This window comes from Elephas maximus, chromosome 17 (assembly GCF_024166365.1).
Source record: "Elephas maximus indicus isolate mEleMax1 chromosome 17, mEleMax1 primary haplotype, whole genome shotgun sequence".
In the NCBI taxonomy this organism is placed as follows: Eukaryota; Metazoa; Chordata; class Mammalia; order Proboscidea; family Elephantidae; genus Elephas; species Elephas maximus.
Genome location: NC_064835.1, coordinates 20941199 through 21085377, shown reverse-complemented (window position 1 = coordinate 21085377; position 144179 = coordinate 20941199). Strand labels below are relative to the sequence as shown.

Genomic DNA, 144179 nt, shown 5'->3' with positions numbered 1-144179 from the left:
ATATTGTTAAATTATTTTGGAGAATTATAAAGTAGTTTGGGTTGATTTGTGGAAAAGTCAAGTATGAAAAGGAAAATTTGTTTTTGCTATTAAATGCTGTCAAGTCAGTTCTGACTCATAGATACCCTACCTACAACAGTAAGGAAGCACTGCCTGGTCCTGCATCATCCTCAAAATCTTTGTTATGTTTGAGCCCATTGTTCCAGCCACTGTGTCAGTCCATCTAGTTGAGGGTCTTCCTCTTCCACTGACCCTCTACTACTTTACAAAGCATGATGTACTTCTGCAGGGAATGGTCCCTGCTGATATCATGTCCAAAGTAGGTGAGACTAAGTCTAGGCATCCTGGCTTCGAAGGAGCATTCTTCAAAGACAGATTCATTTTGTTTGTTCTTCGGGAAGTCCCTGCTATATTCCGTATTCTTTGCCAACACCAAAATTCAAAGGCATCAATTCTTCTTCAGTCTTCTGTGTTCATTGTCCAGCTTTTCCATATATATAAGGCAATTGAAAATACCATGGCTTGGTTCAGTTTCACTATCCTTAGCCCTCCAAGTGACACCTTTGCTTTTTTAAACACTTTAAAGAGGTCTTTTGTAGTAGATTAGCCCAATGCAATACGTCGACTGATTTCTTGATTGCTGCTTCCCTGGGCATTGATTGTGAACCAAGCAAAAAAAAAAAAAAAAAAAAATCCTTGACAATTTCAATTTTTTCTCTCTTTATCATAATGTTGCTTATTGGTCCAGAAGTGAGGATTTTTCTTTCTTTATGTTGAGGTTCAATCGCTACTGAAGGCTGTGGTCTCTGATCTTTGTCAGTAAGTGTTTCAAGTCCTCCTCACTTTTAGAGAGCAAGGTTGTGCCATTGGATATCACAGGTTGTTAATGAATCTTCCTCCAATCCTGATGTCTCATTATTCTTCATATAGTCCAGCTTCTGGGGTTATTTGCCCAGCATGCAGATGGAATAAGTATGGCAAAGAATACAACACTGATGCATGCCTTCCCTGATTTTAAACCATGCGGTATCCCCTTATCCTGTTTGAACGATTGCATCTTGGTCTATGTACAGGTTTCTCATTAGCACAATTAAGTGTTCTGGAATTCCCATTATTTGCAATGTTATCCATAATTTGTTATGATCCACACAGTTGAATGCCTTTTCATAATCAATAAAACACAGATAAACACCTTTCTGGTATTCTCTGCTTTCAGCCAAGATCCGTCTAACATTAGCAATGATATCCGTGGTTCCACATGCTCTTCTGAATTCAACTTGAATTTCTGGTAGTTCCCTGTCAAGTACTGCTGCAGCCAGTTTTCAATGATCATCAGCAAAACTGATAATTTCTGCATTTGGTTGGATCAGCTTTCTTTGGAACAGGCACAAATATGGATCTCTTTCTGCCTGCTGGCCAAGTAGCTCTCTTCCAAATTACTTAGCATAGACAAATGAGCACTTCCAGAGCTCCATATGCTTTTTGAAATGTCTCTAGTGGTATTTCATCAATGCCTGGAGACTTGTTTTTTGCGAGTGTTTTCAGTGCAGCTTGAATTTCTTCCTTCAGTGCCACAGGTTCTTGATATATGCCACCTCGTGAAATGGTTGAGTGTTGACCAGTTCTTTTTGGTATAGTGACTCTGTGTATTCCTTCCATCTTCTCTTGATGTGTCCTGCATCATTCAGTATTTTGCCCATAGAGACTCTCAGTGTTGCAACTCAAGGCTTAAATTTTTTCTTCAGGTCTTTCATTTGAGAAATGCTACCCATGTTCTTTCCTTTTGGTTTTCAAACTCCACGTCTTCACACATGTCATTATATTTCACTTTGTCTTCTTGAGCCGCCCTTTGAAATCTTCTGTTCAGCTCTTTTACTTCATCATTTCTTCCTTTTGCTTTAGCTACTCAATGTTCAAAAGCAAGTTTCAGAGTCTTTTCTGACATCCATTTTGGCCTTTTCTTTCTTTCTTGTCCTTTTAATGACCTCTTGCTTTCTACAGGTATCATGTCCTTGGAGTCAGTCCTCAGCTTGTCTGATCGTCAGTCATTAGTGTTCGGTGTATCAAATCTATTCTTGAGATGGTCTCCAGATTCAGGTGGGATGTACTCAAGGTTGTGCTTTGGCTCCTCCTGGACTTGCTCTAATTTTCTTCAGCTTCACCTTGAACTTGAATATCAGCAATTGAGAGTCTGTTCTGCAGTTGACCCCTCACCTCGTTCTGACTGATGATATTGAGCTTTTCCTTCTCCTCTTTCCAAAATGTAGCAGATTTGATTCCTCTGTATTCTGTCCAGCCAGGTCTGAATGTAGAGTTACCCTTTATGTTGCTCAAAAAAGGTATTTTCATTGAAGTTGCTGGTCTTACAAAATTCTATCATGTGATTTCCAGCATCATTTCTGTCACCAAGGCCATATTTTCCAACTACTGATCCTCCCTGTTCCCAAGTTTCACATTCCAATCACCAGTCATTATTTGTGAATCCTGATTGCCTGTTTGATAAATTTCATATTGCAAAGCTTGGTAAAAATCTTCATTTCTTCATCTCTGGCCTTAGTGATTGGTGCATAAATTTGAAGAATAGTCTTATTAACTGGTCTTCCTTGTAGGCCTTTGAATACTATCATGTCACTGACAGCATTGTACTTCAGGATAGATCTCAAAACGTTCTTTTTCACAATGAAGTGAATGCTATTTTTCTTTGTCATACGTGGCATAGCAGACCATATGATTGTGTGACTCAAAATGGCTAATACCAGTTCATTTCAGCTCACTAGTGCCTAGGATATTAGTATTTATTTATTCCATTTCATTTTTAAATTTCTAGTTTACAAAAGAAAGACCATAAACACAACATTGAACCTAATCATGAAAGTCTGTGTGATTATGAGAACTTTTTGCTTTCTTCCTTATGATTTCTCTATTTTCAAATTTCATGCATTAGTTTTCCAATCATAAATAAAGAATAAAATTTGAAATTTGACAAAAGATCAATTTTAGATACAATGTGATTATTTTCTATTTTTAGAAAAATATAAAGAAGGGGGAAAAAAAAACTACCATTTTTCCATCACTACAAAAAAACTCTTTTAAATATCCTTTTAGTATAATTTTAATTTTTCCATAATAAAGGAATTCAATTAATTATGAATCATATATTTCCCTTAATACACTATTATATATATGTATATATTTTCTATATCCTGATACATTATTTCAATTCCTTAGTTACTGATATTTTTGCATATTTAATGTCCTTTTATTTTCTATTGAATAAATAGATATGAGTGCAACATCATACACCCTGTAAGTCTGACTTGCCCACCAAATGACATGGCAAGCCAAGCAGTATTTAATTCTGTTTATGGAAAACTTCCTTGATCATTTTTACTTGCTACAACACTGCTCCCATTCCATTCCTGTCATTGGTGGTTTCAGACTTTTGAATGTGGCAATCGACTCTGTACAGATTACAGCCTTGGAAACCCTATGGGGCACTTCTATTTTGTCTTATAGTGTCACTAGGTGTCAAAATCGACTCTATAACAATTGATTTTTTGGTTTTTTGGACTTTTTTTTTTACATGTCTTAAAAAGGTTGAAGTGAAACTAACTGCTGGAAACCATGCAGAGATAAATTTTGTTTCAGCACAAGTGAGAACATTCTGGCAGTGAGACACACCCAGAAATGAAATCAGATGCCTTAGTGTGCAGCCATGTACTCACAATTAGAACTGTTCAAGCATAGCCTGAATTATCACTTAGCGCTTATATAGTTCAAGGACAAAAGCACTAGATAAACATTAGATATATCATCTTCAATACCTCTTTCAATTCCAGTATTTCATGATTGTATAAATTTAATCTGACTATTGTTAGACGAACAATGGTTAAGAGCTCAGCTGCTAACCAAAAAGTCAGCAGTTTGAATCCAATCCAATCCCAATCCTTGGAAACCATATGGAGCAGTTCTACTCTGTGCTATACCGTTGCTATGACTTGGAATTGAGTTGACAGCAACGGGCTATTGTTAGACAGTCTTGCATTCAAATCTCAACATGTGCTTGCTCTGTAACCTTGGGCAGAGTATTACCACTCTCCAAACCTCTAGAAAAAAAAAAAAAAGCAAATGTTAATATCTATGTCCTGGATGTGATGTGAAAGCTAAATAAAGTGACACCTGGAAGATACTTAATACAGTTATTGGCTATTGGCAAGAACTTCATAAATGTCAGCGTTGTTTTAATTGCAATCTATTGAGTTTCTCTCTAAAATAGCTTTCATTTGCCCAACATTTTCATTTCCATAATCATGGCTGTAATTTATTTTCTTAGCATCACTTTCCTGCTGGTCCTTTGTACATTAATACACATAATAATACAGAGATTTACAATTAATTTACTGATTATTAAACTCTTAAAAGTCATCAATATTCTCCATGGTCTATAAATAAAGTTCAGACCAATTTTCATGCCATTCAAAGATTACTTTTATTATAAACTTTTTGTTTTATTTACCAACAATATTGCATATTTTGGCTCTTCCACAAAAGGGTGTTTGGTAGGCTCTTGGTTTTGACTCATCATGGTTCCTCAACTTTCTTCTTCCACCTCTTCTTCCTATAAAAACTAATATAATATTTAAGGCACAGCAGAAGAACCAAGTTAATAAGACCATTTTCTATATCGCCATGAATTTGTTTACATTTACAGTTAGCACTTAATCATTTAATTCTGTATTACTTACCATTATTTATTTACTGGTTTTTCTTCTTCTCTAGACTGTAAACTAAAAAAGTGCCTAGCACAATGACTTGCATATAATGAGTCTCAATAAAAATGTGCTAAATGAAATCTCTGAAAGAAGGTTAGAAGTAAGTTAACACAGACTAAGTATCAGTAAACAGAGTTATATCTGTGCCTGGACTGAAATGTGCAAACAGTGTTTGCCATAATTTTATAATGGAGAGGACAGGGAGATGATAAGGAAACCTGTGTGTGAATATTAGAGTGAGGATGCCATGGATTGAACTATAAAAAAAAATATCCTCCCAAAATACGTGTTATAAATCCTAACATCTATGTCTGTGGTTATAATCCTAGTTGGGGATGGATTGTCTCTGTTATGTTAATGAGGCAGGATTAGGGCAAGCTTATGTTGAATCAATCTCTTCTGAGATGTAAAAGAGATTAAGCAAGCCAGAGGAGCAGAGATGGGGGGAGAGAGATGCCAAGTCAGAAGAAGAAGATCGCCCTGGAGCAGAAGATAAGAAAAGACAAGAACCTTCCTCCAGAGACAAAAGAGAAGGAAAACATTCCCCTAAGGCTGCCAGCCTGAATTTGGACTTTTAGCCTCTTAAACTGTGAGGAAATAAATTTCTGTTTGTTAAAGCCATCCATTTGTGGTATTTCTGTTATGCCAGCACTAGTTAACTAAGACAGAGGACAAGTAGAGATACATAATCAGTTATGTTCATCATTAAGTACATTGGGATGAAGGCTAGAGCAGAGGAATCTAATATTCTAAAAGTCAAAGACTGGGATTCAACATAAACCTCCTTCTTCCTAAAGAGTTCTGCTCTGTACATTTTTCCCTCCTTTGTTCTGGAGAGGAAAATAATTCTGATGATCCTGTTGGATAGTTCTGAATACTAACCTTGCAGTACTCATTGATGATGTGTGACACATAACTTAAAAGTCTCCTTTGGCAATTATTATCAGTCACTAGTCTTGATTTCACGATACTGATGCCCAAGGCCCTTTGCATTGGTTGGTTGATATAACAGAGAGAATTTAATTTCTGGGTATAGATGCTATGTGTCTGATTAGAAATAAATAATCATAATAACCTCCCACTAGATTCATATCTCACAGGTATCAAATCTTGGGAAACTAAACAAGTAGAATTTCCCCTTTTATCCATTGGCTCTCAAGTATTTAATATTCTCACATAAGTGTAATTTATTGTTCTTGTTTCATTCTGGATTATTAAGATGTGACAGACATTGTTAGAGCTCCAGTGAGCTTCATGGTAATCTATTTGTATTTTTAAACATTCAAAATTTCAGGAAATGTCGAAGACATGGATGAAATATATTTTCTAGATGGATTTCCCACCGAGAAAAGAAAACGACCTAAGATATAAGATTTAAAAGGTACTCCCCTGCAATGATCTCTGCTAACACTATTTAAACATTAAGATGTACACATCAAACAATAATACTTGGAATATTTTAATTTGGAGGCTGAATGAAAGCATCTTGCAGATATTGCTTTGAGTTCCTAACATGCCTACCATGGAGAGATAATGCTTTTTTTCTTTTAAAAGTAAAAGAAAATTGTTTTAAAAAACTGGAAACATATGCATTATAAAGATTATTTAAATTATCTATAAAGACTGAATTACATTGCTAAGTATAAAATCTATATTTTTAAATATTCATCAAAAGATTTATTAAGTGTTATCTCATCATATAATAATTACAATAATAGATAAAGTAATTGCAATCATTTGCTTAATTGAGTTTACCTTAAATGTTTTAATTAATGATTGATGTGGCCTTTAATCTGTTTGGAAACCCTGGTGGTGTAGTGGTTAAGTGCTACGGCTGCTAACCAAAAGGTCAGCAGTTCAAATCTGCCAGGTGCTCCCTGGAAAATCTATGGGGTACTTCTACTAATCTGTTAATTTTTATGTCATTTTTTAAAATTAGAGTGGGAAAGGCACACATTTAGTACAATGTAATACATAAAACCTGTAGAAAATTATGCTAATTAATAATTATATAAGGAGTCTTGGTTGCACAATGGGGTAAAGCACCAGACTATTAACTGAAAGGTCAGGGGTTTGAAGCCACCAAACATGAATAACTCATTCATATGATTTCAATGCATAGTCAAAAAAATGTCACTTCTACATGTCTGATTCTATAATATGGACAAAAAGAAAAATATTTTAGAAACAGGGGAAAAAGAATACAGGATTCTCGGGGAAATGGAGGTGGCAGTAAAATACTAAAACTGTGAAGAAAAACGTTGTATAAAAACAAGTAAAAATACACTTAACGTATTCAGCCCTGATTAGTCTATCAATCTCTTCCACCATAGAGTTACCATCTTGTGGGCAGGAATTATGTCCTACCATGTATCATCTGCCCCCATATTTCTTAATACAGTTTTCTGCACTTAGTCACTAGTAGGAATGGACTTTGTAGATTTGAAATGGTTAAAAATTATTTACTTTAGAGATCAATTTTTTCCTGAAAATTTTATTTGTACACTTATTAGAAACAAGGGCCAAAACACAAGCTATTCAGAAGATCAAAGGATATAGACCAAAGAGATCATTCTATGAATTATGATAGCTAAGCCTCACCTAACAAAGTGCCAAATCCCCATGTATGTAAATTATAATCTCCCCACATGAAGGCTTTTGAAGACTAAATAAAATAAAAGATTAGAGGTAATATGGATTACTAGGGGTGACATCTGGGCCTTCCTAGAATTGACATTGCCCGCCATGTGACAGATAGCCTTCCATATGACACTATGAATCCAGTCTTATCCTTGGGAACTGTCTTCCAAATAATCAAGTGTTGGCAATAATGTCACTACTTCTGTATATATGTTGCAGTGTCTGGACTTCTTTCATACTGAGTCTTCACCAAGATTTATAAATCTTTGTTAATGCAAAATAGTCTTTTCTCAATGATTTTATTGAGAGCAACTTTGACATCCTTATTCCTCAGGCTGTAGATCAGGGGGCTGAGCATTGGCACAATAATGGTGTAAAACACAGAAGACACTTTGCTTTGGTCCATGGAGCTGACATTTGATGGCTGCAGGTACGTGAATGCTGCAGAACCATAGAAGATTGTAACAGCCAAAATGTGGGAGCTACATGTCCTGAAGGCTTTGGACCTGCCCTCAGTGGAGCTAATTCGCAGGATGCTGGCAATGATGGAGGCATAGGAGCCAAGGACAATCAAGGTTGGTGCAAGAGTATTAAATGCACTGAAGCAAAAAACTACCACTACATTGATATAAGTGCTGGAGCAGGAGAGCTCCAGTAGTGGGAAAACATCACAAAAGTAAAGGCTGATTATTTTAGCCTTGCAGAAAACCACTCTTAGCATGCAACCTGTATTAACTGTGGCACTAATCAAGCCCATCATGTATACTTCACCTACCAACCGGGAGCAGACCTGACAAGACATGGTGGCATTGTAAAGGAATGGATTACAGATGGCAACATAACGATCATAAGCCATAACACCTAACATATGACATTCTGATACAATAAAAAAAATGAAGAAGTAGAACTGAGTCATGCATTCAGGGTAGGAGATTGTGTTCTTCTCTGTCACAAAGTTCACCAGCATTTTGGGGGTAATGACAGTGGAATAGCAGAGATCAATGAAGGACAAACTGCTGAGGAAATAGTACATGGGAGTGTGCAGGTGAGAACTGAGCACAATCAGTGTGATCATGCCCAGATTCCCCACCAGTGTGATCACATAGACTCGCAGGAAGAAAAGAAAGAGGGGCAGCTGGAATTCTGGTTTGTCTGTTAGCCCCTCAAGGATGAACTCAGTCACTGTGGAGTGATTTCCTGCTGTCATTTTCCTCTGGGAAATCTATGGAGGAAGAGAAGAAGAAATTTGAAGTAGGTGTTTATTCATGCAGTGTGAAACAGATGCAAGTCTTATCAATTAGGTATCTCCAGTTCTCTCTCCCTGTCCCTGCTCTATGTTGGAAGTTAAATACTCTAGGATTATGGGTCATGCAAATAAACACCAGATGGAATTACATCTTTTTATTGTTTGTTTTTATTTCTGAACAGTCTCTGAACATCCGAAGATCTGTTCTGATAACTTAGAATATTGAGTGTTCTGACCAAGGTGGTACAATGGTTTAGCATTGGACTACTAACCGGAAGGTTGGCAGTTCAAACCCACCCAGTAGCTTTGCTGGCGAGAGACCTGAAAATCTGCTAAAGTAAAGATTACACCCTAGAAGACCATATGGAGTAGTTCTACTCTATCACATGGGATCGATATGAGTTGAAAATAGACTCAGTGGCACCTAACAACAGTGACAACAACAAAGTACCTTCCATGCCTTATTTGAAATCCTCTCAACTCTTCTGTAGAACAAATGCTACCAGGAAACAAGTACCTGTTACCGTGAAGTTGATTCTGACTCATGTGGACCTCGTGTGTGTCAGAGCAAAACTATGCTCCACAAGGTTTTCAAAGACTGATTTTTTGGAAGTAGATCAGCAGGACTTACTTCTGAGGCTCATTAACCATTTGCACTATGCAGGGATTCCACAGCAATTACTAGTATACTTATTTTATATATTTGGCTCATAGTGATCATATATTTGCCCATAGTTAGGCATATTATAAACAAGTGATCACTATATGAGAGAAGGCTTATGTGGCTATATATGGGTCCTTCACCATTTCACCTTCTGTTTCTTCTTTTAGCTCGTCATTTCTGCTCTCCAGTCTTACCTCTTTATCATTTTAGAGACACATTTACTGCAATTAATGTGAGGTGAATGTTAAAGTATAAAAATAATGTACTGATCACTGATGCAGGCTGGTTTCCCTTTAAAGAGTACCTTGTCTACTGGCAACAATTTAAAAATATGGAAATAGAGGCTCTGGGAAGTAACTGAATGGCTAGCATTAAGTATATTTCTCAAGCTGAACCCCACATCCAGGAAGGAAGTGTGTTTTCTAATGAGGAGAAGTCAGAAGTTCCGATGACTGAAGGTAAAACTCATTCTTTCCCAAAACACCATGTGCTACATACTCTCGTGTAACCTGGCATGGTCCAAGACCCTTGGAGCTTTTGTTCCAGGGGACCATGGCTACAGGATGGAAATCTTATGTGGTATTTTGCCCATGTTGTCTTTGCATGTCATATGCATGTTGTCTTGTATTTCACACTCACCTTCAGCTCAGATCTTTTATCACTTCCTCAATGGCATTAAAAAGCAGAAACAATGTCTATATCTCTGAGACGTGAGTTTTGAAGGAAGTTGATGAGTCCCTGGATTGGGATACTGCGATGACAGTTCTATGTTCAAAAGAAAAAGATGATAAAGATATCATAAAAAGATTGATGATTTATCAGAAACAAGGAAAAGAGTGTGGAGATAAGAATGAATGTGAGGATTATATTATTATTTATTATAATAAAAAATAGGGTAGTATTATTCAGTGCTTACCATGTGATTAGAACTATCTAGGCACTTCATAAATATTATTTAATATATTTTCCCTAGCAACCCTGTGTATTATGAGCTTATTATTCCCATTCCATAGATGAAAAAAGTGAAACTTGAGAGACTTAAGTGAGTTATTCTAGGAGACAGTGGATTTTCAGTATAGTTGTGGATGATGGTTTCCTAATAGTACAGATAAATTTCACATAACTATGGGAAATAAAAGTAATAGTAAAAGACTTGTACTAACACTTATATCTCCTGGAAATACCAATTGGCTAAAAGCAAAAAAAAAAAAAATCGTGCAAAATACATGCTACATTCAAAGCACATAAGAGCTGGAAAAATTATGATATTAATAATTAACATTCTTGTGTGATTCTAATTAGACAAGCATGTAGACTGAATCCCACAGTGGTGAATCTTACAGTTGTCATCTATCCATGCTCAAATTGCTCAACGAATGGTGGATGGATAAAGGGACATAACAAAGTTCACAACTTGTAATCAATCAAAAAGCCATTATCTTTCTCAAATTGTCAATTTGGCAATAAATGTTTGCTGAAGGTATTTGTGCTTACACTGTGCAAGTGATACATGAAAACAAGCAAATATAAAGCCAAAATTACATCTTCTATGGACTCCTCTGCTTTCATGTTCCAAGATTATTCAAGTAAAACACTAATGACCAAGGTTATTACAATCTCAATCTTTGCTATTGGCAATTTTCACATGTTTACTACTTTGTGGATTATTATGAAAACTAAAGTCCTTGAAAATTTTAAATACATACACTTTGAAAGTATTTTTTTGTTTGTTAATAAGAAATAGTTTTCTCTTGTTGTTGAAGCTTCTTGTCTACAGGAGTAAAGTTTACCCATGATTGTGAGGGAAACTTTCTAGAGTGAAAGGTTTTTAGTTTTAGATAATATCAGAACACTGCAAAATTATGATTTAAAAGTGATTTGTCTAGAGTTTTGAAATAGTACCAGGAAAAAATGTTTACCTTCTCAGGAACACAATTATTTGACTTATTTTGAAAAATAAAGTGTGATTTGCTACCAAAAATGTTGCTAGCTTATTAGATGTGCTTCTGAGAACAATAAAAAATGATGTGTAATTTTCCAATTAAAATGTCTTAGGGATTGGTAAATGTCTTTTATGGAGTTGTATCACTGCAGAGCTTCTCTTTGATACAATGAAGACACTGATATGATGAATATAGCATTATTTATAATTCTTAAGTTATCCTTAGATATGTCATACCTTAAACAGTATAATAAATTTAACATGAAATAATAATGCTTTTAAGACAAAAAATAAACTGTTTTATGGACTACAAAATTCTCAAAGCCACATTTTTTTTTCTCTCTTTTTTAAATTGTGTTTTAGATGAAGGTTTACAGAATAAACTAGCTTTTCATTAAACTATTAATGCAATATTGTTTTATGACTTTGCTTAACAATCCCACAACTTGTCACCACTCTTGCTTCTTGACCTTGGGTTCTCTATTACCAGCTTCCCTGTCCCCTCTTGCTTTCTAGTCTTTGCGCCTGGGCTGTTGTGCCCCTTTAGTTTCATTTTGTTTCATGGGCCCATCTAATCTTTGGCTGAAGCATGAACTTCAGGAGTGACCTCATTACTGAGCTAAAAGCGTGTCTGGGGGCCATATTCTTGGGTTTCTCCAGTCTCTGTCAGGCCAGCAAGTCTGGTCTTTTTTTGTGAGTTAGAATTTTGTTCTACATTGTTCTCCAGCTCTGTCTGGGACCCTCTATTGTAATTCCTGTCAGAGCAGTCAGTGGTGGTAGTCAGGTTCCACCTAGATGTACTGGACTCAGTCTGGTGGAGGCTGCGATAAGATAGAGGTGGTCTATTAATCCTTTGGACTAATCTTTCCCTTGTGTCTTTAATTTTCTTTATGCTCCCTTGCTCCTGAAGGGGTCAGACCAATGGAGTATCTTAGATGGCCACTCACCGGCTTTTAAGACCCCAGATGCTACTCACCAAAAGAAAATGTAGAACATTTTCTTTATAAACTATGTTATGCCAATTGAGCTAGATGTTCCCCGAGGTCATCTCAAAGCCACTTTAGACTTAAAAATTGTTACTGTCATATTGCCAAATGTATGTTTGAAATAGTGGTAATGAAATAGTAGATAAATTTCCAAAGAAAATGAATAAGTTAATTTCATTTCAAAATCATATACAGGAGGTAGTGGGGGTATAACATAACATACAGTCCAAGCAATATTAAAGATTAGTGTTTTGTTTTTTTGTCTTTCTAGATCCCGTAGTAAAACTTGAGTTTCTGAATTGTGTATTAAATACCTAGTGTATAAAAACCATGTAAAATTAAAGTAATGTCTTTTGTAGTTTTTTTCACAAAAAAGTCTTAAATCACTTGAATCATTTTTCACAAGTTAATACATTACATTTTAGATATTTCAGAATTCCATTTTTTTTCAAAAAGATTAAAAAACATTCTGCTAAGGAAAAATAAGCTTAAAATTTAGGAAGAATATGTGTCAAATAAATCTGAGTGGAGCAGAGCTTGAATTTTAAACAAAAAAAGTGTGTACAATATACAACCAAAAACCTAAACCTACTGCCATCTAGTCAATTTTGACTCATACACAGTAAATAAATAAATAAATAGTCACTGTCAAATTTACTCTGACTCATGGCAACCCGATGTGTGTCAGAGTAGAACAGTGCTCCACAGGGTTTTCAATGGCTGACTTTTCAGAAATATATCACCAGGCCTTTCTTCTGAGGCATCTCTCAGTGGATTTAAACCTCATATCTTTTAATTAGCAGCTGAATAGTTTAATCATTTGCATCACCCAGGGACACCAGACACTGAGTAAAAAAAGCAAATCAAACCCTTCGCTGTCAGGTCGATTCTGACACATAATGACCCTATAGGATAGAGCAGAACTGCTCCATATTGTTTCCAAGGAGCATCAGGTAGATTTGAACTGCTAACCTTTTGGTTAGTAGCCGAGGCCTTTAAGCACATATACCCAGTAGTTACACTAAATTACTAATATATTGTGTCATAAATAGATTTCAAAATGATTTTCAGATATTTTCAGTATGGTAATGTAACTCACATGTCTCCAGAGCAGGTAATATCCTGGGAACCATTAAGAAAGATATTCGAATAAGATGACTCAAGTACAATCACACATATTAACAGCAGTTTGCTCCTATGCTCCCTTCCACCTGGGCCATTATTCTTAAAACTGAGGAAAGGGTGCTTGGCTTATATCCTCTCCCGGGTCATTTCACACTACAGCCTGCTTCTCTGCTGTTACCTGGCACCTATCATGGAAAATAGCTCTATTGGTTCTTTCACACCTTGGCTACTATTTCCTGGAAGGGATAGGACTGCTTCTTCTATCCTTTGTTTTTTTAAGGCATCATTAAGACATTACTCATGAATAAAATGAAATTTTACTAAATGTTCCAGTATAAAAAGTTATTATACCATAGGCAGAATGCAACTGCTAATTGAGCATTAGAAAGCCATGGCCCTGAGGAATGTATTACTAACACTGTTGCTCCAGCAGTCTGAATTTAGCTGCCATGTTCTCTTATCTTTCTACATCAACAGTTGTAAACCACTGAACTTGGGAAGAAGTAGTCCAGTAGATATATATAGGTAAAAGTGCTTTAGAAATATATTTGAATTTAGAACCTTTCACAAAACATGCACTTTTCAAATGATTAGTCTTTGTCTTAAGACTTTATATATTTCTGTTACCTCCTTGATCCATAAGGCATTCAAGTTTGTGACTCCTTGCTAGACCTTTTGTCAAGGATTGAATTATGTCCCCCCAAAATATCTATCAACTTGGCTAGGTCATGATTCCCTTGTATGATTTCGTGATTGTCTACCACTTTATCATCTGATGTGATTTCCCTATGTGTTGTAAATCCTATCACTATGATGTCATAAAATGGATTAGCAGTAGTTATATTGATGAGATCTACAAGATTAGATACTGTCTTAAGCCAATCTCTTTGAGATATAAAAGAGAGAAGCTAGCAGAGAGACAGGGGTACCTCATACCACCAAGAAAGCAGTGCTGCGACCAGAGTACATCCTTTGGACCTGAGGTTCCTGTGCTGAGATGTTCCCAGACCAAGGGAAGATTAATGACAAGGACCTTCCTTCGGAGCCGATAGGGACAGAAAGCCTTCCCCTGGAGCTGATGCTCTGAATTTGGACTTGTAGCCTACTAGACAGTGAGAGGATAAATTTCTCTTTGCTAAAGCCATCCACTTGAGGAATTTCTGTTAAAGCAGCACTAGATAAATAAGATACCTTTCTTCTAATTCTTTTGGAAACCAACTCCTTGTTGTGACAAATGGCAACCCCAAAATCCCCTTTCCTTAACATACTGCAAATTAACTTTTGTTTTTGACAAGATTCCTCAAATTTAAATGATTTTAAGTGTCAGCTGGATATAAGAAATTAGTTTATGATACAATATGATGAGTACACGTTTTGCTGAAAAATCTTTTTTTTCATAAAAACAAAAACCCACAGCTAACATCATACATAATGCTTAAAGAATGAATACTTTCTTCCAAATATCAAGAATAAGAGAAGAATGTTCTCTCTAGCCATTTCTATTGAATATTATAGTGGAGATTCAGAGCAGAGCAATCAGTCAGACAATGAAATAAAAGGTAACCATGTTGGAAAGGAAGAGATAAAACTATTAAAAGATTATATAAATTTGTGTATGGAAAATCCATAAAAAATATATTAGAGCTAATTTAAAATTTCAGCAAAGTTGCAGCTTAACAATCAACACAAAAAATTCAATTGCGTTTCTATATATTAGCAATGTTGTTATGTGCAGTTCAATCGGTTCCAACTCATAGCAACCCTATGTATGGCAAAACAAAAACACTGCCTTTTCCTGTGCCATCCTCATAATTGTTGCTATGTTTGAGCCCATTGTTGCAGCCACTGTGTGACTCCATCTCACTGAGGGTCTTCCTTTTTTTTGCTTACGCTAAAAAAAAAAATTTTTTTTTTTTTCTAATTTTCGACTTTACCAAGCATGATATCCTTCTCCAGGCACTGGTCCCACGTGATAACATGTCCAAAGTACCTCAGATGAAGTCTTGCCATTCACCCTTCTCAGGAGCATTCTGGCTGTACCTCTTGCAAGACAGATTTGTTTGTTCTTCTGTCAATCCATGGTATATTAAATATTCTTCAACAAAACCATAATTCAAATGTATCAATTCTTTTCTGGTCTTCCTTATTCATTGTCCAGCTTCCATATGCGTATGAGGCAAATGAAAAGACAATGGCTTGGGTTCACACCAGAAAACCTGCTGCCTTCTAGTTGATCCCAAATCATAGTGACCCTGTAGGACAGAGTAGAACTTCCCCATAGGGTATCCAAGGAGCAGCTGGTGGATTGAAACTGCTAACCTCTATAATTAGCAGCCTAGCTCTTAACCACTGTACCACCAGGGCCTCAAGGTGACAGTTTTACTTTTTAATACCTTGAAGAAGTCTATTGGAGCAGATTTGTGCAATGCAATATTTGGTTTGATTTCTGGTATTGGTCATCTTGAATTGAATTACCATATGGCATACTATGCCAGGAATGACAAATTGAAGAGGACTGGTATTGTGTTTGTCTTCAAAAAGAACATCTCAAGATCTATGCTGAAATAGAATGATGTCAGTTGTATTATCCTTATCCCTACAGGGAAGACCAGTTAATACATTATTATTCAAATTTATAAACCAACTACTAATATCAAAGATAAAAAAAATGAAGATTTTAACTAACTTCTGCAGTCTGAAATGATCAAACGTGCAATCAAGATGCATTAATAATTACTGGTGATTGGAAAGCAAAATTTGGAAACAAAGATGAAGGATTGTTAGTTGGAAAATATGGCCTTGGTATTAGAAACCACATGGGAGATCCCATGATATAATTTTACAAGACTAACAACTTACTCATTGGAAATACCTTTTTACAACAATGTAAATGGTGACTAAACAAATGGACCTCAAAAGATGGAATGCAGAGAAATGAAATCCTCTACACCTGTGGAAAGAGACGATGGAGAAGCTCAGTATCATCAGTCAGAAAAAGGCCAGGGGTCGACTCCAGAACAGACCATCATTTGCTCATATGCAAGTTCAAATTGAAGCTGAAGAAAATTAAAACAAGTTCACAAGAGCCAAAGAATAACTTTGAGTATATCCCACCTGAATTTAGAGACTGCCTCAAGAATAGATTTGATGTACTGAACAATAATGACTGAAGACTAGATGGCACCTAACCACAATAACATCTAAAATATGTTAAGAATTCTTACAAGTGAACAACAAAAAGACAAACACACAATAAAAATATGAGCAAGAGACTTGAACAGGCATTTGTCTAAAGAAAGTGTATAAATGGCCTGTAAACACATTAAAAGATACACAACATCATTAGTCAATAGAAGAATGGAAATCAAAACCACAACAAGACACCTTTTTACACCCACTAGGATGACTATAATTCAAAAGACAGGCAGTAACAAGGTTTGACAAGGATGAGGATAAATTGGAATTGTCATGCATTGCTATGTCCTAAAGGGTCAAGAGGAGTCAGAATCAACTCCATGGCAATGGTTTGGTTTTATTTTATTAATCATGAATTATTAATAAATTACTTATATGAGGCAGGCATATATTCTATTTAAAACTTCCTCCTATATCTTTTAACAGAGAAAAAAATTGAGCAAATATAAAAATAAAATAAACATTACTTCAAACCAAACCAAACACACTGTCTTCGAGTCAATTCCAACTCATAGCGATGCTGCAGGACAGGGTAGAACTGCCCCATAGAGTTTTTAAGGCTGTAAATCTTTACAGAAGCAGACTGCTGCATCTTTCTCCCCTTGGGCAGCTGGTGGGTTCAAACTGCCAACTCCCAGCAGATGTAAGTGAGGTATCCAGTAATGTGTAGTCTGAGATTGGCTTTCCTCTGACTCCAAGATAGTTTGCCATGTGCAGACAGCAACCCTCCCAAGCTCTGGGTCAGTTCTATACTTTCCTATGAGGAATTTAAAAATGTCTAGAGGAAAAGCAGTTTGTATTTGGTTATCAACTGAAAAGCTGGTGATTTAAACCCACTAAGTGGTGCCATGGAAGAAATGCTTGGCAATCTGTGCCCATAAATATTATAGCCAAAAAAGTCTATGTACCTCAGTTCTAGTCTGTAACACAGGGGGTTACCACAAACCACAATCAAATTGAGGGCAACAGGTTTACAGCATAAAACTGTCCATTCATGATCAAGCCCAACTTGCTGCTACTCTTTTAAACCTCCAAATTATGACTTACCAGTTACCCTTTAAAAAATCTCAAATTTTTAATTTTTTTTTTAAAATCAGTTCCTTTCTTTGACCCCTATTAAAGGAGCTGAGCTGCAGTATCCTCCCATGTCCCTGACTCTAATTCTTTGGGCAGTCGACTGTTTTTCCTGTATTCTTTGCCTCACAAGGCTGACCCATTAATAATAACCCCCATCAGAGAAGCCCCAGTATCTATTGTGCACTCTTGGTAACTCTCACGGCAGATGTGGGGCTATGATCTATTTTCATATTTTTACATAAATAACAGGCACCTTCTACATTTTTTTGCCACCCATACCCTCCCCACCTCGAGGTATTTGGTAACTATGTTACGCAAATTGACATAGAGGCACTTATGAAAATACCTTGGGGAAAGAGAGTGGCCAGCAAAAAAACATAAAAGGCACAAGTTATTTGTGTAAAAATACGGTACATGTGACCAGACCACTTGAAAACTGACCCTGGCACATGCTCTCAATTTCTGTTGCTTTCTGTTCTGCTGCCCTGTTTTTCACCACCTGTCTGTTTGAATGCTCTGTGACCGCTATTTGTGGAAAAAAAAAAAATTTTTTTTTTTTTTTGGATTCACAAAATCACCTGCCCTGTGTCAGTGGTCTTAGCCTACGTTGACTTACCCACCTAGAGATCAATGAATCCTGAGCAAAACAGTTGAAATATGAAAAAAAGATAGTTTTCTGTCTTTGAATGCATTATAGGAAAAAATGAGTAACCATTTAACAGGTATCTTTATGAAATTCCAATATGGTTGTAAGAAGGCTGAGACTTCATGAAGATTAAAAAGTTCTAGGACAGATGGGATTCAGATACTCACCTTTTCCTGTGTGGAATGCTTAGCCAGGGTGCTCTGTATGCTCTAGACCAAGTGCTCTCTGAAGGAAATACCTCTTAGTAATGTCGGGGGTGGCAGTTCAAAATAGAGACCCCTTGGTTCTCTTTTACTGAGGGCTTAGAACGCAAATGTCAGTTTCTGAGTTTCTCATGTAAATGTTACGAATCAAAGTTGTGATTCTCTAGTGTAGTTCCCTCATAGTGCTACCCGAGACACTTGCCAAAGTGGCATGTTTTTATCTAGGGTTTCAATATACAAGAGGTCTCATCAAAAACATAGAGAAGGTCCTCCAAGATTTCTGTTCACCAGGGATGAGCTACTGGGAAAAAGAAGCAGTTAATACTTTCTTTTCTCATCTTTCTTATGATACTTTCATTGGCTCCCTAGTGTAAAATATTCTCTCTCGGTGTTGAAATAGTAGACAGTTGGTACATTATTGACTCAAAATTAAGGCCTAGCAGACATTGTTCTAGGAGGTCCTTATGACAACAGCTTCCAACATGAATATAATTTCTGAACTATTTGAAACCATAGTTTGAATTCTTTTTCTATTTATTTAAGGTTCAGAGAAATGTTCCTTGGATTTGTTGGTGTTGCTCTCTGTAGCTTTGAAGACTATCTTTTTGTGCATAAACTTTTGTTTATAATACCCAGGATTTACTGAACACTTACTAAGCACCACACACACAATTCTAAACCTGTTACATTTAGTTACACATTTAATCCTCACACAGCCCAATGTGGAGATAATATTATATTGAATCAAGTAGCAATTTCATATGACTTCACTTCATATATTATGCCCATTTAAAAAACAATGGAACTGAGGCACAGAAAGGTAACTTGCATACACTTACCCAGGTAGTCAGATGAACTTCAGCTTTCTCATAAAATGATTACACTTAGTATGCCACAGTTTTAAAGCATTCATTCATTTAACAAATGGGTAAAACATCATTTTGCATGTTAGAATATCAAAAACCAGTTTCCATCGAGTAGATGACCACTCAGAGTGACCCTATAGGACAGAGTCGAACTGCCCCATATGGTTTCCAAGGAACAGCTGGTGGATTCGGACTGCCAAACTTTTGGTTAGCAGCCGAGCTCTTAACCCCTATGCCACCAGGGCTCAGTGTGTTAGAATATACACTTAGAATACAAAATTGTATTTTTAAACAAATTTGTCTTCAGCTGAGCTTAATACATATTTGGTAAACAGCTACATAGCACTTACCCTGGTGGTGCAGTGGTTAAAGCAAGCAACCGCTAATCAAAAGGTCAGTAGTTCTAAACCACCAGTTTCCAAGGGAGATAGATGTGACAGTCTGCTTCCTTAGAGATTTAGGGCCATGAAAGAACTATGAGTCAGATCTACCTGATAGCAGTGAGTTTGGTTATATTGGTTTTATACATCAAATAATGTTTGAAGCACTCTACAGCTTTAGTCCTCACATGTTTATCTATCCTCTTTCATGAATGAGGAAAATGAAGCACAAAAAGGTTAATCAACTTTTGAGCATGTAGGCACTATCAATCATTATTTTAAGACAACGGGTATAAACCAAAATTGTGCGTAATAAGCTGAGGTACATGGTTACCTATTTAGAAAAAGGAAACCTTGGTGGCGTAGTGTTTAAGAGTTCAGTTGCCAACCAAAATGTCAGTAGTTCTACTCCACCAGGTGCTCCTTGGAAGCCCTGTGGGGCAGTTCTATTCTATCTTATAGGGTTGCTATGAATCAGAATCGACTCAACGGCAACAGGTTTTATTTAGGAAAAAAAAAAATGAATTTATGTTATAGCTCAAAACTCATGAAATCATTCATTCATTTCCCCATTAAAATTACTTATTTTCCTGTTATGCACAAAGGTTTGTGATAGGTACTAAAGTGATAATGGCAAAAAAAACTAAATACAATATTTGTCCAGTACTGTGTGCTCTCCAATATGGCAACCACTAACTACGTGTGGCTATTTAAAATTTAACTAAATTAAATTAGGCTAAATATTTACTCTCACAGTCACACTAGCACAATTTCAGGTGCTCAACAGCCACACATGACCAGTGGCTACTGTATTGGGAAATGCAGAGAGAACATTGCCATCACTGCTGGAAGTTCTATTGGTCAATGCTAGTCTAGTGGAAGAGAGAGAAATGATGAAATAATCAATTTAACATAAAATCATAACAGTGGTACTTGCTGTGGAAGACAGGTTCATTTTGGAATGAGACCCTACCATTTTTGGCTTCAAGCATCCAAGCATAGCTAGAGGACATCATTCAACTGATAGAACTCAGAAATTTTTTTTTTAATTGTGCTTTACATGAAGGTTTTCAGAGCAAATTAGTTTCTCATCAAATGATTAATGCACATATTGTTTTGTGACTTTGGGTGCGATCCCAGAGATCTGTCAATACTCTGCTCTTCATGACCTTGAGTTCCCCATTCCCATTTGTCCAGCTTTCCTGTCTCTTTTTGCCATCTCCTCTTTTTCCCTGGCTGATGGACCCATCGAGTCTTGTGTGAATGGTTGAGCTATCTGTATTATTGTTTGTTTTACAGGCCTGTCTGATCTTTGGCTGATGGAAACCTGGTGGTGCAGTGGCTAAGAGCTCAGTCTGTTAACCAAAATCGGCAGTTCAAATCCATCAGGCGCTCAGTGGAAACCCTATAAGGGCAGTTCTGTCCTGTAGGGTCACTATGATTCTGAATCAACTGGATCACAAGGGGTTTAGTTTTTGGTTTTGGTAATCTTTGGCTGAAGGGTAGACCACAGGAGTGACTTCAGTACTCAGTTAAGATGGTTTCTGAGGGCCATAATCTCAGCATTTCTCCTGTCTCTGTTAGACAAGTAAGTCTCTCTGTGTGTGTGTGTGTGTGTGTGTGTGTGTGTGTGTGTGTGATTTTGAACTTTATTCTACATCTTTCTTCAGCTCTGTCCAAGGTCCCTTTATTGTGATTCCCATCAAAGCAGTCAGTGGTGGTAGCCTAGATGTGCTAGACTCAGTCCGGTGCAGGCTGTGTTAGTTGTGGTTCATTAGTTCTTTGGCCTAATCTTTCCTTCATGTCTTTGGTTTTCTTCATTCTCCCTTGCTCCAGGCAGCGTGGGACCAGTAGAGTATCTTAGATGGTCCCCATGAGCTTTTAAGAACCCGGATGCTACTCACTGAAGTAGGATGCAGAATATTTTCTTTATAAACTATATCAATTGACCTCAGTGTCCAATGAGACTATTGTCCCCAGGCCCAAGCCACAGCTACTCAATCCCTCAAAGTGTTTAAATGTGTCTAGGAAACTTCTATCCTTTTGCTTTGGTCCAGTTGTGCTCACTTGCCATGTATTGTGTATTGTCCTTCACTTTACCGAAATTGACACGTCCAATAAATCTAGTTTATGGTGGGTAATAAATCTAGTTAGTGATTTCCCGTCTCCTTCCCTCTCCACCCTTGTAACCATCAAAGAATGCTTTTTTCTGTGTGTAAACCTTTTTTTGGGATCTTAGAATAGTGGTCTCATATAATATTTGTCCTTTTGTGACAGACTTATTTCACTCAGTGTATTGCCCTCCAGATTCATCTATGTTGTGAGATGTTTCACAGATTCATCATTGTTCTTTATCATTGCATAGTATTCCTTTGTGTGTATGTATCATAATTTTTTATCCATTCATATGTTGATGGGCATTTAGGTTGTTTCTATCTTTCTGATATTATGAATAGTGCTTCAGTGAACATGGGTGTGAATATGTCTATTTGTGCAACAGCTCTTATTTCTCTGGGATGTGTTCCTAGGAATGGCATAGCTGGATTGTTTGGTATTTCTGCTTTTAGCTTTTTATGGAAGTGCCATATCGTTTTCCAAAGTGGCTGTACCATTTTACGTTTGCACCAGCAGTGCATAAGACTTCCAATCTCCCCACAACATTTCCAACTTTTTTTATTTTATGTTTTTTAGATTAGTGTCAATATTGTTGGGGTGAGTTGGTATTCCAATATAGTTTTGGTTTGTATTTTTATAATTGTTAACAATTGCAAGCAATTCCTCGTGTATCTGTTATCCTCCAGAATGTCTTCCTTGGTGAAGTGTCTGCTCAGATCATTTGCCCAATTTTTAGTCAGATTGTCTTTTTGTTGTTGAGGTGTTGCAGTATCATGTAGATTTTAGAGATTAGACCCTTGTCTGATATGTCATAGCCAAAAAATTATTCCCAGTGTAGGTTTTCATTTTACTCTTTTGGTGACTACTTTTGATGAGCGTAAGTGTTTGATTTTTAGGAGCTCCCAGTTATCTAGTTACTCTTCTGGTGTTTGTACATTTTTAGTTATGGTTCGTGTACTGTTTATACCTTGTATTGGAGCCCCTAGCTTTGTCCCCATTTTGTCTTCCATGATCTTTATTGTTTTAGTTTTTATATTTAGATCTTTGATCCATTTTGAGTTAGTTTTTGTGTACAGTGTAAAGTATGGGTCCTGTTTCATTTTTTTGTAGATGTATACCCAGTTATGCCTGAACCATTTGTTAAAGAGACTGTCTTTTCCCCATGTAACAGACATCAGCCCTATGTCAAATACCAGCTGCTCACAGATGGATGGATTTATGTCTGGGTTCTCAATTCTGTTCCACTGGTCTATGTGTCTGTTACTGTAACAGTATCAAGCTGTTTTGATTACCATCATTGCATGACAGGTTGTAAAATCAGGTAGTGTGAGCTCTCCCACTTTGTTCTTCTTCTTCAGTAATGGTTTACTTATCTGAGACCTCTTCCCTCTCCATATAAAGTTTGTGATTTGTTTCTCCATCTTCTTAAAAAGTACTGTTGGAATTTGGAATCTGGATTGCATTGTATCTGTAGATAGCTTTGAGCAGAACTGTCATTTTCACAATGTCGGGTCTTCCTATCCATGAACATGATATGGTTTTCCACTTATGTAGGTCTCTTTTGATTTCTTTCAGTAGTGTTTTGTACTTTTCTTTGTATAGGATTTTTATGTCCCTGGTTAGAATTATCCCTAAGTACTTTATTTTCTTGGGGGCTTTTGTAACTGTATTGATTTGGAGATTTCCTTTTCGAAGTTCTCTTTGTTAATGTAGAGGAATCTTACTGATTTTTCTCCGTTAATCTTGTATCCTGCTTCTTTGCTCAAATCTTCTATTTGTTGCAGTAGCTTTCTTGTAGATCCTTTGGGTTTTCTCTGTATAAGATCCTATCATCATCAAATGGGAATATTTTTACCTTTTCCTTGCCAATTTGGTTGCCCTTTATTTCTGTTGCTTGCTTTATTGCTCTAGCTAGGACCTCCAGCACAATATTGAATAAGAGTAGTGATAAAGGCCATCCTTGTCTGGTTCCCATTCTCGAGGGGACTGTCTTCAGTCTCTCTCCGTTTACAGAGATATTGGCTTTGGCTTTATACAAATGTCCTTTATTTTGTTGAGGTATTTAACTTGCATTCCTATTTTGCTGAGAGTTTTTATCAGGGGCCAGTGTAATTCTTTGTCACAGGCGTTTTCTGTATCAATTAATAAGATCATGTGGCTCTTTTGTTTTATTTATGTGGGTGATTATGTTGATTGATTTTCTGATGTTGAACAATCCCTGCATACCTGGTATGAATTCCATTTGGTCATGATGAATGATTTTTTTTTTTTTGATATGCTGTTGAATTCTATTTTCTAGAATTTTGTTGAGAGTTTTTGTGTTTATGTACATGAGGTATATTGATCTGTGATTTTCTTTTTTTTTTTTTGAAGTGTCTTTGCCTGGCTTTGGTATCAGGGTTATACTGGCTTCAGAAAATGAGTTCGGGAGTCTTCCTTCCTTTTCTGTCCTCTGACATACTAGTCTTGGTGTTTGCTCTTCTCTGAAAGTTTAGTAGAATTCTCCTGTGAAGCTGTCTGGGCCAAGATTATTTTTGTCGTTTTGGTAGACTTTTTTTTTTCCTTAATCCCTTCCTTTCTTATAGGTTTGTTTAGTTTTTCTGCCTCAGTTTGTGTTAGTTTAGGTTGATAGTGTGATTCTAGAAATTTGTCCGTTTCCTCTAAAACAGAGTCTATCCTGGAGAATGTTCCATGTGAGTTGAAAAAAATATAGAATTTGCTGCTGTTGAGTAGACAGTTCTGTATATGTCTATGGGTCAATTTGGTTGATTGCAACATTTAGATCTTCCATATTTTTATTGAATTTATTACTAGATGTTCTGTCTTTCACTGAAAAGTGTATGTTGGAAGTCTCCTACTGCTGTTATGGAACTGTTTATTTCTTTTGTAAGTGCTGTTGGAGTTTATGTATTTTGGAGCACTGTCATTGGGTTCATATATATTTATTATTGTTACGTACTGACCCTTTAATAATTATATAGTGTCCTCCTTTACCTTTATGGCAGATTTTACTTTAAAGTCCATTTTATCAGAGAATTAATATTGCTACTGATGCTCTATTTTGGTTGTTGTTTGCTTCATACATATTTTTTCCATCCTTTGAGTGTAAGTTTGTGTCTTGTGTCTAAACTGTGTCTCTTGTAGTCAGCATATAGACAGTGTTTTGTTTTGTTTTTAACATATACATACATTCTGCCACTCTCTGTCTCCTTACTGGTGCATCTAAGGTATTTATATTTAGTGTAATCATTGATAAGTATGTGTTTACTGCTGTCATTTTGATGGTTTTTTCTTCGGTGTTGACAGTTTTTTTGTCCTGCTTAATTTTCTGTGCTGAATTCATTTTGTTTATGTATTTTCTTTTCATCTCTTTCATTATTCTTAATTTTGTGTTTGCTGAGTCTTTATGTTTTTCTTATTTTTTATTTTGATGGTTAGGTTTGTTAGCTTCCTCTGTGGTTACCTTGAAGTTTATCCTTTTTTAAGTTTAAATCAGTCTTTTATTTCTTAATATCACCCTAACTTCCTCTCCACATAGAAGTTCTGTGACTACACTGTTTATTGCCCCTCTTTTTTTTTGACATTGTCATTGATTACATATTGATGTCTCTGGTTGCCCCTTTACAGTCTTTTAGCTTTGATTTGATTTTGTGAATTCCCTATCTTGGCTGATAACTAGGTGATCTGTCCTGTGTCCTAGTCTTGAATTGTTTCTTGATGTTGTTATTTCTCTAACCAGGGGACTCCACCCTCTTTGCCCTGCCTTAAATGTTTTAATAACTGACAGATTTGGGGCTTTAATCTGTTTATTTTTAAGTCTTTTTTTGCAATTTGGAGTGAAAAGGTCACCAACTTAGTAACAGAATGATCCATAAACCCTGTGAAGAATTTTGCTTATCAATAATTATATAAGGAAACTTGGTGGAAAATTGGGTAAAATGCTAGGCTGCTAAGTGGAAGGTCAGCAGTTCAAACCCACCAGCCACTACAAGGGAGAAAAGGCCTATCAATCAGCTTCCATAAAGTTTACAGCCTAGGAAATTCCATGCAGCTAGAGTTCTACTCTGTCCTATAGGGTCACTATGAGTCAGAATCAACTATATGGCACACACAACAGCAATTATATAACTATAGACCCAGAAATCTGAAATAATGTAAAACATAGTTTTCTGTTCTCAAGAATTTGATAATCTTCACAGAGATATCTACAAGCATTCATTAATAGTAAACAATACCAGAAAGTATGTTATTACCATACAATGTGTGATGAACTAGAAAAGTGCCTAATGATACCCTGGAGTGGTCAAAAATGCATGGAGAAATAGACACTCGACTTTTTCATTGAAAGGTGTGTAAAATTTGGAAAGGCAGGATGAAATCAAGAGGCCATTTCAGGATAGAGAAATAGCATGAATGAAGGCAAAGCCTTAGAAATGAGCTTTGTTGAGATTTCTATGAGCTTACCCCATCCAGCATATTTTATACCTTTCTAGCATATCATAATAGCTATTAAAATATTAATACATTTTATTTATGCATTATGCATTTTATTTTAATTACATTATTATTCTTCTTAGACAGAATACCTAATCCAAATGTTAAACTCTTGAGAGATCACCATAGAGTTTTCTGTGACTAAACACAAATTTTGTAAGGTGTGGCTGCAATAGCTAAATTAATTTATATTCATCCCTTTTTCCTCAATAATGAATGTCCTGGATCTTAGTTTGGCTCATGGCCATATAGAATAATCATGGCATTTCTCAGGCTCAGTTGCATCTGATTCTTAACCATGTGCTACCAGGGTTCCAATCCTAACTAATACTGAAGATAAAAGTCAACTCTGTCCCTGTAACACACCGGTGGTCCATGAAAATGCTAATTATTAATGAGGAATTGTTTTCTGTTACACATTAAAATATACTTGTATCAGAAGGAATGAGAGACAAACTCAGTATGAGAACATTATCCAAGTCTATCATAGGGCTTAGTGTTGGAATTTATTTAATATATCATGTTCTTTCTTATTATTAAAACTTTTGATTATGTGTACCCTTCTGTAATGGTACTTGGAGCTATGGTTCTGCAGTGGTTAAGAACCTGGCTGCTAACCAAAAGGTTGGCAGTTCAAATCTACTAGCTGCTTCTTGGAAACCCTATGGGGCATTTCTACTCTGTCCTATAGGATTTCTATGAATCAAAATTGACTAGGTGGCAACAGGTTTGATTTTGGTTTAGTAATGGTACTTGGCAAGCCCATGCATTTTTTACTTTTGTGATTTGTAAATTTTTTTTTCTCTATCTCGCCCTGTGTTGTGGTAGAGCTTTATTTCCATTTTGGCATCTAATATCTATCCTAATATTTTAATAACATGCTCTCTACCAGTCCTCAGAATAACTAGAGATGGCTCAGACACTTTTATCTTATTAACACCTTTAAGAACTTTTAATATATAAATAAATCAGCTTAAATATGAACAATTCTTATACACAGTCACTTCAACCTATCACTCAACAGGGCAAAAAAAAGTGTTTCCCAATGGGTGTTGTTTGTTCAGTGCCTACATTAATACAATAAAAATTACATATAACATAGCCCTCGTGAAACATATCCAAGGAGTATACATATATGAATATACTTCATGTAAAAAAAAATTCACATACATATACATATATGTTACACATAAATATATACAAATATATGGAATCACATACATATAGAGATATACATATTTCCTTTTGCAGGATTAAGACATGAGGTACGTAGATAAAGACTGATTACTAAGTACAAGAAGGCCAAGAAAGAAGTTTCTTTTTAGTTTCCAAAGAGGGAAATACCCTCACCTCTATCATTACAACTTGTGATTTTATGTGGTGACGTAAGGGGTGATATCACATCAGTGTATTAATGTTTCCTATTTGATGGCAAGTTATAAAGCAAGCACAGTTTTAGGCATGCCAGTCCAGTCAGATGATTTTAAATTTACACTTTAACCAGACGTAAATGTTCACACTTGGTCTAAAAAGACCTAGTAGCCCTGTGCTCTGCCTCTAGGCACAGCATTATAGAGATGAGCAGTCAAGAGGATCATGTCATTTGGAGATGTCCATGCTTATTTCTCCTTAATACTATTGTTTTGGAAGCTTTGAATCTTTGAAGCATTAGAAAAAAAATACCAGTAGCTCTTATCCGGAAGCGGCTCTAAAAATAAAGTGAAATATCTGGTCTTTAAGAGTCTGAAGAAACTTTCTAGGGAGATATGGGGAAATATATCCAGATGCTCTACCACCAGCAAAAGAAGATGTGGGAGCTCAGCAACTGGCCAGAGGAGCTGGTGGTAACTGAGGCAATAAAAGCTGCTGAGAGTTATTAATAGGAATGACACCACGGTAATGGGTTTATTTTTTGTTTGTTTTGGTTTATTGCCTCTCAAGAGGATGAAAAAGAGTTTTCTGGTTGCTATCCTAAAAAAGACCAGTGGGATCTTATTTGTGAAAGGGGAAGAGGAGTCAATTTATTGATTAGATGTCTTTGCAATATATCATCTGGTCACATTTTCTATTTTACAGTCCTACTTTGACAAGTAAGGAGTGAGATTACCAAATTTGTACTTGAAGCCTCAACAATTATTGAGTGTCTACAAAACAATTCTACCAAATTTGTTTTCCTGAATGAACATTTAGTTTTGGGGGAAGAAGGGCACAAGTAATTAGTCAAAAAACAAATTTTTCCAATTTTAACATTTGCATGTGAATAAGTAATTCATCTGAGTTCAATGTATAGTCAAAGAATGTCACTTCTACATCTGTGATTCTCTAATATGGGTGCAAACAAAAATATACAGAAATAGTTGAAAATGAATATAGGATTCACAGGGAAATGGAGGTGATAGCACAATAATAAAACTGCAAAAAAAAGAATGTTGCATAACCCAACAGAAAAATGGGCAAAGGATATGAATAGGCACTTCACCAAAGAAGGCATTCAGGCAACTAACAGATACATGAGGAAATGTTCTCGATCATTAGCCATCAGAGAAATGCGAATCAAAACTACAGTGAGGTACCATCTCACCCCAACAAGGCTAGCATTAATGCAAAATAACACAAAATAATAAATGTTGGAGACGTTGTGGAGAGACTGGAATGCTAATACACTGCTGGTGGGAATGTAAAATGGTATAACCACTTAGGAAATCGATTTGGTGCTTCCTTAAAAGACTAGAAATAGAACTACCATATGATCCAGCAATTGCACTCCTTGGAATATATCCTAGAGAAATAAGAGCCTTTACATGAATATATATGCACACCCCTGTTCATTGCAGCACTGTTTACAATAGGAAAAAGATGGAAGCAACCAAGATGCCCATCAAAGGATGAATGGATAAACAAATTACGGTATATTCACCACAATGGAATGCTACGCAATGGTAAAGAACAATGAATCCTTGAAATATCTCATAATATGGATGAATCTGGAAGGAATTATGCTGAGTGAAATTAGTTGAAAAGGAAAAATATTCTATGAGAACACTATTATAAGAACTCAAGAAAAGTTTTAACACAGAAGAAAACATTCTATGGAGGTTACAAAGGTAGAAGGGATAGTAGGCAAGAATTATTTTAGGTGATGGGAAGGACAAAACACAATACAGGGGAAGTCAGCACAACTGGACTAAGCCAAAAGCTAAGAAGTTTCCTGAATACGACCAAACACTTCAAGGGACAGAGTAACTGGGGTGGGGGTCTAGGGGCCATGGTTTCAGGGGACATCTATGTCAATTGGCATACCAAAGTATATTAAGAAAACGTTCTGCATCCCACCTTGGTTAGTGGGATTTGGGGTCTTAAAACTATCAAGTGGCCATCTAAGACACATCAATTGGTCTCAACCCACCTGGAGCAAAGGAAAATGAAGAACACCAAAGGTGAGGAAAATGTGAGCCCGAGAGACAGAAAGGGCCACATAAACCAGAGACTCCATGAACCTGAGATCAGAAGAACTAGATGGTGCCTGACTACCATTGACTACCCTGACAGGGAACACAACAGATAATCCCCCATGGAGCAGGAGAACAGTAGGGTGCAGATCTCAAGTGCTAGTAAAAATGTCATATTTAATGGTCTTACTGAGATGTAAGGACCCCAGAGGACAGGACCCCCAGGCTCTCTGTTAGCCCAAAACTAAAACCATTCCTGAAGCCAACTTTTCAGACAAAGATTGAACTGTACTATAAGAAATAAAATGATACTGATGAGGAGTGTGCTTCTTGGCTCAAGTAGACACAGGAAACTATGTGGGCAGCTCCTGTCCAGAGGTGAGATGAGAAGGTAGAAAGGGACAGGAGATGGTTGAATGGACATGGGAAATATGAGGTGGAGAAAAAGACTGCACTGTCACATTATAGAGAGAGCCACTAAGGACACATAACAATGTGTGTATAAATTTTTGTATGACAAACTGACTTGAATTGTACACTTTCAATTAAAGCACAGTAAAAAAAAGTTCATAAAGAAATAAGTAAAAATCATATAATGTATTCAGCCATGATTATTCTACCAGTCTCTTCCACCATATTGTTATCCTCTTATGGGGAGTAATTATGTCTTATAATTCACCATCTGCCCCATATCCCTTAATAGAGTTCTCTGTAAATAGTAGCTGGTAGGGGTTGAATTTGGTAGATTTCAAATGATTAAAAATTATTTTGAATTACAATATCTTATAGATGGCTTGGAGACAGCAGTCGATATCAAACCACATAAAGTTGCAGACCATGATTGTTTCTACAACTTCCCAAATTTAAGAATCAAAATCTTCCCCAAATGAAGATACAATCCTGGAATTGCCAGATACAGAATATTAAAAACTAATTTACAGAATGCTTCAAGACATCAGGGATGACCTCAAAAATGAAATAAGGCAATCTACAGAAAAAGCCCAGGCACACAGTGATAAAGCAGTTGAAGAAATCAAAAAGATTATTCAAGAACATAGTGGAAAAATTAATAAATTACAAGAATCCATAGAGAGACAGCATTCAGAAATCCAAAAGATTAACAGTAAAATTACAGAATTAGACAACTCAATAGGAAGTCAGAGGAGCAGAATCGAACAATTGGAATGCACAGTGGGGGAGATGGAGGATAAAGCAATTGACACCAATAGAGTTGAAAAATCAGATAAAAGAATTTTTAAAAATGAAGAAACCCTAAGAATCATGTGGGACTCTATCAAGAAGATTAACTTGCGTGTGATTGGAGTTCCAGAACAAAGAGGGATAACAGAAAATACAGAGAGAATAGTTGAAGATCTGCTGGCAGAAAACTTCCCTGACATCATGAAAGATGAAAGGATACCTATCCAAGATGCTCATCGAACACCATATAAGATTGATCCAAAAAGAAAATCACCAAGACATGTCACCATCAAACTTGCCAAAACCAAAGATAAAGAGAAAATTTTAAAAGTGGCCAGGGATAAAAGAAAGGTCTCCTACAAAGGAGAATCAATAAGAATAAGTTCAGACTACTCAGCAGAAACCATGCAGTCAAGAAGGTAATGGGATGACATATATAGAGCACTGAAGGAGAAAAACTGCCAGCCAAGGATCATATATCCAGCAAAACTCTCTCACAAATATGAAGGTGAAATTAAGACATTTACAGATAAACACAAGCTTAGAGAATTTGCAAAAACCAAACCAAAGTTACAAGAAATACTAAAGGGAATTGGTAAGAAAATCAGTAACATCAGATACCAACACAACACAAGGTCACAGAACAGAACATCCTGATATCAACTCAAATAAAGAAATCACAAAACCAAATTAAGATTAATTTTAAAAAGAAAAAAATACTCAAAACAAGGAATCATTGAAGTAATTATGTAAAAGATCACAATAATCAAAAAGAGGGACTAAATACAGGTGGCATAGAACTGCCATATGGAGAGGGATACAAGGCAATAGAGGACCATACAAGTTAGGTTTTTACTTAGAAAAATAGGGGTAAATATTAAGGTAACCACAAAGAGGTCTAACAATTCCATAATTCAAAATAAAAACCAAGAAAAACATAACAAGTCAGCAAACATAAATTCGACTACTATGAAAATGAGGAACACACAATTTACAAAGAAAAACATCTCAGCACAAAAAAGTAAGTGGAAAAATGAAATTGTCAACAACACACACAAAAAGGAATCAAAATGACAGCACTACACACATACTTATCTATAATTACATGGAACGTAAATGGACTAAATGCACCAGTAAAGAGACAGAGAGTCTTAGGCTGGATAAAGAAAAACAATCCATCTATATGCTGCCTACAAGAGACACACCACAGACTAAGAGACACAAACAACCTAAAACTCAAAGGATGGAAAAAAAATATATCAAGCAAAAAAACAATCAAAAAACAGCAGGAGTAGCAATATTAATTTCTGACAAAATAGACTTCAAAGTTAAATCCATCACAAAGGATAAAGAAGGACACTACATAATGATTAAAGGGACAATACACCAGGAAGATATAACCATATTAAATATTTATGCACCCAATGACAGAAAAAAATTTTTTATTTTTTAATGACAGGGCTGCAAGATACATAAAACAAACCTTAACAGAATTGAAAAGTGAGATGACACCTCCACAATTATAGCAGGAGATTTCAACACACCACTTTCGGAGAAGGATAGGACTTCCACGAAGAAGCTCAATAGAGTCCCAGAAGACCTAGTTGCTACAATGAAACAACTTGACCTCATAGACCTATACAGAACACTCCACCCAACAGCTGCAAAGTGTACTTTTTTTTCTGGTGCACATGGAACATTCTCTAGAATAGATCACATACTAGGTCATAAAACAAACTTTGCAGAATCCAAAACATCAAAATATTATAAAGCATCTTCTCAGACCACAAGGCCATAAAAGTGGAAATCAATAACAGAAAAATCAGGGAAAAGAAATCAAATACTTGGAAACTGAACAATACGCTGTGCAAAAAAGACTGGGTTATAGAAGACATGAAGGAGGCAATAAAGAAATTCATAGAATGCAATGAGAATGAAAACACTTCCTATCAAAACCTCTGAGACACACCAAAAGCAGTGCTCAGAGGTCAATTTATATGGATAAATGCACACATACAAAAAGAAGAAAGAGCCAAAATCAGAGAACTGTCCCTACAACTTGAACAAATAGAAAGTGAGCAACAAAAGAATCCATCAGGCACCAGAAGAAAACAAATAATAAAAATTAGAGCTGAACTAAATGAATTAGAGAACAGAAAAACAATTGAAAGAATTAACAAAGCCAAAAGCTGGTTCTTTGAAAAAATTAACAAAATTGATAAACCATTGGCCAGACTGACTAAAGAAATACAACAAAGGAAACAAATAACCCGAATAAGAAACGAGATGGGCCACATCACAACAGACCCAACTGAAATTAAAAGAATCATATCAGATTATTACGAAAAATTGTATTCTAACAAATTTGCAAACCTAGAAGAAATGGATGAATTCCTGGAAAAAACACTAACTACCTAAACTAACACAATCAGAAGTAGAACAACTAAATAGACCCAGAACAAAAGAAGAGATTGAAACAGTAATCAAAAAACTCCCAACAAAAAAAAGCCCTGGCCCGGTCACCTTCACTGCAGAGTTCTACCGAACTTTCAGAGAAAACACCACTACTACTAAAGGTATTTCAAAGCATAGAAAATGATGGAAAACTACCTAACTCATTCTATGAAGCCACCATATCCCTGATACCAAAACCAGGTAAAGACACCACAAAAAAAGAAAACTACAGACCTATGTCCCTCATGAACGTAGATGCAAAAATCCACAACAAAATTCTAGCCAAGAGAATTCAACAACATATCAAAAAAATAATCTACCACGGCCAAGTGGGATTTATACCAGGTGTGCAAGATTGGTTTAATATAGAAAAACCATGAATGTAATGCACCACAAAAATAAAACAAAAGACAAAAACCACATGATCTTATCAATTGGTGCCGAAAAGGCATTTCACAAAGTCTAACACCCATTCATGATAAAAACTCTCAGCAAAATAGGAAATGAAGGAAAATTCCTCAATATAGTAAAGGGCATCTACACAAAGCCAACAGCCAACATCATTCTAAATGGAGAGAGCCTAAAAGCATTTCCCTTGACAACGGGAACCAGACAAGGATGCCCTTTATCACTGCTCTTATTCAAAATTGTTCTAGAGATCCTAGCCAGAGCAATTAGGCTAGAAAAAGAAATAAGGGGCATCTGGATTGGCAAGGAAGAAGTAAAATTATCTCTATTTGCAGATGACATGATCTTATACACAGAAAACCCTAAGGAATCCTCCAGAAAACTACTGAAACTAATAGAAGAGTTTGGCAGAGTCTCAGGTTATAAGATAAACATACAAAAATCACTTGGATTCCTCTACATCAACAAAAAGAACATCAAAGAGGAAATCACCAAATCCATGCCATTCACAGTAGCCCCCAAGAAGATAAAATACTTAGGAATAAATCTTACCAAAGATGTAAAAGACCTATACAAAGAAAACTACAAAGTACTAGTGCAAGAAACTAAAAGGGACCTACATAAGTGGAAAAACATACCTTGCTCTTGGATAGGAAGACTTAACATAGTAAAAATGTCTATTCTACCAAAAGCCATCTATACATACAATGCACTTCCGATCCAAATTCCAATGACATTTTTTAAAGCGATGGAGAAACAAATCACCAACTTCATATGGAAAGGAAAGAAGCCCCGGATGAGTAAAGCATTACTAAAAAAGAACAACAAACTGGGAGGTCTCACTCTACCTGATTTTAGAACATATTTTACAGCCACCGTAGTCAAAATAGCCTGGTATTGGTACAACAACAGGCACATAGACCAATGGAACAGAATTGAGAACCCAGTTAAAAATCCATCCACATATGAGCAGCTGATATTTGACAAAGGCCCAGTGTCAGTTAGTTGGGGAAAAGATAGTCTTTTTAACAAATGGTGCTGGCATAACTGGATATCCATTTGCAAAAAAATGAAACAGGACCCATACCTCACACCAAGCATGAAAACTAACTCCAAGTGGATCAAAGACCTAACCATAAAGACTAAAACGATAAAGACCATGGAAGAAAAAATAGGGACAACGTTAGGAGCCCTAATACAAGGAATAAACAGAATACAAAACATTACCAAAAATGATGAAGAGAAACCAGATAACTGGGAGCTCCTAAAAATCAAACACCTATGCTCATCTAAAGACTTCACCAAAAGAATAAAAAGACCACCTACAGACTGGGAAAGAATTTTTAGCTATGACATCTCTGACCAGCACCTGATCTCTAAAATCTATATGATTCTGTCAAAACTCAACCACAAAAAGACAAACAACCCAACCAAAAAGTGGGCAAAGGATATGAACATGCACTTCTCTAAAGAAGATATTCAGGCAGCTAACAGATACATGAGAAAATGCTCTCGATCATTAGCCATTAGAGAAATGCAAATTAAAACTACCATGAGATTCCATCTCACTCCAACAAGGCTGGCAGTAATCCAAAAAACACAAAATAATAAATGTTGGAGAGGCTGCGGAGAGATTGGAAGTCTTATACACTGCTGGTGGGAATGTAAAATGGTACAACCACTTTGGAAATCTATCTGGCGTTTTCTTAAAAAGTTAGAAATAGAACTACCATAAAAAAAAAACCCCAGAAATCCCACTCCTCAGAATATACCCTAGAGAAATAAAAGCCTTTACACGAATAGATACATGCACACCCATGTTTATTGCGGCACTGTTTACAATAGCAAAACCTGTAAGCAACCAAGGTGTCCATCAATAGATGAATGGATAAATAAATTATGATACATTCACACAATGGAATACCACACATCTATAAAGAACAGTGACGAATCTATGAGACATTTCATAACATGGAGGAAACTAGAAGGCATTATGCTGAGTGAAATTAGTGAGATGCAAAAGGACAAATACTGTATAAGACCACTATTATAAGATCTTGAGAAATAGTATAAACTGAGAAGAACACATTCTTTTGTGGTTACGAGAGGCGGGAGGGAGGGAGGGTGGGAGACGGTTATTTACTGATTAGCTTGTAGATAAGAACTACTTTAGGTGAAGAGAAGGACAATACTCAATACACAGAAGGTCAGCTCAACTGGACTGGACCAAAAGCAAAGAAGTTTCTGGGATAAACTGAATGCTTCGAAGGTCAGCAGGGCAAGGGCGGAGGTTTGGGGACTATGGCTTAAGGGGACTTCTAAGTCAATTGGCATAATAAACTCTATTATGAAAACATTCTGCATCCCACTTTGAAGTGTGGTGTCTGGGGTCTTACATGCTAACAAGCGGCCATCTAAGATGCATCAATTGGTCTCAACCCACCTGGATCAAAGGAGAATGAAGAACACCAAGGTCACACGATAACTATGAGCCCGAGACAGAAAGGGCCACATGAACTAGAGACTTATATCATTCTGAGACCAGAAGAACTAGATGGTGCCCAGCCACGACCGATGACTGCCCTGACAGGGAGCACAACAGAGAATTCCTGAGGGAACAGGAGAACAGTGGGATGCAGACCCCAAATTCTCATAAAAAGATCAGACTTAATGGTCTGACTGAGACTAGAAGAATGTCAGTGGTCATGGTCCCCAAACCTTCTGTTGGCCCAGGACAGGAACCATTCCTGAAGACTACTCATCAGACATAGAAGGGACTGGACAATGGGTTGGAGAGAGATGCTGATGAAGACTGAGCTACTTGTATCAGGTGACACTTGAGACTGTATTGGCATCTCCTGTCTGAAGGGGAGATGGGAGGGTAGAGATGGTTAGAAACTGGCAAAAATGGTCACGAAAGGAGAGACTGGATGAAGGGAACAGGCTGACTCATTAGAGGGAGAGTAAATGCGAGTATGTAGTAAGGTGTATATAAGCTTATATGTGACAGCCTGACTTGATTTGTAACTTTCACTTAAAGCACAATAAAAATTATTAAAAAAAAAATTATTTTCAGATCACTTTTTTCCAGAAGAGTTTGTTTGCACATTTATTAGTAATAAAGGTCAAATATACAAACTGTTAAGAATATCAAAAGATACAACCCAAACAGATCATTCTATGAATTGAGATAAGTAAATCTTTTTTAAAAAAATATATATATATATTTTTTTTTAAAGAAAGTGCTAAATCCCATGTATATAAATTATAATATCCCCACCTGAAGTCCTTTGTAGATTTTTACAAAAATGATTAGAGTTAATATGGGTTACTATGGCTGACGCCCGGGACTTCCTAGAATTGACACTGTCCTCCATGTGACCGTATGAATCCAGTCTTATCCTTTGGATATTTCTTCCAAATAAAAAAATAACTTTTTTTTTTCCAAATAAGTAATGCAATAATCTCACTGCTTCTGTATATACATTGCTATCTCTACAATTCTTCCCTACTAAATCTTCTCCAAGAATTAGAAGTCTTCGCCATTACAAAATATTCTTTTCTTAATGATTTTATTTAGAGCAACTTTGACATCCTTATTCCTCAGGCTGTAGATCAGCGGATTCAGCATTGGCACAATAATGGTATAAAACACAGAAGAAACTTTGCCTTGGTCCATGGAGCTAACACTTGATGGCTGCAGGTACATGAATGCTGCAGAACCGTAGAAGATTGTAACAGCCGAGATGTGGGAGCTGCACGTGCTAAAGGCTTTGGACCTGCCCTCAGTGGAGCGGATGCGCAGAATGCTGGCAATGATGGAGACATAGGAGGCAAGGATGGTCAAAATTGATGCAAGAATATTAAATGTACTGAAGCACAAAATTACCACTTCATTGATATAAGTGCTGGAGCAGGAGAGCTCCAGCAGTGGAAAAAGATCACAGAAGTAATGGTTGATTATTTTATCCCTGCAGAAAACCACTCTTAGCATGCAAACTGTATGAGCTGTGGCACCAATCAAGCCCATCATATATACCTCAACTACCAGCCAGGAGCAGACCTGATAAGACATGGTGACATTGTAAAGCAATGGGTTACAGATGGCAACATAACGATCATATGCCATCACAGCCAACATATAACCTTCTGATATAATAAAAAATGCAAAGAGGTAGAGCTGAGTCATGCATTCATGGTAGGAGATGCTGTTCTTCTCTGTCACAAAGTTCTCCAGCATTTTGGGGATAATGACAGTGGAATAGCAGAGATCAGTGAAGGACAAACTGCTGAGGAAATAGTACATGGGGGTATGCAGGTGAGAACTGAGCCCAATCAGTGTGATCATGCCCAGGTTCCCCACCACTGTGATCACATAGACTCCTAGGAAGAAGAGAAAGAGAGGCAACTGGAGCTCTGGCTTTTCTGTTAGCCCAGCGAGGATGAATTCAGTCACTGTGGAGTGATTTCCTGCTGCCATTTTCCTCTGGGCAGTTTCTGGAGGAAGAGAAGAAGAAATTTGAGGTAGGTGTTTAAGCAGTATGAAAAAGATGCAAGTCTTATGCAGGTATCTCCAATTCTCCCTTCTGTCCCTGCTTTATGTTGGAAGTTAAGGACCCTGGGGTTCAAGTATTATGGATCATGCAAATAAACATCAAATGGAATTATATCTTCTTTTATTTCTGTGCTCTAAGTGTGGGTCATAGTACTGACCAGCCTCTGAACATTCAAAAAACTATTCTAATAACTTAGAATATTGAGTGTTCTGATCCCTGGTGGTATAAACGTTTAGCACTGGGCTGCTAACCAGAAGGTTGTCAGTGCAAACCCACCCAGTGACTTTGCTTGCGAAAGACCTGAAAGTCTGATTCTGTAAAGATTACAGCCTAGAAGACCATATGGCCTATTCTATTCTGTCACATGGGATTGATACAAGTTGAAAATTTACTCATTGGCACCTAACAGCAGTGACAACAACAAAGCACTTTCCATGCCTTATTTGCAATTCTCTCAACTCTTCTGCAGAACAAATCCTACCAGGAAACAGACAGGTTACCATCAAGCTGATTTTGACTAATTTTGACCCCATGTGTATCAGAGTAGAACTGTGCTCCACAGGATTTTCAATGCAGATTTTTTGCAAGTAGATCAACAGGACTTTCTTCTGAGGCACATTAACCATTTTCTCTATCCAGGGATTCCACAACAATTAGTAGTATACTTATTTTATATATTAGTCTTATAGTGGTTAAATAATGCCCATAGTTGGGCATATTATAAACAAGTGATTGTGTATGAGAGAAGGCCTACTGTCTCTATATGGGTCCATCCCCTTTTCACCTTCTGTTTCTTCTTCTAGCTCCTCATATCTGCTCTCCTGTCTTATCTTTTTGTCATATCAGGGAAACCATTTGCTTAAATTAATATAAGGAAAGTATTAATTTAAAGTACAAAAATAATGTACTGACCACTCATGCAGGCTGATTTCCCTTTAGAGAGAACCTTGTTTACTGGTAACAATTCAAAAGTATGCAAATAGTGGGTCTGGAAAGTAACTGAACAGCTAACATTACATATATCACTCAAATTCAGCTGCACATTCTAGAAGGAAGTGCATTTTCTAATGAGCAGAATCTGGGCATGATCACACTGATTGCACTCACTTGCACACACCCATGTACTATTTCCTCAGCAGTTTGTCCTTCATTGATCTCTGCTATTTCACTGTCATTACCTCCAAAATGCTGGTGAACTTTGTGACAGAGAAGAATAGAATCTCATACCCTGGATGCATGACTCAGCTCTACCTCTTTGCCTTTTTTATTATATCAGAATGTCATATGTTGGCTGTGATGGCATATTTAGTTCTCTATGACTAAATGTAAAACTCAGTCATTCCCAAAACACTATGTGCTGCATACTATTGCATAACTTGACATGGACCATGATCTTGGGGCTTTTGTTCTGGAGGAGCAGGGCTGGAGAATGGAAATCTTGCATGGTTTTTAGACCGTGTTGTCTTAGGCAGGTTTTCTTAGTGTATTTTGCACTCACTTTCAAACAGATCTTTTATCACTCCCTCAACGCCTTAGGAAAACCCTAGTGGCACAGTGGTTAAGTGCTACGTCTGTTAACCAAAAGGTCCGTAGTTCAAATACGCCAGTTGCTTCGTGGAAACTCTATGGGGCAGTTCTACCCTGTTTCATAGGGTCGCTATGAGTTGGAATAGACTGGATGGCAGCGGGTTTGGTTTTGTTTGTTTGATGGCATTAAAGACCAAAGCAGAAAGGATGTGTGTATCTCTGACATGCAAGTTGTGAAAAAAGTTGATGAATTCCTGACATGGGATACCGTGATGGCTGTTCGATGTTCAAAAGAAAGACATCTAAAAGATATCATCAAAGATTGATGGTGTATCAAAAGCAGGGAAAAGTGTTTGAGAAAAGAATATGAGGGTTATATTACTAGTTATTATAGGATGATATTATTCAGTGTTCACCATGTGATTAGAACTGTCCAGGTACCTCATAAATAACATTTGATATATTTTCCCAGCAACCCTATATGGTAGGAGCTTATTATTCTCATTTCATAGATGAAAAAACTGAAACTGGAGAGACTTAAGTGAATTGTTCATGGTGACTCTGTGAATTTTTAATATAAAAGTCAAGGATGGTTTGCTAATAGTACAGATAAATTTGATATACTGATAGGAAATTAAAGTAATAATAAAAGACTTGGACTAATACTGATAACTTCTGGGGGTACCATTCTCCTAAAAGAAAAGCCTGTTGCAAAATACACGCTAGATTCAAAGAACATAAGAGCTGGAAAAATTGGGATAGCAGTAATTAATATTTTTTGTGTTATTCCATTTAGACTAGCATCTGACTAGATCCTACAGAGATGAGTCCTGCACTTCTCATTTATCCCTGCTGAGATTGCTGTATGAATGGTGGATGGATAAAGGGACATAACAAAGTTCACAATTTGAAATAAGTCAAAGTCATTATCTTTCCCAAATTGTCAATTCCATCTAAAATTCTCCTATTATAAGAGCAAGGTGTCATTTTGCTACTAAAATGTTCGTTGAAGGTATTTGTGCTTACACTATGTGATAACCGAAAACAAGTAAAAATAAAGCCAACTTTGCATCTTTTGTGGCATCGTCTGCTTTCATGTTCCAAGATGTTTCAAGTACAATACTAAGACAAAGGTTATTATAAAGTAATCACATGCTTTCTACTTTGTGGATTATTGTTCAAATTAAAGTCATCTAAAATTTTAAATAATTATATTTTGAAAGTTTTTTTTTTTTTTTTGGTATGTTAACAGCAAATCATTTCCTCTTGTTGAAGCTTCCTATCTACAGGAGTACAGTTTACCCATGATTGTGAAGGAATCCTTCTAGAGTGAGAGCCTGCTAGTCTCTGGATAACATAAGAATGTTGCAAAATCATGATTTTAAAAGTGATTTGTCTAGAGTTTAGTCATAGTACCAGGAAAAACTGCTTACCTTCTCAGGTACACAATTCCTTGACTTGTTCTGAAAAATAAAGTGAGATTTGCAATCATTAAAAATGTTGCTAGCTTATTAGATATGCTTCTGAAAAAACTAAAAAATGTCTTAGGGATTGGTAAATGCTACAATTTCAACCTTTTATGGTGTTGTATCACTGCAGAGCTTCTCCTTGAGATACCATGAAGGTGTTGACATGATGAATATAATGCCATTTATACACCTTAAGCTGTCCTTAGATATATCATACCTTAAAAAGTATAATAAATGTAACATCAAATAATAAGATTTTTAGGGCTGAAAACAAACTATTTTATGGATTACAAAATTCTCAAAGCCACTTTACATTGAAAAATTGTTAGCTATCACATTGCCAGATGAATACTGTCAATTGTAGTAATGAAGTATAATAAACATTCAAAAGAAAATAATAATTCATTTCATTTCAAAAACACACACATAAGATAATGCAGGTACCACATAACATATAAACATTTTGAGCACTATTAAAATTTAAGTTTTTTTAATCATTCTAGATCCTGTAGTAAAATTTGAGTTATTTCTTATATATTATATCCTAGTGTTTATTTTTTTAGTGTATAAAAAACCATCGAAAGTTAAAATAATATCTTTTGTAGATTATTTTTTCACAAAGAAAGTCCTAAATTAAGTCACTTGAATCATTTTTCACAAGTAAATAAATTACATTTTAGATATTTCAGTATTTAATTTTGTTTTCAAAAAGATTTAAAAATCTTCTACTAGCTAAGAAAAAGAAAGTTCTGAAATCAAGGAAAAACAAGTTTAAAAATTTAAAACAATACCTCCCTAAGAAATCTGAGTGGTGCAGGGCATGAATTTTAAACAAAAAATGTGTTTACAATATAAAACCAAAAAACCTAACCTATCACCACTGAGTCAACTCTAACTCAAATCTATTAAAAAAAAAAAAAAAGTAGTATCTATCGAGTTCACTCTGACTCATGGCAATCCCATGTGTGTCAGAGTAGAACAGTGCTCCACAGGGAATTCAATGGCTGACTTTTTTGGTAATAGATCTCCAGAAGACGTGGTGCCAAGATGACAGAGTAGTCAGAGGCTTACTGTGGTCCCTCTTACAAGAAAGACCCCCCCAAAAACAAGTGAATCAATTATATATGACAGTCTGGGGGTACTGAACATGAAGCATGAAGTTGAGGCATTGTACTGAGCAGCAGGAGAAGGAAGAGACATTTTACAAGCAGTGAGGAGTTGCCAGACCTGACTCTGCAGGAACCAGCAGCCTGCAGGCCAGATCCATTGGTGACAATGTGGGGATGTGAGCAGTGGCATTCGGGACATGTTTTCCACAGTGGGAGAGACCGAGCGATGGAAAGTCCACTGATGCCTTCAGAGCCTGTGAAAGGCAGTACTCAAAGAGCAAAAGATAAGTATGTGTGTCTAATCTACCCTGTGGATAAAAAACACCCCTTTGGGAAAAAACTCTCCCATTTAACTGGCCTCTACCCACTCTGCATTGGGCCCCAAACTGGCTTCAGTGATAGCTGCTTTCCCTGGGCTGGAAGTAAGAGCTGTGAAGTATCCTGAGCCATTCTCCTGGCCTTGGAGAAGGAACCAATTAACAAAGAGCGAAAAAATAATTTGCTGTCTCTCCTAAGCTGGGAACTCAGGGTAGAAGCAGCTCCTTTGCCTAGACACAGGCATAAGGGGTCCATGGACTCTGAATGACTTTCACCACTACGTAGACCTCTGTGGGGCCATTTCAACAGCATACATCCTCATTAGCACAGTATAACAGGGTATATACCTGAAGTCCAACTTCAACCATTTTAGATATATGGTGGAAAGGCAGGTATATGACATCTGACTCTGCTCTACCTAGTAATCAGAGTCCTCACCTATCCACACCAGGGGCCTGAGGACCGGTGGCTCCACACATTCCACCTAGCCACCCAAGACAGGGTCCAAAGATAAGTGGTGCCTCCTAGTCCTTACAGTCAACAGCATTGAGTATCCACATTCCAGCTGCAAAACCCATCCACCTACACACTCTAGGGAACAGGGACACCTGTTCCTCACAGACACACAAGGGCAGCTGTCAGATCCCTGCTTTGCTCTGCACGTGTCCCCCTACTGCAGCCAGATACCTGTGCCTGCACCAATCACACCTGCTTGTTTAAGAGTATAGGTGAGATTATACATCACACACTTGGTGACTGACTACCTGGACAACTGAGCTGAATCCATACAAGAAAAGTAAACAGATTCCTGAGCTAATATACCTATAACAACTCTAACTACTTAGTAACAGGACATTACAGCTTCAAAGGCACCAATAAACAAACTAGCCCACATGAGCAGCCTGTCTGGGCACATCAAAACAAAATAAAGCAAGAAGCTGGACATAGTAAGCAAACATAAAATAAATAAATACAATAACTTATTGATGGCTTGGAGACAACAGTCAATATCAAATCATATAAAGAGGCAGACCATAATGACTTCAGCAAGTGCCCAAAACAAAGAATTAAGAAATCTTCCAGATGAAGATAATTTCCTAGAATTACCAGAGGTTGAACATAAAAGATTAATATACAGAACTCTTTAAGAGATCAGGAAGGAGATCCGGCAAAACACAGAACAAGCCAAGGGATACACAGACAAGGCATTAGAGGAACTTAAGAAGATTAGAGAAGAGCATAATGACAAATTTAATAGGGTGCAAGAATCCATAGAGAGAAAGCAAACAGAAATCCAGAAGATTAACAATAAAATTCAGAAGTAGACAACTAATAGTCATAGGAGCAGAACTGAGGCAGTGGAAATCAGAATTAGTGAGATTAAGGATAAAGCCCTTGACACGAACTTATGTGAGGAAAAATCAGATAAAGTACTTAAAAAAATGAAGAAACCCTGTCTTAGTCATCCAGTGCTGCTGTAACAGAAATACACAAGTGTATGGCTTTAACAAACAGAAATTTATTTTCTCACAGTCTAGTAGGCTACAAGTCCAAATTCAGGGCGTCAGCTCCAGGGGAAGAATTTCTGTCTCTGTCAGCTCTGGAGGAAGGTCCTTGTGATGCATCAGTCTTCCCTTGGCCTGGGAGTATCTCAGCACAGTTACATCAGGTCCAAAGGACACTCTGCTCCCCACCCTGCTTTCTTGGTAGTATGAGGTCCCCCTGTCTGCTCACTTCCCCTTTCTTTTTATTTCCTGAGAGAGAAAAGTTCGTTCAGGCCACACCACAGGGAAACTCCCTTTATATTGGATCAGGGAGGTGACCTGAGCAACAGTGTTACATTACACCCTAATCCCTTTAACCACAGGCAGAGATTATGATTTATAACACATAGGAAAATGACAAAATGGAGGACAACCACACACTGCCTAAGCAAGTTGACACATATTTTTGGGGGACACAATTCAATCCATTACAAACCCTAAGAATTATGTGTGACTCTATCAAGAGGAATAACCTATGAGTGATTGGAGTACCAGAACACGGTGGGGGGGGGGAGAGAAGATATGGAGAGAATTGTTGAAGATCTGTTGGCAGAAAACTTACCTGACATCATAAAAGATGAGAAAATATCTATCCCAGATGCTCATTGAACCCCACACAGGGTAGATCCCAAAAGAAAGTTACCAAGACATAATCAAACTTGCCAAAACCAAAAATAGAGAATTTTAAGAGCGGCTAGGAATAAATGAAAAGTCAGCTACAAAGGAGAACCAGTAAGACTAAGCTTGGACTACTCAGCAGAAACCATGCAGGCAAAAAGGAAATGGGATGACATATTTAAAGTCTTGAAGGAAAAAAATTGCCAGCCAAGAATTTTATATCCAGCAACACTGTCTCTCATGTATGAAGGTGAAATTAGGGCATTTCCAGATAACCATAACTTTAGGGAATTTGAAGAAACCAAACCAAAATTACAAGAAATACTAAAGGGAGACCTCTGGTTAGAAAATCGATAACATCAGGTAACAACCCAAGACTAGAACATAGGACAGCACAACCAGATACCAACCCAGATAGGGAAGTCACAACAATAAATCAAAGCTAAAACACTCAAAACAGGGAAACAGAGATGTCATTATGTAAAAGATAAAACATTAAATAAAAAAAGACTAAAAATGTAGTCATAGATCTTTCATATGCAGAGAAAGTCAAGGTTATATGAAGAAATAAAAGTTTGGTTCACACATAGAAAAATAAAGTATATATTAAGGTAACCAAAATGGAAAATGACAGTCTTACACATCAAAATAAAAAACAAGAAAAACATACTGATCAAATACAAAAGCAAGGACAATGAAAAGGAGGAAAAGACAATATGTAAAGAAAAACTACTCACCACAAAAAATTAAGAGGAAAAAAGAAACTGTCAACAACACACACACAAAGATGTCAAAATGACAGCACTAAACTGATACCTGTCAATAATCACCCTGAATGTAAATGGACTAAAAGCAACAATAAAGAGACAGAAAGTGGCAGAATGGATAACAAAAAAAAACACAATCCATCTATATGCTGCCTAAAGAAATTTACCTTAGACTTCAAGACACAAACTAAAACTCAAAGGATGGAAAATATACATATATCAAACAAACAACAATCCAAAAAGAGCAGGTGTGGCAATATTAATTTCTGACAAAATAGACTTTAAAGTTAAATCTACCACAAAGGATAAGGAAGGACACTATATAATGATTAAGGGGTCAATATGCCAGGAGGATATAATCATAATAAATATTCATGCACCCAAGGACAGGGCTCCAAAATACATAAAACAAACTCAGCATTGAAAAGAGATAGCTTCACAGTAATAGTAGGAGGCTTCAACACACCACTTTCCGTGAAGGACAGAACATCCGGAAAGAAGCTCAATAAAGACACAAAGATCTAAATGCCACAATCAACCAACTTGACCTCATAGACATATACAGAACACTCCACGTAAGAGAAGCTAAGTATACTTTCTTTTCTAATTCACATGGAACATTCTCCTGAATAGACCATATATTAGGCCATAAAACAATCCTTAACAGAATCCAAAACGTTGAAATATTACAAAGCATCTTCTCTGACCATTAAGCCATAAAAGTAGAAATCAATAACAGAAAAAGCAAGGAAAAAAATCAAACACATGAAAAATGAACAACACTTTGCTGAACAACTACTGGGTTATAAAGAAATTAAGGATGGAATAAAGACATTCATAGAATCCAATAAGAATGAAAATACTTTGTATCCAAACCTTTGGGACACAGCAAAAGCAGTTCTGAGAAGTCAGTTTACAGCAATAAAGGCACACATCCAAAAAGAAGAAAGGGTCAAAATCAAAGAATTATCCTGCCACGTGAACAAATAGAAAGCGAGCATCAAAAGTAGACCTTGGGCAGCAGAAGAAAGCAAAAAATAAAAATTAGAGCAGAATTAAATGAAAAGGAGAACAGAAAAACAACTGAAAGGGTTAACAAGACCAAAAGTCAGTTCTTTGAAAAGATCAACAAAATCGATAAACTATTGGCCAGAATGACAAAAGAAAAACAGGAAAGGAAGCAAATAACTAGAATAAGAAATGAGATGAGAGACATCACAACAGACCCACCTGAAATTAACAGAATCATAACAGAATACTAAGAAAAATTGTGCTCTAATGAAATTGGAGACTAGAGGAAAAGGACAAATTTCTAGAAACACACTATCTACCTAAACTAACACAAACAGAAGCAGAAAAAATAAATAAACCTACAACAAAAGAAAACATTGAAAAGGTAATTTAAAAAAACTCCCCAAAATGACAACAAAAAAAGCCCAGGCCCTGATGGCTTCACCAGAGAATTTTACCAAACTTTCAGAGAACAGTTAACACCACTACTACTAACGTATTTCAGACCATAGAAAAAGATGGAATACCCCCAAACTCTTTCTATGAAGCCAGCAGAGCCCTGATACCAAAACCAGGTAAAGACAACATGAAAAAAGAAAATTACAGACCTATAACCCTGATGAACTTAGATGCACAAATCCTCAACAAAATTCTAGCCAAAAGAATTCAACAACATAGCAAACAAATAATTCACCATGACCAAGTGGAATTCATACCAGGTATGTGGGGATGGTTTAACATCAGAAAAACAACAAATGCAATCCATCACAAATATAAAACAGAATACAAGAACCACATGATCTTATCAATTGATGCAGAAAATGTACTTGACAAAGTCCAACACCCATTCATGATAAAAACTCCCAGCAAAATAGGAATAGAAGGGAAATTCCTCAATATAATAAAGGGCATTTTTACAAAGCCAACAGCCAACATCATCCTTAATGGAGAGAGTCTGAAAGCTTTTCCCTTGAGAATGGGAACCAGACAATGATTCTCTTTTTCACCACTCTTACTCAACATTGTGCTGGAGGTCCTAGCCAGAGCAATTAGGCTAGGAAAACTAATGAAGGACATCCAAGTTGGTAAGGAAGAAGTAAAGGTATCTCTATTTGCAGATGATATGATCTTATACACAGAAAAGCCTACAGAATCCTCAAGAAAACTGGTGGAACTAATAGAAGAGTTCAGCAGAGTAACAGGATACAAGCTAAACATACAAAAATCAGTTGGATTCCTCTACACCAACAAAGAGAACATCGAAGAGAAAACACCAAATCAATACCATTTACAACAGCCCCCAAGAAGATAAAACACTTAGGAATAAATATAACCACAGACGTAAAAGACCTATACAAAGAAAACTACAAGACACTGCTGCAAGAAACCACAAGAGACCTACATAAGTGGAAAAACATACCTTGTTCGTGGATAGGAAGACTCAACATTGTGTAAATGTCTATTCTACCCAAAGAGATCTATATAGATACAATGCGATCCTGATCCAAATTCCTGTGGCATTTTTTAATGAGATGGAGAAACAAATCACCAACTTCATGTGGAAAGGGAAGAGGTCCCTATAAGTAAAGCCTTACTGAAAAAGAAAAATGAAGTGGGAGGCCTCACACTACTTGGTTTTAGAACCTATTTTATTGCCATGGTAATAAAAACAGCCTGGTGCTGGTACAACAGTTACACAGAATAGAACAGAATTGAGAATTCAGGAGCTGTTTGAATTTATGAGCAGCTGATATTTGACAAAATTCCAAAGTCTGTGAACTGGGAAAAGACAGCCTCTTTAACAAATGGTGCTGATATAACTGTATATTCATCTGCAAAAAAAAATGAGACAAGGCCCATACTCACGCCATGCACAAAAACTAATTCAAAATGGATCAAAGACCTAAATATAAAAGCTAAAACGATTAAGATCATGGACGAAAAAATTGGGACAATGCTAGGATCCCTAATACATGGCATAAACAGTATACAAAACATTACTAATAATGCACAAACACCAGAAAACGGATACCTGGGAGCACCTAAAAATCAAACACCTATGCTCATCCACAGACTTCACCAAAAGAGTAAAAGACAACGTACAGACTGGGAAAAAATTTTTGGCTGGGACAAATCCAATCAGCGTCTAATCTCTAAAACCTACGAGATACTGCAAATCCTCAACAACGAAAAGACAAAAATAAACCAATAAAAATGGGCAAAGGAAAGGGGAGGCCAAGATGGCTGACTAAGTAGACGCTACCTTGGATCCCTCTTGCAACAAAGACTCGGAAAAACAAGTGAATCGGTCACGTACATGACAATCTACTAACCCTGAACAACAAACACAGATTTATAGAGTTGACCTGAGTGACAGAGACAGAGAACGAACAACTACAGGGAAGCAGCGACTATTTTTGGAGCCTGGAGCCAGCATCCCAGTCAGGTAACCTTGGCGCCGGGCTTAGGACTGGGCTCAGGGGAGCTGAACACAACATCTTCTGACGGCGCAAACACGGGGCACAGCCCTACTCCCCTGAACTGACCCTGAGAGGGGGCCCAGGCAGGCCACGTGGGCGGCATGGCGACGCGGCTGGTGGGAGAAGTCCCCAGGAGACAGTGACTGGTTTTGGAGCCGGGAGTGCAGCGTCCCAGTCGGGGATCCTTGGTGCCGCACTTTGGATTGGGCACAGGGGAGCTGAACTCGGCATCAGGTTACAGCGCAAACAAGGGGAGCAGCCCTACTCCCCTGAACTAACCCCGGGAGGGGGCTTAGCCGGTCCGCGGGGGTGGCACAGCGATGCGGCTGGCAGGCGAGAAGTCCCCGGGAGGCAGCGACTGATCTTGGAGCCGGGAGTGCAGCGTCCCAGCAGGGGAACCTTGACGCTGGGCTTTGGACTGGCAGTGGAGGATCTGACTGCGGCTTCAGCGGGCTAGACCCTCGGGGGCAATCTCCACACAGCCAGCACACATAGGCGACACGCCCCTTGGGAATCTCAGATAAAATAGTCACCCCAAGCAATATAAGCAACTGTGGCTATATTCCGAGGTGCTACTCTCTCCCGTGTTTCTAAACCCTCCCCTCCCCTTCCCAGGTGGCTTCATTAACATTGGAATTTCCTGAGCCAGAGGGAGAACAGCTCCGGCTCCGCGGCTTTGCTTTTCCCTTTTTTTTTTAGTCTTTTCCTAACCCATTCTTCCGGCCTGAGAGAAGCAACCACAAAAAACCCAGGGACCAAAAATCCTTCCCTAATTGGACTAAAAACACAGAACCAGCTCCAGCCAAGCATATATGATCCAAATCTCGGGCTTTCATCCTTACAGGGAACAAGGTGGCGGTTATAATGCAAAGGCAGTTCTGATAGGGATCTGACTGCATTTTTTTTAGCAGATTTACTGGAAAAACAAGTTTCCCAGCTCTGATATCTCTGCTTATTCAACAGAGCCCTAACTGACCCACAACAGGGACCTGAGGGCTGAAGCTCCCCCCAGACCACCTGGCCTCTTGCCTTAGGGGTCTAAGGAAGGTGACATCTACCAATCAGTAGAGGTACTTGCGTTGGGAGCCTAAGGTACAGCTGCAGAGCCCTCCCACCAAGGTGCTATAGGAATAGAGACACACCTACCTCACTGACACTTGGGAGAAGCCTCTCAGCATCCTGCCCCCCCGGAGTATGAACCCCAGCTGCTAATACAATCTGGTGCACACAACTATCACCACTACTTCTCGAGGTGGATAGGTGTTAGGGTGCAGCACACACTTGATGACCCAAAATCAGATTCTACTCAAGAATAGTGAATAGACTCAGGCATATATATCTGGCAACAGCCCAAACCAGCTGGTAATAGGTCATAAGTAAGTCAAGGGCTACAACAAACAAGACAGCACAATCTAGTAGCCCATCCACGTATATTGAAAGAAAACAAAACAAGATAAGACTCAGTGAGCAATTATAGAATAAATCACTACTATATCTTTTTTTTTTTTATATCTTAGTGATGGCTTGGAGACAGCACTCGATATCAAACCACATAAAGAAAAGCAGACCATGACAGCTTCTACAACACCCCAAAAAAAATAATCAAAATCTTTCCCAAATGAAGATACAATCCTGGAATTATCAGATACAGAATATAAAAAACTAATTTACAGAATGCTTCAAGACATCAGGGATGACCTCAGAAATGAAATAAGGCAAATTGCAGAAAAAGCCAAGGAACACACTGATAAGACAGTTGAAGAACTCAAAAAGATTATTCAAGAACATAGTGGAAAAATTAATAAGTTGCAAGAATCCATAGAGAGACAGCATGCAGAAATCCAAAAGATTAACAATAAAATTCCAGAAGTAGACAACGCAATAGGAAGTCAGAGGAGCAGACTTGAGCAATTAGAATGCAGAGTGGGAAATCTGGAAGACCAGGGAATTAACACCAAATAGCTGAAAAAAAATCAGATAAAAGAATTAAAAAAAATGAAGAAACCCTAAGAATCATGTGGGACTCTATCAAGAAGGATAACTTGCGTGTGATTGGAGTCCCAGAACAGGGAGGGAGGACAGAAAACACAGAGAAAATAGTTGAAGATCAGCTGACAGAAAACGTCCCTGACATCATGAAAGACGAAAGGATATCTATCCAAGATGCTCATCGAACCCCATTTAAGACTGATCCAAAAAGAAAAACACCAAGACATATTATCATCAAACTTGCCAAAACCAAAGATAAAGTGAAAATTTTAAAAGCAGCCAGGGATAAAAGAAAGGTCTCCTACAAAGGAGAAGCAATAAGAATAAGTTCAGATGACTCAGCAGAAACCATGCAGGCAAGAAGGCAATGGGATGACATATACAGAGCACTGAAGGGGAAAAACTGCCAGCCAAGGATCATATATCCAGCAAAAATCTCTCTGAAATATGAAGGAGAAATTAAGATATTTACAGATAAACACAAGCTTAGAGAATTTGCAAAAACCAAACCAAAGCTGCAAGAAATACTAAAGGATATTGTTTGGTCAGAAAACCAATAATATCAGATACCAGCAAAACACAAGGTCACAGAACAGAACATCCTGATATGAACTCAAATAGGGAAATCACAAAAACAAATTAAGATGAAGTAAAAAAAAAATGCTCAAAACAGGGAATCATTGAAGTCAATATGTGAAAGGTCACAATAATCAAAAAGAGGGACTAAATACAGGTGGCATAGAACTGCCATATGTAGAGGGATACAAGGCGATATAGGACAATACAAGTTAGGTTTTTACTTAGAAAAATATGGGTAAATATTAAGGTAACCACAAAGAGGTATAACAACTCCATAACTCAAAATAAAAGCCAAGAAAAACGTAACGACTCAACAAACATAAAGTCAAATACTATGAAAATGAGGATCTCACAATTTATAAAGAAAAACATCTCAGCACAAAAAAGTAAGTGGAAAAATGAAATTGTCAACAACACACATAAAAAGGCATCAAAATGACAACACTAAACACTTACTTATCTATAATTACGCTGAATGTAAATGGACTAAATGCACCAATGAAGAGACAGAGAGTCTCGGACTGGATAAAGAAACACGATCCATCTATATGCTGCCTACAAGAGACACACCTTAGACTTAGAGACACAAACAAACTAAAACTCAAAGGATGGAAAAAAATATATCAAGCAAACAACAAGCAAAAAAGAAGAGGAGTAGCAATATTAATTTCTGACAAAATAGACTTTAAACTTAAATCCCCCACAAAGGATAAAGAAGGACACTACATAATAATAAAAGTGACAATTGATCAGGAAGACATACCCATATTAAATATTTATGCACCCAATGACAGGGCTGCAAGATACATAAATCAAATTTTACCAGAACTGAAAAGTGAAATAGACATCTCCACAATTATAGTAGGAGACTTCAACACACCGCTTTCGGAGAAGGACAGGACATCCAGTAAGAAGCTCAATAGAGACACGGAAGACCTAATTAAAACAATCAACCAACTTGACCTCATAGACTTATACAGAACTCTCCACCCAACTGCTGCAAAGTATACTTTTTTTCTAGCGCACATGGAACATTCTCTAGAATAGACCACATATTACGTCATAAAACAAACCTTTGCAGAATCCAAAACGTTGAAATATTCCAAAGCATCTTCTCAGACCAGAGGGAATAAAAGTAGAAATCAATAACAGAAAAACTAGGGAAAAGAAATCAAATACTTGGAAACTGAACAATACCCTCCTGAAAAAAGACGGGTTATAGAAGACATTAAGGAGGGAATAAGGAAATTCATAGAATGCAACGAGAATGAAAATACTTCCTATCAAAACCTCTGGAACACAGCAAAAGCAGTGCTCAGAGGCCAATTTATATCGATAAATGCACACATACAAAAAGAAGAGCCAAAATCAGAGAACTGTCCTTACAACTTGAACAAATAGAAAGTGAGCAACAAAAGAATCCATCAGGCACCAGAAGAAAACAAATAATAAAAATCAGAGCTGAACTAAATGAATTAGAGAACAGAAACACAATTGAAAGAATTAACAAAGCCAAAAGCTGGTTCTCTGAAAAAATTAACGAAATTGATAAACCATTGGCTAGACTGATTAAGAAATACAGGAAAGGAAACAAATAACCCGAATAAGAAACGAGAAGGACCACATCACAACAGACCCAACTGAAATTAAAAGAATCATATCGGATTATTACGAAAAATTCTACTCTAACAAATTTGCAAACCTAGAAGAAATGGATGAATTCCTGGAAAAACACTAACTACCTAAACTAACACAATCAGAAGTAAAACAAATAAATAGAACCATAAGAAAAAAAGAGATTGAAACGGTAATCAAAAAACTCCCAACAAAAAAAAGCCCTGGCCCGGATGGCTATACTGCAGAGTTCCACCAAACTTTCAGAGAAGAGATAACACCACTACTACCAAAGGTATTTCAAAGCATAGAAAATGACGGAATACTACCCAACTCATTCTATGAAGCCACCATCTCCCTGATACCAAAACCAGGTAAAGACATCACAAAAAAAGAAAATTACAGACCTATATCCATCATGAACATAGATGCAAAAATCCTCAACAAAATTCTAGCCAATAGAATTCGACAACATATCAAAAAAATAATTCACCATGACCAAGTGGGATTTATACCAGGTATGCAAGGCTGGTTTAATATTAGAAAAACCATTAATGTAATCCACCATATAAAAGACAAAAACCACATGATCTTATCAATTGATGCAGAAAAGGCATTTGACAAAGTCCAACACCCATTCATGATAAAAACTCTCACCAAAATAGGAATTGATGGAAAATTCCTCAACATAAAAAAGGGCATCTATGCAAAGCCAACACCCAACATCACTCTAAATGGAGAGAGCCTGAAAGCATTTCCCTTTAGAACGGGAACCAGACAATGATGCCCTTTATCACCGCTGTTATTCAACATTGTGCTAGAGGTCCTAGCCAGAGCAATTAGGATAGACAAAGAAATAAAGGGAATCCGGATTGGCAAGAAAGAAGTAAAAGTACCTCTATTTGCAGATGACATGATCTTATACACAGAGAACCCTGAGGAATCCTCCAGAACACTACTGAAACTAATAGATGAGTTTGGCAGAGTCTCAAGTTATAAGATAAACATAAAAAAAATCACTTGGATTCCTCTACATCAACAAAAAGAACATCGAAGAGGAAATAACCAAATCAATACCATTCACCATAGCCCCCAAGAAGATAAAATACTTAGGAATAAATCTTACCAAGGATGTAAAAGACCTATATAAAGAAAACTACAAAGCTCTACTACAAGAAATTAAAAAGGACATACTTAAGTAGAAAAACATACCTTGCTCATGGATAGGAAGACTTAGCATAGTAAAAATGTCTATTCTACCAAAAGCCATCTATACATATAATGCACTTCTGATCCAAATTCCAAAGTCATTTTTTAAGGTGATAGAGAAACAAATCACCAACTTCATATGGAAGGGAAAGAAGCCTCGGATAAGCAAAGCATTACTGAAAAAGAAGAAGAAAGTGGGAGGCCTCACTCTACCTGATTTTAGAACCACAGTAGTCAAAACAGCCTGGTACTGGTACAACAGCAGACACATAGACCAGTAGAACAGAATTGAGAACCCAGTTATAAATCCATCCACATATGAGCAGCTGATATTTGACAAAGGCCCAGTGTCAGTTAATTGGGGAAAAGATCGTGTTTTTAACAAATGGTGCTGGCATAACTGGATATCCATTTGCAAAAAAATGAAACAGGACCCATACCTCACACCATGCACAAAAACTAACTCCAAGTGGATCAAAGACCTACACATAAAATCTAAAACAATAAAGATCATGGAAGAAAAAATAGGGACAACGTTAGGAGCCCTAATACAAGGCATAAACAGAATACAAAACATTACCAAAAATGATGAAGAGAAACCCGATAACTGGGAGCTCCTAAAAATCAAACACCTATGCTCATCTAAAGACTTCACCAAAAGAGTAAAAAGACCACCTACAGACTGGGAAAGAATTTTCAGCTATGACATCTCCGACCAGCGCCTGATCTCTAAAATCTATATGATTCTGTCAAAACTCAACCACAAAAAGACAAACAACCCAATCAAGAAGTGGGCAAAGGATATGAACACACACTTCTCTAAAGAAGATATTCAGGCAGCTAACAGATACTTGAGAAAATGCTCTCGATCATTAGCCATTAGAGAAATGCAAATTAAAACTACGATGAGATTCCATCTCACTCCAACAAGGCTGGCATTAATCGAAAAAACACAAAATAATAAATGTTGGAGAGGCTGCGGAGAGATTGGAACTCTTATACACTGCTGGTGGGAATATAAAATGGTACAACCACTTTGGAAATCTATCTGGTGTTATGTTAAACAGTTAGAAATAGAACTACCATACAACCCAGAAATCCCACTCCTCGGAATATACCCTAGAGAAATAAGAGCCTTCACACAAACAGATATATGCACACCCATGTTTATTGCAGCTCTGTTTACAATAGCAAAAAGCTGGAAGCAACCAAGGTGTCCATCAGCGGATGAATGGTTAAATAAATTGTGGTATATTCACACAATGGAATACTAGGTATCGATAAAGAACAGTGACGAATCTGTGAAACATTTCATAACATGGAGGAACCTGGAAGGCATTATGCTGAGCGAAATTAGTCAGAGGCAAAAGGACAAATATTGTATAAGACCACTATTATAAGGTCTTGAGAAATAGTATAAACCGAGAAGAACACATACTTTTGTGGTTATGGGGGGGGGAGGGTGGGAGAGGGTTTTTTACTGATTAGTAGATAAGAACTGCTTTAGGTGTAGGGAAGGACAATACTCAATACATGGAAGGTCAGCTCAACTGGACTGGACCAAAAGCAAAGAAGTTTCCAGGATAAACTGAATGCTTCAAAGGTCAGCGCAGCAAGGGCGGGGGTTTGGGGAAGATGGTTTGAGGGGACTTCTAAGTCAATTGGCAAAATAATTCTATTATGAAAACATTCTGCATCCCACTTTGAAATGTGGCGTCTGGGGTCTTAAATGCTAACAAGCGGCCATCTAAGATGCATCAATTGGTCTCAACCCACCTGGATCAAAGGAGAATGAAGAACACCAAGGTCACATGATAACTAAGAGCCCAAGAGACAGGAAGGGCCACATGAACCAGAGACCTACATCATCCTGAGACCAGAAGAACTAGTTGGTGCCCAGCCACAATCGATGACTGCCCTGACAGGGAGCACAACAGAGAACCCCTGAGGGAGCAGGAGATCAGTGGGATACAGACCCCAAATTCTTATAAAAAGACCAGACTTAATGGTCTGACTGAGACTAGAGGAATCCCGGCGGTCATGGTCCCCAAACCTTCTGTTGGCCCAAAACAGGAACCATTCCTGAAGACAACTCATCAGACATGAAAGGGACTGGACAGTGGGTAGGAGAGTGATGCTGATGAAGAGTGAGCTAATTATATCAGGTGGACACTTGAGACTGTGTTGGCATCTCCTGTCTGGAGGGGGGATGGGAGGATAGAGAGAGCTGGAAGCTGGCTAAATTGTCACGAAAGGAGAAACTGGAAGGGCTGACTCATTACGGGGAGAGCAAGTGGGAGTACAGAGTAAGGTGTATAAAAACTTACATGTGGCAGTCTGACTTAATTTGTAAATGTTCACTTGAAGCTCAATAAAAGTTAATAAAAAAAAAGAAAAGAAAATGGGCAAAGGATATGAACAGGCACTTTACCAAGGAATATATTCAGGTGGATAACAGATAAATGAGGAAATGCTCATAATCATTAGCCATCAGAGAAATGCAAATCAAAGCTACAATGAGATACAATCTCACCCCAAAAAGGTTGGCATTAATCTGAAATACACAAAATAATAAATGTTGTTGAGGTTGTGGAGACACTGGAACACTTACACACTGCTGGTGGGAATGTAAAATGGTACAAAGACATTGGCATTTCTTTAAAAACTAGAAATAGAACTACCATACGATTCAGCATTCCCACTGCTTGGAATGTATCCTAGAGATATAAGAACCCTCACACAGATAGATATATACACACCCATGTTCATTTCAGTACTGTTTACAATAGCAAAAAGATGAAAACAATCAAGGTTCCCAGTAATAGATGAATGGATAAACAAATTATGGTATATTTGCACAATGGAATACTACACCATGATAAAGAACAAGGATGAGTCCGTGAAACATCTCATAACATGGATAAAATCTGGAAGGCATTATGCTGCATGAAATGAGTCAGTCGAAAAAGGACAAATATTGTACGAGACCACTGTTAAAAGAACTCAAGAAAAGGTTTAAACACAGAAGAAAACATTCTTTGATGGTTATGGGGGTGGGGAAGGAGGGAGAAGCGTATTCACTAATTAGATAGTAACCCACCCAGTCAACACAGTGCTGCTGAATTAGATAGTAGACAAGAATTATTTTAAGTGAAGGGAAGGACAACACACAATACAGGGGAAGTCAGTACAACTGGACTAAAAGCTAAGAACTTTCCTGAATACAACCAAACACTTTCAGGGACAGAGTAGCAGGGGTGAGGTTCTGGGGACCATGGTTTCAGGGTACATCTAGGTCATTTGGCATAACAAAGTATATTAATAAAATGTTCTGTATCCCACTTTGGTGAGTGGCATCTGGGGTTTTAAAAGCTAGCAAGTGGCCATCTAAGATGCATCAATTGGTCTCAACCCTCCCAGAGCAAAGGAGAACGAAGAACACCAAAGACACAGGAAAATATGAGCCCGAGAGACAGAAAGGGCCACATAAACCAGAGACTTCATCGGCCTGAGTCCAGAAGAACTAGATGGTGCCCAGCTATCACCAATTAGTATTCTGTCAAGGAACTGAAGGACCAGGAGAAAAGTGGGATGCAGAACTCAAATTCTAGTAAAAAGACCAGGCTTAATGGTCTGACCGAGGCTGGAGGGACCATACAGGACATGGCCCCTGGAGTCTCTGTTAGCTAAACTAAAACAGTTCCCAAATCCAACTCTTCATACAAAAATTAGACTGGACTATGAGACATAAAATGATACTGGTGAGGAGTGTGCTTCTTAACTCAAGTAGACACATGAGACTATGTGGCCAGCTCCTGACCAGAGGTGAGAGGAGAAGGCAGAGGGGGACAGGAGCTGGTTGAATGGACATGGGAAATACAGGGTGGAGAGGAGTATGCTGTCACATTGTAGGGAGAGCAACTAGGGTCACATAACAATGTGTGTATAAGTTCTGTATAAGAAACTGACTGAAACTGTAAAAAATTCACTTAAAGCACAATGAAAAAAGAAGAGAAACAAGCAAACAAAAAATCTCCAGGACTTTCTTCTGATGCAACACTGAGGGGATATAAACCTCAGATTTTTTTGTTAGCCTATGTGGCCATAGGTCAACCGTGTGCACCACCCAGGTACTCCATATACCCAGGAGTTACACTAAATTACTAGTATACTGGATCATAAATTTCAAAAATGATCTTTAGATACTTCCAGTATAATAATGCAACTCGCATGTCTCCAGAGTAGGTAATATCCTGGGAACCATTAAACAATATATTCAAATGAAAAAAGTCAAATACAATCACACATATTAGCACCATTTTGTTCCTATGCTGCCTCCACCTGAGCCATTACTTTAAATCTGAGAGAAGTATGCTTGTCTTCCATCCTTTCCTGAGTCATTTCACACCACAGCCTACTTTTTTTTCTGCCACCTGGTCCCCGTCTTCTAATAATAGTTCTATTTTGGATCTTTCTCATCTTTGCCACTCACTATTTCCTGGAACTGATAGAACTGCACCAGCTATCGTTTATTTTAAGGCCCCATTAACACATGACTGGTGAATGCACTTTTATTAAAAACAGTTTGGGGATAAAAAGTTATCACACCACAGGCAGAATACAACTGCAAATGGAGTGTTAGAAAGCCATGGCTGCAAGGAATGTCTTACTAACACTGTCACTCCAGCCACCTGAGTTTGTCTGCCATGTTCTCCTATCTGTCTACATCAACAGATGTGAATCGCTGAGCTTGTGAAGAAGTAGTACAATAATTTTTTGGGGGGGGGGGGCGGGTAACACAGTGCTTTAGAAATATATTTGAATTTGGAACCTTTCACAAAACATGCATTTTTCAAATCACCAGTCTTTAAGTGTTACTCCTTTACATAACTGTACTATCTGCTTGATCCAGAAAGGCATTCAGTTTCTGACTCCTTGCTAGACCCTTTTCCCAATTCTCTCCTTTTTAAGAGCCAACTCTTCCTAGAATGGACAAATGGCAACTCCAAATTTCACCTTTTTTAAATACTACAAATTCACTTTTATTTTTGAAGATTCCTCAAATTTGAATGATTATAAGGGTCAGATGGATATAAGAAATTAGAAGTTTATGATACAATACGATGAGTACATGCTCTGATAAAAAAAAAAATTCTTTTTTTCCCCCCAAAAACACAGCTAACATCATACTTAATGATAAAAGACTGAATGTGTTCTCCAAATATCAAGAACAAGAGAAGAAATGTTCACGCTAGGCATTCTATTCAATATTATACTTGAGGTTCAGGGCAGAACTATTAAACAGAAAATGAATTAAAAGTGCTCGTACTAGAAAGGAAGAGGTAAAACTATCTATTAAAAGATTATAGAAATGTGTATATGGAAACTCAAAAATTCAAATGTATTTCTATATATTAACAATGCTGTTGTTGTTAGGTGCCATCAAGTCACTTCCAACTATGTACAACAGAACAAAACACTGCCTGGTCCTGCCTCATCCTCATAATCGTTGCTGTGTTTGAGCCCATTGTTGTAGTCATTGTGTGACTCCATCTCATTGAGGGTTTTCCTCTTTTTTTGCTGACACTCTACTTTAGGAAACATGATGTCCTCCTCCAAGAACTGGTCCCTTCTGATAACATGTCCAAAGTGTGTGAGACAAAGTCTTGCCATCCTCCCTTTTAAGGAGCATTCTGGCTATACTTCATCCAAGACAGATTTCTTCTGGCAGTCCATGGCATATTCAGTATTCTTTGTCAATACCATGATTCAAATGTACCAATTCTCCTTCGGTCCTCCTTATTTATTGTCCAGCTTTCACATGCATATGAGACAAATGAAGAGACCATGGCTTGGGTTGAAACCAAAAAACCCATTGCTGTCCAGTCGACTCTGACCAATAGTGACCTTATAGTACAGAATAGAACTGCCCCACAGGGTTTCCAAGGAGCAACTGATGGATTTGAACTGCCCACTTTTATGGTTAGCAGCTGAGCTCTTACCCACTGCACCACCAAGGCCTCAAGGTGATATTTTTACATTTTAACACTTTAAAGAGGTCTTTTACAGCAGATTTGCCCAATGCAATATGTCTTTTTATTTCTGGTATTGACCATGTTGAACTGAGCAATCATATGGTCTACTACCCAAGAATGACAAATTGAAGAAGATGGGTGTCACATTCATATTCAAAAAGAACATCCTGAGTTCTATCCTGAAATACAACCCTGTCAGTGATAATATCCATATGCCTACAAGGAAGACCAGTTAATTAATACAATATTATCCTATTTTACACACCAACAACTAAAGCCAAAGATAAAAAAAAAAGAACATTTTTTACCAACTGCTGCCATCCGAATTTGATCAAATATGCAATCTTGATGCATTTATAATTAATGTGATTGGAATGCAAAAGCTGGAAACAAAGTTAAAGGGTCAGAAGTTGGAAAATATTGCCTTGGTATGAGAAATGATGTGGGAGATCTTATGATACAATTTTATAAGACCAACAACACATTCATTGGAAATACGTTCCTTACAACAACATAAATGGCAACTAAACAAATGGACCTTGCCTGATGGAATGCACAGCAATCAAATCAAATACATCTGTGGAAAGAGACAATGGAGAAGCTCAATATCATCAGTCAGCACAAAGCCTGGGGCTGACTGCAGAACACATCATCAGTTGCTCATATACAAGTTCAAATTGAAGCTGAAGAAAATTAAAACAAGTTCACAAGAGCCAAAGTATGACCTTGAGTACATCCCACCTGAATTTAGGCACTATTTCAAGAAAAGATTTGACATGTTGAAGGCTAATGACTGAAGACTAGCTGGCACCTAACCAAAACAACATCTAGAATATGCTAATAATTCTTACAACTGAACACAAAAAAGACACACACCCAATAAAAATACAAGCAAAAGAATTGAATAGACATTTCTCTCAAGAAGATATACAAATGGCCTATAAACACACCGAAAGATGTTCAACATTATTAGTCAATAAAAACTGTTTCCATCAAGTTGATTCCCATTCTTGTGACCCTATAGGACATAGTAGAGCTGCCCCATAGTGTTTCCAAGGAGTGGCTGGTGGATTCAAACTGCCGACCTTTTGATTAGCAGCCTTAGCACTTAACCACTACACTACAATAGGGCTCCCATGTGTCAGCACCCAAAAACAAACCAAACCCATTGCTGTGGAGTCCCTTCTGACTCATAGCGACAGTATCAGACAGAGTAGAACTGCTCCATAGAGTTTCCAAAGAGCACCTGGTGAATTTGAACTGCCAACCTTTTGTTTAGCAGCCTGAGCTAGAAAGGCACTATGTTATTTGTGTAAAAATACAGTATATGTGACCATCCCCTGCCCCTAAAACTGATTCTGACACAAGCTTTTAATTCCTGTTGCTGTCGGTTCTGCCACCCTGTTTAACACCATCTGTCTGAATGCCCTGTGACTGCTGTTTGTGGAGGATTCACAAAATCACCTGCCCTGTGTCAGTGGTTTTAGCCTACTTTGACTACCTTGGAAATCAGTGAAACCTGAGCAAAATAGTTTAAGAAAAAATACATTGTGAGCTCTCATAAAAGAAAGCGCTGGTGATTCAAAGCTAGCATAAGATTGCTAAGGTAAGCCAGGGATTTTTGTTTTGAGTTTTACTGGGTTGGTAGAATAAAAGAATGTTACAGTCCCAGATTATCTTGATTTTAGTAAAGTATTTGGTTAATCTCTTGTATATTCTTATGAACGTGATGTTATATGTGATAGATGAAATATAGAAAAATATTTCATAATAACATGAACTCAAAGAGCATCTCAAGAATAAATACAAAGTGAATAATCTCAAGTTGTCATTTCATAGGACTTTATAATCTTCCCTTGAAAAATCATCTTATGAATAATTGGATGAAGTCATAGAAGAAGTTATTATAAAATCATAGAGAGTATCAACATAGAAAAGAGTAACGAATACTTACATGATGATAATGATTCAAGAGAAATTGTTAAGCTGTGAATATGGACTGATATTTAAAAGGATAAATTTAACAGTGACAAACATAAAATTTTATGTGGAACATCAATTTATTCTTTTCATGGATATTTGGGCACCTCGCATAAGCCAGAGCTTATTTAGGGCGCTCCAAATAGAAAGATGAATAAGATAGAATTCCCTGCTGTTCAGAATCTCACAGTCTAGAAAGAGAGAAGGGCAGATGAGAACCTGTAATAAATATTACTTTACAGGTCCTACAGAAACACAGTAACTACAATACTAACTCAGAATGGGGGGATCATTGCAGAAGCATAGCAAGGGAGTGTGCAGGGAGGCACTTGCTCCTGGGAGCAAACCCGAGGAGGCGCCAGACAAGATGCAGAATGACATTAAGAGGTCATAAATAGGAAAGGCACCTGACTGAGGCAGCCAGACAAGGGAGGTGGAAGGCATTTCTGCTGACACAACATCGCTTTCAATGTCTATTCATCTTGAAATTGGGGAGGGGGGTAACTTAAAGATTGTCCCTGTACACTCGTTATCATCCCTAGACCTGGATCATTGAAGGCTTCCATGAGAAACCTAAATCTAGAAGGGTAAGTAGGAGTAAGTGAGGCTTGCACAATATTTAAAATTGAGAAGCATTGAACTAATAGAACTTCATATTCAAAAGATCTGAATTAAGAAAAAAAAGAAAAATCTAAAAATTCAATGAATCCCAAAGAATTCATTAAAAGGAACATAATATCCAGAATAAAGGACATGCTAGCTACACAAGATCAATTGCATCTGGTGGACTGTACTTAGTTCTAGGTGCTGTATTTTAGGATGGCTATTTATTTATTTATTTTTAAAATTATAATTATCCAGAAAAATTGAAGACTTGGATCAAGACAATTTGAAAGAGATAATGACATGACTGATGACACGGTAGTGGGATTAGACTTATTGTATGTTTCCTCAAATGACACAGCTGTGTCTAATGTCTCAACATCAGAACCTTTCTAAGGATAAATGTGTCTGAAAGTAGGATAGGTTGAAATATGAAAAAAAAAAAAAAGATAATTTTCTGTCTTTGTAATATATTACACGAAAAAATGAGTAACTATTTGGCAGGTAGTTTTAGGAAATTCCTATATTGCCATACAGTGGCTAAGACTTCATGAAGACCAAAAGGTTCTAGGACAGAAGGGATTCAGATACTCACCTTTTCTCTGTGTGGAATGCTTAGCCAGGCTGTTCTGTATGCTTTAGATCAAATGCCTTCTAAATGAAATAGGTCTTAGTAATGTTGGTGGTGACAGTTCAAAGTACAGACCTCTTGGTTCTTTTTTACTGAGGGCTCAGGATGCAGATCTCAGTTTCTGAGTCATTTGTGTAAATATTATGAATCAAAAGTATAATTCCCAAGTGTAGCTCCCTCACCGTGCTACCTGAGACACTTGCCAAAGTGGCATTCCTATCCAGGGTTTGGATATACAAGAGGTCTCATCAAAAACATACAGAGAGAAGGTCCTTCAAGATTTCTGTTCACCAGGGATGAGTTAATGTGAAAAAGGAGCAATTAAAATTTTTCTTTTCTTGTCCTTTGTGCAATGCTCTCATTAGCTCCTTTGTGTATAATACTCTCCCTCAGTGCTGAAATACTAGACAGACATTACATTATTGACTAGAAATTAAGATTTGGCAGACTTTATGAGTTTTTACTGCAGTGGTCTCATACTATATTTTTCCTTTTGTGGTTGACTTATTTCACTCAGCATAATGTCCTCCAGATGCATCCATGTTATGAGATGCTTCACAGATTCATCATTGTTCTTTAGCGTTACATAATACTCCACGTGTATGTACCACAGTTTGTTTATCCATTCATCTGTTGATGGGCAACTAGGTTGTTTCCATCTTTTTGCTATTGTGAACAATGCTGCAATGAACATGGGTATATATATATCTATAGGTGTGACGGCTCTTTTTTCTCCAGGATATATTCATAGGAATGGGATTGCTGGATTATAGGGTATTTCTGTTTCCAGCTTTCTGAGGAAGCACCATATCATTTTCTAAAAAAGTTGTACCATTTTGCATTCCCACCATCAGTGCATAAGAGTTCTGATCTCCCCACAGCCTCTGGAAATTTTTATTTTCTGTTTTATTGGCTTATGCCAGTAATGCTGGGGTGAGATGGTATCTCATCGTGGTTTTGGTATGCATTTCTCTGATGGCTAGAGATCGTGAGCATTTCCTTATGTGTCTGTTGGCCACTTGAATGTCTTCTTTGGTGAAGTGCCTGTTCATTTCCGTTGCCCATTTTTAAAGTGGATTATTTGTCTTTTTGTTGTAGAGGTGTTGGATTTTCTCATAGGTTTTAGAGATTAAACCTTTGTCTAATTTGTAATACCCAGAAATTTTTTCCCAGTCTGTACATTCTCTTTTTACCCTTTTGGTGAAGTCTTTTGGTGAACATAAACGTTTAATTTTAGAAGATCCCCATCATCTAGCTTATCCTCTGGAGCTTGTATGCTGTTGGTTGTGATTTGTATCCTGTTAATGCCATGTATGAAGGCCTCTAGTGTTGATCCTATTTTTTCTTCTATGAACTTCATAGTTTTTGGCTTTATATTTAGGTTTTTGATCCATTTTGAGTTAGTTTTTGTATCAGGTATGAAGTATGGGTCCTCTTTCTTTTTTTTTTTGCAGATGGATATCCAGTTTTGCCAGCACCATTTGTTCAAAAGACCGTCTTTTCCCCATTTGATGGACTTTGGGCTCTTGTCGAATACCAGGTGACCATAAGTGGATGGATTTACATCTGGGTTCTCAAATCTGTTCCATTGGTCAATGTGTCTGTCATTGTACTAGTACCAGGCTGTATTGACTACTGTAGCTGTGTAGTAGGTCCTGCTCTTTTTTGATTGTTGTTTGCTTGACATATTTTTTCCATCCTCTGAGTTTGTTTCTGTCTTTATGTCTAAGGTGTGTCTCTCGTAGGCAACATATAGAAGGATTTTTTTTTTTTTTAATTCATCCTGCTACTTTGTCTCTTTTTGGTGCATTTAGTCAATTTATATTCAACATAACTATTAGTAGGTATGACTTTAGTGCTGTCATTTCGATGTCTTATTTTGTGTGTGTGTTGCTGTCAGTTTCTTCATTTCATTTGATTTTCTGTGCTGAGCCATTTTTCTATTGTATTTTCTTTTTTTTTCATTGTTGATTTTGTATTTGCTGAGTCTTTATGTCTTTCTGTTTTTTGTTTTGGTGTGTAGGAGTGTTAGTTTCCTTTGTGGTTACCTTAATATTTAACCCTATTTTACTAAGTTTAAACTAATCTTTTATTTCTTTATATTGCCTTGACTTCTCTCCATATGACATATCTATTACTACATTGTTTAGTCCCTCTTTTATGTTTTAATGTTGTCATCTTTTATATAATTACAACTCTGTTTCCCTATTTTCAGTGTTTTAGGTTTGATTTATTTTTGTGATTTCCCTTTCTGGGTTGATATCTGGTTGCTCTGTCCTGTGCTCCAGTCTTGTGGTGTTATCTGACATCATTGATTTTCTAACCACAGGACCCCATTTAGTATATCTTGTAATTTTGTTTTGGTTTTTGCAAATTCCCTAAACTTCTGTTTATCTGGAAATGTCCTAATTTCACCACCATATTTAAGAGATATTTTTGATGGATATATAATTTTTGGCTGACAATTTTTTTCCTTCAAGGCTTTATATATGTCATTCCATTGCATTCTTGCCTGTGTGGTTTCTTCTGGGTAGTCCGAGTTTAGTCTTATTTACTCTCCTTTGTGAGTGACTTTTTGTTTATCCTTAGCCACTTTTAAAATTCTCTATCTTTGGTTTTGGCAAGTTTGATTATGTCTTAGTGACTTTCTTTGGGATCTATCTTGTGTGGGGTTTGATGACCTTCTTTGATAGATATCTTGTCATCTTTCATGGTACCAGAGAAGTTTTCTGCCAACAAATCTTCAACAATTCTATCTGTATTTTGTTACCTCCCCCTCTCCCCCATTTTGGTGCTTCAGTCATTCATATGTTATTCTTGATAGAGTCCCACATAATTCTTAGGTTTTCTTCATTTTCAAAATTTTTTTAATCTGATTTCTCCTCCAATATGTTGGTGTCAAGTGCTTTATCTTCAATCTCAGTAATTCCGTTTTCCGATGCTTCAATTCTGCTCCTATAACTTTCTATTGAGTTGTCTAATTTTGAAATTTTATTGTTAATATTCTGGATGTCTGTTTTGTTGTCTCTCTATGGATTCTTGCAGCCTATTAAATTTGTCATTATACTCTTCTCTAATCTTCTTAATTTCCTCTATTGCTTTTTATGTGTGCTCCTTGACTTATTCTGCATTTTGCCTGATCTTCTTCCTGATCTCTTGAAAAATTCTATATATTAATCTTTTGTATTTCACCTCTGGTAATTCCAGGATGTTTTCTTCACCTGGAAGAATTCTTGATTCTTTGATATGGTAGCTTGCTGAAGCCATAGTGGTCTGCCTCTTTATGTGGTTTGATATTGACTGTTTCTCTGAGCCTTCAATAAGTTATTGTATTTATTTATTTAATGTTTGCTTACTGTGTCCTATCTTCTTGTTTGGTTTTGATATCCCCTAATAAGCTGTTCATATGAGCTAGTTTGATTATTGGCATCTTTGAAGATTTAATGTCCTGGCTCCAAGTGGTTAGAGCTGTTACCAGGTTTGTGAGCCGAGGAGTCCATTTACTTTTCTTGTATGGATTCAGCTCAGGTATCCAGGTAGTTGGTAACCAAGTGTGTGGTGTAGGCTGTCACCTATGGTCCTAGACAAGTAGGGGTGATTGGTGTAGGCACAGGTATCTGGCTGCGGTATGGGGTCCAGCTCTGCATAAGGCAGACTTTAACAAGATTCCTTTCTGCTTCTAGTTTAACGTGTTTTTGTTTTGTTATAAAACAAAATAAATGATAATTGTTAGAGGCTAATGTTTTGTTAAGGGTTTTTCTTTGTATATTTTTAAGGAATATAGGTATTTAGGGTATTATTTTGAATTTGTGTGTTTTTTTTTTTTTTTTTACTGCTTAATCTGGTTTTGGTATCAGAATATCAGGTATCAGGATATGCTAGCCTCATTAAATGAGTTGGAATGTGGTCCCATCTCTTCCATTTTCTGGAAAAGATTGTGTGGAATTGATGCTTTTTCTTCTTTAAATGTTTGAAAGAATTGACCAGTGAAATCATCTGGGCTTGAAGTTACCATTTCTGGAAGACTTTTTGTATAAAGTCAATTTCTTTAATAGATATAGGGCTGTTTAGATTGTCAATATCTTCTAGGAAAAATCTTGATAATTTTTGGCTTTCAAGAAATTGGTTTTTGGGCAGGGCCAAGACGGCATAGTTGTCAGATGCCTCCTGTGGTCCCTCTTACAACAAAGACCCCGAAAATGAGTGAATTGGTTACATATGACAATCTAGGTGAACATCAAAGACAAAGTTGAGAAATTGGACTGAGCTGCAGGGGGAGGTAGAGATGGTTCAGAAGCAGCGAGGAGTTGCCAGACCTGACCTGGCTGGCACCGGTACTCTACAGGATGGATCAGCTAGCTCAGGAGGGGTGAGGTAAGCAGTAGCACTCAGGAGGCATTTTCCCAGTGGTGGAGAGCCTGCTGAAGTCTCCAGAACCACCAAGAAACAGTGCTCAACCAGGGAAAGTACAACTGTCTAACCTACTGCACAGATCAAAAAAAAAAAAAAAAAGAAACTTTTTGGGAAGTACTTCTCTCCCATTTACCTGCCCCCTCCCCACTCCGCTCAGGGTCCAAGCCTGCCTTCAGCGATTCTTGTACTTCCTGGGCCGGAAGTAGGACCCATCTGGCGCTCTGAGCCATTCTCTCAGCTTTGAAGAGGGAACAAAATAACAAAAAGGAAAAAATAATCTGCCAGCTCCCCCTAAGCCAGTAACTCAGACCAGGCACAGCCCCTATACCTAGGCACAGGCATAAGGGGTCCAAGAACTTTGAATGCCTTTCACCCTGCATAGATCTGTGTGGGCCCATTTCGACAGCATAGGCCCTCATTAATACAGTATAACAGGGTATATACTTGAAAACTATTTTCATCTCTATTAGCTATAAGGGGGAGTGGCAGATTTGTGACATTTGACACCACCCTCCCCATTAGGCAGGGTCCTCACCTACCCACATCGGGGGCCTGAGGACTGGTTGCTCCACCCACTCCACTGAGCCACCCATGACAGGGGCCCAAAAGTAAGTACAAATAAAAAACAAGAAAAACATAAATACTCAGGAAATGCAAAATCAACAACAATGAAAAACATGAAAAGAAAATACATAAAGAAATTGGTCTTCATTTATATAAAAAGCCAAAACCAAACCTGCTGCCATCCAGTCAATTCTGACTCATAGTGACCTTATAGGACAGAGTAGAAGTGCCCTAAAGAGTTTCCAAGTGTGCTTGGTGGATTTGAACTGCCAACCTTTTGGTTAGCAGCCATAGCTCTTAACCACTATGCCACTAGGGCTTCCTTCATCTATATAAAAAAAAAAATTCATCTATATAGGCGATCACAAATTCAGGCCTAATATCAGTTTCGGAATATCTGCCATGCTGTTTGTGTTTGTCCTGCATGTGGACTGCCCCATGGCAAATCTGGGACTGGGACTGGGACTGGAGCAGTCCTGTACCCCAGGTTATCATAAGCCTTTTTTTTTTTTTTCTAATCTTCAGATCCGTGAATGTACAGCTTGGGAACGATCCCAGGAGTTCATAAACAAACTTGATGGGATAACAAATTTTTACCTCTTGACACTCTTAAGGAGCTACAATTTTAGCTTCCTTCATTCATCTTGTAGCTAGAAAGTTGGGACTTTAGTTTTTTTACTCTGTTTCACATTTTTGTGATGGCATCTGCCTTTAGGGACAATCAGGGGGTAAACAGAAAACACAACAGGGCTTCTTCTCACTTCCTTGAAGACATGGTTATAGGCACTTGCCTAGCTATCATTGTCCTCACTGTTACCACCACAATCACTGCTCCCTCAGTATTACCTGGTGAGAGGAAAGAGGAGGAGGAAAATGGACACAACAAACTCACACACAAGAACCAGGGGATTTCCCTCACTCTCACTCTTCCACCACACATCTGTCAGTTTGTCATACTGTGGTGGCTTGTGTGTTGCTTTGTTGCTGTGATGCTGGTAGCTATGCCACTGGTATCTCAAGTACCAGCTAGTAGCTATGCCACTGCTATTTCAGCTGAGCTTCCACTCGAAGACAGACTAGGGAGGAGGTCCTGGTTGTGCACTTCTGAAAAAATTGGCCAGTGAAAACCATATGAATATTAGCAGAACATTGTCTGATATAGTGCAAGAAGATGAGCCCCTCAGGTTGGAAGGTACTTAAAATCATCCTGCTTAGTAAGGTAGAGGATCAGTGAAAAAGAGGAAGACCATCGAGGAGATGGATTTACACAGAGGCTGCAACAATAGGCTCAAACATAACAACTGTGAGGATGGCGCAGGTCTGAGCAGTGTTTCGTGCTGTTGTACACAGGGTCGCTATGAGTCAGAAACAACTGGACTACACCTAACAACAACAATAAGTCTAACTTTGGACCCCTCTTTTAAACTCTTGAGATCAGAAAGAAAAGGCTTTTGTTAGAGATGTCTCTGTGTGCAAGAAGTGTGAAATTTTGCATTTCAAGCTGCCTTTGAGTTCAAGGTAGAGGACACTGGAGAAACAGGAAAAAGAAAAGGACATTCACTGCTGGATTGGCCTTAACTTGGGTCTTTTTTTTTTTCTCTCTCTCTCTGACCTCCCTGCTACCATTTACCTTTCAGAGTCTTCAGGTAGCAGCTCCATGCATTCAGTGCGAGAATCCAGGTAGAGAGCACTTTTTCCATCTTTGTGGTCGCTAAGAGTCGGAAACGACTCGATGGCACTAGTTTTTTTTTTTTTTTTTAAACCAGAACCAGATCCTTTTAAAGGTGTTTTTGATGAGCAGAAATGTTTAACTTATATAAAGTTTAATTTTTCTTTTCCAATAAATTCAACATTTTAGATAAAACATACAAATTCCTTAAAAAACATACATTTCTAAAGCTGACACAAGTTGAAAGAGAAAATCGCATTAGCTCTTGGACCAAAAAATAAATTGAATATGTAACCAAAAACTTGCTGTAAAGGAAACTTAAGGTCCAAATGGTTTTATAAAAATTTTAAGAATAAATAAGGTCAAATATAAACCCTCTTTTACAAAATAGAGTAGGAAGGAATACATAGCAATTCATTTTATAAGAAGAGTATAAATCTGATCCTAAAACCTGACAAAGATATTACAAGAAATAAAAATTAAGACACTGCATCTTTAACAAAATATTAGCAACTAGAATCCTATAATATACAAAAAGAGCAATACAACCTGACAAAGTGGGGTTTATCTCACTAATATAGTTTGGTTAACATTTGAAAATTAATAAATCAACATTTAAAGAGAATAAGGAGAGAAAAACAAGTGAGGAGAGAAAAACAAGTGATCATCTCAATAGAGGCAGGAAAATAGCATAGTTTTTTATGGCAAAATATTGAATGACGTTCCCTTAAGATTAATGTTTTTTTTTTTTTTCTATTGCTAACTTTATTCAAAATTGTACCAGAGAGCCTTGCAAATGCAGCCCCATTTCCAGTTGCCATGGAGTTGATTCTGACTCATATCGACCCTATAGGATAGAGTAGAACTGCTCCATAGCATGTCCAAGGCTGTACATTGTTATAGGAGCAGCCTGCATCATCTTACTCCCATGGTGTGGCTGATGGATTCGATCTGCTGACCTTTCGGTTAGCAGCTTAGCCATTAACCACTGTGCCACCAGGGCTCCTGCACGTGCAGTAGGGCAATAAAAAGGGGAGGTGTATAAAATTGGAAAGGAATATGTAAAACTTTGCTTTTGCAGATGACATGATTTTCTGCAAAGAAACTCAAGGCATTTACAAAGGAACTACAAAGTCAAATAGGTAAGTTTAACAAAACTAGAAGATACAATGCCTTTACACAAACATCAAATATATTTCTATGTACCAACATCAAACAATTAGAAACTGTAATATATGAATTCTATTTAAAATGGCATCAAATACCTAGCAGTAAATATAGGAAAAGAAATGCAAGACTTTAACACTGAAGACTGAAGGACACTGCTGAGAAGAATTAAAGGAAACCTGAATGGCAGAGCTAGAGCATATTCATGGGTTCGAAGGTTCAATAAAGTAAGGTGCTTATTTTTCCAAATACATCTATATATTCTAAGCAATCTCAATTACCATCCTAGTAGCCTTTTTGTTTCTTAATAGAAATTGGTGCAGACTTTGAAATTGATACTGTAAAGGATCTAGAAGAGAAAAGATAATGTTGAAAATAAACAAATGTTGAAAGACAGACTGCCTGACCAAAGATTCTCTATAAAGCAGCCATATACAATGCAGTCTGGAAGTGGCATAAGGATAGACAACTAGGTCAGTGAAATAGAAGAGAAGGTCCAAGAGAGGCCCATTCATCTATAGTCAACTGATTTTTCACCAAAGCCTCGCAGCAGTTCAGTAGGAAAAGAAAACTCTTCAACAAATTTTGCTGGAACAACTCAAAACCCATATGGAGTCAAAGTTAACCTCAAATTTTATCCCATATGCTAAACATAAATTAATTTGAAATGGATCATAGATCTAAGCATTTATAAAAAATGAGGCTATAAATCTTCTAGAAAAAAAAAATAACAAACAGTATTCACAACCTGGTAATATAATGTAGCATTTCATTTTTCCCTTACCTCATTTTATAAACTTTTCCCATGCTGCTATATAATTTTAACAGCCAATAATATTGAGAACCATATAATATTGTGGTAAATCAATATGCTATCATTTACCTAATAAGTTACCCAATTCTGGACTTTTAAGCTATTTCCTTTTCCTTTAGCTTTAGAAATGAATTGGCATTATATTTTGTCCTTTGGAATGTTTTAGCATCATAATTTTCCAGCACAAAACTCATTGAGTCAAAGTGTATGAACATATTTATTATTCTTTTTTAAATTTACTTTTCTAAATGATGCACCAATATTTAAGCCCTTGAGTGAGTCATCCCACTTTATTACTTTGTGCTTTCATTAACCTTGCTCACTTTTTCCCTCCCTTATTCTTGGTTTAAATATTAATTTAAGGTTTCTCTCCTCATTGGAATTTTTTTCGTGATGTAGCCCCTATTTTGACATAAATATCACTCTTGAGTTATCTCCTAAAATCTGCCTGTTCATGTATCATTGCAATAATCTCCTTGAGGGCATGGCCAATATCTTATTCAATTTGTATCCCCAGTTCCTGTCACTACGCAGAACACAGAATAGATAATAAATGCAGGTTGAATGGATGCATGAATAAAGAAATGCTTCCATGATTTATGAATGTTGCAGGATTTCTGCAGCCTTGTTAATATGTATTTTGATTGTTTAATATTATTTTTCTAATGGAATAAATGTAAAATGGTACCATAGCATCCACTGTTTAGTATAAGAAAAAAAAAACTAATAGTGAACTCGAGCATCTGTGTGTGTTTACTCTTAGTTTTATCTCACATGAGCTATATTGTATATCATTTTATGCTTGACATTATTATATTGATATGTTGATTTTTTGTATTCAATTTTGATCTATGTGTAATTTTTATATTATCATTTGAAAAATTTGAAATATACTGAATTATGTCTACCTCTCCCACTCTTTGATAATGTGTAAATCCTCTTCCTCCAATTATTGAGTTCCTTCTGTGAACCCAGCACGCATTGTGAAGAGTAACATACAGAAATCAGAAGCACACCTTTGATGCTCAGGAAACTCAGAAAGCACTGTACCACGAGTAATAGCATGGTATTCACCATCTACAATTAGAGCACAAAAGAAACACAGCCTGTGTATCTTGTGGGAATCAGGGCAGACAGGCTTTCTGCAGAGGAATTTTGACAGATGAAAATAGAGTGAATTGCATTCCAGAGGATGGGGGCAGCATATCCAAAGACACTAACATGTGATAGATTCTGTTCTGGAGGAATAACAAATAAATTGGTAATCTGAGAGTGCAAGGAGGAAAGGAAAACTAGATAGAAAGTGAGGTTGCCATTTAGATACGATCAGATTATAAAAATCATTGTATATATATTAGAATTTAGACTTTAAAGTTAATAGGAAGTCAGTGAAAGATTTTACAGCAAGGGAGTAACATCATATTTGCTATCAAATAAATGGATAAAGCTGATTTTTAAAAATATTTGACTTTATTCAGTGGCTTTACTACTTAAAGAAATAAAATTAATTTTAGAGATTCCAAAAATAATCACCCATATTAATTCCATATTAATTATAAGGAATTCATTAAAAACACATATTAGAAGAAATGCTCACAATCCAACTAATTAGATGTTAACTATTTTTAACATACAGCCCTGGTGGCACAGTGCTTAACATGCTCAGCTGCCAAATAAAATGTTAGTGATTTGAGATATGAACCCACCAGGTGCTCTGCAGGACAAAGATGTGGCTGTCTGCTTCCATAGAGATTTTACAGCCTTGGAAACCCTATGGGACATTTCTACTCTGTCTTATAGGGCGGCTACGATGCAGAATTCACTCGATGGCAGTGGGTTTGATTTTTTTTGTAAACATTTTTCAGTATTTCTATTGTTTACAATTTTCTAAATCTTGTCAGTAACATAATGATAAACATCTCTGTACATAAATATTTACGCAGATATTAATATCTCTTCCAAATTCTCAAGTACCTGGAAAAACAATTTTTCTTTCCCTTTCCCCACCCATCCAAACACAAACACCATCATGATCCTTAAAACCAGGGAGAATCCTTATTCCCATGTGCTAAGAATGAAGATGGCTTTACTTCCACCAGGGGGAAAACAGCACAGCTTCCAGACTACGAATAGGTGGAAGGAGAAATTTATTTTCACTACTTACTGACATATTAGGCTGTATCATGTGTCCCATATGCTGCCTGAATCTTTACTATCTGTAGAGCTAATATAGGCTAAGGTGGAGAAGAAGGCGACCATACTGGCCATCTTAGTGCAGGGAAACAGACCAGAAGGGGCAAGGAAGATTTAGAGAACCAAAAGAGATGTCTGTATGTCTCATTTTTTAAAGTACAAGCCCAGAAAGCAAGAAGATAAAAGTGAGTTCCTCATCTTGATCAGTTCTCCTTCCACCCTCCAGTCAGCTCAGGGCTTGCAATAGGGACTGTACACACTGATTTACTTTCAGTTTGGTGCGGTAGGTCAGAAGTGGGGTCACCGTGACCATCCAGACATACATCCTTTTCATTCTTCATTCCCCTGTTGTGACAAAAAAAAAAAAAAAGTTTTTTCTAAATGCAACCTGAAGGCATGAAGCCCAATGTGGTCATCCTTTCTCTCATATTACAGGATACTAAGACTCTAAAGACGAGGGATTAGATCCCACGACTGACATATCTGCCCATGGGAAGGTCCAAATTCCCCAGCTCCTAGGGTTGCTAGAAGCAAAACATAAGGAACATTTTTGTGATCAGGGCTTGAAGATTAGTACAAATCTTAGATTCAATATAAATTTAAAGTGTACTGTCTAAAATCTATCATATTCTGTATTTGTTACTTCCCTTTTTTTTTTACCTAAGTGGATAATCATAAATAGAACTTTAAGAAAACTTATGAAGGCTTTCTGTTCTCTAAAATGAGGCATTCAGTTTAGCCACAATGAATACAAGTACTTTCCAGTGATGACCACTGGTTCCGTAATTGTCATGAACACTGTGGGTCAGTTACCAATACATATCTTTAGTTTTCATGGCATCCTAAATATATAACTCCTTGTCAGAGTTTGTAGTGTACTTTAAACTCTTTTTACAATTCGCCAAAACTGAGCAACAGACATTCTGCTATAAGCACCATTCTGGTCTTACTTTATATGAACTTCTCGAACTTAGTAGAACTTGATTCCATTGTATATGGTAGGGATAATACCAAGACCCAGAATTACCATGGCATTGGATCAAGCATAATGTGTGAAACATGGACTAACATAGCAACAGAATATTTTAAGTTAGGATTGTCAAGGAGGATCCAAGCTATATTGTTACATTATTTTGGAGAATTTTAAAGCAGTTTGGGTTGACTTGTAGAAAAGTCAAGTATAAAAGGGGAATATTGTCATTGTTATTGTTAGGTGTCTTTGAGTCTGTTCTGACTCATAGGTACCCTATGTACAACACAATGAAACACTGCCTGGTCCTGTGCCATCCTCACAATCTTTGTTATGTTTGTTGTACCAATGTGTCAGTCTACCTCACTGAGGGCCTTCCTCTTTGTCGTTAACTCTCTACCAAGCATGATGTCCTTCTCCAGAGACTTGTCCCTCCTGATAACATATCCAAAGTATGTGAGATGAAGTCTCGCCATCCTTGCTTCTAAGGAACACTCTGATTGTACTTCTTCCCAGATTTGTTCATCCTTCTGGCAGTTCATGTATATTCAATGTTCTTTGTCAACATCATATTTCTAAGGTGTCAATTCTTCCTTGATCTTCCTTGTTCATTGTCCAGCTTTCACATGCATGTGAGGCAATTGAAAATATCACGGTTTTGTTCAGGCACACCTTAGTCCTCAAAGCGATATCTTTGCTTTTCAACACTTTAAATATGTCTTTTGCCGCTGATTTGCCCAATGCAATACATCACCTGATTTCTTGATTTCTGCTTCCATGGGTGTTGATTGTAGAGCCAAGTAAAATGAAGTTCTTGATAACTTCGATATTTTCTCCGTTTACCATGATATTGCTTATTGGTCTGGTTGTTTTTTTTTTTTTTTTTTTCTTTATGTTGAGGTGCAATTCATACTGAAGGCTGTAGTCTTTGATCTTCATCAGTAAGTACTTCAAGTTCCTCTTTGTAAAACATTATAATCCCAAGAAGGATGAAAAGAAAAATCTCACACATATCAGAGGGGAACTACTAAAAAAAGGAAAAAAAAACAGAGAAAATCATAAACACAGTAAGGAAATGATTATATCATTTCTTAAATGATAAAGTCAGAAGACAATGGGAAAATATTTCTAAAGTGTTAAACAAAATAACAACCAACCTAAAATTCTACAGCCACTGCCAATATACTTCAAAAGTGATGGTTGGAAAATAAAAGCATTTCCAGATGAATAAATAGAATAATAATAATAATAATAATAATAATAATAATAATAATTGTCTCTATTAGGCACAAACTTCAAGAAATGTTAAGAGACATCTTCTGGCAAAAAGAAAATAAACTAAATGGAAATGTCTATGTACACAAAATAATAAAAAATGGCAAATATGTAGGGAAATATAAAAGCAATTTCTATCATCTTAAAAGCTCTTTAAAAGGTAAATACTAAGGAATAATAATTATAGTTTATTATGGATTTTATAACATATGTGGAAGTAAAATGGATAACAACAGTAGTACAGATCATGGGAGGAGTCAATGGAAAGTATACTGTAAATTTCTTATATTATACATGACATGGTATGGTATTATTTGAAGATAGACTGTGGTAAGTTAAAGTGGTAAAACCTTTATCATTCACCAAAAATAAAAACAAAGGTATAACTGATAAGCCAATGTTCTATTATTGGTGTTAGGTGCCGTCAAGCTGATTCAACTCATATCAACCCCGTGACAGAGTAAAACAGCCCTACAGGGTTTTCTTGGCTATAATCTTTATGGAAGCATATCACCAGGTCCTTCTCCAGTGAAGCTGCTGGATGGGTTTAGCAGTTTTAAAGCCAAGCACTTAAACATTTGTGCCACCAGAGCTCCATGATAAGCCAAAAAACCCAAAAGCAAACCCATTGCCATTGAGTCGATTGCAGCTCCTAGTGACACTAGAGGACAGAGTAGAACTGCCCCATAGGGTTTCCAAGGTGCGACTGGTGGATTCAAACTGCCAACCTTTTGCTCAGCAGCTGAGTTCTTAACCACTGGGCCACCAGGGCTCCTGAGATAAAATGGAATACAAGAAAAATGAAGAAAGATTGTTTATTACAAATAGAAAACAAGCAGAAATGTGGAAAGTTTAAACCTAATCATATCAAAAATTAAACGTAGTCTAAACACTCCAATTAAAAAAAGGAGAATGTCAGGGAAGGAAAAAAAAAAGAAGAAGTACATGTGGTCTAAAAAATAAAATAACCGACCAAAACAGAGAAACAAGCGAAAAAAAAAAAAAAAACCCACAACCTTCAAATGTAAAGGTACGGAGGTTAAAAAGTAAAAAGATAAAAAAAGATAGACAAAGTTAAAAAAACAAAGCTAGAATAGCTATATTAATACCAGTGAAACTAGATATCAGAAAAAAGAAATCTACCAGGGGCAAAGAGTAATATTTTATGATGACAAAAGGTCAATTCATCAGTAATACATGAAAACTCACATATGTATTCACCTAATAACAGCGTTTCATGATAGACATGTCTATGTCTGTGAGGTCTCACTCTTCAGATAGGCACGGCTATCATACTTTGTTTGAACACCAGCTTGCTACCTTGGAGTCAGGAAATTGTGTCCTGGCAGAGAACAAACAAGGTTGTGAGACCTAGATCACGAGTTTTTCTTTTCTCAGTAATCATGGTTTTGTAATACTTGTCCATTGCCTACAAACAGTTTATATATTTTGTCCAGGTTTTTGTACTGCCTTAGCAGTCTAGTACCAATAACAGTGTCAAGATCCAAGTATATTTTAAACTTCCAAATTCCTATTACCTTCCCTCAATTTCAATCTAAAATGATGTAAGCCATCAGATCTAGAATGGTGAAAAATATCATCTTAAATTCCCTCAATATGTTGTCACACATTTTTAAAATTTTTTTCTTTCCTGCTTCTTTGAATCTGCTCGACTGAGGGTAAGGCCAGTCTTGAAAATCTTTGTCTCTCACCTTGCAGTCCTTTGTCTGTTTGGATGGCTCAAGCATCTTCCTGTATTTTTGACAGAACCCAACCTACCGCCCAGGAGAAGACAGCCTGTGCTTTCCACCACGGTGATCTTCATGCTCATTTCCCAGTTCTATAGTCTGAGGACAACAATGCTTCCAGTGCCCGAGACCACGCTGCAAACAGCCTAATTAAATATGGCTGTGATTTATTTCTGAGTCATTGGTTACTTTTAAGACAGTGTTTTATTAGACATTATTAAATGTGTGTGTAAAAAGCTTTTGGTTGACCTTTATGCCTATTCCAACTGCACAGTGCCTTCTCAGACCCCTAGCTTCCTAGAAAAAGCCCCTGATAATTCAGTTCTTCTGACCCACTAATCCAGAGCAAGCTTCTCTGACCTATGTCCTGGAGTCAGTTCTGAATGGTAAAACAAAACAGGGGTCTGCACATTTACAAAAGAAAGACTATTAACACAACATTGAACCTAACCATGAATGTCTATGGTGGGATTATGAGAACTTTTCCCTTTCTTCCTTATGATTTACCTCTTTTCAAACTTCATTCATTCGCTATACAATCATAAATTGCAATTTAAACACAAGATAAATTTTAGAGAAAATATAATCATTATTTTTGAAAAAAATATAAAGAAAAAAACTACCTTTTTTTCTATCGCTACATTAACTCTTTCAAATATCCTTTCAGTATAATGTTAGTTTTTCCATAAGTGAATTCAATTAATTGTGAATCATATATTTCCCTTAATATATTATATGTGTGTATTTCCTCTATCCTGATATATTGCTCCAATTTCTTACTTAATGATTTTTTGCATATTTAATGTCCTTGGAGATTTCTATTGAATAAATAAATGTGAATATAACATCATTCACCCTGTAAGTTTGACTTGCCTGCCACGTGACTTAGCAAGCCAAGCAGTAGGTATTTAATTCTATTTATGCCAAAGTTTCTTGATCCATTTCTACTTGCTACAAAACTGCCCCATTCCATTACTGCCATTGTTGGTTCCAGATTTTGAATGTGGCAGTCGACTCTGTGCAGATTACAGCCTTGGAAACCCCTATGGGGCACTTCTACTTTGACATATAGAGTCACTAGGAGTTGAAATAGGCTCGACAGCAATGAAATTTATCCATTTTTTTTTTTTTACTTTTTTTTTTTAATATGTCTTTAAGAGATTGAAGTAAAACTAACTGCTGGAAACCATGGAGAGACATATTTTGTTTGAAGACAAATAAGAACATTTTAGCAGTCAGACATCCAGAAATGAAACTAGCTGCCTTACTGTGCAGCCACATACCCAAATTAGAACTGTTCAAGCATAGCCTGAAAATCACTTAGCATTTATATTGTTCAAGGACAAAAGCACTGGATGGAACATTGGATATGTCATCTTTAATACCTCTCTCAATTCTAGCATTTCAAGATTTTATACATTTAATTCGACTATTGTTAGACACCTCAGTGGTTAACAGCTCAGCCACTAACCAAAATGTCTGCAGTTCGAATTTACCAGGGGCTTCTTGGAAACCCTATGGGGCAGTTCTGTTCTGTCCTATAGGGTCTCTGTGAGCTGTAACTGATTCAGTGGAAAGGGGTTCTTGTTAGACAGTCCTGCATTCAAATCTCAGCTCAACACATACTTGCGGTGTGACCTTGGGCAAAGTATTATTACTCTCCAAACTTCTGGAAAAAAAAAAAAAACAGAGATGTTAATATCTATGCTCTGGAGGTGGTGTGAAAAGAAACAATTAGAATTTCCCCTTTTCCTCACTGGTTCTCAAGTATTTACTATTCTCATATAAGTGTAATTTATTGCTCATATGTCACTGTAGATTTCAAACAAAGATGTGACAGATATCGTTGCAGCACCAGTGGGCTTCATGCTATTCTATTTAAATTTGTACACATTGAAAATTTCAGGAAATTTTGAAGATAGAGACGAAATATATTTTCTAAAGTGATTCCCCAACCTTGCTTGCTGAAAGTGAAGAGGACTTGAAGCACTTACTAATGAAGATTAAAGACCACAGCCTTCAGTATGGATTGCACCTCAACATAAAGAAAACAAAAATCATCACAAATGGACCAATGAGCAACATCATGATAACTGGAGAAAAGACGGAAGTTGTCAAGGACTTCATTTTACTTGGATCCACAATCAACAGCCACAGAAGCAGCGGTCAAGAAATCAAAAGACACATTGCATTGGGTAAATCTGCTGCAAAGGACCTCTTCAAAGTATTAAAGAGCCAAGATGTCACCTTGAAGGCTAAGGTGTGCCTGACCTAAGCCATGTTATTTTCAATCGCATCATATGCATGTGAAAGCTGGACAACGAATCAGGAAGACTGAAGAAGAATCGACACCTTTGAATTGTGGTGTTGGCGAAGAATATTAAATATACCATGGAGTGCCAAAAGAACCAACAAATCTGTCTTGGAAGAAGTACAGCCAGAATGCTCCTTAGAGACAAGGATGGCGAAACTCCGTCTTACATACTTTGGACGTGTTGTCAGCAGGGATCAGTCCCTGGAGAAGGACATCATGCTTGGCAGAGTACAGGGTCAGTGGAAAAGAGGAAGACCCTCAACGAGGCGGATTGACACAGTGGCTGCAACAATGAGCTCAAGCTTAACAACAATTGTAAGGATGGCTCAGGATCAGGCAGTGTTTCGTACTGCTGTGCATAGAGTCGCTATGAGTGGGAACCAACTCGACGGCACCTAACAACAACAACAACAACAAAGCTATTCCCCATGGGGAAAATAAACAACCTAAAATATAAGACTTAAAAGTTTTTTTTTTTTTTTCCAGTGATCTCTACTAACGCTATTTAGGCATTAAGATGTACACATAACAATAGTACTTGGAATATTTTCATTTACTATGTTAATTTCAGTCAGCATATCTGCAAGATTCTGAATGAAAGCATCTTGCAAATATTGCCATTGAGTTCCTAACAAGCCTACCATAGAGAGATAATACCTTTTTTCTTTTAAAAAGTAAAAGAGAATTGTATTTAAAAACTGGATATATATGCATTATAGAGGTTATTTTAATTCTTTATAAAGACTGAACTACATTGTTATATATAAAATTTATATTTTAAATACCAATTAAAGTATTTGTTAAATATTATCTCATTATCATATAGTAATTACAATTAGTAAGTGCAATAATTGCAATAATTTGCTTAGTTGAGTTTACCTTAAATGTTTTAATTACTGATTGATGCAGGCTTTAATCTCTTTATTTATTTATATTGAACTTTAGATGAAGGTTTACAGAACAAACTAGCTTCTTATTAAATAGTACACATATTGTTTTATGTTGTTGCTTAACAACCTCAGGACATCTCAACACTCCCCTTCTTGACCTTGGGTTCCCTATTTCCTATCCCCTCCTGCTTTCTAGTCCTTGCACCTGGGCGGTTGTGTCCCTTTAGTCTTGTTTTGCTTTATGGGCCTGTCTAATCTTTGGGCAAAGGATGAACCTTGTCCATGGAGCTTCCATGACCTTACCCTGAACAAGTTGTGCTGGCTTCCCCAGTATTGCATACTGTCTTACCCTTCCAAGTTACCACTTATCTATTTCTTTATTTAGTGTTTTGCATCCCTGCCCCTCCCCTCCTTCATACCCATCAAAGATTGTTTCTTTTTGTGTGTAAACCTATTTTGGAGTTTTTATAGTAGTGGTCTCATACAATATTTATCCTTTTGTGGTTGACTTATTCCACTCAGCCCTCCAGATTCATCCATGTTGTGAGATGCTTCACAGATTCATTATTGTTATTTATCGCTGCATAATGTTCCATTGTGTGTATACCATGGTTTGTTTATCCATTCATCTGTTGATGAGCACCCAGGTTATTTCCACCATATTGTATTGCTATTGTGAAAAATGCGGCAATGAACATGGGTGTGCACGTGTGTCTATTCATGAAACAGCTTTTATTTCTCTAGGGTATATTCCTAGAAGTGAGATTGCTGGATCATATGGTATTTCTATTTCTGGCTTTCTGAGGATGCACCATATCATTTTCCAAAATGGTTGCGCCATTTTGCATTTCCACCAGCAGTGCTAAGAGTTCCAATCTCCCTGCAGGCTCTCCAACATTTGTTATTTTCTGGGTTTTTTTTTTTTTGATTCTTGACAGTAATGCTGGGGTGAGATGGTATCTCATTGTGGTTTAGATTTGCATTTGTTTAATGCCTAGTAACTGCAACCATTTCTTCATATGTCTGCTAGCCACTTGGATGTCTTATTTGCTGAAGTATTTGTTCGTTTCCTTTGCACATTTTTAATTGAATTATTTGCCTTTTTGTTGTAGAGGTGTCGGATTTTCCTGTAGATTTTAGAAATTAGACTTTTGCTGGATTTGTAATAGCCAATTTTTTTCCCCTATCTGTAGGTTCTCTTTTTACTCTTTTGGTGAAGTTTGTATGTTTTTTTTTTTTTTTTTTAACCTCTTCGATCTCTTCTGTTGATATGGGTCTGTTCAGATTTTCAACATAGATTTGTGATAGTTTGGGTAAACAGTGTGTTTCTAGAAATTTGTCCATTTCTTCTAGATTTTCAAATGTGTTGGACTATGGTTTTTCATAATACTCTGTTAAAATTCTTTTAATTTCATTTGGGTCTGTTGTAATGTCCCCCGTTTCATTTCTTATTTGGGTTATTTGCATCCTCTCCTGTTTTTCTTTTGTCAGCTTGGCCAGTGGTTTGTTGATTTTGTTGTTCCTTTTGAAGAGCCAACTTTTAGTTTTGTTGATTCTTTCTATTGTTTTTCCATTCTCTATTTCATTTATTTCTGCTCTGATCTTTATTATTTCCTTACTTCTGGCTTCTTTGGCTGTCCTCTATTTGTTCAAGTTGTGTAGCTAATGCTTTGATTTTCTCCCTTTCTTCTTTTTTGTGATGTGTGCTCCTATTGCTATAAATTGACCTCTGATCACTGCCAAAGGTTTTGGTATGATGTGTTATCATTCTCATTTAATTCTAGAATTTTTTTATTCCATCTTTGACTTCTTCTATGACCCAGTGGTTTTTAAGCACCTTGTTATTTAGTTTCCATGCAATGGATTTCTTTTACTTGATCTTCACATTGTTAATTTCTACTTTGATGAAATTGCAATCTGAGAAGATACTTTGTATTATCTCAATGTTTTAGATTTTGTTGAGGGTTGTTCTGTGGCCTACTATTTGTCTATTCTGAAGAATGTTCCATGTACGTTGGAAAAGAGTGTGTACTTTGCAGCTGATGGGTGGGCTGTTCTGTATATGTCTATGAGTTCAAGTTGGCTGACTGCAGCCGTTAGATCTTCTGTATCTTTGAGTGTCTTTCTAGATGTTCTGTTCTTTACCAAGATTGGTGTGTTGAAGTCTTCTGCTATTATAGTGGAACTGCTAATTTCTCTTTTCAATGATATTCGTTTGTTTTATGTATTTTGAAGCCCAGTCATTGAGTGTGTAGACATTTATTATGATTATGTTTTCATGATGGATTGTCCCTTTAATCATTATATAGGGCCCTTATTTGCCTTCTGTGGTAGATTTTGTTTTAAAGTCTATTTTATCTGAGATTAGTATTGTACTCCTGCTCTTTTTTCGTGGCTCTTTGCTTGGTATATTTTTTTTTCCAAGCTTCATTTGTAATACATTTATGTCTTTGTTTCTACGGCATCTCTCTTGTAGACAGTATACAGATGGATGCTGGTTTATTTATTTATTTTTAATCCATTCTGTCACTCTCCATCTCTTTATGGGTGAATTTAGGCCATTTGGAAACCCTGATGGCATAGCGGTAAAGAGCTATGGCTGCTAATGAAAAGGTTAGCAGTTCAAATCAACCAGGTGGTCCTTAGAAACCTCATGAGGCAGTTCTATTCTGTCCTATAAGGTCGCTGCGAGTTGGAATCGACTTGACAGCAAAGAGTTTGGTTTGTTTTTAGGCCATTTATGTTCAGTGTAATAATTGATAGGTGTGAGTTTATTGTTGTCAGTTTGTAGTACTTTCTCTGTGGTGCTGAGGATTTCTTTGTTCCTCTTACACTCTTGCACTAAATTCCTTTTGTTTGTGTTTTTATTATTTTTATTGTGCTTTAAGTGAAAGTTTACAAATCAAGTCAGTCTCTCACAAAAAACTTATATACACCTTGCTACATACTCCCAATTGCTCTCCCCCAATGAGGCAGCATGCTCCCTCCCACCACTCTCTCTTTTCGTGTCCATTTCACCAGCTTCTAACCCTCCCTGCTCTCTCATCTTCCCTCCAGGCAGGAGATGCCAACATAGTCTCAAGTGTCCACCTGACCCAAGAAGCTCACTCCTCACCAGCATCCCTCTCCAACCAATTGTCCACTCCAATTCATGTCCGAAGAGTTGGCTTTGGGAATGGTTCCTGTACTGGGCCAACAGAAGGTCTGGGGGCCATGACCACCAGGGTCCTTCTCGTCTCAGTCAGACCATTAAGTCTGGTCTTTTTACAAGAATTTGGAGTCTGCATTCCACTGCTCTCCTGCTCCCTCAGGGCTTCTCTGTTGTGTTCCCTGTCAGGGCAGTCATCGGTTGTAGCCGGGCAACATCTAGTTCTTCTGGTCTCAGGCTGATGGAGTCTCTGGTTTATGTGGCAGTTTCTGTCTCTTGGGATCGCAATTACCTTGTGTCCTTGGTGTTCTTCATTCTCCTTTGATCCAGGTGGCTTGAGATCAATTGATGCATCTTAGATGGCTGCTTGCTAGCATTTAAGACCCCAGATGACACTCTCCAAAGTGGGATGTAGAATGTTTTCTTAATAGATCGCTCTGCCCAGTATTTTAGTCTTGGGTTGATACCTGATATTATTGATCTTCTAACCAAAGAACTCCCTTAAGTATTTCTCGTAGTTTTGGTTTGGTTTTTAAGAATTCCCTAAACTCCTACTTATCTGGAAATATCCTAATTTCACCTTCATATTTGAGAGGCAGTTTTGCTGGATATAAGATTCTTGGCTGGCAATGTTTTTCCTTCAGTTTTTTAGATAAGTCATCCCATTGCCTTCTTGCCTACATGGTTTCTGCCAAGTAGTCCGAGCTTATTCTTAATGTTCTCCTTTGTAGGTAACTTTTCCTTTATCCCTAGCTGCTCTTAAAATTCTCTCTTTATCTTTGGTTTTGGCAAGTTTGATTATAATATGTCTTGGTGACTTTCTTTAAAATCTACCTTATGTGGAATTCAATGAGCACCTTGGATAGATATTTTCTCATCTTTCGCGATATCAGGGAAGTTTTCTGCCAACAAGTCTTCAACAATTCTCTCTGTACTTTCTGTTCTCCCTCTCTGTTCTGGTACTCCAATCACCCGTAGGTTATTTCTCTTGATAGACTCCCACAAGATTCTTAAGGTTTCTTCAATTTTTCAAATTGTTTTATCTGATTTTTCTTCAAATATATTAGTGCCAAGTGCTTTATCTCCAAGTTCAGGAATTCTGACTTCCACTTGCTCAATTCTGCTCCTCTGACCTCTATTGAGTTGTCTACTTCTGTAATTTTATTGTTAATCTTCTGAATTTCTGATTGCTATCTGTCTGTGGATTTTTCCAGCTTATTAAATTTTTCATTATGTTCCTGAATAACCTTTTTAATTTCTTCAATTGCTTGATCTGTGTGTTCCTTGGCTTGTTCTGTGTATTGCCTCATTTCCTTCCTGATGTCTTGAATGGTTCTGTATATTAATCTTTTGTATTCTGCTTCTGATAATTCCAGGAAGGCACTTTCATCTAGAAGATCCCTTGATTCTTTGTTTTTAGAGCTTGTTGAGGCGATCATGGACTGTTTCTTAATGTGACTTGATATCGACTGTTGTCTCTGAGCCATCTATAAGTTACTGTATTACTTTATTTTGTTTGCTTATGGTGTTGTAGCTTCCTGCTTTGTTTTGTTTTGGTATGCCCAAAAGGGTTGCTTGAGTGAGCTAGCTTGATTGTTTTCACCTTTGGCACTTTGATGACCTGTTCCTAGATGGCTAGAGCTCTTATCAGGTATATCAGTCTAGGAGTCCATTCACTTTTCTTGTATGAATTTGCCTCAAGTGTCCAGGTAGCTGATCAATGAGTGTGTGGTACAGGCTCTGTCCTACAGACTTTAGAGGGGCAGGGGTGATTTGCATAGGTACCAGTATCTGGTTGTAGCAGGGGAACACACTCTGAAAAAGGCAGGGGGCTGAGAATCATCTCCCATATGTCTCTGAGCAAAGTGTGTCTCTGTTCCCTAGAGCATACAAATGGGTGGGTTCTGCAGATGGGTCATGGGCAACAATATTTTTGGTTGTAAGCACTGGGAGGTACCAGTTATCCTTGGACCCCTGTCGCAGGTGACTGGGTGACCTGAGTGGAGCCACCAGGTCTTAGGCCCCTGAAGTGGGTAGGTGAGGATGCTGTTTAATAGGCAAAGCAACGTCAAACATCAAATACCCACCTCTCGGCTGTATAGCTGAAGTGGTTGGAGCCTGCCAACAAGGGCCTAGTCTCCTGAAATAGGCCCACACAGGTCCATGCAAGGGGAAAGGTACTCAAAGTCCACGGATCATTTATGCCTGGATCGGAGCTGCTTCTGTCCTGAGCTCACCTGGTTAGTGGAGCGGGCAAATTATCTTTTCCCTCAATTGAAATTTATTCCTTCTCCAAGGCCGGGAGGATGACTCTAGGCACTCAACAGGGCCTATCTCAGGCCTAGGGAAATCACCCCCTGAATCCGGCCTAGGAGCGGGGGGGTGTGGAGTCATGGTAAAATATATGCAAGTACTTAGCTTTTGCCAGGAGCGCCGTTCTTCTCTGGTTCCGGAGGTGTGAGTAGACTGTGTGGCTGGCTGCTTCTCCCTGAGGAAACTGCAGCCAAATGCTAGTACCAGCCTGCTGCTGCCTCTCCCAGGAATGTTGACTGAGGGCTCCCAGCAATTCAGGTCCAGTAAGTCCTTCCCCGCCCTTCAGCTCGTTTTCTAAGCTTGCCTTTGATGTTCAGGGTTCCTAGCTTTTCATAAATATACTCATTTCTCTTGTTTTTTCGGGTCTTTGTTGTAAGAGGGCTCTCCAGAAGCATCTGTCTATTCTGCCATTTGGCTCCGCTTCTTGTATAGGTCTTTTACATCCCTGGATAGATTTATTCCTAAGTATTTTATTTTATCTTCTTGGGGGCTATTGTAGATGGTAGTGATTTGGTGATTTCCTCTTCAACATTCTCATTGTTGGTGTAGAGGAATCCAACTGACTTTTGTATGTTTATCTTGTATCCTAATACTCTCCTGAAATCTTTGTTTAGTTTCAGTAGTTTTCTTGAGGATTCCTTAGGGTTTTCTGTGTATAATATCATATCATTTGCAAAAAGAGATACTTTTACTTCTTCCTTACCAATTTGGATGCCCTTTATTGCTTTTTCTAGCCTAATTGCTCTAGCTAGGACCTCCAGCACAATGTTGAATAAGAGTAGCGATACCGGGCTTCCTTGTCTGTTTCCCGTTCTCAAGGGGAATGCTTTGTCCATTTAGGATGATGCTGGCTGTTGTCTTTGCATAAATGCCCTTTATTATGTTGAGGAATTTCCCTTCTCTTCCTATTTTGCTGAGAGTTTTTATCATGCATGGGTGTTGGACTTTGTCAAATATCTGCTCTCTGCATCAATTGATAAGATCATGTGGTTTTTGGCTTTTGTTTTATTTATGTGATGGATTACATTGATTGTTTTTCTAATGCTAAACTATTCCTGCATACCTGGTATGAATCCCAATTGGTTATGGTGAATTTTTTTTTGATACATTGTTGAATTCTATTGGCTAGAATGTTGTTGAGGATTTTTGTATCTAACTTCATCAGGCATATCGGTCTGTAAGTTTCTTTTCTTTTTTTGTGGTGTCTTTCCTGGTTTTGGTATCAGGGTTATGCTGTCTTCATAGATTGAGTTTGGGAGTATTCCATCATTTTCTACGCTCTGAAATACCTTTAGCAGTAGTGGTGTTAAATCTTCTCTGAAATTTTGGTAGAATTCTCGAGAGAAGCTGTCAGGGCCAGGGCTTTTTCTGTTGTTGTTGTTGGGAGTTTTTTAATTACCTATTCAATCTCTTCTTTTGTTACAGGTTTATTTTGTTGTTCTACCTGTTTGTGTTAATTTAGATAGGTATTGTGTTTCTAGAAATTTGTCCATTCCTTCTAGGTTTTCAGATTTGTCAGAGTAGAATTTTTCATAGTATTCTGTTATACCAAAACCAAACCAAACCCATTGCCATCAGGTCATTTCTGACTCACAGCGACGCTATAGGATAGAACCACCCCATGGGGTTTCCAAGGAGCGCCTGGTGGATTTATACTGCCAACCTATTGGTTAGCAGCTGTAGCACTTAACCACTACGCCACAAGGGTTCCTACTATTCTAATTCTTTTCATTTCAGTTGTGTCTGTTGTGATATTGCCCATCTCATTTCTTCTTTGCATTATTTACTTCCTCTCCTGTTTTCTTTTGTCGGTTTGGCCAATGGTTTACTGGGTTTGTTGATCTTTTAAAAAAGAATCAGCTTTTGTTCTTGCTAATGCTTTCAATTTTTTTCTGTTCTCTGTTTCATTTAATTCTGCTCTAGATTTTATTATTTGCTTTCTTTTGGTGCCTGAGGGCTTCTTTTGCTGTTCTTTTTCTATTTGTTCAAGTTGTAGGGATAACTCTTTGATTTTGGCCAGTTCTTCTTTTAGATGTGTGCATTTATTGCTATAAATTGAGCTCTGAGCACTGCTTTTGCTGTGTCCAAAATATTCTGGTAGGAAGTGTTTTCATTCTCATTTGATTCTATGAATTCCTTTAAGCCATCCTTAATTTCTTCTATAAGCCAATAGTTTTTGAGCAAGGTGTTTTTCAGTTTCCATGTGTTTGATTTTTTTTCCTTGCTTTTTCTATTATTGATTTCTACTTTTATGGCTTTAAGTTCAGAGAAGATGCTTTGTAATATTTCCACTTTTTGAATTCTGTCAAGGCTTGCTTTGTATCCTAATACATAGTCCTTCTTGGAGAATGTTCCATGTGTGTTGGAAAAGAAAGTAAACTTGGCTGCTGTTGGGTGGAGTGCTCTGTATATATCTATGAGGTCAAGTTGGTTGACTGTGGCGTTTAGATCTTCCATGTCTTTATTGAGCTTCTTTCTGGCTGCTCTGTCCTGCACCGAAAGTGGTATGTTGACGTCTCCTACTATTATTGTGGAGCTGTTTATCTCTCTTGTCAGTGCAGTTAGATTTTTTTTTTTTTTTTAATGTGGTTTGGATCCCTGTCATTGGGTGTGTAAATGTTTATTATGGTTATATCCTCCTGGTATATTGACTCCTTAATCATTCTATAGTGTCCTTCCTTATCTTTTGTGGTGGATTTTACTTTAAAGTCTATTTTGTCAGGAATTAATATTGCCATTCCTGCTCTTTTTTTGATTGTTGTTTGCTTGATATATATTTTTTCCATCCTTTGAGTTTTTGTTTGTGTCTTTAAGACTACGGTGTGCCTCTTGTAGGTAGCATACAAATGGATCGTGTTTTTATATACATTCTGCCACTCTCTGTCTCTTGATTGGTGCATTTAGTCCATTTATATTCAGCATACCTATTGATAGGTATGAGTTTGGTGCTGTCATTTTGATGTCTTTTGTGTGTGTGTGTGTTGTTGACAGTTTCTTTGTTCCACTTAATGTTCTGTGCTGAGTAGTTCTTCATATATTGTCTTTTCTTCTTTTTCATTGTTGTTGCTTTTGTATTTGCTGAGTCTTTACATTTTTCTTGTTTTTTATTTTGATCTATAAGATTGTTAGTTTCCTTTGTGGTTACCTTAATATTTACCCCTATTTTTCTAAGTTTAAATCTAACTTTTATTTCTTTATATCACCTGGACTTCTTCTGCATATGGAAGATCTATGCCTACATTTCTTAGTCCCTCTTGATTGTTTTAATGTTGTCATCTTTTACATAATGACATCTCTGTTTTCTTGTTTTAGCTTTGATTTATTTTTGTGACTTCCCTACCTGGGTTGAGATCTCGTGGCTCTGTCCTGTGTTCCAGTCTTGTGTTGTTATCTGATGTTATTGATTTTCTAACCAGGGGACTTGCGTTGTATTTCTTGTAGTTTTGATTTGGTTTTTGCAAATTCCCTAAACTTCTCTTTATCTGGAAATGTCCTAATTTCACCTGCATATTTGAGAGACAGCTTATATAACTCTTGGCTGGCAATTTTTTCCTTCAAGGCTTTATGTAGCTCATCTATTGCCTTCTTGCCTACATGGTTTCTGCTGAGTAGTCCAAGCTTAGTCTTAGTGACTCTCCTTTGTAGGTGACTTTTTGTTTATCCCTTGCTGCTCTTAAAATTTTCTCTTTCTCTTTGGTTTTGGCAAGGGTGATTATAATATCCCTTGGTGACTCTGGCTTGGGATTTACCTTGTGTGGGGTTCAATGAGCATCTTGGATAGGTATCTTCTATCATTCACGGTATCAGGGATGTTTTCTGCCAACATATCTCCAACAATTCTGTATAATCTATTGTCTCAACTCCCTGCCCCCCACCCATTCACTTATTCCAATCACTCATAGGTTGTTTCTCTTGATAAAATCCCACATAATTCTTAGGGTTTCTTCATTTTAATTCTTTTATCTAGTTTTTCCTCCAATAAGTTGTTGTCAAGTGCTTTGTCTTCAGTCTCACTAATCTGACTTCCATTTCCTCAATTCTGCTCTTATGACTTCCTATTGAGTTGTCTAATCCTGAAATTTTATTGTTAATCTTCTGAATTTCTATTTGATGTCTCTCTATGGATTCTTGCTGCCTGTTAATTTGTCATTATGCTCTTCCCTAATCTTCTTCAATTCCTCTAATGCTATGTCTGTGTGTTCCTTGGCTTCTTCTGCATTTTGCTTGGTCTCTTTCCTGATCTCTTGAAGAGGTCTGTATATTAATCTTCTGTGTTCTACCTCTGGTAGTCCCAGGAAGTTCTCTTTTTCCAGAATATTTCTTGATTCTTTGTGTTGGGAGCTTACTGAAGCCATCATGGTCTGCCTCTTTAGTGTTTTGATATTGACTGTTGTCTCCAAGCCATCAATAAGTTATCGTATTTACTTTATGTTTGCTTACTGTGTCCTAGCTTCGTATTTTGTTTTGATAGGCCAAATAGGCTGCTCGAGTGAGCTAGTATGATTACTGGAACCTTTGAAGCTCTAACGTCCTGTCATCAGATGGTTAGAGCCCTTACTATGTATATGAGCCCAGGAGTCCATTTACTTTTCTTATATGGATTCAGCTCAGGTGTTGAGGTAGTTGGTATCAAATGTGTGGTGCAAGCTCTACCCTACAGTCTTAGACAAGTGAGGGTGATTGGTAAGGCACAGGTATGTGGCTTCAGTAGGGGGCCATGTACTGAGAAAGGCAGGGGACTGACAACCACCCCTGAGTGTGAGGAAAGCATGTCCCCGTTCCCTAGAGCACCTAGGTGGGTGGGTTTGGCAAGCAATTATGGACACCCAACGCTGTTGGCTGTAAGGACTGGCAGTCATCACTTATCCTTGGATGACCCCTTGTGAGGGTGGCTAGGTGGCATGGGTGAAGCCACCAGTCCTCAGGCCCCTGATGTGGGAAGGTGAGGACCCTGCTTAACAGGCAGAGTGGTGTCAGACATCACAGATCTGCCTCTCCACCATATAGCTGAAACAGCTGACATTAGACTTCAGATATATACCCTGTTGTACTGTGCTAATGAAGGCCTACACTGTTGAAATGAGCCCACAGAGGTCTATGCAAGTGTGAGAGGCATTCAAAGTCTGTGGACCGCTTATGCCTGTGCCTAGGCAAAGAAGCTATTTTGGTACTAAGTTCCCAGCTTAGGCGAGCTGACAGATTATTTTTTCCTGTTGTAAATTTCTTCCATCTCCAAGGCTGGGAGGATGCCTCATGGCACACCCCGGGTCCTACTTCCAGCACAGGGAAAGTGGTTATCATGGAAGCTGGCTCAGGACCCAGTGCAGAGTGGGGAAGGGTCAGAAAATGGGGAACTTTTTCCAAAGGGGTGTTTTTTGGATTGCACAGTAGATTAGACACTAGTACTTATCCTATGTGGTGAGCACCACTTTTCATTGATTTTGGAGGCCTGAATGAACTCTCCGTCGCTTGCTCTGTCTCTCCTGATGTGGAAAACACGTCCCAAATGCCACTGCTTTTCTCATCATGCTCTCACCAGTGAATCCAGTCTGAGGGGTGCCAGCTCCTGCCAGGTCAGGTCTTGCAACTCCTCACCACTTCTGAACTGTCTCTTCCTCCCCCTGCTGCTGAGTCCAATTCTTTAACTTTGTCTTTGACGTTCAGGGCTCCTAGACTGTCCTATATAATCGATGCACCTGTTTTTTGGGATCTTTGTTTTAAGAGGGACTAAGAGTCTGACTACTTCACAATCTTGGCCTTGCCCCGCCAGGACTAGTTTTCTTAATATTTTAATTACCTTTAAAAGATAATCTTCTGTTTAAAGAAAAAATAACATTGCCCTGTGGAATTTATAACATACGTAGATGTCAAAATATGGCAACAGTACCAAAAGGCTGGCACGAAGGTTCCTACATATGTGAAGTGGCATAATATCACTTGAAGGTAAACAGTGATAGCTGGAACACACATCCAATGCATTCTCTAAAGCCAAAATCACCTGGATACTAAAACCAGACAAAGACATCACAAGAAAACTACAGAACGATATCCCTCATGTATAAACAGATGCAAAAATTCTTTTTCTAATTTATTTTGCTTTTGTCATTGTTAATGTACACAGCAGAACATACAGCAATTCAACAATTTCTACATGTACAATTCAGTGACACTGATTGCATTTTTCAGGTTGTGAAACCATTCTCACTCTCTTTTCCAAGTTGTTTCTCCTCCATTAACATAAATTCAGTGCCCCCTAAGTATCCCATGTAATCTTTTGAGTTGCTGTTGTCAGTTTGATACCAGTGCTCAAGGCAGACATTCTTTACTATTGCTTGGTTTTAAGAATGCTTCAGGGGGTATTTTTTGTTTTAGGTTTAAGGTCTAAAGATTATCTCAGGGCAAGAGTTTCAGGGGTCCATCCAGCCTTCATGGCTCCAAAAACTATGGATTCTATGAAAACTTGAAATGCTACTCTGCATTTCTGCCCCTTTGATCAAGATTCTTCTACAGAATCTTTGATCAAAATGTTCAGTGATGGGGTGGGACCAAGAAGGCTGACTAGGTAGAAGCTTCCGCTTATACCTCTCACAAGAAAGACTCAAAAAAACAAGTGAATTGATTACATACAGGACAGTCTACGAACCCTGACCATCAAAAACAGAACTAAGGAGTTGACCTGAGTGACAGGAGAGCGAAATGCCACACGCTGAAGCAGCGACCACTTCCGGAGCTAGTGTGCCATGCCACAGCCTTGAGTCCTCGCAGTTCTCTGGTGCCAGAGTGGTGGGGCTGATTGTGGCTTACTGGGACGGGCAGGCACGGATGCAGGCCTAACCTCTGAGAACAACCTCGGAGGAGACCCAGCCAGCGCACGCAGGCTGCACACCGATTCAGCTGACAGGCAAACAAAAAAACATGGGGAAGCAGCATTTGTTTTGGAGCCTGGAGCACAGCGTCCCAGACAGGAAACCTTGGCACTGGGCTTGGACTAAGCATGGAGGAGGTGATTGTGGCTTCCTGAGATGGTGCAAGCACAGGACGCAGCCCTAACTCTCTGGGGCAGTCTCAGCAGGGATCCAGCCAGTGCACACAAGCTATAAACCCCTCTGGAATCTCAGGGAAAACAGTCCTCACCAAACAAGCTAAGTAACTTTGTCTATCTTGCCACATTACTCTCTACTGTCTATCTGATCCCTTCCCTCCCTGCCCCACCTGGCTTCATTAACATTGGAATTCCCTGAGCCAGAGAGTGAAGTCCACTGCTGTTTTTTTTTTTTTTCTTCTTTCTTTTCTAACCCATTCTCCTGCCCTGAGAAAAGCAGCATTTAACAATCAAAGGAAAAATCCTTCCCTGACTTCATAAACCGGACTAACAATACAGAACCAGCTCCATCCAGGCATAAGAGACCCACAGTATTTGGCTTTCATCCCTACAGGGAATTAGGTGGCTAGTATAATGCAAAGGCAATTCTGATAGAGATCTGACTGTAATTGTATTAGGTGAGCAGAGGAAAGGCAAGTTTTGGAGGTCAGATACCTCTCTACCTATTAAACAGAGCTCTCACTGATCCACATGAGGGAACTTAGGGCTGAGGCTCCACCCACACCACCTAGCCACCTTCTAAAGGAGTCTGAGGATAGTGACGCCTACCAATCTATAGAGGTACAAGCATTGGGTGCCTAAGGTACAGCTGCAGAGCCCACACACCAGAGCGCTCTAGACAATAAAGCCACTCTTACCTCACTGACACTTGGGGGAAGGCTGTCAGCATCCTACCCTCCTCGAAATGTGACCCCTGCTGCTACTAGAAACTGGCACATACAACCATCAACACTACTCCTCTAAGTTAATAGGTGAGAGCCTACACCACACACTAGGTGACCTGCTATCAGGACACTTGAGCTGATTCTATTCAAGAACAGTGAATGGACTCATAGGCTTATATGCCTGGTAACAGCACAGACCAGCTGATAACAGGACATAGGGATGCAAAAGCTACAGCAATCAAGATAATGCAATCTAGTAGCCCATCTGGGTGTACTGTAACAAAAGAAAACAAGAAGATAAGACTCAGTGAGCAAATAGAAAAGAAAATATTATAATATCTTATTCATGGCTCAGAGACAGCAGTCGGTATCAAATCAAATAAAGCAGCAGACCATGCTTCCTTCTACATACCTCCAAATCAAAGAATCAAATCATTCCCAGATGTAGATACATTCCTGGAATTGCCAGATGTAGAATACAAAAACGAATATACAGAATGCTTCAAGACATCAGGGATGACCTCAGAAATGAAATAAGGCAATCTACAGAAAAAGCCAAAGAACACACAGATAAAGCAGTTGAAGAAATCAAAAAGATTACTGAAGAACATAGTGAAAAATTTAGTAAGTTGCACGAATCCATAGAGAGGCAGCATTCAGAAATCCAAAAGATTAACAAATTACAGAATGAGACAACCCAAGAGGAAGTCAGAGGAGCAGAATCAAGCAACTGGAATGCAGAGTGGGGGAGACAGAGGATAAGGCAAATGTTACCAATACATTTGAAGATAAATCAGATAAAAGAATTTTAAAAAAAGATGAAACCCTAGCAATCATGTGGGACTCTATCAAGAAAAATATAACTCACGTGTGACTGGAGTTCCAGAACTGGAAGGGATAACAGAAAATACAGAGAGAATAGTTGAAGAGCTGTTGGCACTAAACTTCCCTGGCATCGTGAAAAATGAAAGGATATCTATCCAAGATGTTCATCAAACCCCATACAAGATAGATCCCTAAAGAAAATCATCAAGACATATTATCATCAAACTTGCCAAAACCAAAGATAAAGAGAATTTTCAAAGCAGCCAAGGATAAAGAAAAAGTCACCTACGAAGGACAGTCAATAAGTTCAGACTACTCAGCAGAAACCATGCAGGCAAGAAGGCAACGGGATGACATATATAGAGCACTGAAAGAGAAAAGCTGCCAGCCAAGAATCATATATCCAGCAAAACTCTTAAACATTAGGGTGAAATTAAGAGATTTATAGATACACACAAGCTTAGAGAATTTGCAAACACCAAAGCAAAACTGCAAGAATTACTAAAGGAAATTCTATCGTCAGAAAATCAATAATATCAGATACCAACATAACACAAGGTCACAGAACAAAACATCCTGATATCCACTCAGAAAGGGAAATCACAAAAACAAAATAAGATTCATTAAAAAAAAAAAAATTGCTCAAAACAGGGAATCATTGATGTCATTATGCAAAAGATTACAATAATCAAAAAAGAGGGACTAAATAGAGGAGGCATTGATCTTATGAACGGAAAAGAAACCAAGGCAATATAGGGAGATACAAGTTAGGTTTTTACTTAGTCAACTAAGGGTAAATATTAAGGTAACCAGAAAGAGATCTAACGGTGCCATAATTCAAAATAAAAACCAAGTTAAACATGACGACTCGGCAAAAATAAATTCAACTACTGTGAAAAGGAGGAACACACATTCTACAACGAAAAACTTCTCAGCACAAAAAAGTAAGTGGAAAAATGAAATTGTCAACAACACACATAAAAAGGCATCAAAATGACAGCACTAAACTCATATTTATCTATAATTACACTGAATGTAAATGGACTAAATGCACCAATAAAGAGAGAGTTGCAGACTAGATAAAAAAAAACATGATCTGTCTATATGCTGCCTACAAGAGACACACCTTAAACTTAGAGACACAAATAAACTAAAACTCAAAGGATGGAAAACAATATATCAAGCAAACAACAATCAAAAAAGAGCAGGAGTGGCAATATTAATTTCCGACAAAATAGATTTTAAAGTTAAATTCACCACAAAGGATAAGGAAGGACACTACATAATGATTAAGAGGACAATTTACTAGGAAGATATAACCATATTAAATATTTATGCACCCAATGACAGGGCTGCAAGATACATAAAACAAACTTTAACAGAATTGAAAAGTGAGATAGACACCTCCACAGTTACAGTAGGAGACTTCAACACAACACTTTTGGTGAAGGATAGGACATCCAGTAAGAAGCTCAGTAGAGACTCGGAAGACCTAATTGCTACAATCAACCAACTTGACCTCATAGACTTATACAGAACAATCCACCCAACAACTGTAAAGTGTACTTTCTTTTCTAGTGCACATGGAACATTCTCTAGACTAGATCACATATTAGGTCATAAAACAAGCCTTTGCAGAATCCAAGACATCGAAATATTACAAAGCATCATCTCAGACCCTAAGGCCGTAAAAGTAGAAATCAATAACAGAAAAACTAGGGAAAAGGAATCAAATACTTGGAAACTGAACAATATCCTGCTCAAAAAAGACTGGGTTATAGAAGACATGAAGGAGGAAATAAAGAAATTCCTAGACTTCAACGAGATTGAAAACACTTTCCATCAAAACCTTTAGGACAGAGGGGCAGGGCCAAGATGGCGGACTAAGTGGACGCTACCGCGGATCCCTCTTGCAACAAAGACTCAGAAAAACAAGGGAATTGATCACATACATATATATCTACGAACTCTGAACAACAAGCACAGACTTAGAAACGGAAAACGAACAAGTACGGGCAGACAGTGACCGTTTTCAGAACTAGGAGCCAGCATACCAGCTGATTACCTGGAAAATCTAGTTTCCCAGTGATGGCTCGGAGACAGCAGTCCATATCAAACCACATAAAGAAACAGACCATGAAAGCTTCTCCAACCCCCCAAACAAAAGAATCAAAATCTTTCCCAAATGAAGATACAATCCTGGAATTATCAGATACAGAATATAAAAAACTAATTTACAGAATGCTTAAAGATATCACAAATGAAATTAGGATAAATGCAGAAAAAGCCAAGGAACACACTGATAAAACTGTTGAAGAACTCAAAAAGATTATTCAAGAACATAGTGGAAAAATTAATAAGTTGCAAGAATCCATAGAGAGACAGCATGTAGAAATCCAAAAGATTTACAATAAAATTACAGAATTTGACAACGCAATAGAAAGTCAGAGGAGCAGACTCGAGCAATTAGAATGTAGACTGGGACTTCTGGAGGACCAGGGAAACAACGCCAACATAGCTGAAAAAAAATCAGATAAAAGAATTAAAAAAAAAGGAAGAAACCCTAAGAATCATGTGGGACTCTATCAAGAAGGATAACTTGCGAGTAATTGGAGTCCCAGAACAGGGAGGGGGGACAGAAAACACAGAGAAAATAGTTGAAGAACTCCTGACACAAAACTTCCCTGACATCATGAAAGATGAAAGGATATCTATCCAAGATGCTCATCGAACCCCATTTAAGATTGATCCAAAAAGAAAAACACCAAGACATATTATCATCAAACTTGCCAAAACCAAAGACAAACAGAAAATTTTAAAAGCAGCCAGAGAGAAAAGAAAGGTTTCCTTCAAGGGAGAATCAATAAGAATAAGTTGAGATTACTCAGCAGAAACCATGCAGGCAAGAAGGGAATGGGATGACGTATACAGAGCACTGAACGAGAAAAACTGCCAACCAAGGATCATATATCCAGCAAAACTCTCTCTGAAATATGAAGGAGAAATTAAGATATTTACAGATAAACACAAGTTTAGAGAATTTGCAAAAACTAAACCAAGACTGCAAGAAATGCTAAAGGAGATTGTTTGGCCTGATGACCAATAATATCAGGTACCAGCACAATACAAGGTCACAAAACAGAACGTCCTGATACCAACGCAACTCAAATAGGGAAAGCACAAAAACAAACAAATTAAGACTAATTCTAAGAAATAAATAAATAAACAAAATAATACACATAACTGGAAATCAATAAACAATCACAATAATCAAAAAGAGGGACTAAATAGAGGAGGCATTGAACTGCCAGATGGAGAGTGATACAAGGCGATATAGAACGATACAAGTTAGGTTTTTACTTAGAAAAATAGGGGTAAATAATAAGGTAACCACAAAAAGGAATATCAATTCCATAACTCAAGAAAAAAGCCAAGAAAAACGTAACGACTCAACAAACACAAAGTTAAACATTATGAAAATGAGGATTTCACAAGCTACTAAGAAAAACGTCTCAGCACAAAAAAGCATGTGGAAAAATGAAATGGCCAACAACACACATGAAAAGGCATCAAAATGACAGCACTAAAAACTTATTTATCTATAATTACGCTGAATGTAAATGGACTAAATGCACCAATAAAGAGAAAGAGAGTCACAGACTGGATAAAGAAACACGATCCATCTATATGCTGCCTACAAGAGACACACCTTACACTTAGAGACACAAACAAACTAAAACTCAAAGGATGGAAAAAAATATATCAAGAAAACAATAAGGAAAAAAGGAGTACCAATATTAATTTCTGAAAAAATAGACTTTAGACTTAAATCCGCCACAAAGGATAAAGAAGGACACTACATAATGATAAAAGGGACAATTGATCAGGAAGACATAACCATATTAAATGTTTACGCACCTAATGACAGGGCTGCAAGATACATAAATCAAATTTTAACAGAATTGAAAAGTGAGATAGACACCTCCACATTTATAGTAGGAGACTTCAACACACCACTTTCGGAGAAGGACAGGACATCCAGTAAGAAGCTCAATAGAGACACGGAAGACCTACTTACAACAATCAACCAACTTGACCTCATTGACTTATACACAACTCTCCACCCAACTGCTGAAAAATATACTTTTTTTTCTAGTGCACATGGAACATTCTCTAGAATAGACCACATATTAGGTCATAAAACAAAGCTTTGCAGAATCCAAAACATCGAAATATTACAAAGCATCTTCTCAGACCACAAGGCAATGAAGCTAGAAATCAATAACAGAAAAACTAGGGAAAAGAAATCAAATACTTGGAAAATGAACAATACCCTCCTGAAAAAAGACTGGGTTATAGAAGACATCAAGGAGGGAATAAGGAAATTCTTAGAAAGCAACGAGAATGAAAATACTTCCTATCAAAACCTCTGGGACACAACAAAAGCAGTGCTCAGAGGCCAGTTTATATCGATAAATGCACACACACAAAAAGAAGAAAGAGCCAAAATCAGAGAACTGTCCCGACAACTTGAACAAATAGAAAGTGAGCAACAAAAGAACCCATCAGGCACCAGAAGAAAACAAATAATAAAAATCAGAGCTGAACTAAATGAATTAGAGAACAGAAAAACAATTGAAAGAATTAACAAAGCCAAAAGCTGGTTCTTTGAAAAAATTAACAAAATTGATAAACCATTGGCTAGACTGACTAAAGAAAAACAGGAAAGGAAACAAATAACCCAAATAAGAAACGAGAAGGACCACATCACAACAGAACCAAATGAAATTAAAAGAATCATTTCAGATTACTACGTAAAATTGTACTCTAACAAATTTGAAAACCTAGAAGAAATGGATAAATTCTTGGAACAATACTACCTACCTAAACTAACACATTCAGAAGTAGAACAACTAAGTAGATCCATAACAAAAAAAGAGATTGAAACGGTAATCAAAAAACTTCCAACAAAAAAAAGTCCTGGCCCAGACAGCTTCACTGCAGAGTTCTACCAAACCTTTAGAAAAGACTTAACACCATTACTATTGAAGGTACTTCAAAGCATAGAAAAAGATGGAATACTACCCAACTCATTCTATGAAGCTACCATCTCCCTGATACCAAAACCAGGTAAAGACATCACAAAAAAAGAAAATTTTAGACCTATATCCCTCATGAACATACATGCAAAAATCCTCAACAAAATTCTAGCCAATAGAATCCAACAACACATCAAAAAAATAATTCACCCTGATCAAGTGGGATTTATACCAGGTATGCAAGGCTGGTTTAATATCAGAAAAACCATTAATGTAATCCATCACATAAATAAAACAAAAGATAAAAACCACATGATCTTATCAATAGATGCAGAAAAGGCATTTGACAAAGTTCAACACCCATTTAGGATAAAAACTCTTACCAAAATAGGAATTGAAGGAAAATTCCTCAACATAATAAAGGGCATCTATGCAAAGCCAACAGCCAATATCACTCTAAATGGAGAGAACCTGAAAGCATTTCCCTTGAGAACGGGAACCAGACAAGGATGCCCTTTATCACCGCTCTTATTCAACATCGTACTTGAAGTCCTAGCCAGGGCAATTAGGCTAGACAAAGAAATAAAGGGTATCCAGATTGGTAAGGAGGAAGTAAAGCTATCACTATTTGCAGATGACATGATCGTATACATGGAAAACCCTAAGGAATCCTCCAAAAAACTACTGAAACTAATAGAAGAGTTTGGCAGAGTCTCAGGTTATAAAATAAACATACAAAAAATCACTTGGATTCCTCTACATCAACAAAAAGAACACCGAAGAGGAAATAACCAAAGCAATACCATTCACAGTAGCCCCCAAGAAGATAAAATACTTAGGAATAAATCTTACCAAGGATGTAAAAGACCTATACAAAGAAAACTAGAAAACTCTGCTACAAGAAATTGAAAAGGACACACTTAAGTGGAAAAACATACCCTGCTCATGGATAGGAAGACTTAACATAGTAAAAATGTCTATTCTACCAAAAGCCATTCATACATATAACGCACTTCCAATCCAAATACCAATGTCATACTTTAAGGGGATAGAGAAACAAATCACTAATTTCATATGGAAAGGAAAGAACCCCCAGATAAGCAAAACATTACTGAAAAAAGAAGAAGAAAGTGGGAGGCCTCACCGCACCTGATTTCAGAACCTATTATATAGCTACAGTAGTCAAAACAGCCTGGTACTGGTACAACAACAGGCACATAGACCAATGGAACAGAATTGAGAATCCAGATATAAATCTATCCACATATGAGCTGATATTTCAAAAAGGACCAGTGCCAGTCAATTGGGGAAATAATAGTCTTTTTAACAAATGGTGCTGGCATACCTGGATATCCATTTGCAAAAGAATGAAACAGGACCCATACCTCACACCATGCACAAAAACTAACTCCAAGTGGATCAAAGATCTAAACATAAAGACTATAACGATAAAGGATCATGGAAGAAAAAATAGGATCAACCCTAGGAGCCCTAATACAGGGCATAAACAGAATACAAAACATTACCAAAAATGATGAAGAGAAACCAGATAACTGGGAGCTCCTAAAAATCAAACACCTATGCTCATCTAAAAACTTCACCAAAAGAGTAAAAAGACCACCTACAGACTGGGAAAGAATATTCAGCTATGACATCTCAGACCAGCACCTGATCTCTAAAATTTACATGATTCTGTCAAAACTCAACCACAAAAAGACAAACAACCCAATCAAGAAGTGGGCAAAGGATATGAACACACATTTCACTAAAGAAGATATTCAGGCAGCCAACAGATACATGAGAAAATGCTCCCGATCATTAGCCATTAGAGAAATGCAAATTAAAACTACGATGAGATTTCATCTCACACCAGCAAGGCTGGCATTAACCCAAAAAACACAAAATAATAAATGTTGGAGAGGCTGCGGAGAGATTGGAACTCTCATACACTGCTGGTGGGATTGTAAAATGGTACAACCACTTTGGAAATCCATCTGGCGTTATCTTAAACAGTTAGAAATAGAACTACCATACAACCCAGAAATCCCACTCCTCGGAATATACCCTAGAGATACAAGAGCCTTCACACAAACAGATATACGCACACCCATGTTTATTGCAGCTCTGTTTTCAATAGGAAAAAGTTGGAAGCAACCAAGATGTCCGTCAACGGACGAATGGGTAAATAAATTGTGGTATATTCACACAATGGAATACTACGCATCGATAAAGAACAGTGACGAATCTCTGAAACATTTCATAACATGGAGGAATCTGGAAGGCATTATGCTGAGAGAAATGAGTCAGTTGCAAAAGGACATATATTGTATAAGACCACTATTATAAGATCTTGAGAAATAGAAAAAACGGAGAAGAACACATACTTATGTGGTTACAAAGTGGGGAGGGACGGACGGAGGGAGAGGGCTTTTTATTGATCAATCTGTAGATAAGAACTGCTTTGGGTGAAGGGAAAGACAACACTCAATACAAGGAAGGTCAGCCTAATTGGACTGGATTAAAAGCAAAGAGGTTTCCGGGATAAAATGAAAGCTCCAAAGGTCAGCGGAGCAGGGCCTGGGGTCTGGGGAACTTGGTTTGAGGGGACTTCTAACTCAATGGGCAAAATAATTCTATTATGAAAACACTCTGCATCCCACTTTGAATTGTGGTGCCTGGGGTCCTAAATGCCAACAAGCGGCCATCTAAGATACATCAATTGGTCTCTACCCACCTGGAGCAAAGGCAAAGGAAGAACACCAAGGTCACACGATAACTAAGAACCCAAGAGACAGAAAGGGCCACATGAACCAGAGACCTACATTATCCTGAGACCAGAAGAACTAGTTGGTGCCCGGCCACAATCGATGTCTGCCCTGTCAGGGAGCACAACAGACAACTCCTGAGGGAGCAGAAGACCAATGGGATACAGACCCCAAATTCTCATGAAAAGACCATACCTAATGGTATGATTGCGACTAGAGGAATCCCAGAGACAACGCTCCCCAGAACTTCTGATGGCACAGGACAGGAACCATCCCCGAAGACAAATCATCAGACATGAAAAGGACTGGTCAGTGGGGGGGAGAGAGATGCTGATGAAGAGTGAGCTAATTAAATCAGGTGGACACTGGAGAGTGTGTTGGCAACTCTTGACTGGAGGGGGGATGGGAAGATAGAGAGAGAGGGTAGATGGCAAAATTGGCACGAAACGAGAGACTGTAAGGGCTGACTCAATAGGGGGAGAGCAAGTGGGAGAAGGGAGTAAGATGTATATAAACTTACATGTGACAGACTGATGGGAATGGTAAATGTTCACCTGAAGCTTAATAAAAAAAAAAAAAAAACCCTTTAGGACACAGCGAAAGCAGTGCTCAGAGGTGAATCTATATCAATAAATGCACACATACCTAAAGAAAGAGCCAAAATCAAAGAACTGTCCCTACAACTTGAACAAAGAGAAAGAGAGCAAAAAAAGAAACCGTCAGGCACCAGAAAGAAACAAATAATACAAATTAGAGCAGAATTCAATGAATTAGGAAACAGAAAACAATTGAAAGAGTTAACAAGGCCAAAAGCTGATTCTTTGAAAAAATTAACAAAATTGATAAACCATTGGCCAGACTGACTAAAGAAATACAGGAAAAGAAACAGATAACCCGAATAAGAAAGGAGATGGTCCATATCACAACAGATCCAACTGAAATTAAAAGAATCATATTACATTATTATGAAAAATTGTACTCTAACAAATTTGAAAACTAGAATTAGGTGAATTCCTAGAAAGACACTACCTACCTAAACTAACACAAACACAGGTAGAACAACTAAATAGATCCATAACAAAAAAAGAGATTGAAAAGGTAATCCAAAAACTCCCAACAAAAATAAAGCCCTGGCCCTGACAGCTTCACTGAAGAGTTCTACCAAACTTTCAGAGAAGAGTTAACATCGCTACTACTGAAGATATTTCAAAGCATAGAAAATGACGCTATGCTACCTAAGTCATTCTATGAAGTCAGCATAACCCTGATACCAAAACCAGCTAAAGACAACACAAAAAAAGAAAATTACAGACCTATATCACTCATGAACATAGATGCAAAAATCCTCAACAAAATTCCAGCCAACAGAATTCCACAATGAAGCAAAAAAATAATCCCCCATGACCAAGTGGGATTCATACCAGCTATGCAAGGATGGTTCAGTACTAGAAAAACAATTAATGTAATCCACCACATAAATAAAACAAAAGACATGAACCACATGATTTTATCCATTGATGCAGAAAAGGCATGTGACAAAGTCCAACACCCAATCATGATAAAAACTCTCAGCAAAATAGGAATAGAAGGAAAATTCCTCAACATAATAAATGGCATTGATACAAAGCCAACAGTGAACATCATGCTAAATGTTGAGAGAGTGAAAGCAGTCCCCTTGAGAACGGGAACCAGACAAGGATGCCCTTTATCCCCGCCCTTATTCAACATCGTGCTGGAGGTCTTAGCCAGAGCAATTAGGCTAGACAAAGAAATAAAGGGCATCCAGATTGGCAAGGAAGAAGTCAAATTATCTCTATTTGCAGATGACATGATCTTATACACAGAAAACCCTAAGGAATCCTCCAGAAAACTTCTGAAACTAATAGAAGACTTCAGCAGAGTTTCAGGTTACAAGATAAACATACAAAAACCACTTGGATTCCTCTACATCAACAAAAAAAACATCGAAGAGGAAATCACCAAATCAATACCATTTACACTAGCCCCCAAGAGATAAAATACTTAGGAATAAATCTTATCAAAGATGTAAAACACCGATACAAAGAAAACTGCAAGGTACTACTGCAAGAAAGCAAAAGGGACCTACATAAGTGGAAAAACATACCTTGCTCATGGATAGGAAGACTTAACATTGTAAAAATGTCTATTCTACCAAAAGCCATCTATATATACAATGCACTTCTCATCCAAATTCAAACGACATTCTTTAATGAGATGGAGAAACAAATCACCAACTTCATATGGAAGAGAAAGAATCCCTGGATAAGTAAAGCATTACTAAAAAAGAACAACAAAGTGGGAGGACTCACTCCACCTGATTTTAGAACCTATTATACCGCCACAGTAGTCAAAACACCCTGGTACTGGTACAACAACAGACATAGAGACCAATGGAACAGAACTGAGAATCAAGACATAAATCCATCCACATATGTGCAGATGATATTTGACAAGGCCCAGTGTCAGTTAATTGGGGAAAAGATATTCTTTTCAACAAATGGTGGTGGCATAACTGGATATCCACCTGCAAAAAAAGGAAACAGGACCCATACCTCACACCATGCACAAAAACTAACTCCAAATTGATCAAAGACCTAAACACAAAATCTAAAAAAATAAAGACCATGGAAGAAAAAATAGGGACAACGTTAGGAGCCCTGATACATGGCATAAAGAGAATAAAAAATATTACTAAAAATGCCGAAGAAAAAGCAGATAACTGGGAGCTCCTAAAAATCAAACACCTATGCTCATCTAAAAAAAAAGACTTCACCAAAAGAGTAAAAAGACCACCTAGAGACTGGGAAAAAATTTCCAGCTACAACATCTGCGACCAGCGCCTGATCTCTAAAATCTACATGACTCTGCTAAAACTCAACCACAAAAAGACAAGCAAACCAATTAAAAGATGGGCAAAGGATATGAACAGGCATTGCACTAAAGAAGACATTTAGGCGCCTAACAGACACACGAAGAAATGCTCTCTATCATTAGCCATTAGAGAAACGCAAATCAAAACCACAGTGAGATTCCATCTCACTCCAACAAGGCTGGCACTAATCCAAAAAACACAAAATAATAAATGTTGGAGAGGATGTGGAGAGATTGGAACACTTATACACTGCTAGTGGGAATGTAAAATGGTACAACCACTTTGGAAATCGATTTGGCGTTTCCTTAAAAAGCTAGAAATAGAACTTCCATAAGACCCAGCAATCCCACTCCTCAGAATATATCCTAGAGAAATAAGAGCCTTTACACGAACAGATATATGTGCACCCATGTTTACCGCAGCAGTGTTTACAATAGCAAAAAGATGGAAAACAAGGTGCCCATCAATGGACGAATGGATAAATAAAATATGGTATATTCACACAATGGAATAACATGCATTGAAAAAGAACAGTGATGAATCTGTGAAACATTTCATAATGTGGAGAAACTTGGAAGGCATTATTCAGAGTGAAATTACTTAGTTGCCAAAGGGCAAATATTGTATAAGACCACTATTATAAGAGCTTGAGAAACAGTTTCAACTGAGAACACTCTCTTTTGTGGTTACAAGAGTGGGGAGGGAGGGAGGATGGGAGCAGGTATTTACTAAACAGATAGTAGACAAGACCTGCTTTAGGTGAAGGGAAGGACAGCACTCAACACAGTGGAGATCAGCACAACTGGACTAAACCAAAGCAAAGCAGTTTCCTGAATAAACTGAATGCTTCCAAGGTCAGCGAAACAGGGGCAGAGGTTTGGGGACCGTGGTTTCAGGGGATATCTAAGTCAATTAGCATAATAAAATCTATTAAAAAACATTCTACATCCCACTTTGAAGAGTGGTGTCGGGGGTCTTAAATGCTAGCAAGCGGCCATCTAAGATGCATCAATGAGTCTCAACCCACCTGGATCAAAGGAGAATGAACACAACAACACAAGATAATAACGAGCCCAAGAGACAGAAAGGGCTACATGAACCAGAGACTACATCCTGAGACTACATCATCCTAAGACTACATCATCCAGAAGAACTAGTTGGTGCCTGGCCACAACTGATTACTGCCCTGACAGAGAACACAACAGAGAAGCCCTGAGGGAGCAGGAGAACAGTGTGGTGCAGACCCCAAATTCTCATAAAAAGACCAGACTTAATGGTCTGACTGAGGCTAGGAGAACCTGGTGATCATGGCCCCTAGACCTTCTGTGGCCCACGACAGTAACCACCCCCGAAGCCAACTCGTCAGACTTGGATTGGACTGGACAATGGGTTGGAGAGGGATGCTGGTGAGGAGTGAGCTTCTTGAATCAGGTGGACACTTGAGACTATGTTGGCGTCTCCTGCCTCGAGGGGAGATGGGAGAGTAGAGGGGCTTAAAAATAATAGAAGCTAGCAAAAGGGTCACGAAAAGAGAGAGTGGAAGGAGGGAGCGCGTTGTCTCATGGCAGGGGTAGAGTAATGGGGAATATGTGCAAGTTGTATATAAGTTTTTATGTGAGAGACTGACTTGATTTGTAAACTTCCACTTGAAGCACAACAAAAATTATTTAAAAAAAAATGTTCAGTGATGGTAGCAGACACCATCCAGTTCTTCTGATCTCATGGCAAAGGCGGCAGCTGTTGGACCTTGTATGACTGATTGCAAGCTTTTAAGACTACAGGCACTATTCAGTGAACTTGGGAGTGCAACAGAAGCACTAACCACGTTATCAGGCCAATTAAATGAAATGTCCCATGAAACCAGGACCCTAAACCTCCAAACCAAGGAACCAAATCCCATGAGGTATATGGTTGGACCTAAGCAGCTCCAGAAGCTATACTTCTTCTTTTTTTTTTTTTTTCTGGTCATTGTTATAAATATATCTATCACTCAATTTTTGCCGATTTTACTTTTGACAGGTGTACAACTTCGTGATAGCAATTGCATTAATAGGTTGTGCAACCCGACTGTTGATGCAAAAATTTTTGACAAAATTTTAGCAAGTAAAATTATGACTAAACAAGTGTCTTTACCAATAAAACATATAAATATATACACAGAGAGATTTTTATCAATTCACGTAGCCACAGGGGCTGATGAATCCAAGACCGGCAGGACAGAGAGAAGGGCTCTTGCTCACAAACGGTAAAGATAGACAAATCCCAAGATCGCCAGACAAGGCAGCAGGAAAGCAGCTAGCTCAAGTTCAGGGAACCAAGGTCAGAAGAACAGGCGCCAGCTGCAGGATACAGAGCAAGCAAAAGCCCACGAGCTCCACCAGAATGTCTATGCAGGCCACAGGCCGAATGAAACTCCCTTTCAACTGACTGGCTACTCACAACAGATCCCATCAGATGTGATCACATTCTATCAAATCTCATCATGGAAGTCATCACAACATCATACAGCTGCCAAACCACTGAGAATCATGGCCTAGCCTAGTTGACAAAAAGCCTTAATCATCAAGACAAGGTTTATTGCAGAAACGCAGGTTGTTTTAACATTTGAAAATAAGCACTCACCATACCTGCTGGTGGAGGACTAGAGGCTGGAGGAAGAACAAATACCCTCTTCAGAGATTATCAGCCCAAGAATTGTTTGGCTGTCAGACCAGTCTCACTGAAAGGCCTTTTCAAGGAAACACAGAAATCCTGGGGTGTTACAAGAATATCACAATATCGAAAGAAGCCAAGCAGGTAACGTAAATGTGTAAAATAAGGGTAGACGGTAGAAACGCTGGGTCCTGGGACTGAATTGGAAAACGCCTACCTTGCCTAAAGATTTCCAGAATCCAGGTTGAAAACAAAACAGCACAAAAAACTTCTCCAGTCAAACAGCATGCATCCAGAGTAGATGAGTAGATCTAACCACAAGCAACTAGTTTGTGGCCCTTAGTTGAAAGTGGCCACCAACCCATCTCTGCAGGTAGTCATCTCCCTGAGGAGGCAAAGGCTGGAACATCTGTAAGGGCAGCTCTGGGAAACCAGGCCTTGGACAGGCCTCCAGAGGTGAGGCTCATTCCTCCGCCTCCATAGAAGTAGTGTTTACAAACTCTTCTCAGGCACACAGCCTGGAGGCATCCTTTTCTTGTTCCCACAATGTCATTTAAAGATACTGCTGCTTTGGTCTTTTCCTGTCACCTTAGCCTTGGTCCCCTTCCTGCACCTCTGATTACCAATCACCCATTACTTGTAACATCAAAGCTCTCCATTTCCAAGCCTTAACCTGACTCTGCCTGCCCTAACCTCTTGTGTACTTTCAGGTAAGTTTCTAGGACAAGTGAAGGAGCTGGTGGAGGGTCCTCTGCCCTGGCTACTCTTTCTTATAAGGTGCCCTGTGTGCTTAAACACTCAGTTTCTGGGGAGTTTCAGGCTGTTGTAACAGAGAGAGCTGAGTCATCAGGCTGGTGTAAAGTGTGGACAGTGGAGAGAGAAAGGGAGCGTAGACACTGCCTGTGGCCTGGCCATGGTATCTTTAGTTGCAAGCTCTGAGACCCTCAGAGGTAACCAGATGCCCTCATCTACAGACGGAATCACCACATAAACTTCCATACGACAGTTACAGGGCTTTGATGCCACATCTGCTTTATGACACGGGAGGCCTTTGTGATGCAGTCGATGACTGTGAGGTGGAGATGACAAGGCTCAGTGCTGAGAATCATTAGGCACCAGTATCCTGGATGCCTAGATAGAGGGAGGACTGGTCTCCTCAATGTATTGAGGCAAGACCATGTTGTGCCCTACTTTCGTTTGGTGGCATGCTGGATATCCCTTATATAAATATGCCTCTGTTTTCTGCCTTATAATAAATATTTGGCAAATGAAAAAGAAATACCATGGATTCAGACTGGAATCTAACAGGAGTGCCCATGAGGTAGGAAAACACCCTGAACACTATTGATCTGTTAAGTCTGCGACAAAAAGCTTTTAAATCCCCAGTTTCTCTCCTTATCCCTGCTTGAGAGTTTTGTTTTTTTTGTTTTTTTTTAATCAAACCTTCAGTTATTCTTGTATAGACATTTACTTCTTAGAGCCTAGAACAATCCCTTGCCAGCCCTCCATGTAATGTACTCTAATGGAAACGCCAGGGACATTAGCTGATTTGGGTTGAGGGGTCAAAGATATAAAGTCTACCTTAATGGACCTCCCAGTCTGGGTGATTTTTCTAGTTGGTGGTTCTTTAGGGCCTTTGTAAGCTGAAGCTTTTGGCTACTGGAACCATTCGCCCTTTAATCTGTTCCACTCTTCCTCCTGTGTCATCCTAAGCCGCCCACAGAACTTCTCCTAGAAATGGGGTATAAGGCATGGAGTCTGGAAGAGCCTAGAAGTGAGTCAAATAAGCAGAAAAGAGAAATGTTGGGGTAAAAAAGGGGGACTAAGGAAAGGAAATGTAGTAAAAGTATAAAATATAGAAAGGTATATAAAAGGGATTAGAAAATGTTTATTGGTTTTATCCCATTTTGGGCATGAAAAGAAATTTGTGTCAAAGCTTCACATTCTAACCCTTTTTGTCTTTAAGCAACACCAAAGGGTCAGCCAAAGGGCTAGAGATGCTCCAAAAAGAGGTAAGGTCCCAGTCTCTCCTCTGATTCCCCTTCACCGTGAGCGAGGTTCTCACGGATACTAACCCTATCCCTTGGTGCCAGGAGCAAGCTACTCTAACCACTAAAGGCTGAAGTTCCCCAAATTGACAATTTCTTATAGAAACTTCCTTGGATAGGAAATCAGAGCCTGGACATGTCCAGATTTCTCTACCTTAACCTGCTGGGAATGAGGAAATAAGACAGAGGTCCTTAACTGTGTTATTTACTAGGTTTTATGACACTGTGGAAGTCATTCCATGTCTCAGTCTTATTATCCATAAAACAGGCATAACACTGATGATCCTGCTGCCCTCACACTGTGATTGTGAACATCAAATGAGATTAGGAATGAGATACATAGTGTAAATGTTTAAGCTATACACACACATGCCCTGGAGCCTGACTCTTAAAGCCTTTAGTCTCCTTTACTGAGAGTCCAAGGCCTTACTACTAGCTTCATATAGAATGCCCCTACCCTCTCCTGTCCATGTAACACTGTTTCCTGGTTCTTCAGCTAGGAGACCTTCCAAGGAAGAAGCTGAAAAGCTCCAAAAGGGTCTCGCTGTCCCAAAAAGGTGATCTCTTGCTCTCTGTCCTTTGTTGTCTCCCAAGTCCCAGCCTGGGCTGTGATGATTTCTCAGTTTGGCCAGGGACAAGGAAGAGGAGAGGGACAATGCATGGGAGGGAACCACACATGAGAGAGGCTGGTTCACTGGTTGAGAGAGTTGCCAGGACAGAAGTGGTCAGACATCACAGGAGAGAACAGTCTCCCAATCTGCTCTGTGCTAGAGTCACATTATTCCTGGACTTCAGGTCTGACTAGTACGTAATTTATAAAAGATTCTACATGAAGTGGAACTCAGCAAGGAGACACGTTATTCGGCCTAGAGTCTGGATTTTGCATAATTAAGTCATCACTGTCATATTCCTTTTGCTTCTACATCCTTTCAAAGGCAGACTCCTCTGAGTCTGGCTTGGCCTGGAAACATAGGGAGGTCACTCACTAGGACAGTCTTCAGACAGAAGCCTGTCATCTTATCCTCCTAATAAGATCTCCAGAGGACAGGACTAGTCCCCAAGAGATGCTGTATATAGCACCAGGGACAATCCACAGTCCCTAGAATACAGTATTCACACAAAGATGTCATTATCCACAAACATGGATAACAGACATTGTTTTCATAGCCCCAAATGAGACTGACTCTAGTTTATACTTGGTGATGTGCCTGGTGATGGCCATTCTGCTAACTACCTGACATCCTCACCTGCTTTGTTCCCTTCTAGTTCAGCTTCTCAACAGAGTTCAGCAGAGAATTCACCCTACCTCCCAGTCCTATCTGAGGGCCCTGCCCACCCAGCAGCTGTCTGAGACCTTGCCCAACAAGACCAAGAGCCTCAGCTCAGCCAGGCCTAACAAGCAAAGTGGGAGATTCCCAGGGGTAGGCCCAGGGCTTACAGGCCTAGGGGAAAGGAAAGGCCAATCCCCCAGACCACACTCTTCCAAGGAGGCAGATGACACTGCATCAGTAACGGTTGCCATGCGTCCCTTTCCAGGCAGGCCTGGCTTCCTCGAGAAGGACGTGTGTTGCAGCTCCTATATGCAGACCTCTTCTATCCGGTCTCCAATGGCATGGCTCTGGACATTCAACAATTGGTGACAGGTAAAAACACCCTGATCACCCCTACATTGGCAGGGACCTCACAACACTCTTCTTGCCTAGAAATTCTGTCCATCTCTGGAGTGTCTAAGCAGAGTCTGCAACTGCGTTCCAAGAACTCCAGAGAACTTTTACCGGCATCCGTAACCTCCACACTGTTACAATTAACGGATCAGAAATCCTTAACCCAGACGGCTGCCCCATCAACCAGTGTGGTCATCATCCAAGATCGCTGGGATGAACACCTGCAGCTAGGGAAGGGATTTCAACTGCCAGATGTGCCCAGGAACCCAGGAACTATACCTTCTTCAAGCCTTGGGGAGACCAGAGTTCCTGTGAGCCACCAAGAGATGCTGTATAGCAAGCACAGATTTTTCCATGGGAACCAAGGCCAGCAGCCCTTGAGATCCCATGTCTCTCTGCTGTTCCTGACCACAGATCTCACGAATCTGACACATGCTATAGCCATGCATACGGTCACTATCTTTCCCGCCCACCTCCCATTACTCAGTCCTGAACTTCTCAGGTTTCTTGAGGTCCATGTAAAAACATGGATGCATTTCCAGAGGTGGGGATGCCCCAGGCATGTGGAAGAGTCCCTGAGGCAGCTTATGAATGATAATTTGAATGCTTGTGTTGAAACAACTGGGACCATTTCCCACAAGACTTGGGGTTCCTGTATGCTCAGCCAGCCTACTCAGGCCTTCTGGCTTTTTAAATGCTCCATCAGGGACCAAGACCAAAGCTGCCACTGCCAGAAAACCCCAAGCTCTCTGGCTCTGGCATTGCCCTCTCCAGCCCTTAAAGTTCTAAATAGCCTCTATCCACAGCCTGAGAGACAGGCTGAAGACTCAGGTGATCGTCTGAAGCAGAAGCACAGCCAGCAATTCTGCAGCTTCTCTTGTCTAACCAGTGAGTCCCTGCTTGTCACTGACACTGATCGTCTGAAGCAGAAGCACAGCCAGCAATTCTGTAGCTTCTCTTGTCTAACCAGTGAGTCCCTCCTTGACACTGACACTGAGTTTCAAGGGATTTCCACAAACAGGTACATACCCCAATTTCCCTTGAATGTACTTTTTTTCTTCAATGAGCACTCCTTCCTCCTGCTCTTGCCTAATAATCCACCCCAGTCAACTTCACCTTCTTCCACATCTGTCCCAAATTTGGTGTCTCCAACTGACCATCAACGAAACCAGATCAATATCCCATTTCGGGCTCTGGCCAAGTTCAAAGTGTTGGAGTGGAACCTGCTGCAGAGGCAGCTCCAGGTTAGGTGGGAATTGCCAGCTGCTTTCGAGAGATCTCAGGATGCCCAGAGTCTCATGCAATATAAGACCGGTGACACAACCCAGTCTCCAGAGACCCTGAGATCTTCCTGGTCCAGGAAGCCCATCTCACTCCTCAAGGGGGAACTACCCTTCGTCCCGGACCATGCCCAGAGGCTGCTGGAGTTCCACCTCCAAAAGCAGTTAATTCCCCAGCACAGTGGCATGTCTCAGAGGATCAAGCTGTCCACTGCATTGCTCCTGTCCCGTGCTGACCAACAGCCTCTGCTCTTGAGCAGTAAAGCCTTGGACAATGTGAATGCCTCCTGGTCTGCAGCCCCAGAGGTCAGTGGGATTAGTGACATGACCTCACTCACATTGGCCCCAGTGTTAGACTCCATGCCACGCTTGCTCACCCAGACCAAAGCAATACTGCAGAACCACATCGATTACAAATGTTGGCAGACCCTCCAGGGCACTGTCCTTGCCCATATATTTATCTGCCAGGACTGTGGAATTCTGGGGAGTATGGAGGTAGCTCAGTACCCCTGCATTCCAGGAAACAAGCTCTTAGAGCTGAAGGCAGCAACTGATCCTGAGATATATCAGAAAGTTATGCCCTCACAGACCTCACCAGGTGCTGTCATTGACCACACTAAGCTGTCCAGATCCCTGCCCAAGGGACCCATGGAGAAGCTGGGAACTAATTTACAGGACAAACATCTAACCTTCCTGTCAGGGCTGCCTGATCTCTATTATTTGGCTCCCTCCAAGGCCACAGGCCTGCCAATCACTAGCCAATCTGAAATTGCAGAGATAATGCCTGAGCCTGTTGAAATCACACCAGAGCCTCTGACTGAGATGATCTCCTACGAAGAACAGTGCATAAGTCCTGGGCCAGGTCTTCAAGACGACGAGACTGGTGCCGATGGTGCACAGGAGTTCCTTGCTGAAGTGCAGGAGGAACAAACAAAGGAGATGGTGCATCTAGAAAGTCAAATAGATGCTGCTATTCTAAAGGCACTCAAAACATCCATCTTGACCAAACTAAATTTCCATCTGAGAAAAAAGGTCCTAGAAATACAGATGGGAATTCCCATAAAAGCAAGGGAGTCTCGGAACCAAACTGTAGTTGTCTCAGAGAAATTACCCACACAGGAGGCATCTGGGAGTCTAAACAGTGAAGGGAAAACATGGCTCCAGAAACTCCACATCCCACCTAACAGTCCATATGCCCCAGATGCAGAATTGATCTGCCTCAGAAAACAGCCGATTTTTGAGCTAAAGACAGTACACGAGAGAAAGAAACAAGGCAGTTCCAGAGCAGGGCCCCATGGTTCTACCCACTGGGTCTCCAAGATCTCACATCTCAGCAGGGACATGGCAGATGTCCAGGAGCTTTGTGCTCAGCTAGAAACCAGAGTGAACAGCTCCAGCCTGGAAGAGGCCTGCTGCCCTGAGTCCCCAGAACCTGGCCCAACCAAGGACTCAGCCCAAGTACCCACACTGGCAGAGACAGATTCTTATATTCCAAAGGCACTCAAAACATCCATCTTGACCAAACTAAACTTCCATCTGAGAAAAAAGATCCTAGAAATTCAGTTGGGAATTCCCATAAAAGTAAGGGCATCCCAGAACCAATTTGTAGCAGTCTTAGAGAACTTACCCACACAGGAGGTGCTTGGGAGTCTAAAGAACCAAGAGAAAACATCCCTCCAGGAATTCCTCATCCCAATAGACAGTCCACATGCCCCAGAACACGAATTAATCTGCCTTAGAAAACAGCTCATTGTTGAGCTAAAGGCAGTACAGCAGAGGAAGAAACAAGCTAGTTCCAGAGCAGGGCCCCATGGTTCTGCCCACTGGGTCTCCAATATCTCACAACTCAGGGAGGATACCGCAGATGCCCAGGAGCTTTGTGCTCAGCTAGAAGCCAGAGTGAACAGCCCCAGCCTGGAAGAGGCCTGGTGCCCGGAGTCTCAAGGCCCCAGCAAGAGCAATGACTTAGCCCAAGTACCCACACTGGCAGTGAAGAAAGAATACCCACGGAAACTGAAACCACAAGAGGACACTACGGAATGGAATCCAGGGTTTGGGCTGCCCTCAACCACAGAAAACAGACACCCTGCTGAAGACCAGAAGCCAGCAGGGTTATCTGTGAACAGGACACCCCGAGGTCCCTGGCAAAGGAGTGTGAGCTTTGATATTACAGCCCCCTCTCAGCAGAGTCCTCAGTACTGTCCTCAGTTTAAGCTCCCAAAACTACCTCCAGGGGCTCTTGGGGGGAAAGATTCTGAGAAGAATGATGTGGAGGACAGTGAAAGCAACCTGAATGTCATTACAGAACCAGGCAGGATTCCTGGGACTGCCCAGCCTATGGTGCCCCAGGCTTCACAGGGCCGGTCTTCGCTGGACCCACTAATTCAGTATAAGCCTTTGCAGGACAAACCTTTGTGGAATGAGATCCCAGAGGAGGGAATGAGACTAGCCCATACTCAGAAGAGCCCTGGCCTTCCAGAACCTGACTTAAGAAATAAGGTGAAGTACATTTTTAGCTGTATTCATTCCAAGACAGTAGATGAGAAATCCATGTTTTCCTCAGAGGAGAAAGTGACCAAAACGCGAAAAAATCGTCTTAAGAAGAGCCTAGCCCCAGCCAAAGGCCTGTGGGACAAGCTAAGGCAGAGAAGAAAACAAAGGATCCAAAGCCCAATTTCTCCCCACTGAGAAACAGGTGAGCCTGGCCTTCTCGGATGGCCTGGAGGTCCCAGACAATCACCTCTGGCACTACTCTCATCATCTTTGCTCGGGCCCTATGCTGGGCCACCTCCACAGCTGTTTGGCACCATCCTCGAGAGGCTTGTGCCACCCAACCTGAGAATCCACCATACGTCCCAACCCTTCAGAGAAAAACACTGCTTTCTTCAAGAAGATCCAGTTCATTAAAATAGCCTGTAGGGTATCAAATCCCTATATTGTCATTTTCTTTAATGTACAGGTTGTGCAAAGCATAGCCCAAATATATCCCTAGGCAAAGATACATGCCTGCTTGTTCCTTCTTGTCTCCTTGTGATATGTTAAAGGTTGAGCGGGAGGTATACAGTCTTTTCTATTAGAGAATAACCTTCAACCCACAGTTCAGATGTGTTAGCATTCCACGTAACTCCTCCCAGCCCTATCCTGGACTGTGGATAAAGGGACTTGAGTAGAGAAGGCAAGGCCCTTGTCTAAGGTACACTGAGGGTAAAGGTCAGGGTGGAGTTCAGTCAAAGCTTCCCATGATAATCTTGAACCCCATGACAACAGTACTGACAAGAAGGAGTGGTCTGGAAATCAATGCATTATTTGCCCACCCATAGGCAAAAATCATTAATTGATGGCTGATACATATATACGCCTGCAATCTGGAAGGTTTTTAGGGGAGTACCACAGTGCTTCATCCTTGAAGATGTGCTTTTGTGATCCAAAAAAGCAGTTTCTATGACAGAGGTCAAAACCAAAATACAGAATCTCCCCTCTCTGCTCCCTGGTTGGTACTAACAAGATCTTTCAAACAATCTGGGAGCCTGCTGTGGCCCTGTTGCCTGTTTCCCATCTCCAGTGCCTCTCAGCTACATGGAAGGAATGCCTACTAGAATGAAGATCAGAGTAGAAGGTAGAGAGGTTTGTTCCCCAGCCCTAAGGCTGCCAGGGAAGGAAGCCAGTAGGGAAAGAATGTAAATGGTAGTATGAATACCTGGGACAGCACACCATGCTCCTGACCAGGGCATGATAATGGAGAAAAGCTGGGTTTTTCGGAATGAAAAAAAGTCCAGAGCCAGAAAGTCAACCCACAGCCTAAGTGCTCTTGGTGGAGGGAGGTAAGCAAACTCTGAGATTTATGAGCCTGACAAAGAACATGGGCCTAGCGATGCAGAAAGAGGGCAGATGTGGCATCCTAGCCTTCAGTGACCAGTGAGGTTTGGGGCCAGGAAGAAAGAACTGGGAAACAAAAAGACAGAGGTTGCCCTAAGCATGTGGGATAGACTACTATTTTGGCCACCACCTAGTAGCCTTCAAAAGGTACCATCCCTGTGTCCTCCTCTGACCTACCACAGAGAAGCCAAGAGCTGGAGAAAGAGCAGGAAATGTGGCTTCTTGATGATGTGGTACAGGGGACTGTGGGATACCCCTGCCTCACTGATTCCTAAGGACAGCCAGGATCACTCACCATCCCATCAAACCAGGAGGAGGTGGTGGCTGCACTCACTTCCTCTATAGGATTCCACTGCTTAGCACAAAGTGTCCACTGAGAGGATGCAGAAAAACCAGGATGGGAAGAAGCATGGATGTATCCCTGTTGAGAAGGGTGATTCTGTGCCTAAAGCATGGGGACCCAGCTCCTATTGTGGCCACCAGAGGAGGCAGGCACAAGCCCTAGGCCTGCCATGCCAACATTTTCTACGTGTTTTACTAATGCATCCCCGAAGGAGATCAAAGGAGGTCTTGTGGCAGGCACATCCTCCCTGCCTGGTGGGAGTTGGATAGAGAGCCACGGAACAGAGAGAGAAACAGAGGAAGGCAAGAGTGAAGGGAAGTCACTCAAAAGGATCAAAACAGCATCAAGTGGGAAGCAAGGGTTAGTGTGCACACATCCTGACATACGGTGGAGCAGGTCCTTCCCATGGTCCCCACAGGCTCCTACCTGCCCCACCCCAGCATGGGCTCATGATGCTGACCAAAGTCCTGTGCCAAAGGGCTGGGCCAGAGAGATGAGCTGGAACCAATACCTTCAGGATTATGAGTTCTCAGCAAAATCAAGAGCTGAGAAGAGACAGGGTGAGAGCCTATGAACTCATGCAGGATGTTGTTGAGTGGATGTAGCTTTGCTCATCCTATCCCACAACCCTTGCACAGCCCCTACCTTCCTCCTCCCCCCAGAGCTCGGGAGAGTTAAAATAAGAGCAAAATAAATGCTTTAGGGCAGGGCACAAACTCCAAAAATGTAATATACCCCAGAAGTGGTGGTAGATGGCTTGGAATACATCACTGCTTGCTTGGGATCTTTGGAGTTCATCGCTGGGCCTTTGACGTACCATGTCATGGTGAATAGCCCTGACCTTCTACAGCTCTTCCTTTGGGCTTTCTGGGTGTCTGGGTGAGTACTTGAGAATTCTATAAACGTAACTTAGGGTACTGAGTAACAGCAGTAAGAGAAGTATGTTTTCTCCAAACATCATTCTGCCTGTGAATCGCAGAGTCCTTGAGGACAGGGACCATGCCTGACTCATTTTGTACATGCTCACCCCGTCCCATCCAGGGAAGGACAAAAACACACTGAGCACAGGAGTGAGAGGGTAAGACCCCACTGAGATGCTATTTTCTGCACCACCAGAGAGGTCACTGGGCCTCTGCTCTTCTACTGGCCATCAAGCCCTAATGCTCTACCTGTGCTCAGGGGCCTATGGCATTAGCCAGGGCTATCATGAAAGAAAGGCCAAGAAGGTTCCTGTGTCCACCGTAGGGATAGGAAAGGAGGAAGGACAATCTTGAGCTAGAGTGGACAGATGGAGAAAGGGCACCATGCAGACAGGTAAGGTGCTGGGAGACAGTACCGAATCCCTGACACACCTGGCTGGGCTTGCAAAGAGATGTCCATTCCCATCCCCACAGATACTGAGGTCAGGCCCCTGAATACTTGGTCTGTATGAGAGCACAGGGGAAGAAGGGGCCCTGAGAAGGAGACAGAGAAAGATATCCATTCCAAGAAGGAGGGATGGGTTCTGCCAACAGCCTCCCTTCCCTGATTTGTATCTCTTCTCCACAGTAACTTCTCTGGGTCCATGGCCACACAAGGGGCATGCTGGGGGCTTTCCAGAATGTTTTACTTCCAAGGTCAAGCCTGTACAGAGGCCACAGGGTCAGGACCCTGGGCAGATAGTCTTACCTGTGGGAATGCAGACCACGGGAAGGGAAACCTATCGTTGAGGTAAATATTACTGGCAGCTGCGGTACACTGGGGGGTGGGAAGGATGATTAAAGACAGACGTCAGACTAGGATCTCACTACACACAGTGAATAACACGTGGACACGCAGACATCCAGTCACACATGTACATAAAGAGAAAGACACAGATTCAAAGATGCCACACAGAAATACTACAGAGTACGAAGAAACTTTGACCAGAAATACACATCTACATAGACCAGGGAACCCCCTGGGTCGGAAATACTCAAGTAGACACAGGCAGAAATACACAAGCACATACAAAGCTGACTTGCACACATAACAAAAAGATACAGCCCATCTTGTGGGCAGACTCACAAACACATATGCAATCCAAATTCATCCTTCAAAGCCCTTTTCCTCTATAAAGCCTCCTAGGCCACCTCAGAACCAGGCCTGCCTAGCCCTCCTCTAAACTCTCCTTTGTAATTTCTGTTTCACTGCTTGTTCTTTAATAGAGACAGCAGTGGATTCACGTGCATACCCCTGGTCTCACCAACTTCTCTGTGTGCTCTTAAAAAAATGTCAAGGGCTTGCAGTAGATCTACTGCCCTCATCCTTCACCTATGCACCCATCTCCACAAGGGCCACCAATTTACTACTGCCTCCATCCCTGCAGGGCCCTGCCCCCCAGCCCCTTCAACACAGCAGATAGACACACCCACCAAGGGCACTCTCAAGGCACCATGAAGATGCAGGCCTTGGTTCCCCAGGAGGGAGGCCATGATGCATGGCATGACTACATGTGTAGTTCTAACCCAAATTTTAATGTTAACCAGGATTCCACACCTGTCAACCCTACCTCCTACTCCAAACCTATTTCCAGGGACAACTCTAAACCCGCAGTGCTTTTAAGTGCAAACTTTGGAACAACTGTACCTCAGGAAGGTAAGAAATGAATTCTTCCAAAAGCCTGAGTGAGCTTGGAAGTGGATTCTTCCACCTTCAAGCCTCCAGATGAGAACACATCCTAGTGAACACCTTGATTGCAGTCTTGTGAGACCATAAGCAAAGGACTAAGCTAAGTCCTGCCTATACTCCCGACTGCAGAAAATATGGCATAATAAATGGGTGTGGTTTTAAGCCACCAAGTTTGTGGTACGTTCTTACGCACCAGGAGATAGGGAAAAAATAGGGAAAGAGAAGGCATCTAGGGAACCCTTCTCCTTCAGCTCTCTATAAAAATAAGTAGCTCTGGAGGGTCCACAGTCTTCCTAATAAGCCATGGCTCCCTTGTCCTGCATGTTAAATGCAAAGTAACCTTGAGTGCCTTCACCTGATAATTGATATGAGAGTGGCATATGTTGGAAAAAGCTAAAAACAACAGCAACAACAAAACTGACAGCGATCTTGCAGAAGAAGGTGGGAAGGTTTTCCCCAGCAGCAATAAAGTAACGAAAACTTGAAAAAAAAACCGTAGGTTTAACAGGTAGCTCCAGATTTTCTTTGAGCTCGGAAGGGAGGAACAATCTAAATAGGATCACAAGGAGAAAATGTTCCATAAATATTTGTTGAATAAATTTTGCAAAGATGATTGGAGAAAACAAAGGGTTTACTTGAGATCATAGTGCCAGTATCCCCAAAGGGGCTCATCAGACCAAATTTTCAGAACTTGTTTCTAGAAACTACACAGTCACCAGCTCATCACATGCACTCTGCTTCCTCAGAGGTGGAACCTAAGTTGTGAATCAAGGCTAGGAGGGATGAGAACAGGTAACCCATACAGTTGCTATGGGTGATTTCTCTGAGCATAGGAAGAGCTGCTAAGTTTTGGGATTTAGCCAGTTTCCACAACCACAACGATAAGAGGTCAACATCACCTGCATTTATGCTATATCCTGTAGCACTCTGTCCTGGCCCACAGGAAAGCAGCTGACCTAAAGGCACTGTTACGGATTGAATTGTGTCCCCCAAAAATGTGCATCAACTTGGCTAGGCCATGATTCCCAGTATTGTGTGGTTGTCCTCCATTGCGTGATCTGATGTAATTACCTGTGTATGTGTTATAAATCCTAACCTCCATGATGTTAATGAGGTAGGACACAATCTATAGGACTTGGTCTTATCTTGAGTCAATCTCTTTTGAGATATAAAAGAGAGAAGCAAGCCGAGAGGAGGGGGACCTCATCACCATCAAGCAAGAAGAGCAGGATGGAAGCACGTTCTTTGCATCTTAGATCCCTGCACTGAGAAGCTCCTAGGCCAGGGGAAGATTTATGACAAGGACCTTCCCCGAAGCCGACAGAGAGAGAAAGGCTTCCCCTGGAGCTGGCACCCTGAATTTGGACTTCTAGCCTCCTAAACGGTGAGAGAATAAATTTCGCTTTGTTAAAGCCATCCGCTTGTGATATTTCTCTTATAGCACCACGAGGTAACTAAGACAGGCAGTAACCAAAAACTTGAAAATGCATCTCTTCTGTCCTGGATTTGATCTGGAAGAATGTAGCACAAGCAGCACTTGTATATAAGGGTAAAAGTTTGCAAGGTAGCAGACAACTGGCTTCTAGAAGCACAGGAATAGCAACTTCATCTAACACAGAAGACCAAGGGACTTTGGGAAATCAGCATAACTGGAACCTCTAAAAAAGTTAGTATACACACACAGACATTCTGAGTGCACAGTGCACATCTGGGTGATTCAGATCAAATGAAGCTACAAGTGTGGCCAGTTTACCCAAAGGTTATAGACAAACTAATTTGATAGAGTAATGGCCGGGGGACTAAGAATGTGACTGCCAGAAGAGGGAAATACAGTAACTAAGTGTCAGTGTCACCTTTGAAAAGGCATAAAACCAAAAAACCAAAACAGTGGCCATCAAGTGGATTCCCACTTACAGTGACCCTATGTGTTTCAGGGTAGAACTGTACTCCGTAGTGTTTTCAAAGGCTGTGACCTTGCAGAAGGACATTGCCAGATCTCTCTTTTGAGGTGTCCCTAGGTGGATTTGAACCACCAACCCTTCAGTTAGTACCTGAGTGTTTAACCATTTGAGCCACCTAACCTGTTGCCATTGATTCCGACTCATAGTGACCCTATGGAACACAGCAGAACCGCCCCACAGGACTTCCAAGAAGCAGCTGGTGGATTTGAACTGCTCACCTTTTGGTTAGCAGTCGAGCCCTTACCCACTGCGCTACCAGGGTCCTTGAACCACCCAGGGACTCCATAATATACGTTAACTCCTATAAGTGCACTGCAAAGCTATAATTTGCCCCTTATGGCTCAAAAACTGGCAGTATATGAACTCAAGAGCATAAAACATTTACTTCTTTAGCATAGTGCCTGGCAAGTTGGTAGCACTTAGTAAATACATCTGGGTCTCTGAGGTGATTACTGGGAAAGGGGGAAGGGGATGAAGGAGGAAGTTGTAATGGGAAAGATGATCATGTCTCCAGCTGGACACTGATGGTCTTGGTTCCTTGGTCCAAAGCTTGTGAGCAATTTCTGACAGAACTTGGCCATTGAGATCGAAGCGTGGAGTTGCTGATGATACTCCTATTAGAAATCAGAGTAAACCAATCTGGGAAATGGGGATACCAGAAAGAAAGCAGCTCTGCTTGAAGACAGACATGTGAGATTGGGAGATAAAAGATTTTGAAACTAAAGAGATAGGAAACTTTTTGCATAAATAAGATCCATTTAGGGGCAGATACGGGAAAAAATAAATGTGAAGAGTGCAAGAAATGGGCCTAGGGAGGTCCTCTCGTTTATGTTTGCAGAGGGAGAGTGTCACATGTGACAAAGCAGAAGAATAAGAATGTGATCAGAGAATATGTGGAAGATCAGAAGTTGAAAAATCCAGGCAGTAAGGATATCAGTTAGCTTTGAAACGAATATATTCAAATGGAACTGCGGTGAGCCATTCTCTCCACATTTATTTCCTTTTCAGATAGTGTTTTTGAGAAGATTTACAGCAACCTGCTGACATCCTTCACTTCCATGCTGGAACTATTTGCAGAATATTTGTGATTGGTCTAAAATTAAACCATATTCTTAGGATCTGTATCATCTTAATATTCACCTAACAGACAGGGCTTGGTTTTTCCTCTCACTGCTTAATCCCCAGGAAGGCCACTGCTACTGAGGAGGGTGTATTAGTTACCTAATGCTGCTTAAGAAATTGCCCCAAAACTTAGTAGTCTAAAACAAAAATTACTACCTGAGTCAGGAATTTGGGAGTGGCTTAGAAGGGTGCTTCTGACTTCCATGAGGCTGCAGTCCAGACATCTGCCAGGGCAGCAGTCATCTGAAAGCTTGACTGGAGCTACAGGGTCTGCTTCCAAGTTCACTCACATGGCTGAGGGCCAAAGGTTTTAGGACCCCAACACGTGAGCCTATCCATTGAGCAGACTGAATATCCTCACAACAGGGCACTCTCTTCCACAGAGGCAAGTCCAGAGGCCGCCCTTGGGGGTCCGTAGTTACACTGAGGAGCCCAGGGGGACAAATACAGAGAGACTCCTGGGGAGGCTCCGTTCACACAGGGGTGCTCCATGGGGGCGGCTCTCCAACCCTCCTCAGGAACTCCCTCGAGGGGCCAGGGGCAGCAGACACATAGGATCATTCTCCTACACAGAGGCACCTTGGGGGCGGCCCCCATACAAACACCTCAGAGTCCCCGGAGGGCCGCCCGCAGCCCTACCCCTTGGGGTGCCCGCCAGGGCCCGCTGTCCTCGCTCCCGCTTACCGGCATGTCCGGGTGCGGGACGCGGCTCCGGGGCTGACGGGCTCTACACCGCGGGCCTCCCGCCTTCATTGGCCGCTCGGCGGGCCTGCGTACTGGGTCCCAAAGCCGGGAGCAGAGGGCGCAGGCGGAGCTGCAGACTGAGGAGAGGGCGGCGTCAGGGCGCGCGCCCCTAGCACACCCACCCACCCCGCCCCCCGCCGCCAGCCGCTGCGGCGCGCCCGCCCGCCCCTCCCCGCCCAGCTGGCCACCGGCGCTGGGGAGCGAGGTGCTAAGGGACCGCTGGAGGGCGGCGGCCTGGCCGGGACCTGGCGTCGCTCTCCCATGAGCCCTCGGCCCAGGTGCCGATGGGCGTCCCCAGCCTGCGCCTGGCACTGCGGCGGGGGCACTGAGCCAGCCTGGCCGCCTGGGGCAAGGTCGGTGTGGGTCCCAAGGAGGCGGCCCAGGAGGGGGGCGCCGCAGGGGGCCGAGGCCGCTCCCAACTCTTGCCCACGCCAAGGCTAGGGCGGGGGTCCGGTGTGTCCTGCCGCGGGCATCTGCCTGGGGGGAAAATGACTCTGTCAGCCGCCCAGGCCGGTGCCCTACTTCCCCCCCAGACTCTGCTGCCCACCTAGGCTTCTGGGCCACTGGTCATCGGGCGCTTATCTTCCAGAATGCCATCCGCCCCCCCATCCCGAATGCCAGTGCCCAAGAGTTCGCTGTTTTCTGAGACCGTTGGTCTTCCATCTCCAGCAATAAACCCATACCCTATCGTAACCCATTTTTTGCTGCAGCAACCTTGCCCCTCTGCAGTTCTGAGAGCTATAAAGTGCATTGCATTAAACTAGATGCTTTGAAAAAACTGAGTAAAAAAAACGATGTGAAAAGTCTTAAGCCCCTAACACAAACTATAAAGCAGTAATTGAAGAAATACAAATACGCTGAGGACCTTTTTATTAAATTTATATTTTATGTATACTTTAAAAAAAATTGTCCTTTAAGTGAAAGTTTACAAATCGAATCAGTCTCTCACAGGAAAACTTATGTACACCATGCTATATAGACTCCCAATTGCTCTCCCCCTAATGAGACATCCCACTCCCTCCCTCCACTTTTTTTTGGTGTCCATTTTGCCAGCTTCGAACTGCCTCTACCCTCTCATCTCCCCTCCAGGCAGGACATGCCAACATAGTCTCAAGTGTCCACCTGATCCAAGAAGCTCACTCCTCACTGGCATGCCTCTCCAACTGACTGTCTAGTTCAATCCATGTCTGAAGAGTTGGCTTTGGGAATGGTTCCTGTCCAGGGCCAACAGGTCTGGGGGCCATGACCACCGGGATCCTTCTAGTCTCAGACCATTAAGTCTGGTCTTTTCATGACAATTTGGGGTCTGCGTCCCACAGTTCTCCTGCTCCCTCAGGGGTTCTCTGTTGGGTTCCCTGTCAGGGCATTCATTGGTTGTAGCCTGGCACCATCTAGTTTTTCTGGTCTCAGAATGATGTAGTCTCTGGTTTATGTGGCCTTTTCTGCCTCATGGGCTCGTAATTACCTCGTGTCCTTGGTGTTCTTCATTCTCGTTTGATGGAGGTGGGTTGAAACCAATTGATGCATCTTAGATGGTGGCTTGCTAGTGTTTAAGACCCCAGAGGCCACGCTCCAAAGTGGGATGCAGGATGTTTTCTTAATAGATTTTATTATGCCAATTGACTTAGATGTCCCCTGAAACCATGGTCCCCAAACCCCGCCCCTTCCATGCTGGCTTTCGAAGCACTCAGTTTACTCAGGGTACTTCTTTGCTTTGGGCTTAGTCCAGTTGTGCTGACCCCCCCTGTATTGTGTGTTGTCCTTCCTGTCACCTAAAGTAGCTCTCATCTACCATCTAATTAGTACATGCCGCTCTCCCATCCTCCCTCCTGCCCCCCTCTCATAACCATCAAACGATATTTTCTTCTCTGTTTAAACTATTTCTCGAGCTCTTATAATAATGGTCTTATACAATATTTGTCCTTTTGCAGCTGACTAATTTCACTCATCATTATACCTTCCAGATTCCTCCATGTTATGGAATGTTTCACAGATTCATCACTGTTCTGTATCGATGGGTAATATTCCCTTCTGTGAATGTACCACAATTTATTTATCCATTCATCTGACGATGGGCACCCTGGTTGCTTCCATCTTTTTGCTATTGTAAACAGCGCTGTAATAAGCATGGGTGTGCATGTATCTGTTCGTGTAAAGGCTCTTATTTCTCTAGGATATATTCTAAGGAGTGGGATTGCTGGATCCCATGGTAGTTCTATTTCTAGCTTTTTAAGGAATCACCAGATCAGTTTCCAAAGTGGTTGTACCTTTTTACATCCCCACCAGGAGTGTATAAATGTACCAATCCCTTCACAGCCTCTCCAACATTTATTATTTTGTGTTTTTTGGATTTGCGCCAGCCTTGGAGTGAGATGAAATTTCATTGTAGTTTTGGTTTGCTTTTCTCTAATGGCTAATGATCATGAGCATTTCCTCATGTGTCTGTTAGCTACCTGAATGTCTTCTTTAGTGAAGTGTCTGTTCATATCTTTTGCCCATTTTTTAATTGGTTGTTTGTCTTTCTGTAATTGAGTTTTTGCAGTATCATGTAGATTTTAGACATCAAGTGTTGATCGGAAATGTCATAGCTAAAAACATTTTCCCGGTCTGTAGGTAACCTTTTTACTTTTTTGGTGAAGTCTTTTGATGAGCATAGGTGTTTGATTTTGAGGAGCTCCCAGTTGTCTAGTTTTTCTTCTACATTGTAAGGAATGTGTTGTGTACTGTTTATGCCATGTATCAGGGCTTAAACGTTGTCCTATTTTTTCTTCCATGATCTTTATTGTTTTAGATTTTATATTTAGGACTTTGATCCATTTTGAGCTCGTTTTTTTGCATGGTGTGAGGTATGGGTCTTGTCTCATTTTTTTGCAGATGGATATCCAATTATGCCAGCACCATTGGTTTAAAAGACTGTCTTTTCCCCCATTTAACTGTTCTGGGGCCTTTGTCAAATATCAGTTGCTCATATGTGGAATGATTTATATCTGAATTCTCAATTCTGTTCCATTGGTCTATGTGCCTATTGTTGTACCAGTACCAGGCCATTTTGACTACTGTGGCTGTATAATAGGTTCTAAAATCCCATAGAATAAGGCCTCCCACTTTGTTCTTTTTCAGTATGTTTTACTTATCAGGGGCCTCTTTTCCTTCCATAAGAAGTTGGTGATTTGTTTCTGCATCTCATTAAAGAATGTCGTTGGAATTTGGATCAGAAGTGCATTAAATGTATAGATCGCTTTTGGTAGAATGGACATTTTTATAATCTTAAGTCTTGCTATCCGTGAGCAAGATACGTTTTTCCACTTATGTGCGTCTCTTTTGGTTTCTTGCAGAAGTATATTGTAGTTTCTTTGTATAAGACTTTTACATCTCGGGTAAGATTTATTCCTAAGTATTTTATCTTCTTGGGGACTACTGTAAATGGTATTGATTTGGTGATTTCATCTTCGATGCTCTTTTTGTTGGTGTAGAGGAATCCAACTGATTTTTGTATTTTTATTTTGTATCCCCGATACTCTAGCTGAACTCTTCTATTAGTTTCAGTAGTTTTCTTGAGGATTCCTTAGGGTTTTCTGTGTCTAAGAGCATGTCATCTGCAAATAGAGATAATTTTACTTCTTCCTTGCCAATCTGGATGCCCTTTATTTCTTTATCTAGCCTAATTGCTCTGGCTAGGACCTCCAGACCAATGTTGAATAAGAGTCATGATAAAGGGCATCCTTGTCTCGTTCCCATTCTCAAGGGGAGTGCTTTCAGGCTCTCTCCATTTAGGATGATGTTGGTTGTTGCCTTCGTATAAATGCCCTTTAATATGTTGAGGAAATTTCCTTCTATTCCCATTTTGCTGAGAGTTTTTATCAGGAATGTGTGTTGAACCTTTCCAAATGCCTTTTCTGCATCAATTGATAAAATCATGTGATTCTTGTCTTTTAATTCTGTGATGGATTACATTAATTGTTTTCCTAATGTTGAGCCATCCCTGCATACCTGGTATGAATCTCATTTGGTCATGGTGAATTTTTTTTTTTTTTTTTGATATGTTGTTGAATTCTATTGGCTAGAATTTTGTTGAGGATTTTTGCATTTAAGTTCATGAGGGATATAGGTCTGTAATTTTCTTTTTTTGTGGTGTCTTTTTTTTTTTTTTTTACCTGGCCTTGGTTTCAGGGATATGCTGGCTTCATAGAATGAGTTTGCGAGTATTCCGTCCTTTTCTATGCTCTGAAATACCATTAGCAGTAGTAGTGTTAACTCTTCTCTGAAAGTTTTGTAGAACTCTGCAGTGAAGCCGTCTGGGCCAGGGCTTTTTTTTTTGTTGGGAGTTCTTTGATTACCTTTTCAATCTCTTCTTTTGGTATGGGCCTATTTAGTTGTTCTACCTCTGTTTGTGTTAATTTAGGTAGGTAGTGTGTTTCTAGGAAATCATCCATTTCTTCTAGGTTTTCAAATTTGTTAGAGTACAATTTTTCATAGTAATCTGATGCCATACTTTTTCTTTCAGTTGGCTGTGTTGTGATATTGCCCATCTCATTTCTTATTTGAGTTCTTTGCTTTCTCTCCTGTTTTTCTTTTGTCAGTTTGGCCAATGGTTTATCAATTTTGTTGATTATTTCATAGAACCAGCTTTTGGCCTTGTTAATTCTTTCAATTGTTTTTCTGTTTTCCATTTCATTTAGTTCTGCTCTATTTTTTATTATTTGTTTTCTTCTGGTGCCTGAGGGTTTCTTTTGTTGCTCTCTATTTTTTTTTTTTTTATCTGTTCATGTGGTAGGGATAGTTCTTTGATTTCGGCCCTTCTTTTTGGATGTGTGCATTTATTGGTATAAATTGACCTCTGAGCACTGCTTTTGCCATGTCCCAAAGGTTCTGATAATAAGTGTTTTCATTCTCATTGGATTCTATGAATTTCTTTATCCCATCCTTAATGTCTTCTATAATCCAGTCTTTTTTGAGCAGGCTATTGTTCATTTTCCAAGTGTTTCATTTCTTTTCCCTGCTTTTTCTGTTATTTCCACTTTTATGGCCTCATGGTCAGAGAAGATGCTTTGTAATATTTCATTGTTTTGGATTCTGCTAAGGCTTGCTTTATGACCTAATATGTGGTCTATTCTAAAGAATGTTCCATGTGTACTAGAAAAGAAAGTATAGTTGGTTGCTGTTGGGTGGAGTGTTCTGTATATGTCTATGAAGTTAGGTTGGTTTATTGTGGCATTTAGATCTTCTGCGTCTTTATTGAGCTTCTTTCTGGATGTCCTGTCCTTCACTGAAAGTGGTGTGTTGAAGTCTCCTACTATTACTGTGGAGCTGTCTATCTCACTTTTCAATGCTGATAGAGTTTGTTTTATGTATCTTGCAGCCCTGTCATTGGTGCATAAATATTTAATATGGCTATATCTTCTTGGTGTATTGTCCCTTTAATCATTATACAGTGTCCTTCCTTATCCTTTCTGATGGATTTAACTTTAAAGTCTATTTTGTCAGAAATTAATATTGCCACTCCTGCTCTTTTTTGATTGTTGTTTACTTGATATATTTTTTTCCATCCTTTGAGTTTTAGTTTCTTTCTGTCTCTAAGCCTATGGCATGTCTCTTTAGGCAACATATAGATGGAACCTGTTTTTTTTACCCATTCTGCCATTCTCTGTCTCTTTATTGGTGCATTTAGTCCATTTATATTTAGCGTAATTTTAGATAGGTATGAACTTTGTGCCGTCATTTTGATGTCTTTTTTTGTGTGTTGTTGACAGTTTCTTTTTCCCACTTAATTTTTAGTGCTAAGTAGTTTATATATTGTCTTCTCCTCATATTTGTTATTGATTTTGTTTCTGCCGAGTCTCTAGTTTTTGTCTTCTATTTTATTTTGATATGTAGAATAGTTTGTCTCCTTTGTGGTTACCTTAATATTTACTCCCATTTTTTCTAAACTTAAACCCAACTGTTGTTTCTTTATATCACCTTGTCTTCCTCTCCATATGAAAGATCTACAACTTCATTTCTTAGTCCCTCTTTATTGTTTTAATGTTGTCTTCTTTTACATAATAACATTGCTATGTCCCAGTTTTGAGCATTTTTTTTTTCTTATCTTGATTTATTTTTGTGATTTCCCCACCTGGATTGACATCTGATTGCTCTGTCCAATGTCCTAGTTTTCGGTTCATACCCGATATTGATTTTCAAAACAAAGAAGTCCCTTTAGTATTCCTTGTAGTTTTGGTTTGGTTTTTATGAATCCCCTAATCTTCTTTTACTGGGTTTGGGTAATCTTTTTATCTGGAAATGTCCTAATTTCACCTTCATATTTGAGAGACAGTTTTGCTGGATATATGATTCTTGGCTGGAAGTTTTTTTTCCTTCAATGCTTTATATAAGTCATCCCATTGCTGTCTTGCCTGCATGGTTTCTGCTGAGTAGTCAGAGCTTATTCTTATTTACTCCCCTTTGTAGGCAATTTTTCGTTTATCCCTAAAAAAAAAAAAAAAAAATAGCTGTTCTTAAAATTCTCTCTTTAGCTTTGCTTTGGCAAGTTTGACTATAATATGTCTTGGTGACTTTCCTTTAAAACCTGCCTTATGTTGGGTTCGATGAGCATCTTGGAAAAATATCTTCCCATCTTCCATGATATCAGGAAATTTTTCTGTCAACAGATCTTCAACAATTCTCTCCGTATTTTCTGTTCCCTGTTCTGGTACTCCAATCACTCATAGGTTATTTTCTTGATAGACCCCCACAAGATTCTTAAGTTTTCTTCTTTTTTTAAAACTCTTTTATCTGATTTTTCTTCATATATATTAGTGCCAAGTGCTTTATCTTCAAGTTCAGAAATACTGCCTTCCACTTGACCAATTCTGCTCCTCTGGCTTCCTATGGAATTGTCTAATTCTGTAATTTTATTGCTAACCTGCTTTTCTGATTGCTGTGTGTCTATGGATTTTTCCAGCTTATTAAATTTTTCATTATGTTTCTGAATAACGTTTTTAATTTCTTCAACTAGTTTAGCTTTGAGTTCCTTGGCTTGTTCTGCATATTGCCTGATTTCCTTCCTGATATTTTGAAGTGTTCTGTATATTAATCTTTTGTATTCTGCCTCTGGTAATTCCAGGAAGGCACTTTCATCTGGAAGATTTCCTGATTCATTGTTTTGAGAGCTTGTTGAAATGATCATGACCTGTTTTTTTTGTGATTTGATATTGACTGTTGTCTTCGAGCTATCTATAAGTTATTTTATTAGTTTATTTTATGTTTGCTTACTGTGTCGTAGCTTCTTGCTTTGCTTTATTTTGTATTGGTATACCCCAATGCGTTGCTTGAGTGAGCTAGCTTGATTATTTTCACCTTTAAAGCTCTGATGTTCTGTCTCCAGATGGCTAGAGCTGTTATCAGGTATGTCAGTCTAGGAGCCCGTTCACTTTTCTTGTATGGATTCAGCTTAGGTGTCCAGGCAGCTGGTCATCAAGTGTGCGGTACAGGATCTGTCCTATAGTCTTAGAGGGGCAGGGGTGATTGGTGAAGGTACCAGTATCTGGTTGCAGCAGGGGTTCACGCTCCGAATAAGGCTGGGGACTGAGCATCATCCCCCGTGTCTCTGAGGAAAGCGTGCCCCTCTTCCCTATAGCATACAGGTGGGTGGGCTCTGCAGGCAGCCTGTGGGCACCCACCGTTTTGGTCGTAAGGACTGGGAGGTACCAGTTGTCCTTGGACCCCTGTCACGGGTGGCTGTGTGGCCTGTGTGGAGCCACCAGCCCTTAGGCCCCTGATGTGAGTAGGTGAGGACTCTGTTTAATAGGCAAAGTGGTGTCAAACATCAAATACCAATCTCTCCACTGCACAGCTGAAACAATTGTAGTCTGCCAACAGGGGCCTACTCTCCTAAAATAGGCCCACACAGGTCCATGAAGGGGGGAAAGGTACTAGAAGTCCATGGACCATATATGCCTGGACAAGAGCTGCTTCTGTCCTGAGCTCCCCCAGTTAGTGGAGCTTGCATTTTATTTTTTCCCCAGCTGAGAATTTATTCTTTCTCCAAGGTTGGAAGGATAGCTCTCGGTGATCACCAGGGCCTATCTCAGGCCCAGGGAAATCAACAGTCCCTGAAGTCGGCTTGGCAGCGGGGTACGCGGTAAAATATATGCAAGTACTTAGCCTTTGCCAAGAGTGCCGTTCTTCTCTGGTTCCAGACGTGTGAGTAGGCTGTGTGGCTGGCTGCTTCTCCCTGGGGAAACTGCAGCCAAAAGCTAGTATCAGCCTACCTCAGCTGCTTCTGGGAATGGAGCCTGAGGGCTCCCAGCAATTCAGGTGCAGTAACTCCTCTCTGCTTCTGAACCGTCTCTTCCTCCCCCTGCTGCTTAATTCATTTTCTAACTTTTCCTTTGATGTTCAGGGCTTCTATGTTGTCATAAATGTACACGTTTCACTTGTTTTTCTAGGTGTTTGTTGTAAGAGGTCTCACCAGAAGTGTCTGTTTATTCTGCCATCTTGGTCCCGCCTCTATGTTTTTCCTCCTTTTTATTTTGATGGGTAGATTTGGTAGCTTCCTTTAGTTTACCTTGAAATTTACGTTTACTTTTCTAAGTTTAAACCAGTCTTTTATTTCCTAATATCACCTTAACTTTCTCACATATTGAAGTTCTGTGATTACACTGCTTATTTCCTCTTTTTAGATTTGACATTGTCATTGTTTACATATTGATGCCTCTGGTTACCTATTTTCAGTCTTTTAGCTTTGATTTTTATTGTGAATCCTCTGGGTTGATAACTGGCTGATCTGTCCTGTGTTCTAGTCTTGGATTTTTTTCTGATGTTACTTCTCTAACTGGAGGGCTCCCTTTAATATGTCTTGTAATTTTGGCATGGTCTTTTCAAATTCTCTTAATTTCTGTTTATCTGGAAATTACTTAATGTAATCATTATATTTGAGAGACAATTTTACTGACTATATAATTCTTAGCTGGCATTTCTTTTTCCTCCAAGGCTTTCTATATGTCAACCCATTGCCTTCTTGCCTGCGTGGCTTCTACTGTGCAGTCAGAGTTTTGTCTTATTGGTTCTCCTTTGGAGGTGACTTTTTTTTTTCCCTAGCCACTCTCAAGATTCTTTCTTTTTCTTTGGTTTTAGAAAGTTTGGTGACTTTCTTTTGGGGTCTAAGCTGTATGGTGTTCGTTAAGCCTCTTGGATAGGTATTTTCTTGTCTTTCATGATATTAGGGATGTTTTCTGCCAGCAAATCTTCAACAATTCTCTCTGTGTTTTCTGTTACTCTCCCCTGTTCTGGTAATCAGATTACTCAGTGGTTTTTCCTCTTGATAGTATCCCACATAATCCTTAGGCTTTCTTCACTTTTTTTTTTTTTTTTTAATATTTTTCCTCAGACAAATTGGTGTCAAGGGATTTATCTTAAATCTCACTAATTCTGTCTTCCCTTGTCTATATTCTGTTCTTACAACCTTCTACGGAATTGTCTAATTCTAAAATTTGATTGTTACTCTTTTGAATTTCTATTTTCTGTTTCTGTATGCTTTCTAGCAGCGTGATTATTCTGTCATTTTTTTCTTGTATTGTTTTCCTGACTCCTTCTATTGATGAACAAAGAATAAATAAGATCGAAGAAGAATCGATGCCTTTGAATTATGGTGTTGGCCAAGAACATTTAATATACCAGAAACTGCCAGAAGAATGAATAAATCTGTCCTGGAAGAAGTACAGCCACAATGCTCCTTAGACGCGGTGATGGCAAGACTTTGCGTACTTTCAACATGTTATCAGGAGGGATGAGTCCCTGGAGAAGGGTATCCTGCTTGGTGGAATAGAGTGTCAGAGAAAAAGAGGAAGACCCTTGGTGAAATGAATTGACACAGTGGCTTCAACAGTGAACTCAAGCATAACAAAGATTTTGAGAATGGCACAGGACCAGGCAGTATTTTGTTCTGTTGTGCATAGGGTCTCTGTGAGTGGGAACAGACTCGAGGGCACCTAACAATGACAACAACAACAAAATTTCTCTCTCATACTGGACTTTTCCACAAGTCAACCCAAACTACATTTTAATTCCCAAAATAATATAGCAATATATCTTGGATTCTCCAGGAGAATCCTAAATTCAAATATTCTGTTGCTACGTTAGCCCATGATTCACACATTATGTTTAAAGCAGGACTCTGCTGACTCTAGGTCTGAAGACAGATTCGTTTGTTATTCTGGCAGTATTCTTCACCAACAGCATAATTCAAAGCCATCAATTCTTCTTTGCTCTTCCTTATTCATTATCCAGCTTTGGAATGCATATGAGGCTCTGGAAAATACCATGCCTTGGTACAGGCACACCTTAGTCCTCTACCCAACCCCTTTGCTTTTTAACACTTTAAAGAGGTCTTTTGTAGCAAATTTGCCAATGGAATAAGTCATCTGATTTCTTAATTGCTGCTTCCCTGGGCATTCATTGTGGATCCAAAGTGAACTGAAATCCTTGACAAATTCAGTATTTTCTCTGTTTATCATGATGCTGTTTGTTGGTCCAGTTGTGAGGATTTTTGTCTTCTTTATATTGAGGTGAAATCTGTACTGAAGGCTGTAGTCTTTGATCTTCAGCAGTAAGTGCTTCAAATCCTCTTCACAAACCACTGTAAATCCCAAGAATGATGAAAAGAAAAACCGCACTTAAGCATATCAGAGAGGAGCTACTAAAAAAGTAAAGGCAAAGAGAAAATTATAAATGTGGCAAAGAAATGGCTATTATTTTTAAAGGAACAACAATTTGATATCTTTATTCTTAAAAGTCAGAACAAAATGAGAAAAATTAAAAAAAAAATTTTTGTATTTTAGATGGTTTACAGAGCAAATTAGATTCTCATTAAACATTTAATATACATCTTGTTTGGTGACATTGGTTGCCAACCCCACAACATGTCAACCCTCTCCCCTTCTTGAACTTGGGTTCCCCATTACCAGCTTTTTTGTTCCCTCCTGCCTTCTTGTCCATGCCCCTGGGCTGTGTGCCCATTTAGTCTTGTTTTGTTTTACAGGTCTGTCTAATCTTTGGCTGAAGTGTGAACCTCAGGAGTGACTTCATTACTGAGCTATAAGGGTGTCTGGTGGTCAGACTCTCAGAGTTTCTCCAGTCTATGTCAGACCAGTAAGTTTAGTCACTTGTGTGTGTGTGTGAGAGTTAGAATTGTGTGCTGCATTTTTCTCCAGCTCTGATTGGGGCCCCCTATTGTGATTGCTGTCAGAGCAGTCAGTGGGAAAACATTTTTGAAGTACTACACAAAATAATAATCAACCTAAAATTTTATGCAAACTGTCAATATACTTAAAAAGTGATTTTTGGAAAATAAAAATATTTCTACATGAATAAAAAAGTAATAATTGCCTCCATTAGGCATGAACTTCAAAAAATATTAAAGGACGTCTTCTCACACAAAGAAAATAAACAGAATGGAAATTTCTGTCTACACAATATAATAAAGAATAGCAAATTTATAGGGACATTTAAAAGACATTTTTGTGAACTTAAAAGTTCTTTGAAAGGTTAATACTATTGAATAATAATAACAATGTATTATAAATATTGTAACTTAAGTAGAAGTAAAAGGGTTAACAACTGTAGTACAGATCAAGGGAGGAGATAAGTGGAAGTATACTATAAATTTCCTACGTTATACATGACATGGTGTGATATTACTTGAAAATATAATAAACTAAAGTTGAAAAACCTTTATCAGTCATCAGAAATAAAAACAAAGGCATAACTGATAAGTCAGTGTTTTTAATGTTGTTGTTAGATGCCTTCAAGCTGATCTCAACTCCTATCAATCCCACGTGGCAGAATAAAACAGCCCCAAAGGTTTTCTTGACTGTAATCTTTACAGAAGCATATCACCAGATCTTTCTCTTGTGAAGCTGCTGGATAAGTTTAGCAGTTCAGAAGCAGATCCTTTAACCATTTTCGTCTCCAGGTCACCAGGACTCTTTGATAAGCCAATAAAACCAAAACCAAACTCTTTGCAATGGAGTCAATTCTGACTCGTAGCAACCGTATAAGACAGAGTAGAACTGCCCCACAGGGTTTTGAAGGCATGGCTGGTGGATTCAAACTGCCAACCTTTTGATTAGAAGCCGAGTTTGTAACCTCTGCACCACTGTGCTCCTAACAAGCCAATAGGAGAGAGAAAACAGAATATAAAAAAAAAAAAAAAAAGATTTTTGTTACCAATAGAAAACAAGTAGCAATATGGTAAGTTTAAATGTAATCGTATCAAAATTACTTTAAATATAATCTAAACACTCCAATTCAAAAGCAGAGAATGTTAGGGAGAAAAACAAATAGAAGTACATGTGTTCTAAAAAAATAAAATAACCAACCAGAAACCACACACATACACACATGCACACACACAGACATTTTAAATGTAAAGTTACTGAGGTTAAAAAGTAAAAAAGATGGAAAAAAAGACAATGTAAAAACAAAGCTAAAATAGCTATATCAATATCAGTGAAACTAGATATCAGAAGAAGAAATCTGGCAGGGGCAAAGAAGAATATTTTTCGATGGCAAAATGGTCAACTCATCAGTAATACATGAAAACACAAATGCATATGCACCTGATAAGAGGGTTTCATAATAGATAACGTCTATGTCAGTGAGGTCTTGCTCTTCAGATAGGTGGGACTGCCATACTTTGAACACCAGTTTGCTGCTTTGCAGTCAGGAAATTGTCTCCTAGCAGAGAGCAAACATGGTTGTGAGGCTTAGATGATGAGTTTTTCTCTACTCAGTAATTATAGTTTTGTAATACTCGTCCATGGCCTACAAACAGTTAACTCTCATATTTTGTCCAGTTTTTTAAAAATTGTTTTCAGTCTAAAATGATGTCATCTATGAGATCTAGAGTGCCAATATACTGATAGTGATTGGCTAATAAAAAAAAAAAAAACTCTCAAATTTCTTCAATATGCTGTAACACATTTTTTTTTTTTTTCATCTTAATTTCCTCTTTGAATTTGCTCAACTGATAGTGAGCCCAGCTCTCAAAATCTTTGTCTCTCATCTTGCAGTTGTTTGTTTGGATGGTTCAAGCATCCTCCTGTATTTTTGTCAGAATCCCAACCTGTCATCTCAGGAGGAGATAGCCTGTGTTTTCCATGGCAGTGATCCTCATGCTCATTTCCCTGTTCTACAGTCTGAGGACAAAAATGCCCCAGTGTCCAAGACCGTGTAGCAAACAGCCCAATTAAATGTGGCTGTAATTTATGTCTGCTTTCCTGAGTCACTGATTACTTTCAAGACAAATGTTTTATTAGAAATTTTTAAATGTGTGTGTAGAAAACTTTTGGTTGACCTTTAAGCCTATGCCAGCTGCCCAGTGCTTTATCAGACCCCTACTTTCTGGGAGGCCCCTGATAATTCAGTTCCTCTGACCTACTCTTTCCTCATCCATTCGTCCCGGGCAAGCTTCTGTGACCTATGTCCTGGAGTCAGTTCTCAATGTTAAAACAAAAACAAAAAAAACGGTCTGCACATTCACATTTATAAAACAAAGATGATTAACAGGACACTGAAGCTTGTCATGAATGATCTGTGGGATTATGAGATCTTTTTGCTTTCTTATGACTTCTGTATCTTTAAGTTTCATGAATTAGTTTTACAATCTTAAACAGATAAAAGTTCCAGTTTAATCACGAGATAAATTTTAGAAAAAATATAATTATTTTCTATTTTTTAAAAAGTATAAAAAAGGAAAAAAAATTACCCTTTTTTCCACCACTACAAAAAAACTCTTAAATATCCTTCAGTTTAATGTTAATTTTTCCATAATAAGTGAGTTCAATTAATTGTGAATCATATATTTCCCTTAATATGATTTTAAATGTATGTATATTTTCTATATCCTGATACGTTATTTCAATTTCTTACTTAATCAATTTTTTACATAATTAATGTCCTTGTGGATTTCTGTTGAATAAACAAATATGACTATAACATCATTACTACTGTAATTCTGACTTGCCTACCAAATGACTTAGCAAGCCAAGTAGTAGGTATTTATTCCGATTTATGCCAAACTTTCTTGATCCATTTCTAGTTGCCACAACACTGCCCCCCTTCCATTCCTGTCATTGTTGTGTCCAGACTTTTGGATGTGGCAGTCAGCTCTGTACAGATGACAGCCTTGGAAACCCTATGGAGGCACTTCTACTCTGTCCTATAGGGTGGCTAGCAGCCTGAATCCACTCAACAACAATGGCTTTTTTGATTTGTTTTGGACTCTTTTTGTGTATCTTCAAGAGACTGAAATAAAACAAACTGCTGGAAACCATGGAGAGACATATTTTGTTTCACAAGAAGTAAGAACATTCTAGCAGTCAGACGTAACCAGGAATGAAATCAGCTGCCTTAGTATGCAGCCAAGTACTCACAATTAGTGCTGTTTAAGCATAGCCTGCATAACCACTTAACACTTGTATTGTTCAAGGACAAAAACACTGCAGAAAACACTGGATATGCCATCTTTATTACCTCTTTCAAGTCTAGCATTTCATGATTTTATAAATTTAATTGGACTGTTATATACACAGTGATTAACTGCTAGGCTGCTAACCAAAGTGTGGTCAATTCAAATCCATCATGGGCTTCTTGGAAACTCTGTAGGGCAGTTCTACTCTGTACTGTAGGATCGCTATGAGTAGGAATCAACTCGACGGCAATAGGCTATTGTTACGCAGTCTTGCATTCAAATCTCTGCTCAACCACATACTTGCTGTGTGACCTTGGGCAAACAATTTTTAATCTCCAAGCCTCTAAAAAAAACAGATGTTAATATTTATCTCTTGGTAGTGGTGTGAAACACACTTAAAATAACACCTGGAAAGTGTTTAGTACCGTTATCGGCTGTTGACTAGAACTTAATAAAACTTAATAAATGTTGTGTTGTTGTTTTAGTCACAGCTTATTGAGTTTCTGGAAACCCTGGTGATGTAGTGTTTAAGTGCTATGGCTGCTAACCAAGAGGTCAGCAGTTCAAATCTGCCAGGCACTCCTTGGAAACTCTATGGGGCAGTATTACTCTGTCCTGTAGGGTCGCTATGAGTCGGAATCTACTCGAGGGCAGTGGGTTTGGTGTGGTTTTTTTTTTTGAGTTTCTCTCTAAAATGTCTTTCATTTGCTCAACATGTTCATTCCAATAATGATGGCCATAATTTACTTCCTTAGCTTCACTTTCTTTTTGGTCTTTTTTCATTAACACACATAGTAATACAGAGATTCACAATGATTTTACTGATATTAAACTCTTAAAAGTCATCAGTATTCCCCATGGTCTATAAATGAAGTTCAGACTGATTTTCATGTCATGCAAAGATTTGTATCATCTAACAAAAAATTATTTTTATTATAATTTCTTTAAAAAGTTTTACTATATAAATATAAATAAATCCTCTGAAACATATACAATTTTTATAAAGTTATTTCAATTTATCACCCATCATGTGAAAAAAAAAAGCTTTTCACTGGATGTCTTCGTTCAATGCCACGAATAATACAATAAAAATTACTCACACATGGATTTCAAGTGATTAAAAATTATTTATTTTAGAGATCTTTTTTTTCCAGATGAGTTTGTTTGTACACTTCTTGGTAAACAAGGGATAATACATAAAGTATTAAGATCAAAGGACACAGATCACACAGATCATTCTATGTATTATGATAGGTAAATCTTATCTAACAAAGTGCCAAATTCCATGTATATAAATTATAATCTCGCCACACGAAGGCCTTTGAAGATGTTTAAAAATGATTAGAGGCAATATGGATTACTACTGGAATTAAAAAATAAATAAATAAGCCCATTGCCATCCAGTTGATTGGCAGTTCCAGAGTAGAACTGCCCCATAGGGTTTCTAAGGAGCAGCTGGTAGATTCAAACTGCCAATCTTTTTGGTTAGCAGCCAAATGCTTAACCACTGTGCCACCAGGGGTCCCTGGAATATTCAGAGGATGCTAAATTTGTCAATCATTGTGGAAAACTATCCGAGTCTCTATCAGCCATAAGCATCACAGACTTTAATTCTTCCAGGTATAAGTCAAAATTCAGAAAGCAAATATTTACACTAAGTCTAAATTATCAAAATCGTTTATCATTATACAGCAATGATGCCTTTATTTTGACTACTTTTCTATATCTTGAGAGGTCATCGTAAGTCAGTTCCATTTGTAGCCATCTACTATAATCTCTACATTTAGAACAAACAGCAGCATACCCATCCAGTGACACCAGATTCACTCTTTCTTGCTCTTGGACCCATTTGCTTCTTTGTTATGGATGGAAAGGGAATCTCTCTAATTCTCTGTTATTCCCTGTTTTAGTTGGGTAGATGCCCAGCTGGAGGAGGGAAGAGTTTGCTTTTCCAGCCAACTTTAGCCCGCAGGTTGACCTCTATCACCCTGTACACATTGATTATAGAGGAAAGGTCTCTTTGTAAGAAGAAAGAAGAAAATACATTCCTGTCATGACATAAATAGTTTATACACTCAAGCTCTAACTGTCTTTTACTTCTCCCAAAAGGCTGTGCATAGGTGGTGGGCTGTTCAGTTATGTACTTCCCCTGCATTGTCTAGGGATTTTAAAAACACATTGACATTCATCATCCCGTTTCAATCAATCCCTGTAAAGATTTGGTGCAAATTATGATGGTTAAGATTATGTATTAACTTTGCTGGGCCATGATGCTCATGGTTTGGCAATTATGATGTAGTTTGGCAGCTATGTAATGACATAATTACCTCCATAATGAGATCTGGGATAATGTAATCACCTCCATGATGAGATCTGTTATGAGAGGCCAATCAGTTGAAAGGGAGTTTCTTTTGGGGTGCACCTGCATTCAATATGGGTGGACTTTCCAGGAAAGCTCCAGGGCTTTTCTTTGCTGTGGATACTACAGCTATCTCCTGTTCATCTGACCTCTGGTTCTTGGAACTTGAGCTAGTTGCTTACCTGGCCATCTTGGTATTCTTCAGCCTTCATAGTCTCTGAGCCAGAGTTCTGCCAGCTCACCTGCTAATCTTGGGTTCACCAAGCCCTGAAGCTACATGGGTAAGGAGAAGCCTACAGCCTGACCCAGGGTTTTGGAACTTACTAGCCTCTACAACCACATGAGCCATTTCTTTCTCTCCATATATGTACATATATATGTTGTCAGCTGCTGTCAAGTCTGTTCTTACTCGTAGTGACACTATGTACAACAGAAAGAAAAACTGCCTGGTCCTGCGCCATTCTCACAGTCATGGTTATGATTGAGCCCATTGTTGTAGCCACTGTGTCAATCCATCTAGTTGAGGGTCTTCCTCTTTTTCACTGACACTCTAATTTATCACCCATGATGTCCTTCTCCAGGGACTAATACCTTCTGATAACATGCCCAAAGTATGTGAGATGAAGTCTCGCTATCTTTACTTCTAAGAAGCATTCTGGCTGTACTTCTTCCAAGACAGATTTGTTCATTCTTTTGGTTATCAGCCAAACTCTTTCAACACTGTGCCACCAGGGCTTCTTAACAATAACTATAATAATAAAAATTAATTTTGATATCACGTGGAGAATACAAAACACAGAATTGTGTTCCAGGGAATCACAGTATCTATTCTGCACACATGGGGCGGGCTGCTACCTTCTTGAGGGTAAGAAATTCTTTCTTTAATTCACATTTTCTATACATGCCTCTTTGGTTTTGTCATGAACGCTGTTATGAGTTTTAAGGTATAATTGCCCCTGCCTTTGTATAATTAGTATTTACCAAAGAAATGACCCTGGAATGATTCTTCTGTTGAAGAGAACAGATTAGCAAATACTTGATTCCTACTTGAAAGCACTTAGGGAAAAAAAAAATCCAATTTTTCATTGCATGACTGTAATTACAGAATATTGTAAAGTAAAAATTCTGATTTATTTCCTAAAGATGCAGTTTTGTTGGTAGCACCCCCCCACCCAAGATACATTTTTTATATCATCCAAACCCAGAAAACCAAGCCCACTGCTGCTGAGTTGATTCCCACTCATAGAAACCCAAAAGGAAAGTAGTACTCTCCCGTATGGTTTCTTAGACTGTACATCTTCACAGAAGCAGACTGCCATGTCTTTCTCCTGTGGATCGGGGTGGTGGGTTCCAACCAACGACCTTTTGGTTAGTGGCCAAGCTCTTTAACCACTGTACCACCAGGGCTCCACTTCATATATCAGGTTATTAAAATATGTGGCTTTAAGATATGTTGAATATAATATTATTCACCATTACTTTTCAGAGATGAGGTAGTTAACATTTTGATCTAATGACTCTTCTGAAGTCAATATTTGTTGAATAATTGCATATTCCACACAAACATATATCTACATATCTATTAAAAGTTTCTCAAAGTAAGAAGACTTTACACATAACTGATTCACTGAAATTAAGCTCTCTCTTGGGTATAGTTCAAGAGTGGGGGCAGGACTATCCAGTTAGGTTTTGTTGGTTTTAATTTCCACCACCCCTGGCTTAAATAATTAAATTAGCCAATCTTGCTCTTCACCTCAGGGGTTGCAGTATTTTATTTTCTAAACTATTATTATCTAATTAATAAGTATTTCTGAAAAGAACTAATAAATGTTCACATTGTTCAATCATGCTTTCATTTCTGTTTGTTCACTTCCTTTTTTTTTTTTACTGTTGTCAGAATTTTACTTTGTAAAATATTGAGATAAACATTTTTTCCCCTTACTGAAAATTCTACACTATGTTTTGATTTTCTATTGACCTCAAGACTAATTATGTTGAGTCTGACATTCAGAGCTTTCTGGCTCTGCTTCTAATCTATTATGCACATTTAATTCCTCTATTTTCCTTTCCAAGTGAGATGTTTCAAGAAACAGATGCAGCACTGGAGGTGTCCAATCATCTCTGTCAAGAAATTTGGAAGACAACTTCCTGGTGAACTGACTGGAAGAGATGCATATTTGTGCCCATTCCAAAGAAAGGTGATGAAACAGTGCTTGATATAATGGAATAATATCATTTTTATCACACATAAGTAAAATTTTTGCTGAGGATCATTAAAAAACAGTTGGAGCAGTGCATCCAAAGGGAACTGTCAGAAGTTCAAGCCAAACTCAGAAAAGGACCTGGAATGAGGGATATCATTGC

General features: G+C 38.8%; 3 protein-coding genes and 1 long non-coding RNA gene across 5 annotated transcripts; 2 read left to right on the top strand and 2 right to left on the bottom strand.

Moving 5' to 3' along the window:
- Positions 1-7668: 7668 nt before the first annotated feature.
- LOC126061052 (olfactory receptor 150-like) lies at positions 7669-8622 on the bottom strand. Its single transcript, XM_049857428.1, has one exon. It carries the CDS (start codon positions 8617-8619, stop codon positions 7669-7671), a length of 951 nt encoding a protein of 316 aa, XP_049713385.1. The 5' UTR covers positions 8620-8622.
- Positions 8623-37150: 28528 nt separating this feature from the next.
- Positions 37151-125037, bottom strand: LOC126060638 (olfactory receptor 150-like). Of its 2 annotated transcripts, XM_049856880.1 has the most exons (4): positions 124948-125037; positions 124420-124686; positions 41379-41408; positions 37151-38359 (listed from the first exon to the last, which is right to left on the bottom strand). In XM_049856880.1, the coding sequence occupies exon 4, from the start codon at positions 38340-38342 to the stop codon at positions 37392-37394; it is 951 nt and encodes a 316-aa protein (XP_049712837.1). In that variant the 5' UTR covers positions 38343-38359; positions 41379-41408; positions 124420-124686; positions 124948-125037; the 3' UTR covers positions 37151-37391. The 2 variants fall into 2 exon arrangements, with proteins under 2 accessions (XP_049712837.1, XP_049712836.1); XM_049856879.1 differs by lacking the exon at positions 124948-125037 and having other exon boundaries at positions 124420-124790.
- LOC126061051 (protein FAM205A-like) lies at positions 112981-117000 on the top strand. The gene is made up of 4 exons (XM_049857427.1): positions 112981-114910; positions 115121-115254; positions 115345-115770; positions 116500-117000. Exons 1-4 carry the CDS (start codon positions 112981-112983, stop codon positions 116998-117000), a joined length of 2991 nt encoding a protein of 996 aa, XP_049713384.1.
- An 8005-nt stretch (positions 125038-133042) lies between the features above and the next one.
- On the top strand, positions 133043-144021 carry LOC126060692 (uncharacterized). Its single transcript, XR_007513639.1, has 3 exons — positions 133043-133188; positions 136025-136134; positions 143889-144021. It is a non-coding gene; the product is annotated as an uncharacterized LOC126060692 (long non-coding RNA).
- The last annotated feature ends 158 nt before the right edge of the window (positions 144022-144179 follow it).

What these genes read in the sequence shown, in the direction of transcription:
- LOC126061052 (XM_049857428.1), bottom strand. Translation starts at nt 8,619, where the DNA reads ATGACAGCAGGAAATCACTCCACAGTGACTGAGTTCATCCTTGAGGGG.
- LOC126060638 (XM_049856880.1), bottom strand. Translation starts at nt 38,342, where the DNA reads ATGGCAGCAGGAAATCACTCCACAGTGACTGAATTCATCCTCGCTGGG.
- LOC126061051 (XM_049857427.1), top strand. Translation starts at nt 112,981, where the DNA reads ATGGCTCTGGACATTCAACAATTGGTGACAGGTAAAAACACCCTGATC. An exon ending in GCCCTCACAGACCTCACCAG is followed by an intron (nt 114,911 to 115,120) that starts GTGCTGTCATTG and finishes AAATCACACCAG; the next exon opens with AGCCTCTGACTGAGATGATC. An exon ending in CAACCAAGGACTCAGCCCAA is followed by an intron (nt 115,771 to 116,499) that starts GTACCCACACTG and finishes CCCTCTCAGCAG; the next exon opens with AGTCCTCAGTACTGTCCTCA.